At 40.3% G+C, this 100,930-nt stretch overlaps 6 protein-coding genes and 1 long non-coding RNA gene across 11 annotated transcripts; 3 read left to right on the top strand and 4 right to left on the bottom strand.

Moving 5' to 3' along the window:
• Positions 1 to 7,353: 7,353 nt before the first annotated feature.
• On the bottom strand, positions 7,354 to 9,756 carry ier5l (immediate early response 5-like). The gene has a single exon (XM_037265749.1). The coding sequence runs from the start codon at positions 9,603 to 9,605 to the stop codon at positions 8,754 to 8,756; it is 852 nt and encodes a 283-aa protein (XP_037121644.1). The 5' UTR covers positions 9,606 to 9,756; the 3' UTR covers positions 7,354 to 8,753.
• Positions 9,757 to 41,792: 32,036 nt separating this feature from the next.
• LOC119131537 (N-terminal Xaa-Pro-Lys N-methyltransferase 1-like) lies at positions 41,793 to 45,140 on the top strand. Of its 2 annotated transcripts, none has more exons than XM_037266068.1 (4): positions 41,793 to 41,869; positions 42,631 to 42,790; positions 43,826 to 44,078; positions 44,217 to 45,140. In XM_037266068.1, exons 2-4 carry the CDS (start codon positions 42,635 to 42,637, stop codon positions 44,504 to 44,506), a joined length of 699 nt encoding a protein of 232 aa, XP_037121963.1. In that variant the 5' UTR covers positions 41,793 to 41,869; positions 42,631 to 42,634; the 3' UTR covers positions 44,507 to 45,140. The 2 variants fall into 2 exon arrangements, with proteins under 2 accessions (XP_037121963.1, XP_037121964.1); XM_037266069.1 differs by having other exon boundaries at positions 41,802 to 41,869; positions 42,634 to 42,790.
• Positions 45,141 to 48,071: 2,931 nt separating this feature from the next.
• On the top strand, positions 48,072 to 51,390 carry ntmt1 (N-terminal Xaa-Pro-Lys N-methyltransferase 1). Of its 2 annotated transcripts, none has more exons than XM_037265668.1 (4): positions 48,072 to 48,202; positions 48,882 to 49,041; positions 50,084 to 50,336; positions 50,475 to 51,390. In XM_037265668.1, exons 2-4 carry the CDS (start codon positions 48,886 to 48,888, stop codon positions 50,729 to 50,731), a joined length of 666 nt encoding a protein of 221 aa, XP_037121563.1. In that variant the 5' UTR covers positions 48,072 to 48,202; positions 48,882 to 48,885; the 3' UTR covers positions 50,732 to 51,390. The 2 variants fall into 2 exon arrangements, with proteins under 2 accessions (XP_037121563.1, XP_037121564.1); XM_037265669.1 differs by having other exon boundaries at positions 48,084 to 48,202; positions 48,885 to 49,041; positions 50,475 to 50,939.
• Positions 51,391 to 52,207: 817 nt separating this feature from the next.
• On the bottom strand, positions 52,208 to 61,298 carry ndor1 (NADPH dependent diflavin oxidoreductase 1). The gene is made up of 15 exons (XM_037265667.1): positions 61,173 to 61,298; positions 57,883 to 58,022; positions 57,473 to 57,550; positions 57,131 to 57,228; positions 56,953 to 57,051; positions 56,701 to 56,802; positions 56,365 to 56,568; positions 56,149 to 56,276; positions 54,266 to 54,477; positions 54,020 to 54,127; positions 53,782 to 53,896; positions 53,005 to 53,151; positions 52,811 to 52,929; positions 52,633 to 52,727; positions 52,208 to 52,554 (listed from the first exon to the last, which is right to left on the bottom strand). Exons 2-15 carry the CDS (start codon positions 58,015 to 58,017, stop codon positions 52,410 to 52,412), a joined length of 1,785 nt encoding a protein of 594 aa, XP_037121562.1. The 5' UTR covers positions 58,018 to 58,022; positions 61,173 to 61,298; the 3' UTR covers positions 52,208 to 52,409.
• Positions 61,299 to 61,562: 264 nt separating this feature from the next.
• Positions 61,563 to 83,535, bottom strand: lrsam1 (leucine rich repeat and sterile alpha motif containing 1). 2 transcript variants are annotated; one of them, XM_037265557.1, is made up of 25 exons: positions 83,243 to 83,535; positions 80,755 to 80,950; positions 78,914 to 78,970; positions 76,316 to 76,360; positions 76,114 to 76,191; positions 75,768 to 75,836; positions 75,595 to 75,679; positions 75,388 to 75,509; positions 75,191 to 75,281; positions 71,554 to 71,663; positions 71,434 to 71,463; positions 71,058 to 71,180; positions 70,719 to 70,858; positions 70,589 to 70,633; positions 70,299 to 70,369; positions 69,791 to 69,890; positions 69,632 to 69,719; positions 69,430 to 69,504; positions 68,570 to 68,650; positions 67,297 to 67,392; positions 65,497 to 65,595; positions 65,291 to 65,422; positions 64,595 to 64,661; positions 63,790 to 63,989; positions 61,563 to 63,661 (listed from the first exon to the last, which is right to left on the bottom strand). In XM_037265557.1, the coding sequence occupies exons 2-25, from the start codon at positions 80,824 to 80,826 to the stop codon at positions 63,539 to 63,541; spliced, it is 2,199 nt and encodes a 732-aa protein (XP_037121452.1). In that variant the 5' UTR covers positions 80,827 to 80,950; positions 83,243 to 83,535; the 3' UTR covers positions 61,563 to 63,538. The 2 variants fall into 2 exon arrangements, with proteins under 2 accessions (XP_037121452.1, XP_037121453.1); XM_037265558.1 differs by having other exon boundaries at positions 83,249 to 83,535.
• LOC119131269 lies at positions 79,639 to 80,748 on the bottom strand. The gene is made up of 2 exons (XR_005099622.1): positions 80,640 to 80,748; positions 79,639 to 80,343 (listed from the first exon to the last, which is right to left on the bottom strand). It is a non-coding gene; the product is annotated as an uncharacterized LOC119131269 (long non-coding RNA).
• Positions 83,536 to 84,549: 1,014 nt separating the features above from the next.
• lmo4a (LIM domain only 4a) lies at positions 84,550 to 96,865 on the top strand. 2 transcript variants are annotated; one of them, XM_037265741.1, is made up of 6 exons: positions 84,550 to 84,809; positions 87,353 to 87,501; positions 88,281 to 88,518; positions 93,771 to 93,867; positions 95,158 to 95,316; positions 95,553 to 96,865. In XM_037265741.1, exons 3-6 carry the CDS (start codon positions 88,283 to 88,285, stop codon positions 95,559 to 95,561), a joined length of 501 nt encoding a protein of 166 aa, XP_037121636.1. In that variant the 5' UTR covers positions 84,550 to 84,809; positions 87,353 to 87,501; positions 88,281 to 88,282; the 3' UTR covers positions 95,562 to 96,865. The 2 variants fall into 2 exon arrangements, with proteins under 2 accessions (XP_037121636.1, XP_037121635.1); XM_037265740.1 differs by lacking the exon at positions 87,353 to 87,501 and having other exon boundaries at positions 84,551 to 84,809.
• Positions 96,866 to 100,930: the final 4,065 nt, after the last annotated feature.

Raw genomic sequence — 100,930 nt, 5'->3', positions numbered from 1 at the left:
GGACTGCAGTGACTGCCAAGACGTCCGAAGATTACCCAACGATTTTGCAAAGGTTTAACCACTTGGTCCTGATTTCGCGATATTCAAATGGAAAGTAGTAAAATATCTTTTAGACTATTGAAGTCTTTACAGATGAGATGTGTAAGAGCCTTTTTTTTATTTTTTTTTATTTTATACACACTTTATGCCCACCTCTAATATTGTGCTACAGGAGCACTTGAAACTTTGATTGAGCTTTAGTTGACTCTTTGTTGATCTTTATGTAAGATCGACATTGTTATTGATTGTTATTGGACACTTATTTGATATTTTGATTTTGATTGAGCTTAAGTTGACTTTTTGTTGATCTTACATAGAGTTGTTATTGGACCCTTATTTGATATTATTACTATTTTGACTTATTTTGAAGTACCTTAACTCTTATTTTGAAGTACCTTAGCGCTAACATGGTTGCCGGTCACCTTTAATCTTATGAGTCACACTTATAGAATCACTGCGGTAGAATTGTTTGAAGGACCTGGTGGTCACACAGCTCTTTACATGCCTTTGGAAAGACCTTTATAAACTATTAAGAAATCATTAGAAAGCTGTTTGAAACCTACTTCACAGTTTAAATTTCAGACCAATACCGGACTCGGGAAAATTCATCGATACAGAGTTACCTTCACTGGATGGTTGATTTCCTTGGAACCTTGCCTGCTAACTTGGCCTGCCTGCCTGCCTTCGTTCCATCCACCCACCCATCCATCCATCCATCCATCCATCCATCCATCCATCCATCCATCCATCCATCCATCTATCCATCTATCCATCCATCCATCTACCCATCTATCTATCCATCCATCCAGCCATCATCAACTGTTCATCTGCAAAGGTACATACAAAGCTTGTTAAAGAAAGCCACTTCAGTCTTTGAAACTGGACGCGACAAGATGTTTTACAGATGAATCACTGCTGTAATACAAACGCTTGGCCTTTGATTCACCAAAAGCAGTGTCTCATTCAAGTGTTGTTCCGCTCACTGTGTACTCTATCTCTGTGGAGACTCAAGCACATGAACTTAAAAAGGCAGGAATTAAACATTGTTTCCTCCAAATAAAAACCTGCAATGTTCTTTGACATATTACTTTATCCTCTTTGGCATATTACTTTATCCTGCTGAAGTTGCTATGTATACCGGCTCGGTGACGCACTGGTTAGCATGTCCACCTCACAGTTAGGAGGGTGTGGGTTCGATTCCACCGCCGACCCTCCCTGTGTGGGGTTTGCAGGTTCTCCCCGTGCCCGCGTGGGTTTTCTCTGGGCACTCCATTTTCCTCCCACATCCCCAAAACATGCTTGGTAGGCCAATTGAGCACTCCAAATAGCCCCTAGGTGTGAGTGCGAGTGCGGATGGTTGTTTATCTCTGTGTGGCCTGCGGTCGGCTGGCAACTGGTTCAGGGTGTCTTCCGCCTACTGCCCGATGACTGCTGGGATCGGCTCCAGCATGCCCATGACCCCCGTGGGGACAAGCGGTATAGAAAATGGATGGATGGTAGTTGCTATGTATAATTGCTTGATGGTAGACTAATGCAGTGCGACGCTCATTCACTCAAAGTTAGCTGTAACCCTAAACAGATAAAGGAGTATAGAAAAATTGATGGATGATTTTCGGTAGGTTGTGTGTCTGAGATGAGGAGGACTGAATTTCTTTGCCTTGTTTGGAAGAATGTTAGGAATGGGGTAGCTGCATTTACCTGTACCGACGTGTTAGGTCTTGAATTCGTGACTTCAATGGACGAGGCTTCTGAAGTAGAATACCAAAGCAAACTCAAAAAGGTGAAGAAGGATAACTTAGACCCCCTGTGAACATTATGTTCTGTTGATTTTTATCCAAAGTGTAGCAATATACCTTTTGTCATAGATGCATTATTATTACTGTTATTATTAGTAGTAGTAGTAAGTATGCCGATCTTCATGTCTATTTTATTAATCAATAAACTATTTATAGAACAACTTGGGAAATTCTGCTATACATAGTGCTAATAAGTATTCACTCTTTGTATTTTCCGATTTTGTTACATCACGGGCCATCTGGCAAAATTGCAAGATAATTTTTATTTTACAAATGACCAATTAACTTGGTGGATTTTTTAATCTATTTTTAAACACTTCAACAAAATGGTAGTAGAAAATTGATATTCTTTATTGGTACTCTATGAATTGATTCAGTAACAATATCTTTGCTCATTTATAATTGTCTTTTTTTAATTCACGGTTCTCAGACACGGACATCCAAAATTGTCAACATACATTTCCTCATTTGTTGTGAAATATTGTCTATCACTCTCATGACAACATATGCAAATAAGGGAAAGCATATTATATGAAATTATGCAAATGACCTTGGCCTAGTTTTTGAAATTCTGTTTGGAGGCGTGTCAGTCTGGTACTGAATATTCAACAACATGCAGTTTGTTATGGGCTTTTGGTGTAGGTGTGGTTTGTATTATTGCACATGAATGGATGACTCCACCTTCAAAATGCTCGGCATCATGTCTACTTTAATTTGTTCACATTAGCGCAATAGCTGTTTTGGATTTGACAAGGTAATGATAATGGTTCCATTATCACTTAACATCACATTCAGGTAGCCTACGTGCAAGTTAAGAGACTGACTTGTTTGAGGGGTTTGAATTGTTATTTGGGTATTTGTGCCCTGAGATTTGCTGGCAACCAGTCCAGAGTGCAACCAACGTCAGAACTGGGGGTGGGGAGTGGGTCGTATTTCTCAAATCTCATTCAGGGCATCTGGTGTAAAAACTGTGTTAAACATATCATATGAGTGAGTGAGGGAGTGAGTGACTTGCTGTGGCAAACCCTGATCAGGGAAAGTTTCTTCTTCTTAGAAAATGTTGGTAATAAAAATACTTTTTTTTAACCACAGTTATATTGATAACCTGACAACCCATTTCTTGGTTGCGTTTGGGTTTAGTTTTGTTATAGTTTGTTGTCACGCACTGTGAAACGTGTCCAGCGCATATGGGCTGCAAGACCAATATGCCAATATGCAAACATCCACAGTTACATCAAAGTGGCTTGTGTTGCAACCAAGAACTTCCAAATACATTTAGCCAAAAAAAATGGCTTTTTGTTGAAAAAACATTTGAATCTTTCATCTGACATTGCAAACCGACCAATATACTGTACACGTGACAAACAATTTCCTCCCAATGTTAACTGAGCACACAGTGAAGTCTGAGCTCTGGTCACGTTCGATGTGACTTACGATTCAGGACCAAACTGATCTTTAACCGCGATGTAGATTCTCATCTTCAGTTGACACAAAATTTCATTTGACCATGTAATTTCATTTCTCCATTATTTCTACTTAAACTGGAGATGGGTGTCAACAATTTGTTGCCCATCTGGAGTCTACCCAGCGGCCTTGATCAGCTGTCATTGTTTGCAAATATACTATTTTTCACAGCCATGTCACGCCATTGAACAATGCCACACAAATGGATGGATGATGGACGGATGGATAAAAATGTGTTTCCAAAAGTGGTGGAAAACATTGAATCGTTTAGGCTGTGAAATGGTGATTCAACTAAGCTGTTGATCCACATTTCAGACAGGCCTATTTTAATATCATAACTGACTTTTTGTATTTACAATCAAATGCATAACATTGACTGTTTTCTCTTATTTAAAAAGAAAGATCTGAAAACAACAGTTTCCAACAGTCTACGATTGTATGTAACTTTGACTTTTTTTTGAGTTACCATATAATCTGCCCAGGGCCTTCAGAATCATTGGTGCTGGCTGACATAACCTGAACTATATTAGCAATGGGACTGCTTCGACGTCAAATTTGTCCTCCCAAGGCTATATATTCTTGATAGCATCATCATTTTCCGGGCACTGACTGGTCATCAAAGTAAAGCCACGTTTGAGTCACAAAACGCATCAGCACACGTTACATTCAATTACCATCTTTGATGAGTATGAGGCATTTTGTTTGATTCGTTTGTGCTTTTGTCATGACATTTTGATTCTTAACTGCTCTTAATGATGTACAAGGCACACTTGTGTTATATTGCTTTGAAAGTATCAATGGTTACTATAATTGCGACATGATAGTGATGTTAAGAATGCCAAGAAACAGCCTTCTACCACCGTTATTGATAATACATATTTTTATTGAACTACTTAGATTGTTTTGGTATTTTCAATCATACCGAGTACGTTTGCATCGACTCTGATCCATGTAAGATGTCAGAGGTAACTTCTTTTCCTTTAGTTAATTTGCAGTTGTCACAAACCTTTTAATTCCTATTACTGCCACCTACAGGACTGGCATCAAGCATAGTTGATCACTATTTCCAACAGTTGCATCATAGATAGACTGTGTGTTCTTTCTTTGATACTCTTGCATACAATAGTCATCGCAACTTTAGCATCGAGCATTTTATTTACATTAGGCAGTCTTCAGTGTGCATCACATCTCAGAACAATGACCTATGTGATCTCTGCTGCCACAGTCTGACTCCCCCCTCCGAGTGCACCTATTCCATGCAGCCCCCCACTCCCTACTCACACACACACACGCACACACACGCACGCACACACACGCACACACACACATACACACACACACACACACACACACACACACCCTCCTTCTGCTGTCACATGTGGTCTCTGCAACCCCCAACACATCTACCCCCTCACCTAACAAAGCATCCCTCCTCCCCTGCTCCTCCTACCATACCACACCCCCCACCACCCCTCCTGACTCCCTGTTCTCTGGCTGTCCCCTCCTCCCAGCACCCCCTGCGTCACAGACAACACAACGCACACACACAACACACGCACACACTCACGGTAATGCTAGTCACCCCCAGCATTCATGTCCCTCACGTCACTGTGCCACCTGGCATTGTCCTTTTGTCATCAGTGTGTAAGTATATATATATATATATATATATGTGTATATATATATATATATATATATATATATATATATATATATATATATGTATATATATATATATATATATACAGTAATCCCTCGTTTATCGCGGATTATTGGTTCCATATATATATATGTATGTATATATATATATATATATATATATATATATATATATATATATATACATACATACATACACACAGACACACACACACGCGCACACATTGTCAGTGTGTTTACATGTAGGTAGGTGTCAGTCTTCTTTGAACCAGATGGAGGAGCTACTGTATCTGTGCACTACTACAAAACAAAAACATGGTCCATCCATGTATCATTACATAGAAGAGCACTACAATAGTACATAGCAGAGCACTACAATATGAAATGATTCTGGTATCATTTTGAAACATTGAAACATTGCTACCATTACAAGCAAGAGCCCCACCTTTTCCAAGTTGACCCACTTTCAATTATTATTATTATTATTTATTTTTTTATCTGCGGAAACGGTTCACAGCTGAGGGAGCAAAGTGCAATAGTGAGACGTGCTGTGTTGTGGTGGAACACAGCGTCCCCATTTGAGAAGAACATCCAGCCAAGAGGAGGGAGGAGGATGAGACTAGGACAAGGGAGGAGGAGAGGTGTATATTAGGAGAGTGAGTTTGAGGGAGGGCCCGTCAGAGGTGCCTCTTCTGCATACAGAGCCCTCGTGATCAGCATTCATTGATTTTAAAGAACACCACCAAGTGGCACAATGCAGAGATAACAGGACCAAGAAATTTCTTCTACATTTCTACAGTTTATGCTAAAGTTAACTAATGCGTATGCAAACACAATCATGGCAAAAGTCCTGAAACGCAAATTACAACAAGTCTTTCATGATATGGTAGGATAGGTTAAATGTGTCATGTTTCACAGGAAAACAATAAATCAATTTGCTTCCAGGTTACGTGAAGTTGAAAAACCATACAACTTAATGTAATTCTGTGATTCATTTTAAGGAAAAAACATTTCCAGACTGGATGCACAACGTTTGTTGCTATCTCTTCATCCGAGAGTTAACTTGTTCCCTTTCAGCTATTATGATGATCATCATGTGACCCAAGTGTGGAAACATCTTAAATCAAGAAAACAACATACTGTTTATAATCCACTGCACAGGACAACTCTTTTTAAAGGTCAAGAAAACATTAATGCTAAACTGTGCAAGTAACTAGAAAGTAAGCATAGGTTTTGTGTAATTAGTACTTATGCTGTATTTGCAGTGTTCTACTTTAGGGTCAATATCATGATACGATCGTTGGTGTCATCATCAGAATCGATTCGGTTATTATGGAAATGTAGTGGAAAAATGAAATGTGTCCTATAATAAGTGGCCAAACATTCACATACATATATCATACAATGAAAAGTCTCTTGAAATGTGTTTCCTTCATTTCATACTATTTTTAAATGATTGGATTTTTGTGATGTTAGTTGTTTGATAAAACGAGTCATTTATCTAATGGATATTCTATATCCATAGTCATGCTGAACATTTTTAACAACTGTTTTCCACCCTGTCATTATGAGGTAGCTGCTCTTTTAACAAATGCTCTGTTTTCAGTGACGTTACAACTAGACTTTTTTCAATGTAAGATGAAACAGTACACACATAAAGAATACAATTGCACTTATTTAATAATTGTCATTATATTTTGTGCATAGTTGTCAAACATGTCCAAACTGTCAGTGAATGAATGAATGAATGAATGAATGAATGAATGAATGAATGAATGAATGTAAAGCTTGATGTATTTGACGTTTGGTGTATTTGTTTGACAGTACCTAGTCAGCTTACTGAATGAATCCTGTTGTGAAGGTCCATCATGTGCTCATGAAATGCGAACATCAGTTATTCAACTAGAAATGTGGGAGCTTGACCAATAAGCATTTCTAACAGCATCTACTCATTACAATGAAGCTCAGCGCATGGAAAATCTCACATTTGGGGGGAGAAATCGGAAACTCTCCAAGGCACCTTGTAGTGAAATTAACACCTTTTTCTTTAATTGCCCCCTCACAAAAAGCTATTTTTAAATATTAACTTATAAGTTGTCTTGTAGGCTTGCAATTTCACAAGAATCAATACAAAGAAGCTTGTTTTCATGACTGACTAGTCGCTGCAATTAAGTTCCTGAACAATAAAAATGAGATAATCACATTTAATCATAATTTCATTTGATAATTGCAGTCTATTACATTCAATAAATAGATTCTTTGAAAAAGATTTTGCGTTCTCTGAAACATTGGTACATTCTATCACTTTCAAAAACTCACAATCCTTACATCAAACAAAAAATAATGCTAATTGTATGACACTAACGCTGTATATGTAACAAAACAAGCCTTACAATCACACCTGAGATTTTTTTTATTTTTTATTATTAGATAATACTTGTTTTACAAATACTTTCTGAAACAGTTTTTCCCGGCAATACAATTTATAAGCACAAAAATACAAGAAGAGCAACAAAATATGCAGAGAATGGCGGAATACTCTCTTTATTTTGGTACACATAGTGCTCATAAAGCTAATGCATGGATTTTCAGGTTATGGCTAAATAAGATTGCCTTTTTAAAACAAAAGGACCAACATTATTTTTTTACAAAACAAAAACTCACAAAACCAAATAAATTTGGAATCATGTATGAACTTGAATGCCTAAAATAACAGGATTAATAAAGATATATGTCAAACCCTCATTGTAACAGTTTCCTATCAGGATTTGCTTGTTGGCACTGGATCACAGTCTATGTACCTCAGGAAAAGTTTAGAGTGTGATGTTCCACAAGATATCTAAACTGCTCAGAATGTGCGAGGTCCATGAAAAAAGAACATGAGGAAAAGTGAGAACAGCAGACATTCAGTCACTTTCATTGAACTTGCCATTTTTGACAATAGCTAGAAATAGTGTGCATTTGTTTTTAAGGCAACAGAAGTCAATCCACCATCAGACGTGCATGTTTTCTCCCAATCACGACATGAACATATATGACATGACTCCTATACTGATACATTTCTCAGTGTTTAAATATGTATTTCCTGCAAAAATAAAGTCCTTTCCACTCTGATCTTCTAGGCTAGGGGAAACTGGGCTCAATTGCCACTGATTAGAAAAGTGCGAGTGATGTCATTCATGATACACCAAAGATGAAAATGAGGTATTAATTCTTCATCCGTTCATTGCTTGTAGTTGATACACTGAGGGTAGAAATATATTGTATCTGGAGCACATGGTTGTGAATGGTGGTTGTTAATACCTGTTAGCTGTAGTTCACATTAGGATCAGGCTGCCAGTTTCAACCAACCATGCACCTCCTGTTAACTGACGTGTCACAATGCACGTTACACACATCATGTACTGCATGAAGCGCATCATTTGCCACTGACTCATAGAGATAGATGGAACACTACTTGTCCGACGCAGTATGTTGCCGCGTGGTTCCTATTAAGCTCTTCACCCTTCAGAGAACATTTATGCTTTGCTGATGATTTACCTGTTGAACTTTCCATCATAATGATGTCGGTGGACATTCACTAAAGCCTGTCCTTTTAAAATGTCTCCATCTACAGAACATTTGTTGAACCACCCTGTGTGTGTTTGTCACCAGAACTCCTTTGGGAACATCACTCTGCTCACGTGTGACTTCAATGTTGCCAAATAAATAAGCATTCGCAATATTTCCCCATAAGTGATGTGTGGGGGACATATAACAGTTGAGCCCGATCTCCCCTTAAGGAAAGTTTTTGCTTCAAAATGCCACAATGGCTCGAGTCCACGCTCCCAGACTGGCGAGTGCCTGTTTGCTACAGATCTGCTCCAAGTCTGCCTGCCGGCTCAGCAGTCCTGTAAACCCCGAGCCGAAGATGGAGATCAGATTGGAGATGTTGGATGTGTCCGTGTAGTCCAGATTACAGTACGTGTACTCTTCGCGTTTGGCCCGTTTACGCGAGAGAGGAAAATCCGACACCTCGTCAACGTCGCACAAGCAGCATCCAAAGTCAACCTTCCGTTTCTTGCCTGGGGACTGCGCGCCCTGGCTGGCTTGGAGCGCGTCACAGCAGCAGTCCTGATGGAGGTAGCCGTTTTCCACCGTGGTCACAACATGCGTGTCCAAGTCCAGCACGGTGGTTTTATTGCAGTACGTGTTGTTGTTTGCGGGAAACTGCTCACAATGTGACACGTTGGAGACTTCCATACAGCAGCTTCTGTAGTAGGAGGGCTCTGGTTCTTTGCAGGCGTCCCCCGGAGAGGCGCAGCCGGAAAGCGCGCTAACTGGGCGGCCGTTGAGAGTCGCTTCTTCGCCGCAGCAAGCAGCCCGCGTCTGTTCCTCGTTCTCCGTGTCCTCCGCGTCCAGATCCAACGGGTTCAGCTCCTGGATCTCGTTGCAGACCGTCATCACCTCCTGGTATTGCTGCATCCTGTAAATCTCCGCGTACTTCTCCTTGATATAAAGCTGCCTGGCGTTTCTCAGCACATAGGAGACCAGCAGATTTTTGTGCAGCTTGATGCCGCCTCTCTGACTCCTGGAGTTGTGGATCTTCATTAGGGAAATGGAGATCAAGCTCTGCGCGTCAACAGCGCATTCCATGGTGTTGATCATAATTATGTTCCTTCAGCGAACTCCGACTTCCAACTATCTCTGGAAGATTCTTTTCGACTGAGGAGAAAGGCTCAAGTCAGCTCTGTGAAGAAACATTGGGAAGGACCCTCTTCTGCGAGCAAACCAGCAATCATTTGCAGATGCTGTGAAACCACAATATATATATAGCCAGGCGCATGTCCCGCCTTCTGCATGACGAGCCAATCAGAGGCCTAGGATCTGTTGAGTGACATGACTCAACGCTGGAACTATGTTGCTTCCGACCAATCAGCTTCTGGCGGTTCCTCTGTACCATTCAAATTCCACGCAGGCTGTCTAACTGGAATGTCCTCATTTCAGCGGCCCCATAACTGAAACTTCCACGAAGCAGTCGCTTCCTCGTCGTTGGATATGTATGAACCGGCTGTTCCGGGTAGACGTGTTGCTATAAATTCAACCATGAAACAAGCAAATCAATATTTACGTCGTATTTTTCCAAATACATATTTATTTATATTCCATACATTACATATACATATATTATTATTTATGTATTACATACATATACACACCAACACCTGTTATCATATTGGTTTTAGTGTCAGCCTTATTTCAAGGCATCTTAAATCACGACAGTAAAGAATACATGTGACTGCTTTACAATAAGAAATGAATGCAATTGTAAGGCAAAAGGCGGCGGTGTGGCTCAGCGTTAGAGCGATTGTAACCCAGCCAACCCAGAGGTTGAGGGTTTGATCTCCGGCCGTTGTGAACATGTTTCCTTGAGCAAGATGCGGAACCCCCAATTGCTCCTGATTCTGCGTCATCTGTAGGTAAATGATGAAGTCTGTGAAGCGCTTTGAGGGCCTGAACAGCTGAAAAAGCACTATACAAGCGAAAGACCATTTACCGTACAGTATTGGTTTGTATATGCCTTTCTTTAAAATTACCATTCATTGTTTTTTGGGGAAGGAAATCTGATGTATATAAAGCACTAGTGGTATCAGTAACTCGTATGGGTATCAGTCTACTCAAGAATTGAGTACCTTTACTAGTATCTCTCTGAAAAAAAAGTGGTCTTTGTTGTATCGTCTTAGACCAAACTACCCTGCTTGAGTTACTACCAGAGGCCCTCGCAGATCACCGCTGCTGGAGTGTGGCAATCACGGGCATAACTGAACCTGTAAGCAAGAAGTTTTGGAAATTGTCTCAATGAGGAAAATATAAGAAAGATCCTTGTAAAGCCAAGTGTGTTTAGATCATTTTCGATCATCTCTTGTGTTTTACAGGAGCATTGTATTCAAGAGGAAGCTATTTAAAATACACTATTTTGTAATTCCAAGATTTTACTTAAGTAAATATTGCTAACAACCTTCAAAGAATATGTGATTAATCAGAATTAACTACAAAAAAATGGTGCAATATATATATAATATAAGTAGCCACTATAATATGGAAGAGTCCAGAATGGAACATATTTTGCCTCACTTGTACAGCTAACTAAGGTATTTGCGACCAGCCCTCAATGACTAGCGCAATCCATTTTTGCTGGTCAATTTGTACCTCATCAAAACTGTGCCAATAAGTTGTGCCTTTTGCGATTGACCCCTGGCTTGTTCAAGGTGTATGTAAAGCGCCTCTCACCTAAGCACATCTCATTCAACCATTTCTGAACTTATTATCCTCATCAGGGTGTGCTGTATCCATCCCTGGTGACATTAGGCGACAGCTGGGATAAAGCCTGAACTAGTTGCAAGCGAATTGCAGAGCTAGAAAAATTGATGCAGATTTTTTTGGACGAGTGAAGTGCCTTGGAGGAAACATTTCTACCAGCATGCCTTCTTCCCATTAGTACGGATCAGAGCGTATACACTAGTGGTATTGGTATCGTACACAAACGCCATATTATGCGTAATGTGATGCAGACACGAAGCACGGGAATGCTCCATATGGCCACTGGATGGTGGGTTGGGGGTGGGTGGAGGGTTGGGAAGACAGACTACAGAGTTCCAGTCAAGACTTGGCCTCTTTTGTGTTTGATGCTGAGAAATTGGAGTTCAAGGGATATTATTGCAACAATACCTTGTTTATGTCATCAGGTTAATGAGTGGCTTTGAAACACAGGGTATATTTGATTTGCTGATAATCAGGTATATTGAATGTATATGTATGGCTAATATCTTCTTAATATCTTCCTTACATCATCTTTATAGCATCTTTGACAATACAACCACTTTTGTAATATGTAAATTGAATGTTTTTTTTATTTTACAGTTGACCCTCACTGTCATCACTTCACAATAACCACACATGATTGAACGGAAACAAGGCATTCTAACACGCATGCCAGACGCTCATACTAGCCTCATAAAAATCCTCCTATTTTGTTATTTTGTATCATTTTTATTTTTCTGAAATTTAACACAATTACCATACAATATAACGTCATCATCCACTCTAAAGACAGTGGTGAAAAATGAAATGACTTTCCACCCTTAGTTAAAAGTTACCCATGTAGATGAATTTTCACAGTATACTGAAATGATGTCAGTGATAGTTATTTACACCTGAAACTATATTTGTCAATGAAACGTCAAAGAAAATTGTAGGGCGGAAGAAAAGGAACCCACACTGACTGAGTCGCACAGAGCCTGAAAGCAGCATTGCAGTGGCCTCTACAGATCAATCATAGGTTGAATTGTTTGCCAAATGAGTGCAATAACCTGTGTTGAACCTGTAGAGGCCAGTACAGCTCTAGTTTTCTGCAGTGTGATTAGTATTTTGTTGACTGTTCCCAAATTCTCCCCTTGAGGAGAAAGTGACTTCATCCCCTGCAGACCCCGCCCAAACATTTATTTTCATCCAGGATGAAGGGAGGGGAGTGTGCCAGCTCTGTGAGCAACTTTGACTGCGAGATACTTGATAGTAATGTTTTCACTGCATGATGAACGTATGATGCAGAGTGGAATTCATGTTTTCTTCCAGCGGAGGTTGCTTTTTGCAAAGATGCCTGCAACCTCTGCAATGAAACGGCTTTTCTGCACTTTCATGAAGATGGAGGCTCGTTAAGATGCAGGAGCCGATGTGCTTCACGGGATAATCACAAGAGTCTAACCATATTCCTATGTGGCGTGTTCAGTGAATGAAGCACACTTGTAAGAACATCTGAAAAATACAGAATAGAGGATACAGCGAGAAACAATTATTGTGTGTTAAAGCTAAAATCTACTGTATAATATTTTAAAATAAAACACAAATTTAACATAATAATTTCAGTTACACTGACTGGTAAATGAATAGAACATATCTCTGTAGTTGCCATGGCAACTGAGCATCGTCTATGTTTACCATGTATAAAAGTGCTGGACCACTCCGTCCAACTTGTGTGATGCTATTGTCGTGCAGCACGTATGCAAACTAGATAACGTTCACATCAAGACAGACATGCTACAATGTTACATACTAATGTATACTCTGAGTTGATGATGACTTCCCTCCATGTATATCTGTCTGGAGTTTCCAGGTTGTCCCAGAGCTGGTATAGGTTTTTCTCTTCTTGCCCAGAAGGTACGTTCAACCATGACTTGTTGAAGAGCTGTTTGCTCAACTCCCCCGTGACTGATTGACAATCTGTCCAGGTAGTACACAGCCTCTCACCAGAAGTCCATCTGCATATACAAATTTGTTGTCTTAGAAGGTCAACTCGGTGCTCCACTAGTCACTGTTGCGCCACAATCACTCAGATCAACTTTTTTTCCTGCTGATAAATTGTATAATTGGGTGTCTACCAATGCTTTATATATATCCTGGTTATTATTTTGACATTTTAGCGCATGGATTGTTTGATGAAAGCTTGAATTTAGGTGGGAAAAACAGTTTGTGTTGCGTCATCTTCAGGTTAAACAATGAACTGCATGTGAATTTCGCTCCGTAGCGAGTTGCACTTGTAAACATCTTTATATCGATTTTCAGGGCAGTGATTTATTAGCATAGCATTCAGTTAGTTTATTTAGCATAGTTTCTCATATTATAGAAACTATTTAGGTGGTTGTTGGGCCAGACGAACACCAAGCCTCTCTTCACAAGCCCAGCGATACTACCGGCAACTTTTTTCTAGTGGTGCGAAGAATAAATGCTCAAATTGCTTGCCATACACCTGTTTACATGTGACAATCTATTCCAATCTGCCGTTTACGTTTTAGAAGTGATATGATCAGCAGATTGATGTAATGATCACATGATTTATCAAGATGTATTTTTTGTTTTGTTTTAGCATTCAGCATAGTAGTTGCAATTGTATGAACACAACGTATTAAGACCATGTTACAAATAGTTTGAAACAAACTCTTCTATCACTGACAAGCTCTGGTATGATGCGTTCATTTTTCAACTGTGTTGCTCTAAATTTACAGCAAGACGGAGCATGACGAAAGCGGACGTAGCCTGGGTTGATGTCGCAATCCACCCACAGCATCCAGAGCCTGTGAGAACTCCTTGAGGATCTCATCCACCCAGATTTCCCTGCTAAGTAGAGCTTTGAACCAACTTAGTGGCCTCAGTCCCAGAAAAAAACGGCCCACCTCTGATCTCAAACTCTGCTTCCAACATGCTAGTTAACAAATTCGTGAGGAGTTATTCCCTCCTGTGACACACTACATGAAGAGTCTAGAACTACATAGTGGATTGTGTACTACTACCCCTCCTGAACCACTGGACAGTGGAAGAGAATCTCCATGAAGTTGCCCAGATGTTATCACTAAATCAGTATTGCGCTCGGCCTGCCCATTAGCTTTCTCGGGAGTCCCACAGGCCCGACCGGTAACACTCTTTTGCTTGACGGCATTACTCAATACCAATGTCCACCAACTGGTTTGGCGAATGACTGACATAAGAGGTATCAACCACCTTACGCGCCGCGAAAAAAACGAGTTTGACACCCCTGGTGCAGATGAAGCATTTGCCATTTTAATCGTATGAACTTACAAGCCAATTCGGAACTCATCCATCTATTCATTTATACTAGCCTCAGAACATCGTAGCAGAACAATGACAGATAGGAAGAGAAAGATGACACTTTCAGAATGTAAGCTTGGGGTCCTGAATGAGAAACAGGACTTTCAGAAAACTGTTATCAAAATTCTCTATTCATATTAAAACGTTAGGCTCAATATTTTGGAGTTTGTTTTCATCATTAACAACATTAAGCTGCAGTGAATGCCTATGGCGTCTTTCGGTTTTTGAAAAGCGCTATACAAATTTAATGAATTATTATTATTATTATTATGGAGAGTGACACGTTCTGATGTCCATAAAATCCAAAACACGATGGCAATTGGAGCGATATTTTCCTGAAGTTCACAGAGAAGTGGCAATTAAGTTCACACCAGCTTTCCAAAGACATGCTTTGCTTCACTCAAACTGCGTGTACCTATTAACTCTGGTGATATTGAATTAGACATTGTTTATCAATGAGACTCATTTGCATAGAGGTGGGCAATTTCTCAGACAAATATATGCATATCTACTCATTTAAATATGTGCAAATCACATCAGAGCACCGTGACAGTCTGCTTGGCAGCACAGTTAGTGAACCATTTCACCATCTGCGCATACTTTATGAATTTGATGCTTTGATTTCATCTGTTTGCTCCTTTTTTATCGGTTTGTGCCACACTAAAATCGTGCAATTCTTTAGCTAATTCTGCCCTCGGTTTTTAATCTCAAGACCAGTGGGCATCAGTACTGCCATTATCATCCTCTGAAACACAAGACACATAATTTTTTTTTCTTTTCTATTTTTCTGTTTAAATGTTGTAATTTAGCTTGGTTTTTTTTCTCAATTTGTTTTCTGCTCTTCGATGGCTTACTCTTGGTTTATGTTGTCTTGATTGCGGCACTAATATGACTTCTGTCTACTTGTGTTTGCACTGCTTAATTTTGTCATTAAAGTTTCAGTATAAGTGTATTAGTATACCAGCATTTTGGACATATTTGCTCGTGAGTTGCTTAAGCATCAGACTGAACCAAACAGTGCAGCAGACGATATAATAGTCAATGTCAATGTCCCATATACAAAGTACAGCTAATATTAGTGCTGTTCTGATGATCTAAAAGAGGAGTTGAGATGGGACCATTGAACAGCAGAACAGTACATTGGCATACACATGGCAACATTTAATGGGCTTCTTTTTTGGGGGGGGGGCAAAGCTGGAACTGATTAATGGCATCTCCATTCATTCCAATGCAAAAAGATGATTTGAGATGTGTATTGATTTACTGAAGGAATGAACCAGTCAATCACACAACAACTCACAACATCATTAAATGGGAATCAAAACTCATTCCATTTTTCTGACATGGTGATGATTTCCTTCTCTTCCTACATCCATGATGGTTCTATTTTCAGTCTTGCCGTGTTGCATCTGCACTTCTCTGTTCACTGCTCTCGTCTCCCCCTCACCCATCTCTTCCATCTATGTTCTCCCCTCATCGTTTCAGCCTCACTGCTCAAATGTTCCACTCCCCCGCTCTTATTTTCAGCCCGGTGTCTCCTCCTAAGCATGTTTATCTCTCTTATGTTTCTCAGCATTGGGGGGCATTTGCAGGTGTCAGCAAAGCACAGGTTGATTTCTTCTTTCGTCTTCCATCTTCTCCTCCTTATTAGGGGCCCAATTGCCATTCCTGGTTTGCTACAGCCGCAACTAATACATCTCTTTCTTATCACCCTTTCTTGATGTCTTATTGATTTCAGAATATGAAGTATTCTGTGAATCTACAGCCAATTATTGCACTTTAATCCTCCTTACATCTGCCTCACTTTGACTTGAACTGTGCTTTGTATACAAAAGAGATAGACACTCCAGTGTTTACTGTGCAGCTCCTGCCAACAACCAAAACTAAAGACACAAAGTTTAGGACACACATTCAGGTACATCCCGGAGTTAACGCAAACAAAAAGTGGATTGAAGGTATAGGTAGCGTAAAACAGTGCAGGTGTGCGAGTGTGTGCAAGTGTAGGAAATACATACATAGGTGTCACGACTCGTCCCCGGTTGTTTTGTTATGTGTATGTTGCCGTGATTTCTGTTCGCGTCGCCCCTCCCCTCCTGTGTTGCCTCACAATCAATGTAATCACAGTCACCTGTAGTGTATTTAAGTCCTGTCTGCCCTGCACTCCCTGTCGGATCATTGATGTCCTTTGTCTCTCGTCTCGTCTGTCGTCGTCGTTCTTGTCTTTTTGTTCAGTTATACTCGTCCCTAGTCGAGCTTATTGTAGTCTGTCTTTTGAGTTCTCCAATAAACCTTGGTCCAAGCTGCATTTGGTCGCCCTGCTCCATTCCGATCCGTGACAGAATGATCCGACCACATCAGCGACCAGCGCCTGGACCAACCTCCTCCATCAGCTCCCGCCACGACGCCCGATCCATGTCCATCATCGGAGCTTGATGATGCGCCACTGGCTCCGCGGCCGCCATCGGACTTCGCTCCAGCGACACCAGCTCCACGGCCGCCATCGGAGTTCCTCCTGGCGCCATCGGCTCCGCGGCCGCCATCAGACTTTGCTCCCGCGACGCCGGACCCGTGGCCGCCATCGGAGTGCCTCTCGGCGCCGTCAGACTCGCGGCCGCCATCGGGCCCCACCCTAGCGTCGCTGAATCCGCGGACGTCGCCAGACTTCGAGCCAGCTGCACCGGACCCGCGATCGTCCCTGGCCCCTCTCCCACTGCTGCAGCGCGTGGTGGCTCCTGCCGCTGTGCACAGCGCTGACTTTCAAATGCCGCCGATTGCGGCTCTGACTTCCCGTATGCCACCGTTTGCGGTTCTGTCCCCGAGTTGCCGCTGTTTGCGTTTCTGTTCCCGAGTTGCCGCCGTTTGCGGTTCTGTCCCCGAGTTGCCGCCGTATGCTGCTCTGTCCCCGAGTTGCCGCCGTATGCTGCTCTGTCCCCGAGTTGCCGCCGTTTGCGGTTCTGTCCCCAAGTTGCCGGCGTTTGCGGTTCTGTCCCAGAGTTGCCGCCGTTTGTGGTTATGTGCCCGAGTTGCCGCCGATTGCGGTTATGTTCCCGAATTGCCGCTGATTGCGGTTATGTTCCCGAGTTGCCACCGATTGCGGTTATGTTCCCGAGTTGCCGCCAATTGCGGTTATGTTCCTGAGTTGGCGCCGATTGCGGTTATGTTCCCGAATTGCTGCCGATTGCGGTTATGTTACCGAGTTGCCGCCGATTGCAGTTATGTTCCCGAGTTGCCGCCGATTGCGGCTATGTTCCCGAGTTGCCGCCGATTGCGGTTATGTTCCCGAGTTGCCGCCGATTGCGGTTCGGACTTGGCCACAGACTAGTGAGGCCATTTGGACTGGTGCGCTAACCCCCCTCCCTCCCGCGCGCCCGGTGGGGGTTTGGTTTTTTGGGACGTCGGGAGCCGTCCCTTGTGGGGGGGTACTGTCACGACTCGTCCCCGGTTGTTTTGTTATGTGTATGTTGCGGTGGTTTCTGTTCGCGTCGTCCCTCCCCTCCTGTGTTGCCTCACAGTCACCTGCCTCTTGTTACCTGTAGTGTATTTAAGTCCTGTCTGCCCTGCACTCCCTGTCGGATCATTGATGTCCTTTGTCTCTCGTCTCGTCTGTCGTCGTCGTTCTTGTCTTTTTGTTCAGTTATACTCTTCCCTAGTCGAGCTTCTTGTAGTCTGTCTTTTGAGTTCTCCAATAAACCCTGGTCCAAGCTGCATTTGGTTGCCCTGCTCCATTCCAATCCGTGACAATAGGATTATGTAGGTAAAATGAAAAGGCAGATGAATCTGAAATTGATAACTTTGGCTTATCTTGCTCTGAAATATTGGTGCAGGTTATTTTCTTTCACCGCTTGAAAACCGCAAAGTTCATTTTGCATTGCAAATTATTTTGTAAACCTCCAAACTATTTTGTTGGGTCCCCAGTTTTACAAACACTCCTTTAACCTTTTCAAATGTCTGGTTCCCTGAAGCAACTTCATTCGGAAGTATTGAATTGCTCTTGCAATTGCTTGCTTGTATCTCCCACAAACGAGTATATACACAAACACACAGAAGACCCCGCATTATTCTTTTGTGGCAACATGCAAAGAGATGTTTTCACAATAAAACCACTTTCAAATCTAAAAGCACTGTGCTCATTTGATTAATTTTTGCCATATTTAATCATATTTTTACATTTATACCCTCATGAGGATAAGCAGTTTGGAAGATGAATGAATGAACTACACAAACCAACCGCAAATAATTACAGGTAGGCTTATATATCCTCCATCCTCTGTAGGATCAAAGAATAATTTGCTTACACTTTAAACTTTATCTCTTCCAGTAGACCAGCATGTTGCAGCGTGATGTAGTGGTAAACTGAAATTAAAAAATTATAAATCCAGACTTGCCTGTGTACTCTAAAAACCCATAAAAGGAATAAGTGAAATAGACGAGGCAATAGAGAAAGCTGTTAAGAATGCCTTTTTAAAAACAGTTCTCAGTAGTTCTAACTTTAAAACATAATTGTATATGTTGGAGCAGTATTGTTAAACTTGGTTACTTTTCTAACATCACGTATCGTACTGATGCAGCAGTCCGCACTCCCTCCCTCCCTCCCTCCCCCCCTTCCTGTACTTTTGCTGGCTCTGCTTTCATTCCACACTCCTCCCCCCGTTGCTCCTCCATCCCTCCATCTTCCCTCTGGAGAATAAGGGTCATTGCACAAATGATTACTCAGACCCCGGTCGCCATGGCAATGCTGCTGAGTAACAGACGACAGGCATGCATTGAGCACAGCAAAGACGGCGATTAGTAAGCTGGCGATGGAGAGAGAGCAAACGCTGCCTTTGTATATTCCAGTTTTGCCTCCATTTTTTCAGGCTTTCTTTTTCTGCGCGTCTCCAGATAACTCGAGTAGAGGGAACGAGGGAGGGGAGCGATGCAACAGAAAGAAACCCAGCAAACATTCTGCTCACAGCCCTCCAGCTTTGTCTCCTATTCTGGCTCGCCTTCTGTGTCTGAATGACAACTGCTGTTGGTCGCTTTCAACAACTGTTCAAAAAACGGTTTTAACGGTTCTGCATGCATTTCTCCATGCAATCATTCACAGCAACATAACAGTTGGTGTTTTCACTAAGACTGACAACTGAAAACTAACTCTCTCAGCAAATAGAATAACTTATATTTATTTGTTGCTTAAGACTCTGGGAGCTTTTCAATGTGTCTCTACTGTACTTTTGATCAATCTAGCTCAATATTTCTTTCTATTAATAAGAGTAGGTTTACTAACAGTGCTGCAGCACTGATTCCACTTGAATACATTGAGAATAAATGCAAAACAGAAAACTAAAGTTCAGCATTACCTAATCGGTTTGAATCGGAATGAGTAGTACAGTTGTAATAGTGTAGCATAGTCAAGTACCTACTAAGTACATAAATATCGGTTTTTGTTTTTACACTTTGGTGTTTGCTCGCAAGCATTCAGGTGACAATAAGAAATTGACCAGGGACCAGATTGACATCAGAATGTCATTTGGACTAGATAAAACGATGGCCCCCAAGGACAACCTGCTTAGTGAATGCTTCGGGCAACAGGGGCTCAGTAAGGAGAAGGAGCCAGATGGACTGTCATGTACCACTATCAAATTGAAGAAGTGGCTGACATTGAAAAAACATACTAGTGGCTGGAAAAGGCTAGACTGGAAGACAATAATCAATCCCAACACAAGAACAGGCTCTCAACACAAAATCAATAGAGGCTGGGGTCTACCACATTAGGCAGGACCCCAGGTGTAGGGTGGGCACTGAAGCCCCAGAATCATATCACAGCAGGGTAAAAGGGCGAAAGGGAATTACCATCATTAGAGGAGCATCATAATGTAAAATCATTTTGATGATAAAGATAATCAAATGACAAAATTGCACAATGTTTAATGTTCCGATAAGAATCTAATTGCATGGCTTTTTCCACATTTGCTTTTCACACTGGTGTGTTTGTGCATGGTTCTGTCAGCTTTACCCCACAAAGAGACAGCCCCTCCTTCTTTTTCCTATGCTTTTTCTTTTCTAAGAGGAGAGAGAGGGGCTGGAGCCAAGAGTCTGGCACAAGCATGACAGAATTTGAATTATAGAAGTAGCACAGCAAAGAGGAAAAGAGGGAAGGCGCAGGGGGAGGGGCATGTCTTTCTGTGCGTGTGTGTCTGTGAGCGTGTGTGCGTGCGTGCGTGCGTGTGTGTCGGAGAAACAGAGGGAAGGAATTGAATTATCCAACAGAGGAGGCTGTTGTTTTGTAGGCGTCGTTGAAAGTGTTGCATATCTTATTTTTAATTGAAACGGGTGTTCTGACGAGTCATATGGAAGAATTATTGTCTTTTGTGGCACGAAGGTTCAATAATGAAGACAAGATCCAACCAATCAAAATTACTGTCAAACCATATTGAGCACCATTTTCATTCAGTTTCAATGCAAATCTTATAAGTGATCCCTCCAAATGTTCCAAGCACTGCTGCCCCCATGACCTGACTCCAGGTAAATGGAGGTATAAATGAATAGTTGCAAAAATCATTTAAACAGTTTGCGTCACGACGGGGTGGAGGAATGGAGCGAGGACGACCAACTGCAGCTTGGACCAGGGTTTATTGCCGAAAACTCAAAATACAAACCCGGCAAACTGACGTGACTAAACAAAACCAAAAGGACTGACCGCCAAAGCGTGGAACAAAAGACAGGAACAAAACAAACCGCGTGACAGTGAGACATGCATTGTCCGCACATCTCGTGCAATGCTCCGACGGCGAGTGACACGCAAACAGAACTTAAATAAGACACAGGTAACGAGAGGCAGGTGCGTGTGATTACACTAAACAAGGGCACACAGGAAGGGAGGGGCAAGCACACAGACACAGAACTGGGGACGAGACATGACAGAACCCCCCCCACAAGGGACGGCCCCCGACGTCCCAAAAACACAACCCCCCACGGCGGCACGCGGGGGGGCGGGGGGTTAGCGCACTAGTCCAAATGGCCCTACTGGTTCTCGAAGTGGTTCGAACGGCGCACGGCGGCGACTGGGGGAACAGTACTGCACTCTGGCGGAAACTCGGGGATACAGAACCGCACTCGGGCGGAAACTCGGGGATACAAAACCGCACTCGGGCGGAAACTCGGGGATACAAAACCGCACTCGGGCGGAAACTCGGGGATACAGAACCGCACTCGGGCGGAAACTCGGGGATACAGAACCGCACTCGGGCGGAAACTCGGGGATACAGAACCGCACTCGGGCGGAAACTCGGGGATACAGAACCGTGCTCGGCAGAAACTTGTAAAGTCAGGGCCGCGATCAGCGGCAGTGGAGTCCGATCACGCTGGAACCTGCTCGGACGATGGACGAGGATCGGGCGTCGCTGGAGCGAAGTCCGATGGCGCCGGAACCTTCTCGGATGATGGACGTGGATCGGGCGTCGCTGGAGCGAAGTCCGATGGCGCCGGAACCTTCTCGGACGATGGACGAGGATCGGGCGTCGCGGACGGGAGCTGATGGCGGAGGGTCCAAGCGCTGGTCGCTGTGTTGGTCGGAGCATTCTGTCAGGAACGGGGTGGAGGAATGGAGCGAGGACGACCAAATGCAGCTTGGACCAGGGTTTATTGCCGAAAACTCAAAATACAAACCCGGCAAACTGACGTGACTAAACAAAACCAACAGGACTGACCGCCAAAGCGTGGAACAAAAGACAGGAACAAAACAAACCGCGTGACAGTGAGACATGCATTGTCCGCACATCTCGTGCAATGCTCCGACGGCGAGTGACACGCAAACAGAACTTAAATAAGACACAGGTAACGAGAGGCAGGTGCGTGTGATTACACTAAACAAGGGCACACAGGAAGGGAGGGGCAAGCACACAGACACAGAACTGGGGACGAGACATGACAGTTTGATCATTAAATAATTTTATATGGTTTCAGGCTTTAATAGAATTCTTGAAGCAATACATGACTTTTCTATAACTCAATATGGTTCCAATTCCATCACTTAAAAATTAATTTTGAACTTGAGGTGAAATTACAAGTGAGATAAGTGTGGTGGTGTTTGATTGTGTGTATTAAAAATGATGCGTACCAGGATTTCTTTGGAATTTGCAAGTTTAATTTTGTAGTTTGATGGAGTCAGATAAACAAATTAATGGGCCAAATAAAAATAAAAATGGAAGAGCAGCCTGACATCAAACAAAGTCGAGAGTATGTATTAGGGTTATAAATAAATAAATAAATAAATAAATAAATAAATAAATATAATGTGGAATCCTTGAACATTTTACTGTATGTCTGTGCTGAAATTATAGCATGTTAGGTTGATACTGAACAGCAACAGTTCAAAATCCTGTTCAGAAAAAGGTAAAACTATATGTCGCCTGACTAATAACATAAATGTTGCGTCGACCATACATATGAAAATCATACCTTATGTTCTGATGAGAAGAGCACACGTATAATGTTTAGGTAGTCTTTTCAATGAACATTTTCAGCCCAATCCTTTTGTGTTCTTCATCCACGGGTAGGCCCTGGGAACTGTACTGATTCTCACAACATCCTTTCCTTTTCCGAGGTGCATCTTCAAAACATTGCTCTTGTAGTCACAGACTGACTGTCTTCTGGTTTTACCGTAATTTTCGGAGTATAAGTCGCACCGGAGTATAAGTCGCACCAGCCATAAAATGCCCAAAAAAGTGAAAAAAAACATATATATGTATATAAGTCGCTCCTGAGTATAAGTCGCCCCCCCACCCAAACTATGAAAAAAACCGCGACTTATAGTCCGAAAATTACGGTAAATACAACCACCAATGGTTCCCAAGCTGTCCAAAACGTTTTTAAATGCGACAGGGGCTTGTGATTGTTTCGAAAAGGGAACGAAATACGGTAATAAATAAATAAATTAATTAATTAATTTTGCAAAACGAAATATAAATCCTACAAATGGCTCACTGCTACTTCTGGTGTCTTACAGGAAGTCCCACGCTTAATTGTGTACGTCACAGCCTTCAGAAATAAGGTGGTGTCACATGCCCATTCCACTAGCTACCCAAGTTTCCCTCACCTGCTCCGTCTTGTTAACTTTTGTATTTAAACCCTGCCCGCGCGTTTCTCCTTGTTGATGTCTACTGTTAATGTATTTTTCTGCTCCTGCTGTTCCGGTCCCATCGTGCATTCCCCCCCGGTCTCGTGTGTAGGTTCACGGTCAGTGCCCGCTTTCTGTATGTGTTCCTTGTCCGATTGGACTTCTAACCCTAACCCTAACCCTAACCCTGCCCGCCGTCCGCGAGCGTCTGCCCCGTCTGTGTCGCTGTTCTACCCGACCCCTTTTCCTTCAACAAACTGGTCCAAGCTGCACTTGGTCACCCTGCTCAATTCCACAATGAGAGGTGGAAAGGGCAAAGTTAATATTTAATTCAGTAGGTTCACATACTGAAATTTACATTTCATTTGTTGATGAAACATTTGAAGAATACATTCTATTTCAACTAAAGTGTTTTTGGGAACTATAAAGCAATCATCAACCTAATACAACACATTTTCACACATCTAATTAACCCTTTATGACTAAGTTATACAAAAGTTGAGTTGACGAACAGCATACCGCGCATATCACGGTATACAGTATCCGCTGACAAACCTGAGTTAGGTGTCTGTTGTAGTACCAAGGTTGACCTGTAGATGGGGTTGCAAAGCCATGCTAAGGTTACACGAATGATCAGGGGTGTGGGGTGATCTCCGAGGGCCTAATATACGGCGCAGATGCACGCTCCGCCATTAGGACTCTCATGCGCGACTAGCGGGAATGAGATAAGTCGCTTTGATTGGCTATAATATAGTAGTCAGCTGTGGCCGCTCCCTTTGTGCTAATCTGTGAAACCAGGTCGAGCCCCACCTCCACATAGACTTACTCCATTCGCCAAACAGGATTTGCACCAATCACATCTTCAAGGAGTTGATCTAAATTGCTCCAAAGCTCTAGTTTTATCTTATCTGTTCAAAAGACACCCTCTCTGGAGCTTTGTGGCATGTCAATACGCATTTTAGCAAATTTCAGTGTCATCAATCAGTTTCAAATGACTTCAGTCACCCTTGTAGGGTTTTATCTTTCATCCTTTTTAGTTGGAATGTTTACATTTTCTGAGTATTTCTGTTCTATATTTACTTTGCGTCTCCAATGGTACTGGATGAAGAATAAAAGTCTAATTCTTCTTACTTTGAGAGAACCAGCCCAAAATATTTCCAAGTCTTTTCCACTCACATTAGTGATTTGCTTTAAGTTTGTAGATGGATATTATCCATCCATCCATCCATCCATCCATCCATCCATCCATCCATCCATCCATCATCTGTACCGCTTGTCCCCACGTGGGTCATGAGCATGCTGGAATCAAACCCGAATCCTCTGAACTGTGAGGCAGACGTGCTAACCAATTCCGCTGATAGATATCATAAGATCAAAATTGTTTTATTTGTTTATGGACACATTTAAGCAGTCCTAATAGCCTGGCAGGTCAATGTACGTTGTTTGGTAGTCCTGCCCCATCACTCACACACATATGCACAGTCACATACTGTATGAACCCACCAACCTGCTAAAGCTCCCCCATCCCAAGCATATTGCCTGTCGGAGGACTTTTACACAGGCAAGCAAAGAGGAAGGGAGGGAATATAAGGGTGTGTGTGTGTTTTAAAGGGGAGGGGGACATTCCAGAGAGGGCAGACAAAAAGAGAAACAGAGAGGGACAGACATCATTGTAATGGCATGCAACTCGATACTCTTGCATACTGAATATTCCCCCAGGAGGCTTTTTTCCATCAACCCAGAACGGTGAAGTCATTTGGCTGATCCAGCCCAGCTTTCCCTCTCTTTCTGCTTTCGCTCCCTCCCTCTTTTTTTGCCTTTTTTCCACACACACACATTGTGCAAATGTAACCTTTTGCAAGCCCCCGCCCCTCCCACTCCCCATCCCTAGGAAGTTGGCTAGCCACTTTACTGCCAAGAAATATGAAAAACTGGCAGGCTGCCCGTTTCATCTGCAAACACACACCAAAGGGGAGGGAGGATGGAAGCAGTATGAGATGGAGGGAGGCGGGGGAGGGTGGAGGTGACATAGAGGAGAAGGAAACGCTGCTGCTGTGCTTTGCCACGAGGAAGAAAAAGAATCAAAGGAGCACAGTGAAGCAAATAGAAAATGAGCTCCAGCAAGATAAGGATGGAATTTACTCGCATGGAAAGAAGCTACATTACTGACTCAAGATAACCCATATGTGAACATTCTCCTAATAGCAGCACACCAACACACGCAACCAAGTAAAACGCTTGTTTACACATCAGAATGAAACAAGTAGATAAACACACCTGCTCCATAGTTCAGGAGGAGAAACCAATATAATAGAAAGATCATTTGATTTATTTTATTGTTCTTAATTGCACACAAAAATGTTGACTGACTGACTGACTGACTGGATTTTCCCTTGGTGTTTGTCTTCAGAATATATTTTAATGATGAAATATTGTTTCAAAACAACACAATACAAATCAACTTCATTTATACCGGGCATTATACAACAAATTGTAGCTGTAACAAAGGACTTCATTGGATTGAAAAACAAATTGATATATATGCGTAGAACCGTAACAGTTGAAAGTCAGTCGAAAGCTGAAAAACAAACAAGGGGCATCGAACAAACATGGACAAAAAAGGGGACTTGCTTAACATTTAAGGGGAGGGAGGTCATTCCAAAGGGAAGGACAAGCAATAAAAAAGACTCACTCCCCTTTGAGGCTCCGCTTAGTCTTTGACACTTTGAGTAGCGCCCAGTCAGCAGATCTGAGGCACTGAGCAGGTGCGTACGGGTGGAGTAGCTCAAAGTGGCAAGCTAAGGCGAGGCCGGCCGTTTAATGGTTTGAAAACAAATAGAAGTATCTTAAAGCTTACATACCACGTTTATAAATTCTTCCGTTTTACTCATTCAGTTGTGGTCTATATAAAGTGGAACAGCGATGCTTTTGTCTGAATTCATAGTTTTGGTAGCATCACAGGTCCCTCTTTTTACTTGTTCTGAGGTCCGGCTCAGAACCAAGCCGTTTTGGTGCGGTCTCTTTAAATGCAAATGAGATACTTCTCACCCCACGCCCTCCAGGTCGCAAGTTGTGCGCCTCCCTTTCCGGTCGGACATACTTTAGAGCAGGGGTCACCAACTCCGGTCCTCAAGGGCGCCAATCCAGCCTGTTTTAGGTGCAGCCCTACAACAACACACCTGATTCAAATAATCAGGATCGCTATCAGCCTTAATAGAGCTTGCTGATGAGCTGATCATTTGAATCAGGTGTGTTGTTGTAGGGCTGCACCTAAAACAGGCTGGATTGGCGCCCTTGAGGACCGGAGTTGGTGACCCCTGCTTTAGAGTTTACTTGTGCTGCAAACTTTTTGATTGATTAAAATATGTCAACGGCAGAAGACTTGTCCATATAACCATACACAACACGTAACAAAATAAATCCCCTCACAATATTTATGAACACGTTTTGTAAACAAGCACTGCAGTCAAGTTAACCAGTCAGCTAATGCTAGCATTAGCGAGAAGCTAAAGAATGCATTTAACACATTATTGTGTTACCCAAGAATAATACAGCACATTCCATGCAATTCATCTGATACAACTACTCAAAATACACCCACAAGAAAACATAGAGCGCACAGCTCTAAAATCAGCAGGAAGACTGATGCTAATGCTATGAAAACGAGGGCATAATATGAAAGTGAAATACAGTTTATTATTTTTGTGTCATCTCAAGCCTACTGCTTTACTGTGTCCGTCGTTTCCACAGATTGAAGGAACTTAACCATCAGTGAAACTAAGTCTTTCGCCGAATCCTTCTATATTCTCACAAAAAAATTCTGAAACACTCATCCTTGAACAAGCAGGACTTTTACCACAGATGTGGGAACACTGCTTGAAAAATGAAATTAAACCAGGCACTTCTTTGAGGTTCTGATGCTGGGGGACGGTGCAGTGAGTTTTGTGGATTGATGCATCCAACAGCGGAACATTTTGATCCCTCTATCTCGGCATCCTTGAGTTGTTTGGACTACAAAAGTCTCTGCGAGTAATAAAGATGGCGGATTTGCGAAACCGTTTGGCCGCATCCGTTACCTTGTTTGGTAGTCTCACCCCAAAGGAAGTGACGTAAAAGATAAAAATACGTAAGAGAAAATGGAGAAAACTGAACCGAGTAAAAAATAGCCCCCAAATAGATCATAAAGTTAAAGTTAAAGTTAAGTTAAAGTCCCAATGATCGTCACACACACACATCTGGGTGTGGTGAAATTTGTCCTCTGCATTTAACCCATCCCCATGTGATTTTGATCCATCCCCTGGGGGAGAGGGGAGCAGTGAGCAGCAGCGGTGCCGCGCTCGGGAATCATTTGGTGATCTAACCCCCCAATTCCAACCCTTAATGCTGAGTGCCAAGCAGGGAGGCAATGGGTCCCATTTTTATAAAATTACATCTGCAACACCAGGAGGGGTTTCTACAATCTTGGGGACTCCAAGTGCACAATAAAATGAATATAAAAAGTGGATTTTCCATGATATGTCTCCTAAAATGTATTGGGAGCCAGTGAGTCCAACCCCTCTCAAAAGGACCGGTACCAGAGCCCAAGCTGTCTATTCAGAACTTCTCTGCCTCACACACCAAGTCAGGCTCCTTCTCTCCCAGAGAGGTGACATTCCATGTCCCTTGAGCTAGCCTCTATAGATTCAAGATTCAAAGCGTTTATTATCATGTGTACAAAAGGAAAGCACTTTTTCATTGTACAATGAAATTCTTTCGCTGTCCATTAAAGTGCCAGACAAGGAAAGGAAGATTAAAAGAAGATTAAAAAAGTAAAAAACACAAAATATAAAAACCACAATATATACACAGTATATACAACTACTAAGTTGAGGGATGTGCAATATACGCGAATGCAAAAATGGCATTGTGCAACTATAGCCGCCAAGGTCCCCGCCTTTGGCCGCCACCCATCACGTGCTACTCACCAACCCCTATTTCCAGGTCTGGCTTCAGAGGAGGCCCCGGGGCAAGAGAAAACCAGATCCATTTATTTTACTCTTCATAGGGGTCTTTTGAGCCGTGTTTTGTCTGGTCCATCACCTAGGACCTGTTTACCATGAGAGGGGTGTAAAGCCCCAGACAACTCATGGAGGAGCATCTTTGCAATCTGAAAGTAAACCCTTGCGTAGAAGCAAACTGGGGCAGCGTTTACTTTCTGGATGGGTGTTTGACACCTCTGTCAGATAGCAGGATTTTCATTTTGGCCTTTGATAAGGTAAGCCAAAGAGTTGCTGATACGACCAGCATTAAGTGGCTGTGTAAGAAGATCATCACCCATCAACTGAGGTCACCTGTAGAAGGGCCGTTTGTTTAATTAAGCTTTAAACTCAGTTTTAAATAACTAGAAACACACAGTCATTAAAACCTCAGCAGCCCTCGACAGTGGAAGCATTTATTTCAAAAGGTCATCACGTCACGTCTGCTCTTCGCTGATTGGTTTATTTGTCTGCTCAGGTTTGCCCTGCCTCAGAAATGCGCATGAATGCGACACAGCATGTCGGCGCTTCCAATCTTGACATCTCCGTGGAAAAATTAGCCTTGGACAGCATGTGTGTCAATTCCTTCCCACAGGCTAACTTTACAGTAATTCAGAGCTCAGAAGGAGAGAGCCACCACCATGGCTACAAAAGGTACTGGCATCCCTCCACTAAATAGGACTGACAGCAAATCCCAAGAAATGTAAGACTTTGGTCTTGTAAAACACATTCATTAATTTCTAACTTTACTGCTATAGCTGCTTCTGTCAGAGAATTGAAGACGAAGAGAAACTTTGGATATTGAAATGAAAGCTGATGGCTGAAGTTCAATTTGGAAAACTGAAGAGGGCCCTGTGTTCCACACTTGGTCTGACTGCCCCAAACTTAAGGAAGGAACAAGTAGTCCAAGCAGTTTGCTCTTTGCCTCTGTGTAATGTATTGGCCCAGGTCAATGGAGGTGAGTAACATCCAATTTTTTTATTTGAGTTGGTAATTCCTTCCCAGGGAGAAAACTTTGCCATTTTAGAAAAGGAATGACCAGCTATAAAATGGGACTTGGAAACTCTGAAATTCTACCTAACACTAGACTAATATTACTTTGACTCCTTTGTAGACGGGGCTTAAGCCTCTATCCTGTTCACTTTTCATAAGTTCACAAATCAGAAAGTGGACTACGAGTCTACTACGAGTCTACTACGAGTACGTAGAACTGACAAAGTTTCAGCGGTGTTGATGTTGAGGCGGTGTTAGACGCTGTAGTTGTCTCATATCTGAAATGAAATGACAATTGAGCAAGAAAAAAAAAACATTCACTGCTCATTGTGATACGGCCATGAATGCTCTCAGCAGTTTGTATAAAGGCATTTTCATTCCGCTAGCATGCTGAAGCTCCAATATGTTACCGTTACGGAAGAAAATAAGGCTACATTTAGCATTAATGAAATGCCACGGAATGGAACATCTTTTGTTCAGAACATACTTTTCAATTTCATCCATTGTTGGCATTTTTTCTATGCAAAATTTCGCTGTTGACTTCACTTTCACCCAAAAAATAGAACTTTTCAAGCGTTTGGTAACTAATAATTGAAAACAACACAGTACATTTCTTTCTAAATGACAATATCACTTCCTACCTTTGGAGGAGAAGGCCATTTGTCCGTATGTCACTTCTCTCCACTGCTAAAATGTGATGTTTACCAAGTGCTTGCCTGGCGTCGGGCACAAGCAAGTATCAATCTTCTTTTGTTCGTCACTTGTCATGGTTTTCCTTTTTTTAGCCTTCTTTGAAGAAACTGTGTGTGTCTGGGGTATATAGATAGCAGTCTCTTCTGAGAAGCGGTATGGCAAAATATTGGCTTCTGGTCACTATGACAACAAGCTTACGCGACAACACGCTTGATGTCACAGAAAGAGCGCCGGAAATTCGTACCCTATCCAGTTTTACTTTCCAGAGTGTTAACCTGATATGTATTAGATGTGTGAATCATAAATGTTCAAATGAAAAGGCGATTGTAAAGATATTTTGGGGCAAAACCCATTGGAATGCCTCTTTAATATAATTAAGAAGGGCATTTTTGAGCTTTGATTATTATGATGTAATACAATACGCACAAAACAATAATATTTAACAATATAATATACCGTATTTTCTGGACTCTAACTCACTCCGGAGTATAGGTCGCATCAGCCATAAAATACACGATAAAGAAGAAAAACAAACATATATAAGTCGCACCGGAGTATAAGTCGCATTTGTGGGGGAAATTTATTCGACAAAACCAACACCAAGAACAGACTTGAATAGGCAACAACAGGCTGAACAATACGGTATGCTCACATTACACAAACACATAAACGAGGAACTGAGAACGTGCCTGACGTAACATTTTAAGAGTTATTCAAATAACTACAACATAAATAACAAGTTTTTCGAACCATCCGTGCCAAATCAGTAAATCCAACGAAATCTTCGTCCTCTGTGTCATTTATAAACAACTCTGCTGACTCCGGAAGTACGTGCTGCGCTTCCTCTTCTACATGGCTTACGTCAGACTCATTGTCAGTTGCAGTTTCAATTATTCCACAGGCCTAGAGCGCCCTCATGCCGCTTAGTGTGAAAATATGTGAAGTGTTATAATAATGTGTTAATAATTTCACATATAAGTCGTTCCTGAGTATAAGTCGTACCCCCGGCCAAACTATGAAGAAAACTGCGATTTATAGTCCAGAAAATACAGTACGTAACAAATGTAATAATACAATAGTATATATACAATATAATATATATCATATATATTATATACACAATACAATATAATAATCATTATCCTCATCATCATAATCATTACCTACCCCACTACATTTGACCAGATGGTGAATTTATCACTGCACCGTAGCACTGTTCAAATTCTGAGGGGGTCAAAAGGTTTAGAAAATTAGAAAGCACAACAAATACATCATTATACAATACAAACAATCATTGTAATAATAAATCACTATAGCAAATTGCAAAGCACAAACACAACAGAAAAACTGCAATCATTGAATAGTCGCTACAAGTTTCGTGGAACCAATAAAACATTTCGATGCAGTTAATAGATAATGAAGCAGTCGTGGGGATGAAAAAGAAATGGTTTCTGCATCTTCAGAAGGACCTAGAAGCTTTGATGGAACATCTGGGAGATGAGTCTTTTTGCAAGCCCGTCCTGTGGTTTTCTTGCCTGCTAGAGATGCCCTTCCTGTCTGTTGCCTGGCAACAGAGAAGGAGAAATAGATGAGGTGATGAGTGAAGGTGAGCACAGGGAGATCGGAGGAGAGAAAAAAGAAATGAGGGGGTGATCAGCCTAGTTGGTGTTTTCTTTTTGACAAGCTGGCACACAATGTTCAATATCTATGCAAAGACCTCGTTAATCAAAAAAATTGAGCTACAGTATATTGAGGCTGATATGAGCTTCATGTAACAATAGTTAACACAACAAAAGGTGACTTTTTTTTCTTTTCCGATTTTGTAACCTATGTATCTATATAGTACATTAAATTGATATATGAAAGTTTAATATTGTCACTATGAATTTAACTAGATTGTTGATGTAGTGTTGGATCTAAAATCTAACGACACTCAAAACTCACCTTTTAAATTCTGCATTATAGTAATCAAATAAAAATATGACAAAGTAATGTTTTTTTTTATAACTTAAAAACAGGTATTAAACTTGTGTTCCTAACATTTTGGACATACTCTAGATGGGTTGCTGTACTGATGTACTGAAGACCTTTAAGGAAGCAGAATCATAAGCATGATAGTTTAACGGTCAATAACGTTCAGTCGTCTTCACTTTATCGAATGAGTCAGCATTAGTTTGTATGATTATTGTATTGTTTCGTAATATTTGACAAAATTTAATGTCACTTCACAATTTGCAATCGTAGTATCCTAAAGAATATTCTTTAATAATCAACCTGATGAAAGCATTTGTAAGTTCTTAGGTTTAGTCCCTGCTTTAATATTACCTGATCATCGGGTAATATTAACCGTTCAATTATTGTAACCGTTACAACACACTGGATGTCACCAGATTCTAGAATTATGTGAGTTTTGTGTTCCATTGTAGTTAGATAAACCTTTCAACTGATTTTTTTTTTTTTTTATTCCTTTAAGACATTCTGAGATACAAGCAGGTGATGGTTGCCAATTCTATTTATGTCTACACAGTAAACTAAATTAAGAATCCAGTAATCACCTTATTTCACCTTATAATGGAATCTTAAGATTTTTTGCAACTTGACTTGACCTGGTGAGGCTCACATCCAATAAAGCTTTCTTAAACATTGTGTGATTACAGCAGTATGACCTCAGACATAGAGGATAAAATAACTTGTTTAGGGGCCAGTCTGCATCGACTGGAATATTTTACACACATTTGCCTTTCAGTTGAGAGATTTTCAGGCCCTCTTGTATGCAGTACAGACTCTTCTGCACATTCTTGTGAATGTTTTTTTTTTCTGCTTTTGGAATGTGGAATGAAGCAACCAGAGTACTCGTTTCCTTCCACATCCCAAAAACATGGTCAATTTCTTATACCGTAATTTTCGGACTATAAGTCGCGGTTTTTTTTCATAGTTTGGGTGGGGGGGCGACTTAGACTCAGGAGCGATTTATATACATATATATGGGTTTTTTTCACTTTTTTGGGCATTTTATGGCTGGTGCGACTTATACTCCGGTGCGACTTATAGTCCGAAAATTACGGTACATGTGAACGTGAGTGTGAAACAATCTTGTCCAAAGTCAACTGAGATAAGCTTCAGAAAACCTGAACAGAAAAAGAGGTACACATTGAATGAATGTCTTCCCAATCACATAAAAACATAATGCAAACAGTCTAACCATCACTACAACAGACACACGTAAAGGTCAAAGAGCACAAGAATAATCATAGAGTTCAACCAAACCTCCCCCCCACACACAGATTACCATCATCAAGCATTTTATCGATTTTCACTTCATCTTCTTTCTTTGTATAATCAGTAAACAGGTCAATAAAAGACATGTACAGAATTGGTCCACTAAAGAGAAGCTGCAAATTCAGTCTTCTTACAAAAGACCACTCAATAATCAATAGCATTAGTGCATGATTGTGAAAATTCTTGAACGACACCTAAACTTTTTAAGCCTGTTGAACCTCGTACTCTTTACTCTTGAATACAAAAGCTAGTTCCACACAGGCAGTATAGAAGACTCATAGAACTCAATTAAGATCACTATAGTGTATAATTTAGAATACTTATTGACTGAGATCATGGAAAAGTTGCCAACAAAAGTACAAGGAAAAATTGTGGATGTTTAAAGGCAACAATTAGATGGAGAATATTCAAGCACACTTGGAATGGATCAAATGAGCTATTTGTATTAAGCAGCAGTTTGGGGAGAATTTTTTGTTTTGTCTACTTACGTTGTTACTGTAAGTAGAAAGAAAAGTTGCTGTACTAAGTTTAAACCAAGCCGTATTCCAAATTACCTGAGTTGTCAAGTAACAAGTGAGTCCGCACCACCAGACTCACCAACAGCTTCATACTCCAGGCTGTTAGGATCCTGAACTCTCTCCCCCTTCTCCCCTTCTTATTTTTACTTTTTGCATTGTTTACTTGAATGTGTAATATGTCTTGTCACTGTGGGATAGTAGGAAACGCAATTTCGATCTCTTTGTATGTCTTGACATGTGAAGAAATTGACAATAAAGCAGACTTTGACTTTGAACCCATGTGACCGCATCACGAGAAATACACTAAGTGGCCAACCTGGTCTATTGTATTCACAACCAACTACTGCATTTGGCAAAACAGGTGAAATCATTTCCTTGGCACGGGTAAATGGCGGAACCTTGTAGTGGGGGACTGGGACAAATTTGGGTCCCAGGTTCACAACAGTTGAGATTCTGTTCATCTCGGGGTATTCCATCCTGGTACTCGGGTACAGATGTTTTATGTCTCCCTGCTGCAACGAACTTGATTCAAATGATCAGATAGCAAGCCTGATCGGTCCAATCAAGTGTTGCAACAGGGAGACGTAGCAAACATGTAGGAATCCAGGCCCCTAAGAGCAAGATTGAAAACCCCTGATCTAGACGACTTATCCTGTTTACGGTTGTCACATAAACTGTCCTAGCTGTCTTTGGGCCAAAGGTCAAATCAAGGAAATTGTGAATGGGACGCTGGGAATCCAGTCCTATAATTTTCATTGTATGCACTGCTATACTAACAATATTGGTCTGAATGTGTCAAGACTTTAAATAATCTCTGACTGAATTTTTCAGATACAAATCAATTGCAGAATTGAATTTTGCACCTGAGCATTTTCTGGATGCTCTTCTTTTGACCCGCAGCAAATAAAGGCTGGAAACAAGGGTGCATTAAGGAAAAGAGTCTCAATAGAGAAGATTTCCCTAGAGTGACAAGAAGGACTAAATGAAATAGAGGGAATCTCCACAGAAGGGGTGATGGGGATGTAGTCTCCAAACTAGCCAGTGTGGGTGGAGAACGAGATAGAAGGATCAATATCTAATTTCAGCGCTGGACTCGCTGCGGACGTTTTTCCAATAAGACTCAGACAGAACAGGAAAGTTTGAATAGCAGTGTATAGCTTTTTCCGTCCCTTTGTCTTCTCCTTTTCTCACTATCTTCCTTTCTGTAGCCATCTGCATTCGCACCTGTCCATGTCTGAATTCCGGGTGAACGGGATGCAAGAAATGCCAACATTAGGAACATGATCATACCTAGGTTTTTTTTTTTTTGCTCTGGGGTTTTTGTTTGGTATAATTTTCTTCATATTATTTTGTGAAGGAGCCTCCTCTACACAAGGAGGCCTATGCAACCATTTCATTTCCAATTCAAAGCTTGAAACTGTGGATCGTGCATAAATTATTGAAAAGTGGGGTACACATATCCAGTATAGTCAGGACAAATTTGAGCATTACTCAAGCTTCCGGATATGCTAACAGCTAGCCTACCGACTTCTATTTGCTCTTCAACCACTACTTAATTTTAATCTTTCTTTTAAAAAAGTTTTGACACTGCTTCTTAATTCAGGGAAGGAATTCAGAGAGGGCTCCCAGGACTGAATCTTGCCGATAGTTCCGCAAGACAGAAGCCTGATAGCTGAAGTCTCTGTTTCTGAGCCACTCTGGGAACTTTGTTTAATGTTACTGTGTGGTGATAAGGCATTGTCAGAGACAGTGGTGCTTGGCTATTTAGAGCCAGTGACAGATGAGTGATGTCAAAAGTCAGGAAGAAATAAGTCTGGTGACATCCCTGCCATTATCAGAAGATTTCTCCAAAATGTATATTTTTGCTATTTCATTCATACTTTCTGGTATGACCACTCAAATCGGGGGTTAGTTTTTAGCTCGGAATTTCTTTTACAAAAACGAGACGAATAACGGTAGAGCTTGGACTGACACGCATTTCCTCCATTTACGAATCAATGGGTGCATTTGTAAATATGCTCAGCTTTCGGAAACTCAAAGATTTGGTTTTTCAGAGTGCCCCAAAAGAGAAGTGCCGTAGCTCAGGTGCATCAGGTGCGTCTGGGGAAAATGTTCATCTGTATAACATTTTGAAATTAGTGGCACACTCTGCCTCTCCAAACACGCACACATTCAGAGTGGTGTTAGTGAATCTCCAAAAGCACTCAATGTTGACAGCAACGGACAACAGCGTTCCACTTTGACATAACTTCCCCTCCAACTACATATTTTTATTTGGTTTAAAATGGTTTATCTCAATTAAAATCCTATGTCACATTGTGACCAAGTTCGATTTTCTGTTCTGTTATTGCTGTACATCCTTGTTCTCGTGCATGCTAAACTAGCAACATGTCACAAACTGTGTCCGAATGTCCGCCCTTGTTCTCTAATATAGTGATCGCAAGTCCAGTCCTCGAGAGCCTCTATCCAGCCTGTTTTAGCAGTATCCCCTGTCCAAAACATCAGATTCAAATCATCTAGGTTGTTTTTGCAAAGCTTGCTGAACAGCTGATCATCTTCTACTTTCTTTAGGTGGTTGGCAAATATCTTTGGTGCATTACTACCATCTTCTGGCCACTGGTGGTAATGCACAGACAAAGAACTTGAACATGATAGGGAGTGGCGATTTTGCGTATAGAAATCTCACTTGAGTATAAGTCTCACAACCAGTCAAAGTATGAAAAAACTGTCTTTTCTAATCTGGAAATTTAAAATAAAAAAGTCTCATGGCCAAGATTGCGCTTTTCATTTTGCGCTTTAATAATTTAATTTATTATTTTGTTTCCTGGCTTGTGATAGGCGATGATGATAAATTGTTTGATAGTTTGGAGAATAATAATAAACGTTTAAAAAGGAAATTTACACACAGGGATCGGTACACTGTTACACTGTTTATAGAGGCTTTGCAGTCACGTGGTTTTATCACGTGATTTTGTGTTATGCCGCCATCTTGGCGGTCAACTAGTCAGCTCGTTCCTACGTGTTTGTATGGATTGTCTGATTTCTGCGCTACGTTTTCACCGATTTCTTCCGAATTATGGCTGATTTGCTATCCAACGAAGTTAGGCATTTGGATGAAGACTCCAAGAATCGTCACAGAGAGAAGTTGAACCTTGTTGGCACAACGGATCCGTACCTTTTACCGAGAAGCATGCTAAAATCGCCCGAGCATTTTGCAACAGCCGACCTGCCTGAACGCTCATATCCAGATATTTATAATTACCTCGTCGATTTGTTTTGTAATGGCATTTCATAACTTGACATATTAAAAAACTGAATAGAGTGAAATCATTCAGATACTGTACCTGTCTGTTCAAGTTGCTACCATTTTTATTATTTGTTTATTTTTGCATGATGCCACATCTGATTGGCTTGAAAACTTAACCAATAAATATAATTCAATATTTACATTGATAACGTTTTCAAGCATCATGAAAAAATAAACACAAAATAAAAACGGGGGGGTGAACTGAAGAAATCATCCCATTCCCTGCCTTGCTGCTCTTGCTGCCTTTCTAAAAATGCACCCAGCATTTTCAACAATCATATTTGTATCATCCCATATTGTATTATTTCACATTTTGTGAAACAAATCAGGGGTGAATAGTTTGTTTACATACCTGATATGAAGTCCTCATTGCATATCCTTGTGTAAATCGTAGGTTTCCATCGTTCACGACGAATATCCGCGATCCATTTATCACGTTTTTTCATGTTCGCCGGAAATCTATAGAAGCTAAGATTTGGTTTATCGCCTCGTCTATTGCTACATCCAACAGCACAGCAGGTATCCGGCATTTTTAAGCTCAAATAGCAGCAGATATAACAAGAAAGCGTGTGTGAGTCGTTGACCGGCACTGAAAAGTTGACCGCCATGATGGCCGCCAAGCTAATGTGGGTAGCTTGATGACGTCAGCTGCAAAGCCTCTATACAATATTTTTGTCTTTCTGTCATGTTAAATGTATTTGAATGGGTTTGTATTATTTTATAGTGTTTAAAATAAAAAATAAAAAAATGCTATAAAAATGTGCCAAGGTTTTATATATTTGGGATATTGATATATTGCAAATTTCACCCATCGTGGAAATGGTCTGGATTGTAATTTCCATGGTGAAGTGGGGGGCCGAGGGTTAGTCTATTAAATTCTGGAATTAGCAGCTCGGAAAGATTGAATTATCATGCTGAGCTGAGTATACTGCAAACACTGCTCTGGAGCTCCCCTCACTGGTGAGTGATAGCTGATATTAAGCTTATAACTCAACTGTATGCAGTATGCCATTGCGCTCGACAGAAAACAACACTCGATGCATTTTAATATAGGTCTGATTTTTTATGCCAATTGCCAGTCAATAAATAATGACTTAGCTAATGTGATACACAACTTACATCAGCACAATTCATTACTGTTTGATATGTTTTCATGTAACATTGTGCTTGTGTCATGAAAGGAATGGAGCAGGGTGACCAAATGCAGCTTGGACCAGGGTTTATTGAGCAAACTCAAAAGGCAAACTATAGATACTCGACTAGGGACGTGAATAACGGAACAGAAAGACAAAACAAGACTAGAGCAGACCAGACTGCAGACTAGAATAGAGGAGACGCGAGACAAGAACAATCCGACAGGGAGCGACACGAAGACAGGACTTAAATAGAAGACAGGTAACGAGAGGCAGGTGACGGCAATTACATAGATTGTGAGCAGACACAGGAGGGGAGGGGCGAGCACACAGACACACAAACCGAAACTATGACATTAAAACAAGGAAACAAACTGTGACAGATTTTGACATCTTGTAGTTTGTCTGTCATCAAGTGACAGTTCATTACATCAGTGGACTGATTAGTACTCAAAGCAAGAAGGTTCTGGGTTTGAATCTCTGCCTAGGACAGGGGTCTCAAACTCCAGTCCTCGCGGGCCACATTCCTACGTTTTCCAAGTTTCCCTCGTTAAACACACCTGATTGAAATGATCAGTTCATCCTCACGTTCTGCAGGAGCCTGATAATTGAATCAGGTGTGTTTAACGAGGGAAACTTGGAAAACATGTAGGAATGCGGCCCCCGAGGACTGGAGTTTGAGACCCCTGGCCTAGGATATTGTGGATGGAGTTCACATGATCTACCTGTGCTTCCACCTATAACATGTAGGTGCATTGAAGTCATTCAAAGGTGAAATTGTAAGCGTTAATGGTTGCCGGGCTCCATGTGTCAGTCTCGGCGGCAGTGTTCCCTCTAATTTCTCAAGTGTCTGTGCAAACACACAAGCTCCCTGTGCACACTGTGGACCACTGTGTGCAACACCAGATGGATGGATGGATGGATGGATGGTGGACGGACGGACGGACGGACGGACAGATAGTTCCTTTTCTGTCGTTTTTTGTGCTCTCTCGCAATAATGTACCGATCCCCTGTCCCATCTTTAGTCTTTGTACAATTCCAACATCTTTCAAATGACATTTCTGCTGAATGTGACGCTTGAGGTAGTCCAACTTCCATTCCTTCTATATTTTTCCCTCCGTAAACTCGCCCCCCACTTTGGCTGCACTGCATGTTTTGCATAGTAGACCTTTCTCACTCGAAAAAGAGAAATTCACACCGAGTTCCACCCTTTGTTCTTTTATTTGCACACACTCTGACAGCCATTCAATCTCAAAAGAACTGCCGCATCTTATTTACTTTGGCTTGGCGAGTGGATATGTCGCTGCTCGTTCGTTTCGCCATGATAAGGGGTTAGCTCACTTAGCATTTGCATCTCTTCACTCTGCCGCACTGTTGTTGTAGCGTAGGTGAACCATATCATATCATTGGCTGGACACCTGTCAAGCACTGATTTACACTACAAAAAGGCACAGAAAGAAAATCATTCGTCCATTTAATTAGATTAGATTACATCTAACATTAGCTATTAATCAATCAGTTTATGCTGAATTTTATTTTGTGCGCAGCATGGAGTTTCTTGTGCGACCAGTGCGCAATTGCGCAGCAGCGCAGCTTAGAGGGAACACTGCTCGACGTCTGGTTTCTCCCCACATAAATGCCCAAGTCAATTCCAGGTCATATTTGAAAGCAAACACTACCTGGTGATGCTACTTGTTAACCATAAAGAAATCTTGTTGGCTGCAATTTTTGGCGAAAATCTTTGACTAGCATTCTTAGGTTGGAAGCCGCTGCTGCTGTTTACTCAACCTTACAGAAACAAGTACAGAACAAGTATAGGGGAAACTGTAGTATTATTAGATTTATGTCTCAGTAATGGTTTCAACTTTGCACGTGGACCTGTAACCAATAGAAGGTTTAATTACAATTACCCAAATATTAAAATACAGCTGGATTACACACACCTGGTTACGGCAGAGCAAATAGTGCAGAGTCGAGTGCCTCGATCTGAGGTAGCTCTTTACTGCCCTCCAGTGGTTGTAAGAGCGACCGTTGAGCGACACGTATCTGAAGTTCCGAACATCCTGTGTCCACATCGGACGGCCCTAAGTTTGCGTCTTGAGTCTCGATTTTATTTGAACGTGTTGCTTCTGAAATCGAGCTAGTAAAATATTGAAATACTGCATTTAGTATATGCCTGCAACCTTCGTAAGGATAAGTGGTTCCGATGACGGATGGCTGGATGGATGGACGGACGGACGGATGATATTCTAGCAATTTAAAAATTGATAAAAGTGTTAAATTTGAGCTTGATAAAATTTTGCTCGAGTATTTACTTAAGAAAATGGTTTTACGTTCAGAAACGTGTCAAAATCTTTGTAGCAGTGTAACGTTGCCATGATTATATAGTAGGTGTGTGAATGCCCACTGAAAATATTATTATCAGAAAGAGAGAGCCCCAAAATTAAAATTTGTTCAGGGCACCCACGAAGGCATTGGATGCTCTGCTGAAAATTTAAAAAATATATACACTACCCAAATTATAATTACAAGGAATGAAATATAACATTGTAATAATTGTGATGTTTTCACCGATTCACGACCACGGTCCATTGGGCGCCGTTGAACTGGACTGCCCTTACACCTGTCGATGGACCCCGTGGAGGCTATTTTGTGTGTTTTGGGGTGTTCTCTTGTATTGGGGGTGCTGGTTGGCCGCTGTTCCTTTTTTTCCTTTGTCTTTTAGCTTTGATTTGCTTTGATGGCTTTTATCTTGAGCACTTTCTGACTTTCTTTGTGGCGCCGTTGTGTGGCAGCCTTATGAGAGTTATTGAGTTGCGCTCATGCCATCTGTGTGTCTTTTGTATACCCACTCTGTGGTGTGGATACTGCTGGGGCCTGAATTTCCCCACCCCTGGGGATCAATAAATATTCAATCAATCAATCAATCAATCAATCAATCAATCAATCAATCAATAAATGTCCTGTTAAACATACAATAAATATTGCAAGACGCTGTCATTCAAGCGTGACGTTGTTCGAAATGCATCGTTCTAAAGCTCACAAATAACGGGGAAAGGACAGTGAAGGTGAGTAGAGACTATATACGACCAACAGGAGGCGCCCGTGATGCCCCTTTCGAGTAGAACCCAAATAAGGAAATGACGTCGAGCATCAAAGAGCGATGGTCGCAAGTAGAAAACTCAAGACGTGGGTTCGAGAGGGAGTAATTGGGACGTGGAGCTGACAAAGCAGGAGGTGAATCCAGATACCGTTAATATGTTTTATGTGTTTCAGAGTTTGTATTTCACCTCGGAAACAATTTGTTATCGGCTAACGAGCTAGATGCTAAAATCAATGCAGTGTATATATATATGTAAGAAAAAGAAAAATTCATTGCAACTTACGAGTACTACTCCAGTCACTAGTTAATGTGCTTTGAGACAGTGTATTTAACTCAACAAAACGTAAGATTGTTTAAAGTTAATGTGGGACTGACCATAGGTAGTTGTGTCGTTATTACCACGTGTGTGGAAAATGGAAATACTAGAAACATTCCGTCCCCACTTGAATGTCCCTCGATTTTTCTGTGTGCATTGGGTGGCATCCATACGGAAGAGGATGAGGGCCAGTGAAGAAAAAAAACGAGGGGTGACAGGATTCTGACTTTTTTTTCTCAGAATTCTGACTTTATTCTCAGAATTCTGACTTTAAAGTATTATATAGAATGTTACTTTTATTCAATTGCAATATCACTACATTGTTGAAAGCTGTATGCAACGAAATTTCGTTTTGTATGCACCCTGTGTTGACAAAATGACAATAAAGTTTGTCTAAGTCTAAGTCTTTCTCATGATTTCATGGTTCATTTGCCTTATTTTACCATGAGAGCAATTTAATATATTGCTTGTGTTTAAGAAAGAATGTGAAACATATTAAATAACAATTACAATATAGAAGAAAAAAACACGCAATTAGATTATTTTTCAACTAATGTTTTGAATGCATTGCGCTTCCAGCAGAATGGGTGACAAATCAGGAGAGACAAACTTCTATTCCAATGCTGAATGCTACTGGAAAGAGGTTCCACCCACAGTGGACGGCATGCTGGGAGGCTATGGAAGGATCTCCACCATCGATATAAATGGATCCAAGGCTTTCCTTCGCAAATTCCTTGCCGTAAATTCTTTTGAAGCAATTCTTGTTGCACTGAACACACATGACATCCTGGGTTTGTGTGACAGGTTATTTTTTAAGGAAAAAATATACAGTTTTGTAAAATGATCTATACATAACTTTATACGATGTATTAGGATTAATTCAAAAACACCTTTAACAACTATGAACACAATATTATAACTTGTGACAATATAATCACCAAAAGTACCAAAAGACAAGAAAAGTTTGTTTCTAACTTTTACCCTTCTTTAGTAATCAGTAGTGAAGCATGAAAAACACTGCTCTCGCACCAAAGTTGGTATAGTTAACAAAAACTCGCAAAATTTATAATCGGGAAAAAAACATTTTTTGTTAACAAAATAAAAACAAGAGTGATAACTGAAACTGCATTTTATGTTCATAAAATTAACTTTACATCAAATTAAGTGTAATTTTCTTTTTTTTTTTCATCTCAATTCATTTCGATTTCATATGTATTTATTTTGATTACTGCGTGGCTGTGAAGAAGGAAGGTTTAACAGAATTGTAGTTTACCTCATGCAATACTCACTTTTTTTAATGTGGAACTCCACTGAAACTATATATTCAAATATAAAACAATAAAAATCCAACTAAAATATTTACAAAAATAAATAAAAACAGACACGCTTTAAAATCTGTATTAAATAAATGAATTTAAAAAAAAAAAGTCAAAATCAATTAAATACTAACTACAATGAAAAATCCTAAATCATCATGACCCCTGTTTCCTACAAAAAACGAGTGGTAAAAATAAGCTCGTGTCAGAACTGTGATTTTGACAGCAAATGTCTTTGTGTTAATGGAAATCAAAACTGAGAAAGGGCTGCTGGTAGTAAAAGTATTTTTTTACAGCTTTACAACCAAGAAATGCGCTGTGAGCCCCACTGACTCATCACATGTCAGCGACTGTTTTTCACATGCCAGTCTAATAATAGCCACACTGGATAGATATTGAATCTTGCAACATACCCTCAATGCATTATTGTCACCTGTGGGTGTTTGTCATTGGCGCAGGAAGGGGAGGGCAAGACAAGCGCCGGCTGCGCTCTGGATTGCGGCGCAGGTATTGGGAGGATCTCCAAGCATCTGCTGCTGCCTCTCTTTAAGACGGTTGACCTCGTGGATGTGACGCAGGAGTTCTTGGACAAAGCTAAGATGTACCTGGGAGAGGATGGCAAGAAAGTGGGCAACTACTTCTGTAGCGGACTGCAGGACTTTGTTCCAGAGAGTGGACGCTATGATGTCATCTGGATCCAGTGGGTCATTGGTAAGTCTGGTCATCGTGTTCTGATAGACACTAACAAGACACTTCAATAGGTACTGCATAATCAAGTAGCTAGAGGTAGTAAATTACAATGGTAATCGAGATTTTGGAATCACACTGAAATGGAATGCTCAACTCCAGGCCACCTGACCGACAACCACCTGGTGGAATTCCTGCGGCGCTGCCACAAAGCCTTGCGGCCCAACGGCCTCATCGTCATCAAGGACAATGTTTCATACAAAGGGGTGGTGCCCGATGAGGTGGACAGCAGCGTGTGTCGAGACCTGAAAATAGTCCACAGTCTGGTGAGCCGAGCAGGCCTTTGTGTCATCCACGAGGAGCAACAAGTAAACTTCCCAAAGGAGATCTTCCAAGTCCACAGTTTGGCTCTCCAAAAAGAAGTGCTTAATAACAAGTGCAATTATATGTAATAAGATGTTTCTAGTCCACAGTCCTAAAATGATGTGATGGTGTTCAGTGTTCACTGTACAGTATGTTTTCATCATTGAGGTCTGCTTCATCTCATCTGACTGTATCTTTGCTGCAGGTCTTATTTATTTATCAACATATTTGTTCGTTCCAGGCGAAATAATAGTCAGATCATTTTAACTCAGAGCTGGTAGAGGTACATTGTGATGCTTTTCCAGTGGGACTGCGAGTCAGAAACTTACCAATAATTTCTGCATCTTATATGTGAAAGATAAGAACATTTGCTGTAAGTGCAGGCCTTCCTTTTAACAGTCTTTAATTGTATAATGCATTTCAGACGACTGAATGTTTTACACAAGCCATCAGCTAAATTAGAAAGCAGTCTGTTTCTCAGTACACTTTGATTCTATGTTGCAGCTGGCTTTGCAACTAAACTACACAACTTTTACACAACTTAAAAATGGCGTCAATGAACTCATGTTCTTGTTGACATTGCATCTGAAACACACTGGTTGGAAGGAGCCAATAGAATATGACAGGAAATTAGCAACATTGCACTCACCACAACACTGGCATCAAAACAGGAGAACATTCTGTTTTGAGGATTTTTTTAACAATAAAAATGGATTGATTGATTGATTGATTGATTGATTGATTGATTGAATATTTATTGATCCCCAGGGGTGGGGAAATTCAGGCCCTAGCAGTATCCATACCACAGAGTGGGTATACAAAAGACACACAGATGGCATGAGCGCAACTCAATAGGCTCTCATAAGGCTGCCACACAGAAAGTCAGAAAGTGCACAAGATAAAAGCCATCAAAGCAAATCAAAGCTAAAAGACAAAGGAAAAAAAGTAACAGCGGCCAACCAGCACCCCTCAATACAAGAGAACACCCCAAAACACAAAATAGCCTCCACGGGGTCCATCGACAGGTGTAAGGGCAGTCCAGTTCAACGGCGCCCAATGGACCGTGGTCGTGAATCGGTGAAAACATCACAAAGCAGGCAAATGTGTGAGCAGCGTCCCTGGCACCCAGTCGGGGCACATGCAGATGGTCACCACGGGGCTAGCATGGCGAAAGTCGTATGTTCCGACGAGCACGAGGGAGCGGACTCCCCACAGGGGTTGCGGCTGCAAGGCCAAGGCGAGGGACCCGGTCATCACTGGCCGGATAAGCAGGAAGCCGTCGTAGAGTTACGCCGGCCTCGACCGATGATCCCGGTACCAGGAAGAAAAAAAAAAAAATATATCCGATCCGAAGAGGTACCGAGGTGCGGTAGAAGGCACCAGCATCGCCGAACGGACAAAAAGACAGAAAGAAAAAGGAGAAAAGAAGGAAATAAAGAGGAAAAGAGAGAACACTGCTGGGAGGCAGCCACTCACGCCATACCAAGAAAAAAAACAAAACTTCAATTGACGGTTAACTTTGACGGCCCTATAGGCAATTAAGGACAGTTGAGCTGAATTTACACATAATGGTTCAAGTGCCATGCATCATGGCGGTGTAGAGGTAAAAATTGCTTGGAATCATATCTTCAGATAATTTGGATTCAGAACACTTCAAATACCATTAAATATGGTAAATTAGAAGAGTTGGAAAAGAAAATAATTCCTGATGGTGCAGGGTGGAGGCTACCTTATTTTACAATATGGGTGGAGAGCATGGGTGCAACTGTTTAATATTTATTTTTGTTGCTCATGGTTGACACTTGTTTTACATAGAATTTAGAAGTCTCCGTATGTGGGGTGTCAAATGTGTTCAGTGAAGTGGTTTTGTAAATGTTTGCACGTCCGCCTCATAGTTCAGCAAAACACTACATCCTTTACGTATCATAATCAGTATAAGACACTAAAAAGACGAGACAGTAGGCATACAACATCTTATTTATTGACCCCTTGGCATCACCTCCAGTCCGGTGCGTCGTGGTCGGTTGCAGTAAGCGAGCAGTTCTTCCTGGCCTTCAGCTGAGCTGAACTCAGCCAACTTTTCACGTTCCAACTCGTCATTGGAGAAGGTGGTGAGTAGTTCAAAGAAGGAGCGACGAGGCACGGCTGCGATGTCCAGGTAGCTCTCCACCAGGTAAACGGCTGACGAAGCCTCGCAGGAACTAAGCACACAGTGGGTATTGGTTAATTATTATCATTATTCACAGTGATCACTTAATTGTGAAACAAAAGGGCTCATGCCATCAAATTAGTGTTGTTGTTTTTTTAAGAAGAAATTTGACCATCACCCAAGAAACAACATTGTATAGTGGATTAGTCTAATGAATGGAATGGAACTGTAAATATGCCATATTTTAGTAAGAAAACTGAAAAAACTAGTGAAAAATTAAATGTTTGAGTGAACTGTCATTGGTAAAAAAAAAAAGAAAATCTAAAAAAATGTCTGTTTGAAAAAAAAAAACGGTCCAAAAAGCTCATTTTTATTAATAACTATTACTGATTTGGCACATTATTTGTTCTACATATTGTCATACTTAATTGCTGTAGCTAGTTTATAATCATCAATCAAGCTCAGATTTCCTTGGCTTAGTATACACTTTCATGTACTGTACAGTGGCTATAAAAAGTCTACACAACACCGTTCAAAGCTAGGTATTATAAGTTTCAAACTTTCTGTTTCTGTCTCTGTTTCTGAGCCACTCTGGGAACTTTGTTTAATGTTACCGTGTGGTGATAAGGCATTGTCAGAGACAGTGGTGCTTGGCTATTTAGAGCCAGTGACAGATGAGTGATGTCAAAACTCAGGAAGAAATCAGTCTGGTGACATCCCTGCCATTATCAGAAGATTTCTCCAAAATGTATATTTTTGCTATTTCATTCATACTTTCTGGTATGACCACTCAAATTGGGGATTAGTTTTTAGCTCGGAATTTCTTTTACAAAAAAACGAGACGAATAACGGTAGAGCTTGGACTGACACGCATTTACTCCATTTACGAATCAATGGGTGCATTTGTAAATATGCTCAGCTTTCGGAAACTCAAAGATTTGGTTTTTCAGAGTGCCCCAAAAGAGAAGTGCCGTAGCTCAGATGCATCAGGTGCGTCTGGGGAAAATTACACCTGTCGATGGACCCCGTGGAGGCTATTTTGTGTGTTTTGGGGTGTTCTCTTGTATTGGGGGTGCTGGTTGGCCGCTGTTACTTTTTCCCCTTTGTCTTTTAGCTTTGATTTGCTTTGTTGGCTTTTATCTTGAGCACTTTCTGACTTTCTTTGTGGCGCCGTCGTGTGGCAGCCTTATGAGAGCCTATTGAGTTGTCTTTTGTATACCCACTCTGTGGTGTGGATACTGCTGGGGCCTGAATTTCCCCACCCCTGGGGATCAATAAATATTCAATCAATCAATCAATCAATCAATCAATCAATCAATCAATCAATCAATCAATAAATGTCCTATTAAACATACAATAAATATTGCAAGACGCTGTCATTCAAGCGTGACGTTGTTCGAAATGCATCGTTCTAAAGCTCACAAATAACCGGGAAAGGACAGTGAAGGTGAGTAGAGACTATATACGACCAACAGGAGGCGCCCGTGATGCCCCTTTCGAGTAGGACCCAAATAAGGAAATGACGTCGAGCATCAAGAGCGATGGTCGCAAATAGAAAACTCAAGACCTGACACCGGTATCGGTGGATGTGGGTTCGAGAGGGAGTAATTGGGGCGTGGAGCTGACAAAGCAGGAGGTGAATCCAGATACCGTTAATATGTTTTATGTGTTTCAGAGTTTGTATTTCACCTCGGAAACAATTTGTTATCGGCTAACGAGCTAGATGCTAAAATCAATGCAGTGTATATATATATATATGTAAGAAAAAGAAAAATTCATTGCAACTTACGAGTACTACTCCAGTCACTAGTTAATGTGCTTTGAGACCGTGTACTTAACTCAACAAAACGTAAGATTGTTTAAAGTTAATGTGGGACTGGCCATAGGTAGTTGCGTCGTTATTACCACGTGTGTGGAAAATGGAAATACTAGAAACATTCCGTCCCCACTTGAATGCCCCTCGATTTTGCTTTTAATTTAGCTGTGTGCATTGGGTGTCATCCATGCTGAGTCTACAACTTGTATAATTGAGTATATGTTTGAAGTATCGGTGAGTTTTGTTGGTCTGGTAACGGATTCCAAAATTGGAGATGACACCCCCAACACTCCTCGTGGAGTGTGCCCGTATTTGCATTGTCTTTCTCATGATTTCATGGTTCATTTGCCTTATTTTACCATGAGACCAATTTATTTAATTTATTGCTTGTGTTTAAGAAAGAATGTGAAACATATTAAATAACAATTACAATATAGAAGAAAAAAACACGCAATTAGATTCTTTTTCAACTAATGTCTTCAATGCATTGTGCTTCCAGCAGAATGGGTGACAAATCAGGAGAGACAAACTTCTATTCCAATGCTGAATTCTACTGGAAAGAGGTTCCGCCCACAGTGGACGGCATGCTGGGAGGCTATGGAAGGATCTCCACCATCGATATAAATGGATCCAAGGCTTTCCTTCGCAAATTCCTTGGCGTAAATTCTTTTGAAGCAATTCTTGTTGCACTGAACACACATGACATCCTGGGTTTGCGTGACAGTTTTGTAAAATAATCTATGCATAACTTTATACGATGTATTAGGATTAATTCAAAAACACTTTTAACAACTATGAACACAATATTATAACTTGTGACAATATAATCACCAAAAGTACCAAAAGACAATACTATTTTCTCCCACGAGAAAGAAAAGTTTGTTTCTAACTTTTACCCGTCTTTAGTAATCAGTAGTGAAGCATGATTTGGTTTCTTCAAAAACACTGCTCTCGCACCAAAGTTATAGTTAACAAAAACTAGCAAAATCTATAATCGGGAAAAAAACATTTTTTGTTAACAAAATAAAAACAAGAGTGATAACTGAAACTGCATTTATGTTCATAAAATTAACTTTACATCAAATTATGTGTAATTAATTTTGTTTTTTTTCATCTCAATTCATTTCGATTTCATATGTATTTGTTTTGATTACTGCGTGGCTGTGAAGAAGGAAGGTTTAACAGAATTGTAGTTTACCTCATGCAATACTCACTTTTTTTAATGTGGAACTCCACTGAAACTATATATTCAAATATAAAACAATAAAAATCCAACTAAAATATTTACAAAAATAAATAAAAACAGACACGCTTTAAAATCTGTATTAAATAAAAGAATTTTTTTAAAAAAAGTCAAAATCAATTAAATACTAACTACAATGAAAAATCCTAAATCATCATGACCCCTGTTTCCTACAAAAAACGAGTGGTAAAAATAAGCTTGTGTCAGAACTGTGATTTTGACAGCAAATATTTTTGTGTTAATGGAAATCAAAACTGAGAACGGGCTGCTGGTAGTAAAAGTATTTTTTTACAGCTTTACTACCAAGAAATGCGCTGTGAGCCCCACTGACTCATCGCATGTCAGCGACTGGTTTTCACATGCCAGTCTAATAATAGCCACACACTGGATAGATATTGAATCTTGCAACATACCCTCAATACATTATTGTCACCTGTGGGTGTTTGTCATTGGCGCAGGAAGGGGAGGGCAAGACAAGCGCCGGCTGCGCTCTGGATTGCGGCGCAGGTATTGGGAGGATCTCCAAGCGTCTGCTGCTACCTCTCTTCAAGACGGTTGACCTCGTGGATGTGACGCAGGAGTTCTTGGACAAAGCTAAGATGTACCTGGGAGAGGATGGCAAGAAAGTGAGCAACTACTTCTGTAGCGGACTGCAGGACTTTGTTCCAGAGAGTGGACGCTATGATGTCATCTGGATCCAGTGGGTCATTGGTGAGTCTGGTCATCGTGTTCTGATAGACACTAACAAGACACTTCAATAGGTACTGCATAATCAAGTAGCTAGAGGTAGTAAATTACAATGGTAATCGAGATTTTGGAGTCACACTGAAATGGAACGCTCAACTCCAGGCCACCTGACCGACAACCACCTGGTGGAATTCCTCCGGCGCTGCCACAAAGCCTTGCGGCCCAACGGCCTCATCGTCATCAAGGACAATGTTTCATACGAAGGGGTGGTGCCCGATGAGGTGGACAGCAGCGTGTGTCGAGACCTGAAAATAGTCCACAGTCTGGTGAGCCGAGCAGGCCTTCGTGTCATCCACGAGGAGCAACAAGTAAACTTCCCAAAGGAGATCTTCCAAGTCCACAGTTTGGCTCTCCGATAAGAAGTGCTTAATAACAAGTGCAATTATATTTAATAAGATGTTTCTAGTCCACAGTCCTAAAATGATGTGATGGTGTTCACTGTACAGTATGTTTTCATCATTGAGGTCTGCTTCATCTCATCTGACTGTATCTTTGTTGCAGTTCTTATTTATTTATCAACATATTTGTTCGTTCCAGGCTAAATAATAGTCAGATCATTGTAACTCAAAGCTGATAGAGGTACATTGTGATGCTTTTCCAGTGGGACTGCGAGTCAGAAACTTACCAATAATTTCTGCATCTTATATGTGAAAGATAAGAACATTTGCTTTAAGTGCAGGCCTTCCTTTTAACAGTCTTTAATTGTATGATGCATTTCAGACGACTGAATGTTTTACACAAGCCATCAGCTAAATTAGAAAGCAGTCTGTTTCTCAGTACACTTTGATTCTATGTTGCAGCTGACTTTGCAACTAAACTGCACGACTTTTACACAACTTAAAAATGGCGTCAATGAACTCACGTTCTTGTTGACATTGCATCTGAAACACACTGGTTGGAAGGAGCCAATAGAACATGACAGGAAATTAGCAACATTGCACTCACCACAACACTGGCATCAAAACAGGAGAACATTCTGTTTTGAGGATTTTTTTAACAATAAAAATGTATCAATTGACGGTTAACTTTTCCTATAGGCAATTAAGGACAGTTGAGCTGAATTTACACATAATGGTTCAAGTGCCATGCATCATGGCGGTGTAGAGGTAAAAATTGCTTGGAATCATATCTTCAGATAATTTGGATTCAGAACACTTCAAATACCATTAAATATGGTAAATTAGAAGAGTTGGAAAAGAAAATAATTCCAGATGGTGCAGGGTGGAGGCTACCTTATTTTACAATATGGGTGGAGAGCATGGGTGCAATTGTTTAATATTTATTTTTGTTGCTCATGGTTGACACTTGTTTTACATAGAATTTAGAGGTCTCTGTATGTGGGGTGTCAAATGTGTTCAGTGAAGTGATTTTGTAAATGTTTGCACGTCCGCCTCATCGTTCAGAGGATACAGGTTCAATTCCAGCCATGCTGCACTGAAGTGAGGCGGACGTGCTAAGTTGTCCAGGTTCGATTCCACCTCCGACCCTCCCTTTGTGGAGTTTGTATGTTCTCCCCGTGGCTGCATGGGTTTTGTCCAGGGACTCCGGTTTCCTCCCACATCCCAAAACATGCTTGGTAGGCTGATTGAGCACTCCAAATTGCCCATAGGTGTGAGTACATGTGTGAATGGTTGTTCGTTTCTGTGTGCTCTGCGATTGGCCGGCAACCAGTTCACGGTGTCCCCCACCTAGTGCCTGATGACTGCTGGGATAGGCTCCAGCACGCCCGTGTTACCCGTGGGGACAAGCAGTATGTATGTGTATAGCCTTAAGCGCCTTGATGCTGCGACTCAAAGACTATAGAAAAAAGTAGTTGGATGAATAACAATAACAGGTTTTGGTACTTATTTATTGTTGCAGTGACAGATGCCAAATGATATTGCATCCTTTTAAACCTTGTATTTTTTAATTCAATGCATAGACATGGCCTATGCTCCTCACAAGGATGTTGCATGGCTGCAGTACTGGCACAATCCAGCACATGCAGCGATGGCTGCTGCAGTGGAATGTGAATGTCGAAGGTCTGACAGCAGCTGATCAGGACCAGGTCTCACTCTGGAATTTGCCAGACTTCTCCATGGCCGCCAACATCATCTCGGCATCCTCAGCGGAGAGTCCTCCCTCTTGTTGGAACACCGCCTTCAATGCTTCGCACACACCATTTGGCATATCTTTAGCATTTCTGCACAATTAGGAACACACTGTTAGGAAGCATTCATGTACATCACAAGTGTGACCAACTTAAGTTCTAAGACCTCACCCAGCGATGTAGAAGTAGGCCCCTTTATTTGCTATTAGGTCCCAAATGAGCCCCGGATTTTCTCGTAAACAGTGCTGCACATAAACCTTTTCCTCCTGGAATGACAAACAAATATGCTTTACATGAATCGTAGGCAGGCGCAGTAAAAAGGACGGTAGACGGTAAAGGATGGTGTGACCTGATCACGAGAGAAGGCGGTGAAGAGGGTTAACTGTCCAGCTTGGATCATTTCCTTCCACTCTGACCTGAAGTAGAAGTCTTTGGACTCGGATCGACAGCCGAAGAACAGGACATTGGCTGTAAAGCGAAAACATTATTACCAAGTCAAAGTCACCTGTCAATGTAAGAAGTTTGCAGAGGTGAAGTCGTCACCATTTTTGCCCTCAGCATTCCTCTCTTGTAAAGCTGACCTGAAGGGTGCCACTCCTGTACCTGGTCCAACCATTATCACAGGGGTGTTTTTGTCCATGGGAAACCTAAGAATTCCCTTTTTTACCCAGAGAGGCACGTAGACGTCTCCTGTGAGAGAACAGTGGGGAAAAACATAAGGTCTGTGTGAACGGTGGTTGGGGCTTAGCTGACACAGCAATACTGTAAGGCAATTCTACTTGTATTTTTTTTAACAACAACAAAAAAAGAGCTATTGTGTTGAATTATGATTTAACTGAAGAATTATGCGAAAGCAACCCAAGAGGGTATTGAAACAAATGTTACGCCATGTCAATCACCAAATCTGATTGAGTATGCATTTTACTTGCTGAACTGATAGAACTGCGGGGAAATTGGCCCAAGAATAAGTAAGACCTAAGACAGTTAAAGAGGCCTGGTCGAACATCACCACAAATGAAATGCATAGTCTGATAATGTCTACGTTCATGCTATAATTGACTACAAAGGATTTTCAAGCAAGTATTAAAAATAAAGGTTTGATTTATGATTGTTTATTCATTCCATTGATTTTGCTCCCTTGAGAAATGGGAAGCATAAATATACATGCCAATCTATTGTCGTGGTGTTTGAGAATTGTGTCCATATTCCATTACAGATAAAATGTTTAGTATAGCAATGAGATACAAACCCTTTAAAATCTTATATTCACTATTACTGAGGTGCGCAAAAAGGTTTAAAATAAAAAAAAAAGCAGATGACCTTTTGTGGGGTCAAGTGAGGCCAGCCAGGTGGAGCAGTGACCTCTTCGTGGTTTATACATCTTGGTTTTGTATTTGACAACGGCAACCAGGATTTGAAGCCTGTGTGGGTGAACCTGTGTGTTTGACGCAATATCGCAGTCACTTAACAGAATTAGTCATTTGAGATTTTGTACTGAATTCGGGAAAATACTCCTTGATGGTTGAATAGGAGAGAAAATGCTTGTTATTGTGTGTACCCGGAGAGAGGATGCGATGGAAAATGAACGAGGCTGAATCTCAGGGAAAAGATCCAGCAGGTAGTCAACTTTAAGTTGTGCTGTTGTATGGGGGAAGTCTGCCAAAACCTGAAGCACAAGAGTAAACTCAGTTAGTGGATATGGAAGCAAAGCACTACATCCTTTACGGATCATAATCAGTATAAGACACTAAAAAGACGAGACAGTAGGCATACAACATCTTATTTATTGACCCCTTGGCATCACCTCCAGTCCGGTGCGTCGTGGTCGGTTGCAGTAAGCGAGCAGTTCTTCCTGGCCTTCAGCTGAGCTGAACTCAGCCAACTTTTCACGTTCCAACTCGTCATTGGAGAAGGTGGTGAGTAGTTCAAAGAAGGAGCGACGAGGCACGGCTGCAATGTCCAGGTAGCTCTCCACCAGGTAATGCAATGTGCACGGCTGACGAAGCCTCGCAGGAACTAAGCACACAGTGGGTATTGGTTAATTATTATCATTATTCACAGTGATCACTTAATTGTGAAACAAAAGGGCTCATGCCATCAAATTTGTGTTTTTTTTTTTTTAAGAAGCGATTTGAGCATCACCCAAGAAACAACATTGTATAGTGGATTAGTCTAATGAATGGAATGATGGATGTTCAATAACTTGTAAATATGCCATATTTTAGTAAGAAAACTGAAAAAACTAGTGAAAAATTAAATGTTTGAGTGAACTGTCATTGGTAAAAAAAAAGAAATCTAGAAAAATGTCTGTTTGAAAAAAGAAACGGTCCAAAAAGCTCCGTTTTATTAATAACTATTACTGATTTGGCACATTATTTGTTCTACATATTGGCATACTTAATTGCTGTAGCTAGTTTATAATCATCAATCAAGCTCAGATTTCCTTGGCTTAGTATGCACTTTCATGTACTGTACAGTGGCTATAAAAAGTCTACATAACACCGTTCAAAGCTAGGTATTATAAGTTTCAAACTTTTTTTTTCCAACCTTTGATATGACCTGTATCCTACACCAGTGTTTCCCAACCAGTGTGCCGCGGCACACTAGTGTGCCGTGAGAGATGTTCAGCTGTGCCGTGGGAAATTGTTCAACATTAATTACGGAGTGCATTATAAACAGGATTGCAAAACCACTGGTCAGTTAGCGCAAGGCCTGGTCAGTCACTTGCTAAACGTGCATGCGTGGCAAATCGGAGAATCTTGAGATTACATGTTGTGGCATCGGCACATACTCAGTTTATGTGTGTGTTGCTGTGTGCTTTTACTAACAGTGACACTACGACGGCTGTGGTGCGTTTTCGGTCCGATGGAAATCAGAGCATGTAGTTCAACGGGAGAACCTGGATTGTTCATTTTTCACCAACATAAAATACACAGTCAAGTCAAGACACCTCGACTGTGATAGCCACTCAGCCGCTGTCAGAACAGCAGAGCGTCTTTAAAAGTGACTTTGTTCTTATTGTCGCAATATTTATAGAGCTAGTCTAAAACAGTAAACAGTTATATTGATTCTTTTGGATTTTGACCACAATCACATTCAATAGTTTATTCCTTACATTGTCTAAAACCTTTTTTCAAAAACTCTCTTTCATTTACAAAAGAAATACAATTTAAAGAATATTTAGTATTTATTTTTATTCTCCATACATATATAGGAATATAACTTTACGTCTTTTGTTGTAATATAACTGACTTTAATATAGAAGCTGGTGTAACACTTAACAGATTTTTGTTGGTGGTGTGCCTCGAGATCTTTTCCAATGGAAAGGTGTGCCGTGAATGAAAAAAGGTTGGGAAACACTGTCCTACACTACTCAATTGTAAACCAACCTGAAATCTTTGAAGGGGAAATTTTTTATGCATACTTGAACAAATACTGGTACTTCGTTGCAGCATCTTAAATAGTTGAGATCATTTGTTTACTGGCAGAACTACTGTTCAAATTCAGGTCTTGTCTTCAAATGCACCCTATGATGAAGTTAAAAACAGTAAAGGCCACTCTAGACAAATGTAATGAGTGTCTGAAACTATAATTTGTGCATGCTTACATTCCAAGATACTATTAATTTATATTAATAGCTTAGTTGTCTGTTGCATATGCACAAATACAATGAGTACACATACCTACCCGCTTTGCCATCTGTTGCTGTAAGAGAGAATCGGGTCTTTGGATCTAATCTCAATAGTTGACAGAATTCCTGAACATCTTCAGCTGCATTGCAAGAACGCATCACAACAACATCACCTGCAGTAAAACTAAACAGAGCATCCACCAACAAAGGGTGAGTGATCTGAATTAATATGTAAACCAAATTCAAACACATAATGGCAAGGTCAGACTTACTCTATGTTGGACCCCATGATGTCAAACTCAATGAGCCTCACATCTTGAAAATGATTCGGGTCAGTTACTCTCTCATTGGACAGCAGTTTAGCAGGAAAGGGATGCGATTGGGATAGGCCAGTTTGTTGTGTGGGAATTATTTGACAATCATCCGTCTTCTCATAGATATCATCCAGGAAATTAAAAGTGTACGTTGGAGGAAGCCTGGTGAGAAATCAGACCAAATTCATATATTTGGGGAGTGGGGTGGCTGAGGTCTTTGAGGTTTGACCAATAAATCTCACATAAAAATAAATTCATTCAATTAGTAGTATATTGATTTAAGAGAGTACTCACGGCTCATCGTCCCTCAGTGGGGTCATATTTGCAATACTTGGGTACCGTGCAAACGCTATTTCCCAAAATGATTTTAGCCACACATCAATCACTGCATCGGGCCTGTTTGATAAAGACATTTTGATATGACTGGAACATACAATATATGCACATACAGATTTGAACAAATATGTTCTACCACCACCTAATGTAAGCATTAAACCACAGAAGTTTAAATACTGAGAGCTCCCCCAAATTTAAAGAGTTCCCTACCCTAGGTCATTTTGGTCATCCGCTAGTCCAACCGGCAGCAGCAGAGTGGCACCCAACTGCGCAAGACGCTTGTAGAGCTTCTTGGCCACGAAATTGAACCTAAAAATAAAAGGATGAGATCCTTTCTAAAGAGGAATTCCAAATGAGCCCACTAAAGAGAACAGTGAGAAAAAATTACTTCGGGTAAGAAGAGTCCCCCAGACCAAGTACGGCACAGTCCAGCTGACACAAACATCCAACTGGTAAAGATTTTTTGAAGAGAAACCTCCAGAAGCTCTTTGGAAAGAAATATAAATGAGCAAACTGGGCTTTACTGTATAAGTCCATTTGTCCTGATTAGAGAGCCAAACGGTAAAGATTTTCTGAAGAGAAACCCCCAGAAGCTCTTTGGAAAGAAACATAAATGAGCTTTATCGTGTAAGTCCATTTGTTCTGATTAGCAGCCCTAAAATTTGTACATCAGCCAGTTAAACAGGGACTTCTAAATTATGTAATCATCATTTGCAAACTGATGCATTACCTTCATGTTGTCAGGAGGGTCTCCTTGGCCAGTGGTTGAGCAGACAAAAACAACCAGTGACTCAGAGATTAAGTTAGTCTGTTATATGAGAAGAAACACAATAGAGTACAACCTTTAGCATTAATCAATTACTGAAAATTATTAATCAATGTGTTGCTTCTGTTCTTCAAAAATGTATAATATACTTGACATAATTCATAGAGTACTTGAAAAATGATTTTTCAATTTTTGTAGTGTAGGAGATTAGAAGTCTGCAAGTATGCCTTCAAATTCAAGATCCTAAGTGGATGTTCAACACACTAATGGAACTTCACGTTCATTTTTAAATCTCAGGTCATACAGAGATCCTGAAAAAAAAAGTAAACTGTATCATTGGTCCAATTTCTAAACCAAATATCAACAAAACTTACAACGTTGTAGTCATCAAGTGACGACAAATGCACTCGCAGGCGCTTTCTGATGGCCTGCCTGGCAATCCTCTGGGCTGTGTCCTGGGCCGTCCCAGTCTGACTCCCATAGAGGATGAGCAAAGCAGGGACTGACATTGTGACTGAAAGAGTAGTAAGGTGAATAACACGTGAATTGAGATAGTTAAGGTAAAACACAAGCATCAGTGCATAGCACAATGTCCCAAATTCAACATGTCACTCCAAACTAAATTAGAAAAATAAGACTGTCTCATACAAAAGTGTAAATCAATAAATCCATAGTGCATTGGATATTAATGCACATTTATAATAATTCATTTTACGATTATGCCAATTTTGTCATTAGGGAGTATAATGATCGTACTTGTAATTGATTGCATAGCCCTACGATCAAGTCTTTTAAGTAAACTCATCACCGGTGTTTTTCTTTTAACCAGCACAAAGATGGACAGCACTAAGTAACTACATTTACTCTCATTACACTAACATGAGTACCTTACTTATCACTTTTACGTGAGTACTTCTTTATCAAGAGCTGCAATGTGTATACAGTGTACTGTCTATCTATATATATATACAAGACTGTCTCAGAAAATTAGAATATTGTGATAAAGTTCTTTATTTTTTGTAATGCAATTGAAAAAACAAAAATGTCATACATTCTGGATTCATTACAAATCAACTGAAATATTGCAAGCCTTTTATTATTGTAATATTGCTGATTATGGCATACAGCTTAAGAAAACTCAAATATCCTATCTCAAAATATTAGAATATCATGAAAAAGTATACTAGTAGGGCAGGGGTGTCAAACTCATTTTTTTCGCGGGCCGCATTGTAGTCATAGCTTCTTTCGGAGGGCCATTATGTATATAGTATGTATACAAATCAATGTATAAGCACCTCATATTATATACAGTAAAAGCTACAAAACAAACTGACAAATAACTCGTTTTCAAATCAGACGAGTAAAAACTGGTCAAATATTTTTAAAAAAATATATTAAAAGTGAAGACAATTTGCAATTCTAGTAATGACACGAATTTGATGCACAATCTGTCTTCGCGGGCCACATAAAATGATGTGGCGGGCCGTATCTGGCCCCCGGGCCTTGAGTTTGACACCTGTGTAGTAGGGTATTCAACTAATCACTTGTCTAATTAACTCGAAACACCTGCAAGGGTTTCCTGAGCCTTGAAAAACACAGCTTGGTTCAGTAAACTAAATCACAAGCATGGGAAAGACTGGTGATCTTGACTGCTGTCCAGAGGACCATCATTGACACCCTCCATCAGGAGGGTAAGACACAAAAAGACATTTCTCAAAGAGCAAGCTGTTCACAGAGTGCAGTTTCAAAGCACAGCCACAAAAAGTCTGTTGGAAGGGGGAAATGTGGCAGGAAACGCTGCACAACCAAGAGAGATGACTTAACAGCATTGTGAAGAAGAGTCGCTTCCAGAATTTGGGGGAGCTTCAAAGACAGTGGACTGAAGCTGGAGTCCAGGTATCAAAAGGCACTGTTCACAGACGTGTCCGGGAAATGGGCTACAATAGCCGTATTCCCATGGTCAAGCCACTTCTGAACTCAAGACAACGGAAGAAGCGTCTGACTTGGGCTATGGAAAAGAAGCACTGGACAGTTCAAGAGTGGTCCAAAGTCCTCTTTTCAGAGGAAAGCAAGTTTTGTATTTCATTTGGAAGTCAAGGCGCCAGAGTCTGGAGTAAGGCTGGAGAGGAGCAAAATCCAAGTTGCTTGAAATCTAGTGTGAAGTTCCCACAGTATGCGATGGTTTGGGGAGCCACGTCAGCTGCTGGTGTTGGTCCGCTGTGTTTCATCAAGTGCATGTGTAAATGCAGATTTTAGAGCACTACATGCTTCCGTCTGCTGAAGAGCTCTATGGAGATGATGATTTTCATTTTCCAGCATGATCTGGCACCTGCCCACAGTGCCAAAACCACCAGTAAATGGTGTACTGATCATGGCACTACTGTCCTCGATTGGCCTACCAATTCTCCTGACCTGAAGCCCATAGAGAATTTGTGGGGTATTGTGAAGAAGAAGCTGAAAGACACCAGACCCAACAATGCAAATGAGCTAAAGGCCGCTATTGAAGCATCCTGGGCATCCATAACACCTCAGCAATGCCACAGGCTGATTGCCTCCATGCAGCGCCACAATGATGCAGTAATCCGTGCAAAAGGATTCCCAACCAAGTACTGAGTGCATTAATGGACATTTTCAAATGTTTGATTTTGTTTTGCTGTTATAAATCTTTTTTTTTTACTTGGTCTTTGGAAATATTCTAATATTTTGAGATAGGATTTTTGAGTTTTCTTAAGCTGTAAGCCATAATCAGCAATATTAAAATAATAAAAGATTTGCAATATTTCAGTTGATGTAATGAATCCAGAATGTATGACATTTTTGTTTTTTCAATTGCATTACAGAAAATAAAGAACTTTATCACAATATTCTGATTTTCAGAGACAGTCTCGTATGTGCACACTGTGTTTAAATACTGTATAGTTGTATATACAGACAATATTTGAATTCGCATATTGCTATTTTATAATTGTGACTATTTGAAGTTTTTTTTTTTTTTTTACGGAATACTTAAGTAATTATTAGTAGGCCTCCCTTTTACAGTTACTTGAGTCATGATCTTATCAGGTAAGCTACAAAACATACATCAAGTCCTGCATGACGTCGAATGTTCTCAAAACCGAACTAAAGATATTCACCTTCAAATTATTTGCGCAGTGATTACAATACGCTATTACACAGGTGTCAAACTCAAGGCCCGGGTGCCTGATACGGCCCGCCACATCATTTTAGGTAGCCCGCGAAGACAAATTGAGCATCAAATTCGTGTCATTACTAGAATTGCAAATTGTCTTCACTTTTAATGATATCTTATTTTTAAAATATTTGACCAGTTTTTACTCGTCTGATTAGAAAACGAGTTATGTCAGTTTGTTTTGTAACTTTTACTGTATATAATATGAGGTGCTCATACATTTATTTGGGTTGACAGTCATAATGGCCCTACGAAAGAAGCTATGGCTACAATGCGGCCCGCGAAAAAAAAGAGTTTGACACAATAGGGCCTATTACGTGACAAATTGTGCGTAGCAATCTTACACGACATAGCTTCATACTAAACATTGCTAGCAAATAGCAGGATAAGATGATATATAATCCACTTGTATATCTGTTTTTCTTCTCAGTTAATGCATCTATACCAAAGTATCCAGAAATACCAGGCACTTACAGTTCTTGGTACCATCAATAATGATGAGAATCGCTTATAAAACGTCCTACTACGTCCCCATGTGAAGTTCAGTGTTTGTCATTCCGGACAAGAACGTCACACTTTACGGTAAAAAAGCCACACTGTGGTTGGACAGTGAATGACGGTATGTTCAATGGTCAAAAAAAAGGATCGGAATTTTGCCTTTTCACAGCGTTTTACCAGATTCTCGCTGTATTTTTACAATAAAATAAATGACTAAAATAGATTCGACTTAAAGAGGCTGAGGGGTCTCATTAGTGATCATTTCTTTTAACATTTGTTTTGTTTTCAAGGTGGTATAGGATATAAAAATTGCTGGTTATTTGTACACCCAAATATACCGTGTTTATAAGAAAACAAGAAGCCAAAACCCATTAACATTTTATTGATGATGCTCATCAATTAATTTCCAATATTATAACAGCAACATAGATATATATACATCGATTACACGTGAAGTAAAAGAAAGTGGTTTATATTTTTATTCCATATTTTGACATGTTACATGTATGTAAGAGCACTTCAGAGATTATAACAGTTAGTGATGGCTGCAAACAGGATTTGTTAGTCCATATATATCGCTGGCGTTGGCCCAAAACCTCATAAGTCACATTTTGGTGAATTTCATATTCTTTCAAAATGCTATACTTTTTGGGCAATTCTGATTCCTGACACGTAGATGTTACCTTTACAAATTATTGACCATTCTAAAGTGTTTTCAATATACAATGCTAATAGTTGAACTAACCTGTGAATTTTGGGGTCTCCTGAAAAGTGATTGTTTTGGAGATACGAAGATTCCGCCTGACGCCAGCAATGTGCATCACACATAAAATATAGAAAATAAAAGTGTCAATTGTCCAAAACATGAATAAGGCTGGAGGGCCTTGCTGGCAGAACTATTGCAAGTCCTTCCCAATACAGGGGACTGCAGGGTGCACAATATCAGTGTTAATTCCTAGTTGGTTGGTTTACAGTTAACAGAATGTTTGTGTGTTTTACAAGAATGAATACACTAATCACTAAAGCACTACATACCAGCAAGCGTAACTTTTTTAAGGTGCTTTTTCCCTGCTCCGAATTTGTTGAAAATAGAAGAAATGCTAGGAATAACCAGCTGTAACCTCTGAGAGTCATCGTCAGTATACATAGATGTAGTATCAGTATAAGTACAGGACTGCTATCTCAATAAAATCGTCCAAATGGAAAAAGAATGACGAATAAATATTAAAATAACTATTACTGTATAATTTATGAATCAAGTGATATCTAACGTCTGTTTTGCACACTTTATCGTGTGTAAAGAAGTAAATATAAAAAAAATACCTCCCAAAGTTTGTATATTCAATCAATTTATGAGAGTAATCCATTATCCCGTATTCTGGAAATTCACAGTGACAACACAACATAATGACTGAAAGGCTTAAATTCTTCCTTACAGCGGAACTGGCGGTTAAACCATCAAGGTCAAAAACTGCTACATGGCCAATTTAACCTCTCAAAATTGTCCCCCCCCAAAAAGGACAATAGTTAAAATAATCCTGTTTAATATTTAGCAAGCCATATAGTCTTGCATACGGTATAAAACTGAGGCAAGTGGATGTCATAATCTACAGCATATAGTAAATTACCCATAGGAGCACAACATAATGACTACTAGCACAATATGCTATTCGAAACAAAAGAGCTACCAAATATTGTGCAACTACAGTTACAATATATAATGCTTAGGATGGACACTGTCAAAGACATATTCAATTGAGTGAGTTTATTATTCTGGTTATAGTTTGCAGTTGTGTAAAAATATTTTTCATCAAAATGAGAGCTCTGTCTGATATTTTGGTTAACCCAAACAGTAATGTGTCATGAATATTAGGTACAGTACAGCTCTCAGTACATTTTTACGCAACAGCAAACAATGACAACAATAATGATCTCTGTTGAAGTAGAATATTAGACAAATTTCTTGGATTGGATATTACATTGCACAAGTGCTCATAATGTTATGGTTGGTCAGTGTTAGTTGGATCTACATAGGTGGGTATGTTATTTTGGTTTACGGAAATAAAAGGTACTATAAAGAAGCAAATAATCTATTTTCAGAAAAAGGCACAATGTGTACAGAAGTAAAAACAAATCAATTTAAACAACTATTAAAGGAATTAGGCATGAAATAATAATAAAAAACAATTTCGCCCAGTAATGCAGCATAAACCTTTTGGTTAATACAACAAAGTGCCTCAGCATTTCGAAAACCTACTCAGAGGGTGTCTACACATGAACTCACAGCAGCATTGTCATCATGCATGTTTAAGGAAAAAAAAGTCACTAAGCCACATTTGCTTCTAACTATGATAAAGCCGTATGCGCTGTGATATGGTGCCTCGACACAGTGGGCAGTTTAGGAGGGCGTCACTACAGACCTGACAACAGCAAGCATGGCCGCATGTCAGAAATATGACTTGAGCCTGGGGAGAAGCACAGAAAACAATCATTCATTAGATAACATGTGCAAAAGGTCATCCAGGTTTGCATTTATTTATTTATTTATTTATTTACTTATTCATTCATTCATTCATTCATTCATTCATTTTACCCCTGTCTCCATGCAGACCACACATTCGGAGCCTCCTGGTCCCTCCACTGGGCTCGGGGCTGATGGTGTGACGGGGGTACCCGGAGTGAGTGGCGGGCTTGGGATCATAGTGCTGGAGGTGTTGGGAACTGATGGAAAGAAGGAAGAAGACGACTCTGGAGCGGGAACTTCTTCGCTCTGCTCCACCACCTTACATGCACCTAAGAATGGAGTGCAAATATCAGTAAAACATAAAACAAAACAGTGGATCTACTGACAGTGTGTTGCCTTAGAAGTTGGATATTAAATGTTGAACCACAACGGTAGTCACTTACACCTCACAAACATCATCCGTGACTCGCTCACCGTGGGGCTAAAAACGAATTGTTTGATTTGGTTTTGCACATCAAATATGAATTGCTCTCAAATGTACCAACAAAATGAGATGAAGTTTGACAAAGTCAGGAACTAGATAGACAAAGTGCATCTGTGAAGTCTCTGATATTTCTGTTGTGACCCTGAAAACTTAGACTTAGACTTAGACAAACTAAGGTGACTTAGACAAACACCTGGAATAATCTGTTCACATCCAACTGTTTGAAATGTATATTATATATTAGGCATGTACAGATTCAAAAATGAATTTAATAATAATAATAATAAATAATGCATCCGATTCATATATCAGTTTTATATTAGTATATGATGACTGGCATGTTTTAAACACACTAGGAACATGGAAAAAAATTGAACACATTAATTCCCCTAGTATTCCTTTATTATCACTATAATCAGTGTATAACATATGTGTGCATGCATGTTTTACCTTCAGGCTTGCGTTCTTGAGCCCAGTTCAGAAGAGCTTTTTGGATGCCACCTTCAGTAATCCCGAGCTACAAAAAACAAGGTGGAGGATTATGAGCCAAGAAATCATAACAGTTGTCAATTTTCAAATGTAATATATATGAATATATTTTCCCCTTGAAAAAATTGATAGAAAAAAGGAGTGATTTTTTTTTTTTCACCATTCAGAATTATGTGGTGTATAAAAAAACAATAATAATTAAAAAACATTTTTTTTCTCTGAGTCTCAGGAGGATAGCGCAGTATCAGTACGCAAAACTAAGCCATGGCCATCGAGTGGTGAATAGTGATATTACAAATAAAAACTAAAGTCGGCCGCTGCAGACTTGCAGTTCAGCACTCACAAATAAATGTTCATCTTCATTTGTTTGGACTTTTTTTTTGGGCATGGAGATTAATCAAGGGGCGACTCAAACTGTGGTTGAGGGCCGCATGCAGTTGCCCATCCCTGCCCTAAATTAACAGCACTCAAAATTACTCAACCCTAAATATATCAAATGCACACATGCGCTGCCAAACACAAGTAATGTGTCCATGCTAAAATTAAAATTTCAATTATTGTTATCTTTGCAACTATACAGCATTAGCACATAAAAAGTCAGTATTTTAGGACCACATATCAAGGAGAAATCCACCATTTCTAAATAGTAGTACAGACCTTCTTGAGGTCAGATGAGTTCATGTGGCGAAGGGCCTCGGTAGTCACACGATGGTGAGCCATGATGGGCAAGTAATGCTGTGCCGACAGTTTGCACAGTAGATTTACTAACTCTTTTTCCACACCAGCTTCCTGTCATAAAACACATAAAAAAAAAAGTTTCACGATGCTCCAGCATATCAGATATGTTCTGTGTGGCACAGTACCTGCATTCGCAGTGATAATGGCTTGGCATCTAGCAATCTCTGGTACTGAATCATCCAGTAGTTTTGCTGGGTGGACTCTGCCTTCAGCTCCATTTCCGCCTAGAAACCCAAAACTGATTAGTGCTGTCATTAGAAGGAAATGCTACTGATGCACATCAGATGATATCACAATTCTTCTACAATGAAATGAAATGAAGTCACACAATTTTTCCTCGTAATAACATTTGAATATTTTTAGCTTTAGACAAGCACTACAATTATCTATAAGAATGTAATATTGTGATAAATTCAATTGTGCAATGCAAAAGCGAAACACATATTAAACTAATTGAAATATTTCATGATTTTTACTTTATCATAATTTTGATGATTATAGCCTACAGCTAACAAAAGTTCCCGAATCACCATTTCAAGAAATAGGAATATTAGATAAATCAATTAACGGTGGGTGCCCCAAGGACCATAAGTAGCCTGTGAGTCAGTTCTACAAATAGCTGAGTTAATCATAATAGGATGTGATTTCATTGTGATGTTGCAGAAGTGACCACTTGAAAATGTAAATGCTTTCAGGATCTAAAAAAATTGTGTTTTTAAAAATGGATATTCAGCTCATCCTACCTTGTTAAATGATTGTCATATTTTTTGAGTGAAATAATAACATCTCATAACAACATATAATTAAAGGTAATTTGAACAAATTAGTTGTTTCAATAGTACTGGTGGTAGCCCTTCGCATGAAGCAGTAGCCAGGTAGTGGCTCTCAATCTAAAAAAAAGTTGGTAAAACCTTGTGTGAGTGATATTCGGACATTCTGAAATTATAGCAGGTCTAACTCGCAAATTTTGCATAGCTTAATACAGTGCTTCTCAAATAGTGGGGCCCCTTGGGGGGCGCGGTGCAATACCTGGGAGGGCGCGTGTGACCCTGGGGAACAGGCTTTTTTTTTTTTTTTGGCAGTGCTAGAATAAAGTGTAATTGCGCATTTACTACAGTAGGCGGCAGTGGCGCTCTCATTGTTACTTCTGTCACGTTTGCGACAGTGCAACATTTTACGACTTACAAGACAACAGGTTTGCCTTGGTTAGCACAAATTGTTTAATTCACCTTGTTTTGTAGGTTCAAGTGTTTTATATATTGTGCTCCTGAGTTAATGTTGCTGAACTGAATATAAATAAGTTATTATTTTTTTAGTTTTTGTAGTTTATTAGTTATTATAATTATTAAATATTATTTATTGATTTGATTTAATTTTGCAATGGTGCAATTAGTTGGTCAAACATGTTTACAGTTTAAACAAGGATTTATTTATTCTTAATTTCAGGCATTGATGCACTTAAAATCTTTTCTGTTGCAGACTTAAAACACGATTTGATAAAGTTATTCTTTGTAAGTTTGACCATATGTCTTTCTTTTTTTCTTTAATGTTAATAAGGATAAAATGTTATGCAGAGATGGATAGTCACGGTGGGGAGTGGGGGGCGCGAATAGTTTTCTTCTTGCTAGGGGGGGGCGTAACAGAAAATAATTGAGAAGCACTGGCTTAATAGATTATAGTTTCCCCGATTTTTTTTGTTTGAATTCAAAGCTTAATGGTGTTTAAATTCAGCAATTCTTGTGGATCAAAAAAAAATACAGAACAATTTAGACTTGTACAAATCTACTAGAATTTACACAGCATATCCACAATTGACTGTATTGAGTTAGACTGTAGCTGGGCAAATGGGGGGGGGGGGGGGGGGGGGTTGTCAAACCACTGATAGCGTCTTGAAAACAATGCACCTCAGAGTTCGGTTTACTCACCAGAACTTGCAGTAGTTCTTGCTCTCTCTGGTGCTTCTGTTTCAGCAGTTGTTGCAACAAATCACCAAGACTTGTCCGCTGGTCCACAAGCACTTCCTGCATAAACAGACACACGCACAAGATTGACAAGGCACAATAATTTTGGTTCAGCCATAATTCATTCAAACATTTTATTAACTAAAGAGGGGGTTTTAGACTGCTTTTGTCCAAGGGACCATCATTACAACCAAAAAACAACTCTGGGACCACAGCTTTGGCGGAATATTATTTCATTTTGCACCGAAGGAGGATAGACCTATACAGGATATTTGTCTGTATGTCTATTTTGGAAATCTCAGCTACATTTGACATAATTTGGATAGTAAATGATTTACAAAATCAGCTGAAAAATAAATCAAGTCTAAATAATAAATCAATTTTGTTTTTAGAAATGTTACAATTATTTTCCATTTCCAATTTCATGGACGACCTGCAATACCGCCACGGATCACTAAAGGGCCGCAAACCACCGGTTGACAGTCCCGATACAAAAGCCTTAAAAATCAAAACAAAGAACGTCTTCCACAATTAGAGGGTCCGAATTAAAAATTGTGAGCTCTTTAAATGATTGCCCAGTCCAAGGTGTTATATTCACTGGGATTTTGTTTGGTTCATACTATACATATGTCATGTATTTCAAGTTTGAAATATAAGGGATAAAGTAGTTGCCCTTAAGATAAAGTCATCCTTGTCCGAGGAATAAAATAAGCTACCTCAATACCACCTTAAACAATATGTCACTTAGTTGTACTAAGTTAATTTTGTCTTCACTTATAAATTAGTTGACTGGTTCTTTTATCACAGACAAATGATTTAGGTTGTTTTATTTACCTGACATGTTTCGGCGTGTACTTTCGCCTTCATCAGAGACACTCTGTCTGTGATAAAAGAACCAGTCAACTAAAGTATGTCACTTAACAACCCACGGTGACCGATAAGGATTATTTGGTAATATTTAATATTTGTGAACCCACTCGTATAAGTCGCACATACAGCAAGGTAATGTTACTTTTCAGAATTGTGTGCACTGTTTGGACAAACTGTACAGCAAAAGCAATGCTGTCCATTTAATCATTTGGAAGACAATGTAGTGCTGATAATATTATCTCACTTAATTCGGAATATGTAGTATTGTAACCAAGGTAGCAAATCATGCAATAAAACAGCCCCATTCAGTCGTCAAAAATAAAGTAAATGAGTGCGAGCAAATTAAAATGAGGGGAGTGACACCTACCTGCAGAGTCTCAGCATCCAGATTGCGTCTTTTAACTTCAAGTTTTGTCAGCTGCAATAATTCACCCTCAATAAGCTTGATCTGGAACAGTGAAAAGGCAACATGAACTGAGCAGGGAGAAGCAGCATGCTGTGGACAGCAAAGGTTAGGATGAACAACCATGATGATTTAATGAAATGTGTTTTTAGCTACAGGGGTTAATATATTAAATTGGCCTCCTTAGTAGGAGTTTGACCAAGTACAAACTCTGCAATTCACCCAAAGTCGATGCTTCAAAACAAACTAACCAATTAATTTCGAACAGTCCTTGAGAATTCATGCTCGACATCATCATCATCCCAATAAATTTTACTTTGACGTTTTTAAGTAATGCCACCGAATAAGATTTGGGGGGGGTCCTATTTGGGACCCCAAAATTACTAACATCTTCTCAAGAATCCACATGCTTGCAAGAATTGTTGAGTTTTTAGGTATGTCGAGGCCCCCTACAAAGGTGATTAATTTATCAGACAAACAATAATAAAAAAATAAAAAATAAAAATCGAATTAAAGCAGTGTTTAAAAAGCCATGTTGGGATGTAAGCAAGTGGTGACATTTGACTGACCAAGCAGCACAAAAGAAAGTCTGCAGGATGAAATGGACCAAGGACTGGACAGTTCTGTAATAAGCGCCACTAAAGACTCAACCCAGATCCTTGGGAAGGGCTATACTCATCTTTGAAATTGAAATATTTTAAAGGAAAAAGAGCCTTAAGCATTTGAGATACACCTGTCCGTAAACTATGTATCAAAACAGATAAGAACCAAGGGGAAGTTTGACCCTGACTCCACCCATCTGCATCTCTCCATACATTACAGACCTGGTTGCGGATATAACCATGGACAGAATCTTTCTGCAGCTGAAGTGCTTGAAACGCTGCTTTCTGCATCTCCTCCTGCAAAGTCATGAGTGTTCACTGCATTTAAAAGATTTCTGTTCTGTTTAATTATTTAATTAAATGATGGATGACATCAGTCATTTATAATATAAACAACTGTTATATGGTCACTGAAGACTTATACCTCCTGTAGGATCTGGGCAATGGCTTTAGATTTATCCAGAACTTGGATGGACAGCATCTTATCAAACTTCTTCTCCAGATTCTCCATACTAATAGGAAAGACATTTGGTCAATTACAACACATTGCAATATTATTTGTGCGTCTGTGTGCATTTTAAACCTTCTGTAGGTCTCAGACATCAAGCTCTTTCGACGATAGTCGCTGGCTTCTTGAAGGAGGCTCACAGCACAGCTGTCTGTCAGCATTTTTTGCATGGCCGCTAAAAAGTGATATAGAGGAAAGGAAAGAAAGAAGAATGACTTTTAAAACAAAATAAAATGGGATGTGTTTGGGAAGCGCAATACATATAACAACAAATTGGAAGACCTAAACAGAAAACCTTATTGGCTTGAACTCCGTCAAGTTTTCACAGATTTTGTTCATAACCTTTATGAACAGAATTTCTAGGTGCAGCCGAGACATTGAGGGTGTCCGGTTTAATGTTCTCAGTATTACATCTCTGCCTTCTGCAGATGACGTGGTATTGTTGGCTTCGTAAAGAGTGATCGGGTGAGGAGCTTGTCGCGGTAATACTGTTTAAGGTTATTTGCGGAAAAAAGAAGAGAATAATAATTTGCCTTGCATTTTTTGGCAAACTACTGTAAGTGGAGAGTAAAAGGTGACATACTGGCCACCTCTCTCTTTCTCAGAGAGTTGGCTTCTTCCTGTGTGATGGCAGTCAGATGTTCCATACGGATCCTGTCAGACAAACAATCAGTAAAATGTACCCACTGATTTGATTTAAACAACCAAATAAAAGGTTGTAAAATATTCATTAAACATACAATACAGTATACTTTATTAATCCTGGGAGGAAAGTTAATCCATGAACATTGCTTGAATTTCACTACAGTCCTTACTAAATTCTTGAATTACAAATTTTGCAGCGATAGAACTGAATGATTGTCTTCCACTCACCGATCTTCTTCCATGGCTTGGAGAAACTCAGCACTCTTTTTCTGCCTGCAGAGGTCAAAACATGAAGTTCTCAAGTGGCTACAAGTAGCTTTCATGTGACACACATCCACACGCTGCTTTCATGTACTACCTGTTGTCATCTAACAGCATGTTACTGATGCGACTGCTGATGTCATTTTCAGCGTGTTTCACTTTTTCTAACAACAGTAACCTCTCAGAATCCTGGGCTCGCTGCTGCTGGGAGAACCCCTGCTCCAAACGCTCCTGCTCCTAAACATAAGTCCAAAAGTGAGCAGGTAAATTTCATTACTTTTTGGTTTCTGATAGCAATTCATGATTTGACTACTCGTATATTCCAAAGATGAGCAAGAGTCAAAAACAAATGTTGACCTGTCATAGAATGTTCCAAGTGTACGGGAAGAGAAAAGAATAGGAATAACTGCACTTACTGCGTTTGGGAACAACGTACCTGTCGGACTGAGTTGAGAATATTTACTTTACGAGTGGTGTTCATGAGTAGAAGCTGGGTGTGTTCATTTTGTTTCTCCTCTCTGTGTCGCTCTATGGCCAGTTTTTCCTCTTGCTTTTGAATCTGAGAAAACGGGAGAATGAATAATTTTCTTAACGATGCAAAAAACATTTTGCTACACGATTTAAAAAATAAATCTTAATGTTGCTGCTTTATTTCTTTTTGTTTTCCAATTACATTGAATTACAGTGTAAATGGTACTATAAAATGATCTAGTATGTATATATACCACTACTTAATTATAGCTACAGCTTTGTTTCAGTTTAACTTCAATCAGCAAGAAACCTTGGATGAAACCTTTAAATTGAAGACATACCTTTCTCTTCTCATAGTCACTGAATTTATTCTGTAACAAAAAGTGAAGAAACATTTAATGTGGCAAGTGAACGCGATATGCTTCGACACCATTAATATACAGTGTAATGAAATTTACTACCTGCCAGGCCTCATCCAAAGCATCCACACAGTCAGAGTTTTGTTTACCACCGTCACTTTCCAGAACAGGGAGAAGATACTGGGATGGAGGGCAGTACTCCTCGCCTAGCTCTGATTAAAAAGATAGATTTGGAATGAAACCTCAGGAAATTCTATCAACATTGACATAAACACAATTTGGAATTTGACCAAAATTTTCACACACAAAAAAATTGAGGCACAATTCTTTTGTCTTAAGTTAACAAAAGTGAGAGAACGAGTTGACTCCATGTGGTTAATTTCTTTTTACGATTGTGCGACAATTAAGAATTACAAAGTTACGTGTGTGAGCTACATTTGCAAGATGACATGCTTGTACATTATAGTCACATTTATGTTGGTATACCAGTAGTGGTTAACCAAGTATTATACTTGAATATTACATGTCTGTAATACCAATAAATTGTATTAAAATGGGAACAGTTTTGTCCAGGAACAGATTATTTCAATTTTCACAGCGTTTCTGTGTGATGCAAATCTGTTGCAAAAGAAACACGATTTAGAGGCTGATGGTCACAGATTAGACAGTACGCGTGTGTGTGTGTGTAGCTACAGCTTTGTTTCAGTGCCTTGCACACACACAGTGCCTTGCGAAAGTATTCGGCCCCCTCGAACTTTTCAACATTTCGCCACATTTCAGGCTTCAAACATAAAGATATAAAATTTTAATTTTTTGTCAAGAATCAACAACAAGTGGGACACAATCGTGAAGTGGAACGAAATTTATTGGATAATTTAAACTTTTTTAACAAATAAAAAACTGAAAAGTGGGGCGTGCAATATTATTCGGCCCCCTTGCGCTAATACTTTGTAGCGCCACCCTTTTGCTGCAATTACAGCTGCAAGTCGCTTGGGGTATGTCTCTATCAGTTTTGCACACCGAGAGACTGGAATTCTTGCCCATTCTTCCTTGCAAAACAGCTCGAACTCAGTGAGGTTGGATGGAGAGCGTTTGTGAACAGCAGTCTTCAGCTCTTTCCACAGATTCTCGATTGGATTCAGGTCTGGACTTTGACTTGGCCATTCTAACACCTGGATACGTCTATTTGTGAACCATTCCATTGTAGATTTGGCTTTATGTTTTGGATCATTGTCCTGTTGGAAGATAAATCTCCGTCCCAGTCTCAGGTCTTTTGCAGACTCCAACCGGTTTTCTTCCAGAATGGTCCTGTATTTGGCTCCATCCATCTTCCCATCAATTTTAGCCATCTTCCCTGTCCCTGCTGAAGAAAAGCAGGCCCAAACCATGATGCTGCCACCACCATGTTTGACAGTGGGGATGGTGTGTTCAGGGTGATGAGCTGTGTTGCTTTTACGCCAAACATATCGTTTTGCATTGTGGCCAAAAAGTTGGATTTTGGTTTCATCTGACCAGAGCACCTTCTTCCACATGTTTGGTGTGTCTCCCAGGTGGCTTGTGGCAAACTTTAAACGCGACTTTTTATGGATATCTTTGAGAAATGGCTTTCTTCTTGCCACTCTTCCATAAAGGCCAGATTTGTGCAGTGCACGACTGATTGTTGTCCTATGGACAGACTCTCCCACCTCAGCTGTAGTTATCTGCAGTTCATCCAGAGTGATCATGGGCCTCTTGGCTGCATCTCTGATCAGTCTTCTCCTTGTTTGAGATGAAAGTTTGGAGGGACGGCCGGATCTTGGTAGATTTGCAGTGGTCTGATACTCCTTCCATTGCAATACAATTGCTTGCACAGTGCTCCTTGAGATGTTTAAAGCTTGGGAAATCTTTTTGTATCCAAATCCGGCTTTAAACTTCTCCACAACAGTATCTCGGACCTGCCTGGTGTGTTCCTTTGTCTTCATGGTTCTCTCTGCGCTTTAAACAGAACCCTGAGACTATCAAAGAGCAGGTGCATTTATACGGAGACTTGATTACACACAGGAGCATTCTATTTATCATCATCAGTCATTTAGGACAACATTGGATCATTCAAAGATCCTCACTGAACTTCTGGAGTGAGTTTGCTGCACTGAAAGTAAAGGGGCCGAATCATATTGCACGCCCCACTTTTCAGTTTTTTATTTGTTAAAAAAGTTTAAATTATCCAATAAATTTCCTTCCACTTCACGATTGTGTCCCACTTGTTGATTCTTGACAAAAAATTAAAATTTTATATCTTTATGTTTGAAGCCTGAAATGTGGCGAAATGTTGAAAAGTTCAAGGGGGCCGAATACTTTCGCAAGGCACTGTATACACACGCACACACACACACATGTACGTATGTATGTACATATGTACTATGTTCATATGTAGTATGTACATATGTATGTACATACGTACGTATTTATTTATTTATTTATTATTTAAGATTTGGATGCGAGGTACAGAGAGAAAAACAAAGCAAAATGTGTAGTAATTCTATACTATTTGGTAGTTACTAAACACATACCGTAATTTTCGGACTAAAAGTCGCTCCGGAATATAGGTCGCATTAGCCATAAAGTGCACAATAATGTGAAAAAAAACATATATAAGTCGCTCCGGAGCATAAGTCGCATTTTGGGGGGAAATGTATTCGACAAAATCCAACACCAAGAACAGACATGAACGAGCAACAACAGGCTAAACGATAGGTATGCTAACGTGACAAACACAAACGAAGAGCTGAGAACGGGCCTGACGTAACATTCAGTTATTTTAAAAAACTGTTACATAAATAACACGTTTATAAAACCATCTGTGTCACTCCAATTCATTAAATCCATCGATTGTCCATTTGTCAACAATGGGTGCGCGCCGCTGACGGCGCTTGCACTTCAAAATATTCCACAGGCCCATATAACGATATATAAATTAGATATCAAATAACTATTATATAAGCAATAATATTATCAAACCATCTGTGCACTCTAAATCATTAAATCCATCGATCGAATTCCTTGTCCTTTGTCAACAACGCCGCGCGTGCGCCCTGACGTCAGCCTCGTCATTATTCCACAGATCTAGTATATAACTATATTGTAGCGTTAACAAAGTACAAGGAAAGACGTGGGTTTGGTAAACGGCTCTTTATTTAACAAACTTCCAGGCGTGTGGCGGCGTGGACTTCCAGCCACGGAGGTGGAAGAGAGATCCATAGAATAGGACCGGGCGTGCGTAAAAGCCATGACCGAGCCCCATCCACCGTCCCCGGACAGCCACTTGGCCGAGCGCCGACCCCCGACTTCTATCCTCGGAGGTGAAAGAGCTCCGTAGAGTAGGACCGAGCGTGCGTAAAAGCCATAATAGTTTTTCAAACCTTCTGTGTCACTCCAAATCCTTAAATCCTTCAAACTCTTCGTCCTCAGTGTCACTTAGAAACAAAGCCGCTAATGATGCCGGTAGTACGTGGGGCCCTTCGTCATCTTCGTCATCCCGTGATCAATCTTTGTCCTTTTTGTAAACAACCGCCGCGCCGCGTCGCGCTGCTGACGTCACTTGAAATTCAAATTACAGTAATCCCTTGCTACATCGCGGTTTCAATTTCTTTTTGAAACTTTTTGAAAAAAAAACACATAAGTCGCTCCTTATTATAAGTCGCCCCCCCATCCAAACCATGGAAAAAAACACGACTTATAGTCCGAAAATTACGGTACTCACCAGAGCACAGGAAGTGCTGGATGCTCGCTGTACCTTCCCCACACACAGATGCAGGAGGAAAGGTCATTGTAGCTGCATCCAGTATGAGATTCTGTCACAGCACGTGTACGCACAGACACACACAACACACACACTCGCTTTGTTTTGTTGCTTCTTTACGCAATCGTGTGAACTGAATTTCCAAGATGGACACGTACCTCCAGGGTGCGGATGTAAGCAAAGGTTTTGGGAATCTGGATGATGAGGTTGTCACTCACGTCTAGAGTGCGTAAACTGCACAGAGAGCGAATTGTCGTTGGTAGTTCACTGAGGCAGTTGCCTAAAGCGACAGGATAAATACAACAGTAAATTCAAAGTGACATGAAACTGAAAGCTAACACTTGAACAAGGAACAAGAACTCCACCTTTCAAATTGAGCGTCTGCAGGTGCTTTAGATCCCCAATGGAGTCTGGAAGGACCTTTAATCGATTCTTCTCCACATTCAAAATCTAAGAATACACAATTGGCAAAATACGAGAGTGACTACCATTCATTAACTGAGTAATGTTTATTTTCAAGAGTTCAGAGTCAATCTACCTGCAGAGACGTCAGCTTCCCGATGTCTTCTGGGAGCGAATTTATCTTATTATCATGCAAATCCAAAACCTGAAATGGAAGAAGGATGGGGTGAAATATTTGGCTTGGTCAGGAAACTTTAAAAAGTTAAACATCATTGTAATATTTTATGATATTTACTTCATTTAAAACCATAATGCATGGTTCTATTTTGAATGAAAAAAAAAAGCCAGTTTCTAAACATTTGCACTTTTACATTAACTAGTGTTCAGAGCAATGAACACAACATTGTGGGAGCATTCGGATTAAATTCTACACCGCGGTTTAAACCAAGCATTGTAATATTTGTGTGAGAAGGTGATTTTACCTTGAGAGTGACAAGAGAGATGATATCATTTCCTTTGGGAAGCAGTGACTTGAGCTCATTGCTGTGTAAGAGGAGGACCTGTGGAAGGCCAAAATGAGAAATGTCTGGTCAAGTGATATTAAATAGTTAAGTGTGTATGAGACAAGCAAAACAGACTTTATGTACGGTTCTTTTTAGCTCTTTATTATGCTTTTGTTCTTACTTTCTTTTGAAGAACTTTGCAAATCGAAAAGGCGCTCGAAGGAACCTGTGAAATAGCAGAAAAACATATTCAACGCAACAACTTACATGGTATTGCAAAATATTATGTGTTTTTATATGCTGTTGGTGGAATTTGTTTTTTCCTTTCATTTCAGGAAACAAGAACAACTGAATTGGAAAATTTTGTCGGACACTGTTTGGGTTTACAGATTATCTTGATCGTATGATTATGTTGGAATGTAGATTAGAATTATTAACTTTGTTTAAACCTTTTACCTTTCCTTGACTCTGAAAAGTTTAACCATTCAGTTGTTGAAACTTTCCAAATGGTTTGGAAACATTCTTGCTTAGTTCGTCATCTAAAATGCTCCACTAGTTCCTGTTTCCACGACCTTGTAAAACAATGAGCTGGGACCCTCCGCACTGACAGTTGCTGAGGTGACCTCCATCCTGTCCAATCTCACCCCCACCCTGTTTCTCTCAATAAAAATGCTCTTGCAAGAGGCCTGAGTCAGACCTCATTCGATCATCGCTGTACGCACAGCGAAGAATGGCTCTCCATTTGCAAATGCTTAAAAAGGGCATACTGTCTCCCGTGTGGTTCTTGCAAAAATAAGTTAGAGTGAGCACCACTCTAACAGATACTGAGTCGGTACAGTGAACCCCCGAATCTTATAATTTCTGAGTGAACAAACGACAATCAGCAATCATGTTTTCTGGCACATATAACATAGGAGCACTTTTATCTAGAATTTTAAAACAAAGCTGTCTGTTTTCTAAGAATGAAAAAAATGTTGCAAATGTCAAAAGCTGTTTGATAAAGATGCTTTGCCATTTAAACAAATTTTGACAACACTGCCCATCGTTTTTTACTGCAAACCAATATTGACTCCAAATATCCTCCTTGACAATTAATAATCAGTAAGCTAACACACGAACTACAAACTTAAAGATTAAAATGTAAAACAATCCAATACTGCACAAGTTTTATCGCATTAAATCCATGTGGAAATCTAGAAGTTTAGATGGTGGCTTTTTTAATTTACCGTTTTTTTTCCGTGTATAATGCGCCCCCATGTATAATACGCACCCTAAAAATGGCATGTTGATGCTGGAAAAAAGCCTGTACCCATGTATATGTATAATACGCACCCAATTTTTTTTTTTTTTTTTTTAAGTCCCAATGATCGTCACACACACAGGGAGGCAATGGGTCCCATTTTTATAGTCTTTGGTATGGTCTTAACTAGGCTGGATGTATTTTTTTTTGTTGGCGTTGATTTCTCCGACTGCCCGTAAAGGCACCACCGCGATCAGATGAAAAGAGAGGTAAGTGACGTGCGGACATGTGAAAAAGGCGGCTCTGTATGGGAGAGACGTTGAAGAGGAATAAAAACACCCTTGGAAACCAAAACTTGCCCCTCGTCGTGACTCGGAGCCGCAACAAATGTTTCGGATTTGTGTAGGGTACATTGTGACAGCAAACGAGCAGGTGATCGAGCAAGCGTCTGATACGAGAGCATTGCGTTCGTATGGAGCGTGTTTGAAGTGAACAGCAGAGACGAAAGGAACAAGGCAAAGTGTTGTGAAATAAAATATTACCTGTAATACGCATTTTGTTATTTGCTGATTGTATTAAACTATCACATTCATTGTCAGTCAAGAAGAGAAGAGGACTATTATCCCTTCTTTGACGAAATGACCAGAGCACAGTACAAACACACTATTGTCGGTCAGTCCTGTTGTTGGTTTTGTTGTACCATGATTTTCTTAAAAAAAAAAAAAAAAAAGAAATGTAAAAAAAATAAAATTTAAAAAAAATTGTACCCATGTATAATGCGCACCCCAGATTTTAGGACAATAAATTAGTTAAATTTTGCGCATTATACACGGAAAAAAACGGTACTTTAGCTGTATTTCATAATTATGTAATAATCCCATTCTGAACAATGTTCCAATCAATGATCTCCTCATTTAAATCTGTGTTGTCAGTTCAAACATGATGTATCCAAGCGAGTGTATACTAAATTCAGTATATTTTTTAGCATTCACTTTAAGAGGCTCATATGTGATTATGGTAACTGTTCCCAATATTGACTCATAGTTTATGCTGTGCCCGGAAGCAGCATGACCCCCAGATGCCAGGACAACAATGTCTAGAGCAGGGGTCACCAACTCCGGTCCTCAAGGGCGCCAATCCAGTCTGTTTTAGGTGCAGCCCTACAACAACACACCTGATTCAAATGATCAGCTCATCAGCAAGCTCTATTAAGGCTGATAGCGATCCTGATTATTTGAATCAGGTGTGTTGTTGTAGGGCTGCACCTAAAACAGGCTGGATTGGCGCCCTTGAGGACCGGAGTTGGTGACCCCTGGTCTAGAGCAATTCTGAGCAGCCTGTTGTTAACGGTTTCTTCGTTGTCACTTTTTGGGTAACCATCACCAGTGCAAAGGAGTCATAAGAGGAATTTAAGACTGTCAGGCACAAGTTCTTTCATGTGATGCTAAGATATTCTTCCAATTACACCTTGGGCAAGAGGTTGTTTTGGAAAATTGAGGGACCGAATTGAAGCACCAGTAAAACTGTAAAGACCCTCACCTCTGACAGCTCGCAAGATGAGATGTCCAGGATGTCATCAGCACCTGCTTCTTTTGACTGAAAAATAGCAGATAATAGGTTTTGCATGCATTTTAACTTTTTTTGTTTTTTTTTTTTAAACACATTATATAAACACATATCACACTTTGACAGTAAGAGACCCAAACAAGGAAATTTCCATATACACTGCAGTTCAGAAGTATTTGGTCAATGAGAAGACTTTAGCTTCATATGCTACCACAACTTCGGTCAAAAGCATTTCTTGGGATCAAACTCAGAATTTAGTGGTGCCAGTCTCTTTTGGTCATCAGCATATTTTAGGCTTTGACTGCAAGGGATTTTTATGCAACTACAGTATTAAAATGTTTTATTCAACAGAATCCAAATATGTATACGCCCCTTGAAAATAAGGTATCCAGCATGGCCGTGTAGCATACCATATTTTGGTAAAACATCTTCAAAAACTTCCATCACATGGTTCTATTTCAAACAAAATGGCTGCATATTGTTGTGTCTAAATGTAAAACCATATATTTTATGTATCGTAATCTCTGGACTATAAACCGCACCTGACTATAAACCGCACCAGCTAAAATTAGGGGAAAATCTTGGTTTGTTCATGTATAAGCCGCACCGGACTATAAGCCGAAGGAGTTTTAATGTTTAATTACCATTTGTAAGAGAATATACACAAAGTAGATTGTAAGGAAAGGGATGGTTCTATGGGGACGCAGACCTTTTATTAACATAACGTTTATTGACAGAGATGAAGGAGCTCTGAAACATACAAACATGCATAAATCTCAGCGATGACAATAATAAACTTAATGTGAAAACTAATAATAACTAAAATGTGACCACTTACAGGTGTAAAGTTGGCAATGCGATACAAGCGACACGTAAAGGTTGGGAGAAGACATGACCCGGGAAAAAAATACTGAAAATGGTGACACAACAAGATGTCATCAACAATAGCCCACTCCACCCTAGTGGCCTGAGGAAACCTCTACAGTAGATGCAGCAGCTCTATTTCTTTGGTTAAGAGCTATATTGACTGCCTTTAACTTAAAAGCGGCATCACATGTATTTCTTTTGTCCCCTATAATGAGGGTTTGCGTATAAAAGCTTCCTTTCTCCAGTCATGTTCTATTGCTCTGTCTCTTGTTTGTCTCAGTTATGCGGCACTATTTGCCTGGCGGACGGACATGCGATAAACACACCACTTTTCTACCCAGTGACCGTATGTCTGTTCACATATCCCTCCGCCCAGCAAAGTGGTGCCACACAACAGCGGTCTACAACCTTTTCACCAACGAGTGTATAGTAAGTGTATTAGACATCACAAAAATCACGAAAAATCCATAGATAGGCCGCACCGGACTACAAGCTGCAGGGTTCAAAGCCTGTGTAAAATGTGGCAGCTCAGTGGCCTAGTGGTAGAGTGTCCGCCCTGAGACTGGAAGGTTGTGGGTTCAAACCCCGGCCGGGTCATACCAAAGACTATAAAAATGGTACCCATTGCCTCCCTGCTTGGCACTCGGCATTAAGGGTTGCAATTGGGGGATTAGATCACCAAATGATTCCCAAGCGCGGCACCGCTGCTGCTCACTGCTCCCCTCTCCCCCAGGGGATGGATCAAAATCACATGGGGATGGGTTAAATGCAGAGGACAAATTTCACCACACCCAGATGTGTGTGTGACAATCATTGGGACTTTAACTTTAACTTATAGTCCGGAAAATATGGTATGTCATTGTCTATTCTAGGCCTGTCTTGTAAATGAAAGTGCTTATTGCTGACAAACACTGTAAGTAAAACACATTAATTAGCAGTTATCGTACCCGACACAGCTGATATTCAATTCTCTTCTGGGCGTCATCGCTGGGTTTCTTCTTTCTGAAGAACAGAGGCATCTTGTATCCGGCCTGTACTGCTGTCAGTTGAGTTTATGCGGGATCACTTCAGTCAGTGCACGACAATAACAGCCACTCACTTGAAAGGCTGATGGACCAGTTGGAACCACTCAAGACACTTACTCTAAAAAGAGACCGTAAAAAAAATAGATAGTTGACCTCAGTCATAAGGGCAAAAGGAAAAACAAATGTGTGTGTGTGTGTGTGCGCGCGCGTATATATGGTTGTTCATATACACTGCTCAAAAAAATTAAAGGAACACTTTGAAAATACATCAGATTTCAATGGTGACAACAAAAATGTTGGATATCTATACTGATATGGACAGTTTAATGTCTCAGGAACAAAAAGATGCCACATCTTTTGATGGAAATAAAAGTTTTCAGCCTACAGAGGGCTCAGTATATAGACACCCCAAAAATCAAAGTGAAAAAATGATGTGGCAGGCTCGTCCATTTTTCCTAAATTCAATTTCTGCAACTCAAAATTATTTTCAACATCTTGTGTGGCCCCCACGTGCTTGCATGCATGCTTGACAACGTCGCGGCATGCTCCTAATGAGACGACGGATGGTGTCTTGTGGGATGTCCTCCCAGATCTGTCTAAGGGCATCAGTGAGCTCCTGTAAAATCTGAGGAGCAACCTGGCGCCGTCTGATGGACTGAAACATTATGTCCCAGAGGTTTTCTATCGGGTTTAGATCAGGTGATCATGAGGGCCATTCAATTGTGTCAATTCCTTCATCCTCCAGATACTGTCTGCATACTCCCGCCACATGAGGCCGGGCATTGTCGTGGATCAGGAGGAACCCAGGACCTACTGCACCAGCGTTGGGTCTGACCATGGGTGCAAGGATTTCATCCCGATACCTAATGGCAGTCAAACTGCCGTTCTCTAGCCTGTAGAGGTCTGTTCGTCCCTCCATGGAAATGCCTCCCCAGACCCACCACCAAACCGGTCATGCTGAATGATGTTGCAGGCAGCATAGCGCTCTCCTTGGCTTCTCCAGACCCTTTCACGTCTATCACAGGTGCTCAGGGTAAACCCGCTCTCATCTGTGAAAAGCACAGGTCGCCAGTGGCGGACTTACCAATTCTGGTGTTCTATGGCAAATGCCAATCGAGCTCCATGGTGCTGAGCAGAGAGCACAGGGTACACTACAGGACGTCGTGCCCTGAGGCCACCCTCGTGACATCTGTTTCTGACTGTTTGGACAGAGACATTCACACCAGTAGCCTGCTGGAGGTCATTCTGTAGGGCTCAGGCAGTGCTCAACCTGTTTCTCCTTGCACAAAGCAGCAGATATCGGTCCTGCTGATGAGATGAGGACCGTCTACGGCCCTGTCCAGCTCTCCTAGAGTAACTACCTGCCTCCTGGAATCTCCTCCATGCTCTGGAGATTGTACTGGGAGACACATCAAATCTTCTTGCAACAGCATGCATGGATGTGCCATCCTGGAGGAGTTGTACAATCTGCTCAACTTCAGGAGGGTTAAGAAATCGCCTCATGCTCCCAGTCGTGATAATGACTCTAGTAAAAGCCAACACTTGTGGAAAACCAGTTAAAAAAGATCAAGAGGGAGGAACTTGAAATGGCCTCCACCTGCAAAACCAGTCCTGTTTTGGGGGCCATCTCGTTGTTGCCCCTCTAGTGCACCTGTTGTTAATTCCATCAACACCAATGCAGCTGAAACTGATTAACAACCCCCTCTGCCGCGTACCTGACCAAAACCTTATCAGAAAAGTGTAATTGAAATCATGCCATACCCTGATAAAAAACTGTTCCTTTAATTTTTTTGAGCAGTGTATATTAATATACATACACACACACGTTTGTCAATACGTTAATTGCCATCCTTACATTGTGTCTCAATTCATTCTAATAAGATAAATAGATATATTTTTTTCCTTACAAAATGTTCTTACTGCACTAATTTGATAATGGATGGGTGTGTCTATACCGGAGATGAGCGCACATGCAGTTATAGCCTAAAAATCAGCATCAGTCTGTGACTACTATATCGAATACTTATGTTAAATAACATTAACTAAAGTAGACATATGAGTCACTGTAGATGTATTTCTAGGCGGGGGCTTATCCGGGGTAGCTATGGACTGCGTTAAAAGTACTTGACGGTCAGACTTCCATCTGCGACGTGAAGTGGGCGGATCATTTACGAGGCTAGCAACGCAAATTCCAGTAAGGTCTCGAAATAAATAAATAACGAACGACTGCAGGCAACTCTCTCACTCCAAATACACAAAAATTAGTATACACTTGAGTAATAACTAACATCAGGGGTAAGGTTTTACTAGGAACAACTACGTTTTTTTATTAATATATTGTTCATTAGCAAACACGGCTAACCCCACACCATATCGAACAGCAAAAATGGAAATGACATTTTATACTCACACTTACTCAGCGTAAATCCCTACTTTTGCCCGTAGTTATTTCTTGAGTGAAATAGTTTTTTGTCTTTGCTAACACTTTGCATCAACCAGCATTTGTAAGACGCAAAGAACAAAAACCGATCGGCGGTCCCTAACAATATCTTCGGCATTCGTCATCGGCAGCCCCAAATCCGATATATACGTTCTCGGCATGAATTCCTCTTAAGTCGTTTGATAAAAGTCTACCGTAAAATATTTTGCTGTCAAAACACACAACAGACCTCTCACTTCCTCGTTTTAAATGTTGGTAGACCATACTTCAGAACGGCACGTTGCTACCGACTGCTGGCAGTATTTATGTTCGCTGTTTTCCCATTTAATTCCCAAACTACTCATTTTCAGTTGCAAGAGTAAAAATGTCCCCTTTGCGAACGTCTCCGATAAATTTGATCATTTTTTAAACATAGTTGCAATAGTTGACTTATTTATGCTTGATTGATTGATTTATTGGCCTTTCCTCACCGAAGTGTTACTAGACTGGATGGGAAAATTCAAATGCTATATTTCTATCGTCTTAAATGTAACTATAACGTGGCACCCAAGAATATAAATCCAATGGCGCATACTATGGAGATAAAACTGCATGAGTTCCACAGTCTCACTAATTTGTTTACATTTGTGAGCGTTATCCACTTTCTGTGATTAGGATCCGTATAAATTAACGACTGTCGCTTTAACACGCTGCAAAGTTTGTCCACTAGAGGTCTCTCTCTACTTTCATTGAAACACAATCCGCTGTTTTTGTGCGACACAACTGAATGTGTACAGAAGGTAGAAAAGCGCTCTTCTGCGCAAGTGAAAGCCCACTAAAAAATTGGAAGTAAATAACACCTGCATTATAAAGAAAAAAACTCTGGAAAAAGTAGATTCACAATGTGCACATATGTAACAATTCAAAAATACAGACTCCAAAATGCAGCTACTGGTGTATAAACGTCACTTTCAATTACTGTGCATTTTTATAGCTTAGCAAAACAAACAAAAAAACTCAATAAAAAAGTCTGCATCCCTCTCAAATAAGTTTTCCCAAAACTTTGCTAACATAAAACTGGATGAAGAAAATGACAATAACCTGTAATGATAATTTCGTGTTAAAACCAGCGCATTAATGGAGCTCAACAAAAAGATCAACAATTTGTGTCGGATTTTTTTTTTTTAAATGAGGGAGATTGAAGTAATTATGCTATTTCGTGCATTGAATATGTGAACAACGGAAGAATCGATTTACAAAAGACACGCCCCTCGTACGTGCGTGGCTGGGCGAGTAGCGATGACGTATTTATCAAGGCAAGCACGCGCCAGACGGCAGCTTGCTTCGCCGCCAAACTGTGGTTGTAAACGGACCAAAAGAAAGTGAAAGTGGAAGACTTGTCCCCAGAGCTTTTTGTTGCCTATCACAAGGGTGCTGTTGCTCTTTTCTTGAATGGCTCTCGTCGCGAGTGGACTGAAAACCTTCGGCATTTCGCGGATTTCAAGTTAGACGTCAGAAAGCTGTGACCATTTGATCATTTTCTCCAAGGTCCAGTGGTGTAAGTTGATTAACATACATGTATTTGCTGTTTTTTTACCTAGTAAACAAGACGTTGCTGCTATTAAATTTAACTTTAATTTTTGCCAAGAATGCGTTTTCCTTTATAGAGTTATTAAGATCTCAGCTGAACAAAAATACTTTTTAAAAATACCAATGGAGGGGGAGTGGGTCCTATCATAACTCATCTTGTTTTGTACACATTTTGCCAAGTGGCGACTGGTTGGTTGCTAGTCACCAGCAAGGAAAGCTATGGAAAGCTAAACAACAAAATCGAGACTAGTCAGCGTCTCTGGTGACGATTCTAATAATGGTTCTTAATTAATGATCACATACTTTATTATAGTATGCAAGTACTTGCTTTAGAAAAACACCTGCTTGTTATTCATTGTTGAAAAACACCTTCACTTCGTCATAATTTCGTTCTAGGATGAGGCAAATTGGTAAGCTTTTTTGTCATACTCATTTTTATTCACTATTGTATAGACTCAACTTGGGGTATAATGAAGGTTTTTTTTTTCAAATTCTATTTGACTTTTTATTGAACACGCTATACATGGCTACAAATGTATTGATTTACAAGATGGATTTAGTGGAGCGATGTCATAGTGAGAGGATTGGTTGTCCACTGCCTTGCTCTAGGGCGCCTTCCCACTTCAACAGCATGAACCAATTGCGATGCTTGAACTAGTACCCTCAATTCCTCAAGCTACAATTTACAATAGTCACATCTATTGACAGGTTTATTCCAATGTACTATAAAAGGCGCCTGTCAGACTAGTTTACATTATAGTCATTCTGTTATCAGCACTGTGACCCGCTGCAGACCTGTGTGTCCCGAGAGAGAACATTATTTGAATAACAATTTTAGCTTATGTCCTTAAATTTGTGCTCATAGATGCTATGACACATGTTCATAGAGTTATCTAAAGCTAAAGGTAATTATCGTCTGTCCCCCCCCCCCTTTGTTTCTTGTCCAAAAGTGCATACAGTCCAAAATGGTGGAACAGTTTGAGGCAATCAAAATAAGATCCCTATAGTTGAGGTGTAGAATGTGATCTCAGTTTAGCTAAATTAGTTCTATACCCTAACCGCACCACTCATTAGTTTAGACGTGTAACAATGTCAAGTAGTATTTAACCAACTGAAGTAATTGACCACTTAGTATGTCACAGTCTGCTATAAAGAAGCATCTTCCTTGGCGACCTTCATGACTGTAAAGTCTGGATTCAAAGAGTGCGCAAACTTCATTATTGCACTTACTGCTCATAAAAAGCTCTATCTGGATTTAGCAATTAGGTGATAATTAGCGTTATTTAGTGCCACTTCATAACTGCCGCAAAATTGAAATAAGCATGTTCTTAAAAACTAATATTATTAATAGCTATTACAGCGCTTGCATCACGCAAGTCTACTAACGCACAAGTCCAATATAGCAACCAAGTTGTTAGAATACAGTACTGTGGCATGAGGTGTGTCAATTAGAAATAAACCTGACTGACAATTGAAACAAATTATTTCAGAAGGACTTGTGTTGACTTTGCCGCTTTAATGGAAACAACATTTTGGAATCAATTATTGTTCATTAAGTTGTTAAGTCAAAGAGGTGTGTTTTTTTTTAATCATTTTTGTCACAAATGAAATATCTGCAATTGCTACAAATTGATGGTTAACTACAACTGCTTTTAGTTGTCAGCCTTGAGTGATTTGTTATTGTGTTTGTGAAGGCACAGTTGCTGATAATGTTGTCGTATTAGAGCCTATTGTATTGTGCAAGTGTAACTAATGATTGTGGTCAGAGAGTAGATTTCGTCCTGTTTGGTAGCTGGTTAAAGTTAAAGTTAAAGTCCCAATGATCGTCACACACACATCTGGGTGTGGTGAAATTTGTCCTCTGCATTTAACCCATCCCCATGTGCTTTTGATCCATCCCCTGGGGGAGAGGGGAACAGTGAGCAGCAGCGGTGCCGCGCTCGGGAATCATTTGGTGATCTAACCCCCCAATTCCAACCCTTAAAGCTGAGTGCCAAGCAGGAAGGCAATGGGTCCCATTTTTATAGTCTTTGGTATGACCCGGCCGGGGTTTGAACCACAACCTTCCAGTCTCAGGGCGGACACTCTACCACTAGCCCACTGAGCTGGTGGTCCAATATCAACTGTTACATAAATTATGAATGTAAAAACAACAAAATGCTGATGTTTTTGTGATTTTAATTTGATTGTATTTTGGTTTCTAGGTCATGTTGTCATTGTTTATTAATTTGCACAGTTAGGCAAAATGTGTAATCTTTTACAACACGCTACACATTTCTCAACCACTGTGCGCGGCACACTGGTGTGCCATGAGAGATGTTCAGCTGGGCCGTGCGAAATTGTCCAATATTAATTACGGCGAGAGTGAGAGCAAGGTCTGGTCAGTCACTTGCTAATTGCATGTGCGTTGCTAATTGAAAAATCTTGAGATTTCATGCTGTGTCGGTCTGATTGTGCTGCATCGGCACATATTCAGTTCATGTATGTGCTGCTGTGTGCTTTTGATAACAGTGACAATTGCCATGGTGCGTTTGTGGACTGGGAAATCCCAGGATGTAGTTTGACCGGAGAACCTGGATTGTGCATTTTTCACCAACATAAAGTACACAATGAAGAAGTGATACCTTCACTGTGATAACCACTCAGGTGCTGCCAGAACAGTAAGGTGTCTTTAAACAAGACTTTGTTTTTACTGTGGCAATATTTATAGAGCGAGTCTAAAACAGTAAACAGTCAGGTTGATTCTTTTGGATTTTAATCACAATCACTTTCATAAAAAGAAATATAATTTAAAAAATATCTCTTTATTTGTGTGTGTGTGTGTGTGTGTGCGTGCGTGCGTGCGTGTGTGAAAAGGACTTATATAGCACTTTAACAACATTTTTCGTCAAATAACTAATTTTAATATAGAACCTGGTGTGAACACAACAAATTTTTGGTGGTAGTGTGCCTCGAGATTTTTCCCAATGAATAGGTGTGCTGTGGATGAAAACAGGTCGGGAAAAACTGGACTAATCTTTTCAAACCTGGACTGTGGAGGCATGGGCCAATATAATTTCACTAAATTCTGAAAACAGATAAAGCATTTTTAATATTTCTTCAATATCAAGACTTGATATCAGGACTTACATAAATAAATCTATACATACATAAACAACCATTCGCGCCTATGCATAAATGATCCCAAATAAACATGTTTTTGGAATGTGGAAGAAAGCCCGAGGGAGAAAATGTAGACTTCATATAGGCAGACCTGAGCACAAATTTGAACCTTTAAGCTCAGAACTGCGAGCTGGACGTGCTAAGCATTTATGCATTATTCATTTTCGTAGATTATCATGAATTTGAACCAAAGCCTTTACTTTTTCTTTTCTCTTTATGTTATGCAGATTGTCATTCATTTTAGACTTTCTCGTTCTACACTCTTGTCCCTCTCCAGTTATGATGGTGAACAGCAGGGTGGAGGGGCCCACTGTGGCCGTAGTGGGAGGGACAGCAGGTCGGTCGTGCGCAGGATGTGGAGGTCGAATAGTAGACCGCTTCCTCCTCTTCTCAATGGAGCAGTACTGGCACACGCGCTGTCTCAAGTGCTCCTGCTGCCACGCTCAGCTGGGCGAGTACAGCAGCACCTGCTACAGCAAAGGAGGGATGATCCTCTGCAAGAACGACTACATCAGGTGAGTGTGGCTCACGCTCTGTGGAACACGCTTTGCTTCAGCATGAGCACACATTTCATTCTTACTAGCATTTTGTACAGTGTTTTAAACTGAGTGTGACACAAATTGATACATTCAATAAAAATGGAGGACAGAAAATGAGTATAACTCTTTAAAACATTTGCTCATTGGATCAATTTAATTAATAAGTTGCAAGTTTCTGTAATATACCGTATTGGCCCGAATACAAGATGACCCTGATTATAAGACGACTCCCTGTTTTTCAAGACTCAAGTTTGAAAAAAGACTTTTTGAACACCAAATTTAATTTTTATACAGAAAATGATTACATCTGAAACAAATGATTATAACAATATATTCGAGAGAAAAAGCACGTTATTTTGCCTCATTCAAATCATGCAAAAACTGTCTATCACATCTTAATATCTGAACATTTAAATATGTAAACTAAAGTGCAATCACATTTCTAAATGAATGGCTTCTGGTTTTTGAAATGTAAATAAACCAATCTACTGGGATAAAACAACAAAATTGCAATAAATGCATTAACCATCAAAGTGAAGTCTAAATGTAACTGTAGTCTTGAAACAAATCTGAATAAGGAAAAACATTGCAATAAAATAATGCAAACTGCTACCGCTATTGTTGGGGAGCCTGAGGACTGTATAAAGGGTTGGCTCGGATAGTTATGTTCTTTTCGCCCCCGGGTGTCGGTCAGAACACAGGAGGGAAGACGTGGTTCAGTTTTGATTGCTTTACTGAATTATTGACAAAAAATGTAACAGACACTGTGGCTCATAGGTGCATACAGGCAAACTGGGAAAAGGGTATAGGCACATGCTTGGTCGTAAGGATGTGAGAGCAGGTGTGTGTAGTGTACATGGGTGAGTCTTTGTGTGTGTGCGTGTGTGTGTGTGTGTGTGTGTGTGCGTGTGCGTGTGCGTGTGCGTGTGCGTGGTTCTGCAACAGACAGAAATACAGCACTTAAGTCAACGCTCAACTTCTGACGTCACACAACACTAGTAGACGGCACACATTACATAACTAACTGCGCGTAGCGGTTCCGCTATACTAAATAACCATAAATGAAATACTCTCGGCAACACACCAAACATAAGTCATCGAGACAACAAAATACATTTGCTGGCGACAGTTAGTCGCCGTGCCGCTGTGTAACTGCTGTCGTCATGCGTGTACGCTGCTCGTACGATGCGAGGCAAACTTAAAGGGTACCTTTGGTCATTAGCAATATTAACATTTTTCTATTCTACGAATATGGCTTAATCAAATCCCTGAAGTTTATTAAAAAAAAGCAACTCATGTAGGAAATAAATGGCTTTTAGTTAGTGAGACATGGAAATACTGGGAGCATCCATGTTGCTTAGTTTGTGGCCCGGATCAGGCAGCTGCGTGACATCAGCAAGTTGATAGCATCTTGGCTGGCTCCAATCTCGTCCCCAGCGTTGGTGCAGGCCAGAGAGGTGTGACGCAATGAACTCCGGGAGAATCTGGGCTGGGTCACGGAGCACGGATTCAGTGAGTGTGAGTAGTATTGTGGATCACGCAACATGGCGCAGTGTAAAGCATTCGGATGTTATAATAACGAAAGGAAAAATAAAGACAAACACTTCTTCCGTGTGCCAATGCCAAGCAATTATGATCATATAAGGATCTGTAAACAATGGTTGCACAATCTAGGAACAGGTCACACGATGAAAACTTTCCCTTTTGGCAGTAATTTCATGGTTTGTGAGGAACATTTTGAAGAGAATTGCTTCGCAGCCGATGTGATTAACAGGACCCTTGGTTTGAAAGAGAAAAAACGTCTGCATCCCTGGGCAGTGCCAACAATTTTTGCCCATAAACAGAGGAAAACTGATGTGAAAAGGCAGCAGCGTCATGAAAAGAGATCCCAGAGACAAAACATTGCCGTTCTGAGACAGGTATGGATCTGTGATAAACAGTTTTTGTCCCCGATTTTGATAAATTACTGGGCAATTACTGTGGTTTGTGTACATTGGTTTCCCGTCATGGCGGGCAAGCGCATTTTGCCAGGGAAGTCAGTTTCCTGTTAAGTGATTTTAGTAACGGCTATGATCAATTGGTCGGAACCAACTTGGTGACGTCATGTCCGGGGCGCCATATTTCTTCCCCAGGCAGCAAAAGTGCCGGTCAAACGGCAATGTTTCAGGCTATATATCTCTTGTCTCTAAGAGGTGTTGTTATTTCTTTTTTGATATTGTACATTTACTTAATACCAAATCAGTGCCTGCGTTATACAGGTTGACCAAAGGTACCCTTTAAAGGAGCGCGCCGGAGCTGTCAATCAAACGGCGCGCACACGAAGCATACCGCAATCGGACAAACGGCACAACAGTGGACAGTAGTAACAATGAAATGTATATACTCACTTTGTGACGCACACGATCACAGCAACATACTCAGTCGATACCAGGAACCTTTAACTTACCGCTGTGCACAAGTGAATGTCTAGACCCCGAATGTAAGACGACCCCCACTTTTTCAGTCTTATTTCAATGCAAAAAAACATCGTCTTATATTCAGGCCAATACGGTACTATAGTGTATTTTTTGAACGGCAAAATTGTCAGGGAAAAGAATGAATTCGCCCAAGTAGAGGAAACAGGAGACAAAGGAGTGTGTGTGGATATTTTATATGCTATTGGCAATGATTAATTGTCCTATTCACCCTTGCATTTTCCAACAGAAAGGCTACATTTATTGCTTCATAGCCAAAGAAACCACTCTCCACCCAACTGTCAATCAAACACAACTGCATGTAGCATCTTTATTATGCCTACTCTTCTCTGCATGTTTGAGCTGTGACTTAAAGGCTCCTCCGGTGACACATCCCATGTCGTAATGGGACTTTGCATGTCACGATGAGAAAGTGCTAGTGCAAGGTGCTAGCCACCAGCTAGCTTATAAGCTGAATGAAGTTGATGTCACATTGCCTTGTGGCTCCGCTTGTCAACATCACATGATCAAACTCAGAAAAGAGGTGCGCCATGATGTCACTGTGATGTAATTGTCCCTTGACAGCAGGTGTCAGTTCAGGGCAAAATAAAAAAAAATCAAAGTCAAAAAGTCAAAGTCTGCTTTATTGTCAATTTCTTCACATGTCAAGACATACAAAGAGATCAAAATTACGTTCCCACTATCCCACGGTGACAAGACATAGTACACAATATACATACAAGTAAACAACACAAAAAGTAAAAACAAGAAGGCGCAAACAATGAAGAGTGATGAATAAATAATAAATAAATAAATAAATGCCTGCAAAATGGATCAAAACGGGTGGTTTTGTTTTGCAATTAATATCCCACTGATGCAATACCAATCAGAATACTGTTCAGCATAGTGGAGGCAGATAGAACATATTATGGTAAGTGATTTTTTTTTTTTTTTTACTTGACTTCCCCTTTAAGAACCTAACAGTGCGGGTGTGAGCTCGAGGCAGACACTGCGGAACTTTTTGTTTCTTTTAATTCACTTTAAAAGGTATACCGGCTAGTTGAGTCTCACTTAGCCAGGAACCTTTTTTCTTTTTTTTTGCTTTATGAAAGCCCATGGGCATTTTTTACATCTGCGTCATTGCAACTTTGTTCACCATTCAGGAATCTCCCAAAATTACCCATAGCCACCTTGACCCTGTCTTGTGGTTTTAGGGTATGTACACATTAATCTAAATGTCTTATGTTTGCACTATTAGATTTCACTTTGGCTGGTATTTGAATAACGACCACAACTGCCAGTCAAAACAAGAAATCAGACAGAACTGAATACAAATGTAGTGAGTATTTCTGTAAGTAGCTTTACGTGCAGTAATTTTAAAATGTTTTAAAATTGATGTTAATGTATGATGTTGGTGGGCTTGCATGGAGTCTCATAAATCAGAATCAGCTTTATTGGCCAAGTTTGTGCATGCCAAAAGAGGAATTATTTAAATTATCATTTAAATTGAGCGTGACAGTGTCATGAAGAGATCGGAGCTGGGCGACCAAATGCAGCTTGGACCAGGGTTTATTGAACGAACACAAAAGACAAACTATAGATGCTCGATGAGGGACATGAATAACTGAACAGAAAGACAAAGCACAAAGAACAGACAAGCAACTAGAAAAAACAAGAAGACATAAGACGCAAACAATCCGACAGGGAGTGACACGCAGACAGGACTTAAATACAAGACAGTTAACGAGAGTCAGGTGACGCAATTACACTGATCAGAGCACAGGAGGGGAGGGGCTAGCACACAGACACGCTAACCGAAACTCATAAATGACATTAAAACAAGGAAATGAACCGTGACAGATCTTGACAGACAGTCTACTATTAATACCTTAATTGAAAATATTAACTTGAGCCTGCTGTTCCTGTCACTGACTGTATGTTATAAGATGTTGATTGAGATCTTAAACTTGCTCATCGACTGTAACCAACATCATAAAATTAGAAAGCCCCATTTTAAAGCGAGCTTGTGGTAGTCTCAAATAATATATTCATTAGTTGTGCAATCTTCTTTTAGAATGACTACAAACTGGCTATGAGGCGAGAGAACACTAGTTCAACAACAGCATTTCTCCCTAAGCATAAAAATCTCCCAAATGTGCATCTGATACCACTCAGGCGCTTTGCCAGAGCAGCTCATTAAATTGCAGTTGATCAGCCAACAGCAAATTCCAACTTATGTCTTTCCTAACATTGAGTGCAGGAAGTTCAGCTGCTTGAATAGTTACTACAAAAAAAAAGGGTGGATGCTTTTACAGAAATTCTACAGAAAACCTAAATGGTGATACAGTGGAAACTTCAAGTTTAACACAAATTGTTTAGGTTGATCTACGAAGTGGAGTAAATCATGCAATCATAACTGTCATACGGTACATCAAGTGTAAAAGAAAGAAACAAACAAAATCAGACTGAACATTACACTAAAATCAAAAGAAAGAAAGAAATCTCCTCTCCTCCCATTTGTCTTCAGCGTGATAGAGAAGTAGCATTTAAGGATAGGTACATAAAGGGAGGCTTCAGAGGTGAGTCGACATTTAAACATTCTTATTTATCAGACAAATGTAAAAAGGGGAAATAGCCTTGTACTACAGTACAATTAGCATCGATGCCAACGCCGCCACAAAATGAGAGCCACTACTCTCTTTTTTTTACTCGTCATACAAATTGAATACATGCTTTTGATGGTCGTAAAATAGTTTTGCTTGTGTGTTTCCGCAGACTTTTTGGACACAGCGGCGCTTGCAGTGCATGTGGACAGGCTATCCCTGCTAGCGAAATGGTGATGCGGGCACAAGGAAACGTTTACCACCTGAAGGTGAGGTTGATTATGTGTCTCATCACCTCAGTACCGTATTTTTCGCACCAAAAGGTGCACTGGATTATAAGGCGCACCCTCATTGAATTTTTTATTTTAGAAATTATTTCATATATAGGGCGCACCGGATTAAAAGGCCCATAAAATAGAAGCTATACTGCAACTAACTGAGGTTGACTAGGGTTGCGGTATGCATCCACTAGCCAATAACCAATGAGCCCTCTGTAAACAATCGTGTTTCTCAAACTATCTCCTATAAAATGATCGGAATTGACTAAAGTTCGATCTAACACATTGGTACTGCTTACTTATGTTTCCCTTCCATATCGATCCGTAAATTTACTCGAACCATTAACGAAGCAGCCTATTTTGAGATAAAATAGCCTCGTGCGTATGGCAGCTATCATTATAGCATTAGCCATCCGCAAACTCCCATGAGCCTCAGCTCACAGACTCCCATGAGTCTCAGCAAAGTGTCGTGGCAGCCCCCTGCAAACAATCGCGTTTCTCAAACTATCTCCTATAAAATGATCAGAACTGACTAAAGTTCGATCTAACACATTGGTACTGCTTACTTATGTTTCCGTTCCATATCGATCCGTAAATTTACTCGAAACATCGACGGAGCAGCCTATTTTGAAATGAAATAGCCTTGTGCGTATAGCAGCTATCATTATAGCATTAGCCACTTGCAAACTCCCATGAGCCTTAGCTCGCAGACTCCCATGAGCCTCAGCAAAGTGTCGTGACAGCCCCCTGTAAGCAATCATGTTTCTCAAACCCTCTCCCATAAAAGTGATCGGACCCGACTAAAGACTGATTTAACACATTGGTACTGCTTATTTATGATTCCGGTGGATAATGATCCGTAAACGTACTCGAAAACATTAACGGAACAGCCTATTTTGAAATGGAATAGCCTCGCGGGTACAACAGCTATTCAGTGACGCCCCCTGACCACGGTTGTCGTAATGCTGGGACGCGATGCGACCTTGTAATTTACTAGTCGTACTAAAACGTACTGAAACATTTTGGCAGAGCGCTATGTACAACCAGTATGGATCAACAAATTCATCAATTGATCCATATATAAGGCGCTCTGCATTATAAGGCGCACTGTGTTTTTTTGAGTAAATTTTAAGTTTTTAAGTGTGCCTAATAGTGCGGAAAATACGGTATTTACATAGCATTGTATCATCAAACTGCAATTGTTGTACTTGTTCTTGGTCCTGGTCAGTGGTGCATGATTGTAGATGAAATTAACAAATCTTTCATGTGTCTTTGTGTCAGTGTTTCATTTGTGCAACCTGTCGGAACCGCCTTGTCCCTGGTGATCGCTTTCACTACATCAACGGAACGATCTTCTGTGAACATGATCGGCCGGGAGGTGGACTAGTCAGTGGACACCCAACTCAAATGCATGCCAATGGCATGATGTCCGACCAGAAGGTGAGAAGCGTTTTGCTTTGTGTGTTCATTTGCATTTTAGAAATCACACTACACGATTTACTAATAACTCATAAGACCTGAACTTAAGCTGTCTGCCTTGTACAATAACAGCCTTTGTATTATGGTCTGCATTATGGAACTGTACGACAAGTTGATATTTATCAACGGATAAATATAAATAATATACTGATATTTGGTACAAGTACATACTAATGATCTATTTCCATTATTTACAGGTATGCTGAGAAACTAGATGGAAAAACTTGAGTGGCTTCTACCTTCAACTCTTCTATCGGCTTCCTTGTTCGCCTTCCTCCTCTTGTAAACCAGCTTGTCACTCTTTTCATGATGAGAGAAGGCTGAATTGTTGCTTCATTTGAGGGAGGATGGTTGAACCACTCGACTACTGTCTCTAATGAACTGTAGCAACAATAGTGTTGTGAGGATTAGCCATGGCTGAAAGGAAGAGAAAATACGTTGACATTTCATAGCAGTGACTTCAGCAAAAACCACGATGCTCTTTGCCCACCCGTCCAAAAAGTGGATATTGAATCTGGAGGTATCACTGAACTCAACTCATACAGAATGCACAACATTCGTGAGTTTTATGGCATTTTTTGTGTTTGTCTGTTAAACAGTAAAAATCCACAACTCTGTGTTTTCTGTGTTGTTCCAGTATTCATCTTAATTAAAGGGGAAAGTGGTGGCTTTTTTTAATCGTGTTCATACTACACACAGAATTAGCTTCAAAGCTTTTTGTATCTTATTTTTGTATATTATATATTGTATGTACTGTATGTATACTCAATTTAGCTTTTTATCTGAAACAAAATGTTGCCTTTTGAAGAATTGGTATTGACATTGTGTTTTTGTGATCTGATGGTATACTTTACATGTAACTAGTAATAACCTCTGTGAATGGCTGGAAGCCAGTCGAGTGTGTACCTCAACTTTGGCCCAAAGTCAGCTGTCAGTCAACTTTTGGATGAGTTATCAAAGAATTTGATTATGAATTGTAAAGCTTGGTGTATGCTTGGCGTATGTACGTTCCGCGTGGAAATGAGTTCGTCCAGCACCACTTTGGCACCCTATCATACTCTGCACGGCTTGTCACGGCGTGTAGTCGATATTCTCCCATACAATAGGAGGCAGTGAAGATCGTCTACATCACATGAACAATACTTCACCACAGTAAAAGTAAAAAATTATGTAATTTTTTTATTCAATAAACTGTCATTAACAGCATTTAGGGATGAACAGTCTCCATATTTTAACGTAAATAAATGAAACTAAAGAATTGGGCAGTAGAACATCGGTGTTTAAAACAGCTCTTTGTTGTCCGCCATCCTTTCAGCGCAGGAGCTTCCGCGGGGTTTAGAAATCTCGGCATGAAGCATCAAGCATATACCAAGCCATTTAATTGTGCAACAGCTGATGAATCCAATACGCAACATGATCCACCTGGAAAGCTAATAGCACTTCTCTTGACATCGTAGCACCACAACACATTGTCCATTTGTATAATAAAAGAACTTTTTTTCCACTTTCATTCATTGCTCACTTACTCAATAAAACTACATGCACAAACAAGGGAGAACATTATACTGAGATGAACTATCTGTCTGAAGTAGTACTGCACTCTTAAGCATATATTTGAAAATAGTAAGTAGACCATAATTATATTGCAATACATACACTAAAGAGACACTGAAAGTTACATAAATGCTTGATGTAAGATATTGGAGTTATACTAACCACGTGTGTGTGCAGTATAAGTGTAGCGTGCGATAACAATCAGTAGCTCTGAAATGGATCCATTATTATAAGTAATTAACAAATGCATTTGAAGCGTTGAGGTGGTGTGGTAGATATTTCATCCAATCAGCATACTTTGAATAATTAAACTGATCAACTTAATTAGCTTAATTAAGTTGATTTGACTACGGATCACTGCCATATGGTGCAGGGAAACAAAAAGAGAGGGGAACTAATTAAAAGTAAAATAATGAGGATTTTAATTAACTGGTTCCCCAGACATCAGCAAGTGGGGGATGCGGAGTTGTAATTAAAAAGTCCTGTTGTGTTGGCAACATTCTACCCCTCCCTGTTTTAATATCGGCAAGGGCTCCATCCATCTAATTAAATCTGTAAATGAATTAGTAACATTGAAGGTCCTTGCCTTAGTTTGGCATTCAACCTTTGGATGTAAACCTGGAGGACATTTTGATATTTCTTTCCACACAGGAGGGGAAGGGTGATTTTTTTTTTTTTGTTCATTTATTCCGAATAAAGCAAATGTTAAACCGGTCAAGAGGAGCGGGAACAAGTTTGTATTTTACTCAATTGACCACTAAAATGAGAGATGGCTGACTAATTTGCATGTTAGTTTAGTTTAGTTTAGTTTAGTTTATTCACGCAATATCCAAGACATACAACATGATACAACAAACAGTATTACACAGTCGGATGCGTGAAAGGTCCCAAGCTATTTAAAGCTTTTAATAGGGGGCCCGGTTTCCCATAAGTATCAGATATTGGCCAGATATCCTTACATTATGGACAACATACATTAGCAGTTAATAAATTAACAACAGGACACAGGTGTTCATGCGATTAATAATCAGCACACTAAACATACAATGATAGGAGTTGATTTTTTAGATTTGCCTTGAAGATGGATATGGATTGCAACATTTTTAGTGTTTCATCAAGCTCATTCCTAATCTGTGGCCCTCTGCACACAATGCTAAAGCTTGTAGATTTTAGTTTCCGTTTTTTCCCAATGATTAGATTGCTATTCCTGGTGGTGTAGGTGTGGCTGGGAGTACAGATTGGGATGAGTTGACAGAGTTTATGGTTTCGTTTATGGACAGTCTGATACATGATGCAAGCATTCTGGAAATAGTTGTGTTCAACAAGCCTCAGAAGATTGTGTCGGTGGAAGATTGTTTTAGTGAGGGCGTTAAACTCAGACTATGTTATGGCACGTATGACCTTTTTCTGAAGTATCTCAAGCTTTTTTAAATGGGTTGGAAATGTGTTACACCATATAATGCAATATTTTAAATGAGGTTCAAATAAGGATTTGTACAGAATAAGAAGTGCAGTGAGTGGGAGATAATGTCTCAATTTGAAGAACAAAGCAGCATATTTAGACAGTTTGATTCTGAGATCATCAATATGTCTTTTAAAGTTCAAGAACTCGTCAATGTGGATCCCCAGGAATTTAGTAGAGCTGACTCAATGTTTTGTCCGTTGATTTTTATGCAAATTTGGTCAATGTCCTTTTTTTTATGGGAGCGGAATACGATGTGGTTTGTTTTATTGACATTTAGGGAGAGTTTGTTGCATTTAAACCATGTGTTTATTTTTGCTAACTCACTATTTATAATTTGTTCACGTGTATTTGGATTTTTATGGGAAAAAAACAAGTTTGTATCATCAGCAAATAATACTTTATGTAGTATGGATGAAGTATTAACAATGTCATTTATGTACAAGATGAAGAGAAGCGGCCCTAAGATGGACCCTTGGGGAACTCCATGATTGATGGGTTTGTATGAAGATTTATGGTTTTTAATAGAAACATATTGATGTCTTCCAAACAGGTAGCTGCGGAACCAGTCTAGCTGTATACGCTATGTCGAAGGCAATTACAGAAAACACAAAAACACACTTGTAGGAAATATGATATGCATAAAATGTTATTTGTAAGCAAACATATGGAGCCAGCCTAACATTTGTAACACTGGTTATATCTTGAGTTAAATTTAATTTCTATTTATTTGGCCAATGGCTCCATCCATCCATCCATTATCTGTACCGCTTGTCCCAACGGGGGTCACGGGTGTGCTGGAGCCTATCCCAGCAGTCATCGGACAATAGGCGGGGGACACCCTGAACCGGCACAAGGAGAACACATAAACTCCACACAGGGAGAGCCGGATGTGGAATCAAACCCATAAGCTCTGAATTGTGAGGCGAACGTGCTAACCAGTGCACCACTGTGGGCCAATGGCTCAATTTAACTATAAATAAGTAAAAAATACTTGCAACATTGTTTTTTTGTTTTTACATAAAGTTGTGTTCCAATATATGTAGTATAAGCACATTTTTAATTGATAACAAAGCTCCAGATTTCCTTTTATAATCCATGTTGTAAAACATTGTATTTCTGAAAAAGCTAAACAAAAAAATATTTGACCGCTAAAAAGATTTCTAACACTGTCTTCTGTCACTTTCTTGCGACATTTCGATCAGCAAAAAAATAATAAAATAATAACAATAAATACGTACACACAATTTCACATGAACTGCAAATTTGGCCAGGACAGTTTGTTCGGTCCACTATGTTAAAACAATATTTATGACCGCAAATGGTGCGTGTGTGTAAATGAATATCTACTAAACTCAAACTGCACTTTGAAGCTTAATCTGTAGCATAATTAAAGCAGAACTGCCAGATGCCTTTTGGGATTTGAAAGAGGAACTATGTAATGTCAACATGAGGGTTGCAGTGTAGAGCAGCTGTCCTTCTATGATCCCTCAACTGCCACCTATCACTTTCCCTGTCTTCATTAGTGTGTATTTCATTTTGTTTTGGACTTGTGTGTGACATCACCTCCAACATGAGGCAGAGAAGTGTCCCCAGGACCCACGAGGAGTACAGGCTTTCATTAGCACTCTGTAATTAGGAACAGATGCAATTCGCAGCGCAGCACCCATCGTAGACAGAGGCTCACACACAAGAAACTACACACGAATATGTCACGTGTCGTGCCCCCTGTGATCAGCCGGTAACTTTGTCACTCAGTCACCATGAATACCATTCACAGCCACGCCCCTTCTATTGAGTCAATCGCTCACACTTGTTGCTGCCCTCGGTCCACTATTAAACGCCACGCAGTTTACACTTGTCAGTTCGTCCCAGTATGCTACCTGTCCGTGCCCTTGCTCTGTGCCTTGTTGTTCTTATTGCCTCCCAGTTGTCGACCTGTTTCCGTGTTCCAACCCTAAACGCCGCCAGCCCTGACCAAGCGCTCGTCCAACGATCAAGCCAGAACGCCGCCAGCCCTGACTGAATGGCCAATCATTGACCACGACTCCATCTTGCTCATTGAGCTCTACGCCCGATCTCCTCCTTTCTCATATAAACGGTGTGTCATATTTGGTCGTCCTGCCCGTCTGTTCCCGTAACAGAATACACAAACATTACTGCAGTTCCTGACATACACTCATGCCCTGTGTAACCCCAAGCAGAGTGTGTTGAGACCTGCCTTTTTCTGAAAATGTGTCTGTGAGTCAGTCACCAGTTCTGAATTTTGGTTCACCATGAAATACTATACAGTGAACCCCTGCTATTCTTTTTAGAATTGTCAGACAGTATTGAGATCTGGATTGAAGTTCCATAGGAACGTCTACAGTCACCCTCTCTGTTTCTCATCCTAATTGACTGGATAATGAAAACCACGACAACAGGGAGAGAAAACGGTATACCCTCTGGCCACAACTACCGTATTTTTCGGACTAAAAGTCGCTCCGGAATATACGTCGCATTAGACATAAAATGCACAATAAAGTGAAAAAAAACATATATAAGTCGCTCCGGAGTATA

This window comes from Syngnathus acus, chromosome 12 (genome assembly GCF_901709675.1).
Source record: "Syngnathus acus chromosome 12, fSynAcu1.2, whole genome shotgun sequence".
Classification (NCBI taxonomy): domain Eukaryota; kingdom Metazoa; phylum Chordata; class Actinopteri; order Syngnathiformes; family Syngnathidae; genus Syngnathus; species Syngnathus acus.
The sequence above is the reverse complement of the archived record's forward strand: the minus strand, read 5'-3'. Positions and strand labels throughout refer to the sequence as shown.

Coding starts and splice junctions, on each gene's coding strand:
- ndor1 (XM_037265667.1), bottom strand. CDS start 58,017: ATGTCAGTCCCTGCTTTGCTCATCCTCTATGGGAGTCAGACTGGGACG. Junction 53,152..53,781: donor CTCACTTGACCCCACAAAAG/GTCATCTGCTTT, acceptor GTTCTCTCACAG/GAGACGTCTACGTGCCTCTC. Junction 52,930..53,004: donor GAATGCTGAGGGCAAAAATG/GTGACGACTTCA, acceptor TTCGCTTTACAG/CCAATGTCCTGTTCTTCGGC.
- LOC119131537 (XM_037266068.1), top strand. CDS start 42,635: ATGGGTGACAAATCAGGAGAGACAAACTTCTATTCCAATGCTGAATGC. Junction 42,791..43,825: donor TCCTTCGCAAATTCCTTGCC/GTAAATTCTTTT, acceptor TCATTGGCGCAG/GAAGGGGAGGGCAAGACAAG. Junction 44,079..44,216: donor CTGGATCCAGTGGGTCATTG/GTAAGTCTGGTC, acceptor GCTCAACTCCAG/GCCACCTGACCGACAACCAC.
- lmo4a (XM_037265741.1), top strand. CDS start 88,283: ATGATGGTGAACAGCAGGGTGGAGGGGCCCACTGTGGCCGTAGTGGGA. Junction 88,519..93,770: donor TGCAAGAACGACTACATCAG/GTGAGTGTGGCT, acceptor GTGTTTCCGCAG/ACTTTTTGGACACAGCGGCG. Junction 93,868..95,157: donor GAAACGTTTACCACCTGAAG/GTGAGGTTGATT, acceptor TCTTTGTGTCAG/TGTTTCATTTGTGCAACCTG.
- lrsam1 (XM_037265557.1), bottom strand. CDS start 80,826: ATGCCTCTGTTCTTCAGAAAGAAGAAACCCAGCGATGACGCCCAGAAG. Junction 68,651..69,429: donor ATGGTTATATCCGCAACCAG/GTCTGTAATGTA, acceptor TCACTGTTCCAG/ATCAAGCTTATTGAGGGTGA. Junction 65,596..67,296: donor AAGAACTACTGCAAGTTCTG/GTGAGTAAACCG, acceptor TTGGGTTTCTAG/GCGGAAATGGAGCTGAAGGC.
- ntmt1 (XM_037265668.1), top strand. CDS start 48,886: ATGGGTGACAAATCAGGAGAGACAAACTTCTATTCCAATGCTGAATTC. Junction 49,042..50,083: donor TCCTTCGCAAATTCCTTGGC/GTAAATTCTTTT, acceptor TCATTGGCGCAG/GAAGGGGAGGGCAAGACAAG. Junction 50,337..50,474: donor CTGGATCCAGTGGGTCATTG/GTGAGTCTGGTC, acceptor GCTCAACTCCAG/GCCACCTGACCGACAACCAC.
- ier5l (XM_037265749.1), bottom strand. CDS start 9,605: ATGATCAACACCATGGAATGCGCTGTTGACGCGCAGAGCTTGATCTCC.